Source organism: Rhipicephalus microplus, chromosome X (assembly GCF_043290135.1).
Source record: "Rhipicephalus microplus isolate Deutch F79 chromosome X, USDA_Rmic, whole genome shotgun sequence".
In the NCBI taxonomy this organism is placed as follows: domain Eukaryota; kingdom Metazoa; phylum Arthropoda; class Arachnida; order Ixodida; family Ixodidae; genus Rhipicephalus; species Rhipicephalus microplus.
In genome coordinates, this window is record NC_134710.1 from 102,308,894 (window position 1) to 102,453,072 (window position 144,179).

At 44.5% G+C, this 144,179-nt stretch overlaps 3 protein-coding genes across 3 annotated transcripts in view; 1 reads left to right on the forward strand and 2 right to left on the reverse strand.

The window, feature by feature from the left end:
• Nucleotides 1-28,110: 28,110 nt before the first annotated feature.
• On the reverse strand, nt 28,111-32,808 carry LOC119176290 (cleavage and polyadenylation specificity factor subunit 4). Its single transcript, XM_037427498.2, has one exon. The coding sequence runs from the start codon at nt 32,670-32,672 to the stop codon at nt 31,821-31,823; it is 852 nt and encodes a 283-aa protein (XP_037283395.1). The 5' UTR covers nt 32,673-32,808; the 3' UTR covers nt 28,111-31,820.
• Nucleotides 32,809-33,492: 684 nt separating this feature from the next.
• Nucleotides 33,493-82,544, forward strand: LOC119176289 (transmembrane protein 208). The gene is made up of 6 exons (XM_037427497.2): nt 33,493-33,714; nt 34,915-35,013; nt 35,888-35,947; nt 37,928-38,067; nt 43,700-43,784; nt 82,249-82,544. The coding sequence occupies exons 1-6, from the start codon at nt 33,709-33,711 to the stop codon at nt 82,372-82,374; spliced, it is 516 nt and encodes a 171-aa protein (XP_037283394.2). The 5' UTR covers nt 33,493-33,708; the 3' UTR covers nt 82,375-82,544.
• A 17,138-nt stretch (nt 82,545-99,682) lies between these two features.
• The window catches only part of LOC119175458 (uncharacterized), a 55,987-nt gene continuing 11,490 nt past the window's right edge, over nt 99,683-144,179 (reverse strand). The window contains exon 2 of the mRNA XM_037426404.2: nt 99,683-103,297. Within this exon, the coding sequence (XP_037282301.2) occupies nt 103,134-103,297 (164 nt within the window). The 3' untranslated portion in view covers nt 99,683-103,133. The remainder of the gene's footprint in view (nt 103,298-144,179) is intronic.

A 144,179-nucleotide genomic window follows, 5' to 3' on the forward strand; every position in this document is an offset into this window, starting at 1 on the left:
GAAATTTTGACCACCTGGGGTTCTTTAACGTGCACCCAAATCTGAGCACACGGGCCTACAACATTTCCGCCTCCATCGGAAATGCAGCCGCCGCAGCCGGGATTCGAACACGCGCCCTGCGGGTCAGCAGCCGAGTACCTTAGCCACTAGACCACCGCGGCGGGGCACACGAAACCACCACGGAAAAGTGAGCAATGCCTCGTTCACCTGGTAATGCGCCGAACCGAAGAACACGCCGAACTGAACACAAGCTATACGCCCCCAAATCCGTTGTCCCATGAGCAGACTGCCTGCATGTACCCGCTGTTTCTGAAAACAAACAAGAAAAAAATGGGCACTCAATCCCATACCAAAGACCAAAGCTTCATTAAAGTGATCTACTGATTTTTGTAACAAACAAAATTAAAGCCATTGAAAATAAACATTCGAATAATTTTTGTTTTCGCTGTTTGTCCCCCCCCCCCCCCTTTCACCTAGTCGCCCTTCAATCGTCATGCGGTTGTTGATGTCGGTCGCAATAGGTTTCAGACCACTTTTCGTTCCAACTTTCGCGACCTATTTAGATTGACCTTGGGTATCATGCGGAAACATCAGCTGTTCGTGGATTTCACTGCTCAGATTACAGCAATGTTGACGCAGTCAGTATCGCCCTTCGCAGTGCGCAAGAAGCATTCAATGAGTCAGTGTGCTACAGCGAGGAAAAAAAAAAAGCCACAAGAGTGCCTTACTTTGCCGAAGTGGCGACATATGCCGGAACTGCTCTGCAATCTTGTACAAGCATATATAGTTTGAGTCACACAATGCAGTTCTGTTTACAATATCCTCACTTTTTTCTAAATTCTGGCCAGTACTAGAGTGATGGCATGTTAAAATGCAAGTGGTGTATTAGTTGCGTTAGAAGCACCAAACTGTCATGTAGAGTGGCCGATTTCGATGCTGCGTGCTGATACCTGTGTACACGTGTTTTCGCTACAAGTGCTCAAGTACACACTGCATCCGAATGGGGAAAGAGGAGGATACATACAAAACAAGACAAGCCTGAAGGTTCGTGCTGTGATATTATTTTGTAGTGTTACGTTTTCTTTCTGTGCAGTGGGATAAAAATATCATCACCTGTATTTCAATATACTGATATGTAGCACGTCTGCATAGATCAATCTCAGCACTATTGTGATGACGAGCCCCATTCAGCACAGTGTAGATTGTAAGCAGCAGAACAATGTTGTGCAGGCCGAAATTCCGAACAAGAAAGCTGTAGGGCATGAACAGTTTAGAGGCCGCTGACAATATGCGTATGCGGAAGTATTCGCTCTTATCAAATCTTTCACACAGGCAATGATCGAAATCGAAAAAGCCTTTATTTAGATCATGCGCTGCTACCCGGACACCTTGGACCCCGATTTCGCTTCATGTGGTGGCATTCGGCAGTGGTCGAATGTTATACGGTATTGATTAAATGTTGTCTTGATCATCGTATCAGTGATTGTTGCATCGATGCATCAATAATTCTGGATTTTGATCGACAAATATTACCTGAGACGGAATCGAAATAAAGCGCCCGTGTTACATGGTCACTTTCGTTGGAGCAAAACTATACGATGAACGGTGTCTGCGTTACGGCTCGTGGTCCGCGCGTTCCACAGAGATTCAAAGTGAGCGTCGCGGAAGCGAGGCAGCATAGTGAGCTGATTACTGTGCTGTAGCCATACGGCTGCGGTAAGCGCGTGCTCACCAACTCACCACGCACTGGTATGGAACATACGTAGTCTACAGCCTTGTCTCAGCTTTTCTTGGTGGCGGCGGGCGGAAACACTGAGGAATCACGTCGCTGTTCACGGTCGCACACACGGGATCGTCAATCCCTTCGCCTTTCTTGTAGGTTTGAATTCTTTTCTTTTAACTGCAGTGATCCATTCTTCAGCCATCTTCTGATCTCAAGGAAACTTGTGAAAAGCGATCTCTTCGCAGCCAAAAGTGCTGTGGTAGCCACATGCCACGCCATAATTTGGCATCGCGAGCCCATTTCGACCCCGCACAAAGACTACTTGCCAATGTCGGATGGCAAAAAGATCTTATCAGAAGAAGAGAATGGTGCAACGGCAAGAAACCTCTACGAACTGGCAGAACCGATGGTTTGTTAGGCAGCAGATTATCGCGGAAAGAGACAATCCTCAACAGGCTGAGCGAACCTGGTAGCCCTGCTCCAGGGTTGCCACTAATGGCCACTTTTCACCAAATTGTACACTGTTTTTAGGTGATTTAAGAGCTGTAAGCTTCTTTAAAGATCGTTTTTGAAGTTGAGGTGACAGGTTGCGGGTTCCGACCAAAGCAGCAATTTTTCTGAAACGCTTGTCGACGTCTTCACAGCTGTAGTACCCACTAATTAGGTAAATATGTTATTACCGCTCTTTTAGGGCCTGTCAAGAAATCTGACTACTTAGGCAGCCTTCATAAACATCACAAAATGCACTTAGGTGAATGTGTAGCGTAAGCATGACCGCACAGAAAGCGTAGTGCGGAAAATTTATTCCCGTTGTTTTGTGATTAACGTGTTGGATTATCGGTTGCATAAATCTACTGCAGGGACGTTTTTTAAACCTGCAGGAAGGCTGCGCATGCCGTCCCCTTCTTGTTGTAACGACTGCTTTATTCCGTATTCGCTAGAATTGAAACTTTTGTTATGAGAAGCTATCATTCAGGAACGCTGCTCGAGCATGCATGCCCGGTCTCTGTGCTCTCATTGTGAAGCGGCTAATACGACTGACATTGAAAAACTTCAAAATCATTGAGGGCTTGTGAATGCATGGTACTGTGATTTTTAACTACACTAGCCACGCATATGTAGAGTGGTGACATTGTTGGGGACTTTTGAAGCAAAATGGTGACCTTTGGCGGCATTTCGCTCATCGTCTGGTGAATTTCACCCGAAAGTCAGTGGCAACCCTGCATTGCTCGATCCCACCCCTGACGTCACCGTCCCACTTGTCTCTCTCTCCCTTGCTTCCCTCTGCGCTCCGAGCGCGCCGGGGGGCATTCCCTTGGCCAACGTTTTCTCACTTATACCGCCGTTTTTTGATCGAAAATAGCAAAAACTCCATCGTGTGCATGTTGTAAGAGGTCGCAGATATCGAATTCGCAATTAATTCGCGAATGCAATACTGCTTCAGTGGAAACAGGCTAGTGTCTTAATCTGAAACAGTAGGAAAAGCTTCACACTCGACAAGAAGTGAACGTGATGCAAGACGAGCGTTAAGACCTTGGTCGCATAAAGGAGCGTGTTACTCGCAGTTGCGCAAAGTCAACAAAGAGTGGGGCCAATTAAAAAAAAACGACGTTTAGGTTCAATGTTTCGTAGCAAACGTTCCAGTTTTCATCGTACTCGTTGCTACCTGCAGCGCACCTTCTACACCGCCGTGAAGCGTTGAATCACTCGACATCGCAACGATCTGTGGCGCCAGCTACAGACAAGTTGCTCTTCTAAATCTCTCATACACCACCTTATTCGACCGGCCATTTAATCTGCCCCGGCTCTATTGCAATTTGTACCCTCAAAATCACAAACTATACCGCATAATGTGGATGTGCCTTCACCCGCTATCGAATATCCCGCCACTACAAACGATAAGCTGCAGTGTGCGGCCAACATCCAAAGCCCGGCATCTGAGCTCCCAGAGCGAATCCCGGATTCGGCCAGGATCCGGTATACTTTACTCCTCCAATTCCTTTCAGAAATTTCAGTTTTACGTCTTCCTCATAGGCAAGATCGCTTCTATAGTAGTTTTAAGTTATTCCCATTCTTCTAAGTGTCTTCTCATCAAACTTCTACCCACACAGAATTGTGCTAGGATAAAAACCAAAACCATTGTATGTATGTATGTATGTATGTATGTATGTATGTATGTATGTATGTATGTATGTATGTATGTATGTATGTATGTATGTATGTATGTATGTATGTATGTATGTATGTATGTATGCGACAAGCCCAGGAGTGGATCCAGCCATTCATTTTAGGGGGGGGGGGTGGCGGCGGTCACTTGAAGTAATAATACCAGAGAGGAAGACGGGGTCCTGACTTCTTTTGTTTTTATTACCACAAGAACTCCATTATAGAAGGAATACTGTTCATGTCTGATACTCCTCATTTGTTCCAATTGGTCATAGGAGGTGGACGACAAGCACTGAAGAGAGGGGGGAAAGCGCTAGCGTAAGCATTGGGGGGGGGCGATGATCGCTCCTACCACCCTCCCCCCGCCCCTTTTGGGTCCGCCGCTGGACAAGCCGCAGATGGCGCGACCGTGTAGGGTCCGCTTTTCCTGCACCCGCCAACTTGCGGTTCCGATAGGTCACCGAGTTTTCCGTTGCAAAACCTTGCCCCCTTCCCTCCTGTATAACCGTGGCATATATATAGGTCGTGAAAGTTGGACTTTTCGAATACGCTGTCCGAGATGAAAGAAACAAAAAGGAACCGCAGCGATCGGTATAGACACGCTAACATCACCCTTCGCACCTGGAGCATTTGATGCGTGTTGAGGGGACGTCACACGACCACGCCGTTCCCGTGAGTTGTTTGTAGGCGGGAAAGCCGTGTCCTTTGCTCGTTTCGGTACGTTCGTGATCGCCTGCCACCTGCGGCAACTGGAGTGCGGCGACATTCGTTGGGCGTGCAAGAGTTTCATTTATATTTCGCATGCAGGCGGAACGCGGTGAACAGGTTCCGTTTTCGCTTTGACGGTGTTGTCTTTTTGTTCATTGTTCGTTTGTGGTTTGTTGTATCTTGTCGTAACGACGCATGACACTACAATGGCGCAGCGCAGAAGGTGTCGCCTCCATAATTTTTTTTTTCAATTTAGTAGCCCCAATTTTTGTGCGTTGCAATGCAAAGATGTGTTGCTGTTGAAATTTACGCGAAGACAATGGAACAGAAGGAGAAACGAAATGGCTCGTATACCATGCAGGGCAGACGGCGAACTGCACTTCGATGGCGACAGCAAAATTTGGAGAACCGGTTGAAAATTGAGACATTAAAAGAAATGGAAAAATTATTCAAGGGAACGAATGAGAAATGAAATGAAAACATAAGTATCACGCCTTTGCACGCATGTAAAAATAAGCACATAATGGTGAGGAGCAATCCTACATCATTTTCGACATACATACGCACGCACGCACGCACGCACACACACGCACACGCACGCACGCACGCGCACACACGCACACACGCACACATACATACATACATACATACATACATACATACATACATACATACATACATACATACATACATACATACATACATACATACATACATACATACATACATACATACATACATACATATACCACTTAGATCCGGAGTTTCTTATTTTTTATTTTATTTGCATATTTCTCAACTTTTCGGCCACGCAAAGATGATGATTTTCGCTCACAACCAACGACGCCCAACGCCAGAATTTGTGCGAAACAAGCTCTTTAAAGCCTTCGCGTCAGAACAGAAGCGAAAAGCAATATCCGCGCATTTCCGAGGGCAACAACATGACAACCAATAGTCTTGCAGGGAGCAGGTGAGAAAGCGGTACGAGAGAAAGCCGCGCCGTATAGGTGCGCGCACGCGGCAGAGTTTACAGCATGGTTTATCGTACGGGGCTGATTCAGCACCCGATCATGCGGAAGCACTTGGTGCCACGGGGGCAACTAGCTACCTCTCCCCCCGCCCACTTTTTTTCTAATGGGGAGAGAAGGCACTCCTCTTGCGCTAAGTGTTGTGAGTACTCGTTTGTCGAGAAGGTGGCCTCTCGCTATTCCTTAATTTCTTCTACTATATTTCACTCCCCCTTTTGCCCTCTCCTGATGACGCTGGTGATCCTTGCCCTGAATTGCAGAAGCGTGCGCCTTTCGCATCTCCAGATCACTACTACAGCGTTCAGATTACGAAGGGCTCACAAATCGAGGCATCCTATAAGATTATGAAGTGCGCGGCGTCTCTGCAGTGGGGCGTAGCCAGAAATTCGTTAAGGGGGGGGGGGGGGGTTCAGTATCATAGTTTATGTATGTGCGTACGTTTGTATATGTGCGTATATATATAGCGGGATGACGAAAACCGACACAGGGACTCTGGCACAGACACGCATGCTAGACGAGCGAGGTAGAGGAAGACAAGGTTTAATATAACAGCTGGCCCAAGATATTTTATATGAGCAAGCGCGCCTGCTTTCTCTTCGTGCAAGGTTCCAAATACTAACAGTTCATACCTTTCTAAAAATATATTCATCCCCACAGGGGAGGTCGCAGTATGTTTTCATTATTCAGCTGACATCCTTTTTTAACCAACAGTGGTCTAGATTAAGGCGCCCACATGTTATCGTCGTACAGAAGCTCCTAAAATATTACAAGTAAACCTTCGCGAAGTATTGGTACTAAGAAGACCTATTCAAACAATGAAAATAGAATTTGATAATATATTTCCTAATAATTGCAAAAATTTTGTCAGTAGCTACCTCAATGCAATTCTGAACGACCACCGCAAGATTTGAAATAAAGATTGTAATAGCAAATGATGCTTCAGTTTACGAAGAAAAGGCAGGAGTCGGAATGGCATTCTCAGTGTTGGATTGGTCCTTTTCAATTTGTTTACCTGATTATACACCTATTTATCAAGCTGAATTGCTTGCAATTCTTTTAGAATTACGGAAATTGCCTCAATCCATAACAGACGCTATCATTCTCACAAGCTGCTTGTCTGTGTGTACTTCATTAACTGCGCCTAATTTGTCCAATGCTTTTACGCATTTGCAACAAGAGATTTACGACTAATTCGCTTGGTGTAGATACCAGGGCATAAAGGTTTAACCATCAATGAATATGCAGATGCACTCGCAGTGGCCTCACATGATTGTCCCACAATTTCTATATTGCTGACGCTAGAATTTATTACCATGGCACGCTTTGAAAAATTTGTCATATCAGATAATTTTAAAAAACTACGCTTGGCAACATCTGATTTTTCTCATCTTAAGTACCCCTGGAAAAATTGATGGTGCTCCTCTAGAATGGCGGAAATATCAATTACAAGGCTACGATGCCAAGCCCGCCCCCCCCCCCCCCCCTGAATTTTTATCTACACAGGTCTGGTCTAGCACCGTCTCCCCTATTCCTCCACTACAACGAGAGTGAATCTCTGCATCATTTTTTTTTAACGAGCAGGTTATTTACAAATAAAAGAAAACGACTGTTTGAAGAACCTCTGCGTAGGATTGCTCTAAATTTATCCCTTCCGGTGGTTCTTTCTTTTTGAGAAACTGAAAACGAATTAAGCCACAGGAACGTTTGCGAGTCCGTATGCGATTTTCTAAAGGGAATAAAACTAATAGAATGTTAAGCTGAGGCATAAATTCACCTCATTTGAAGCCGTATTAGCTTGATAAATTTCGTTTTTATGACCTCTATTTATTTTATTTTTAATTAATTGTGTACCAATCAGTTCTTTGTTTAAACATTCCTATCTAAATAAACCGTCTGGTAAAACAATTCGATCTCAAAAATGAGGTACCATCCGTTTCGTGGCCGATCCCCCGTGGTGGGTTGCGCCAAGACTTTGAGGAGCAACCAACCAACCAGGCAACCAGGATCGGGCATTGTCTCTGTTTATGTGCATTACAATGGTACAGTTCGACCACTGAACTTTGCTGCCGAAGCCACCTCGCGGGTCATCGGCAGCGCGGGTCTCTCAATCCAGGAACACCGTCCACGCTTCGTGAGCAAGAAAGACTTCACGACCCGACCGCTGCTGCAGCTACCCAACGAATCATCCGTGGACGGCGTCAATGCCTCTTTGGTGGTTACAGGGTACGGCCTGTCAGGAACCTTCCTACCACCCTCGTCAAAGAAGGCACATGGCCTCCTGTTGTTTGGAAATGTCACGTACGCTTCCTGTGTTGTGAATCTCGAGTCCAAGACTCTTCTCATGTGTGAGCATCTAAGAGACATCGGTCGGGCTTCCTTGGCGTACCCTGACATCGCCAAGACAGCACGTAGTCTCTCGTTGCCCGGGAACGCTGTCCATGCTTCCCGTGGCGACAATCGGTACAACTTCCCGGTGCTGCGTAGCATACTATATGCAGGCTGCCAGTGGACGGCGGCACGTGGCTAAATGCTGTCTAGTAGGTCCCGAGTTTCTCGTGCACTAGGGGTAATACTACATTAAAAATAATTAATATCGGCACTGACAAAGCCGATTACGTTGTACAGATGATCCCCATGTCCGTGCCACTTGTACTTACTGCTAGGGTGCATGTTTACGACTATAAACACGTCCAAACCTCGAAAGCGGTAACACAAAAATTCAAAAATATTTTTCTCGCTTAAAACAAAAATAATTTGATAAAACGTTCTCAGTAAGTAGCCAATGAAGGTTGCTACTAAATATGCTATTGCGCATATTTTAGTAACTAAGGACTGCCTTATTGTTGAATTCATGGTCGAACATGTGCCAAAATCAACGTTTTTGCGACTTTGTCGCCATCTGTACAATTTATTTTGCAGTGTATACGTCTGAACTTATTTTTGGTTTTTAGTAAAACATTTAGAAAACATGTTAATGTCAACTATGCTATTTTTAATAATTTTAAATTAATTGAGGTTCAAACAGCTTTTGCAGACCTTTGCATTATATGTAAATAAATTTTCTTGTTGAAATAAGAAACAATATTCTCTGAATAAAATTTCTGACAACACTCGGATGACTTCCTGTAGAAAACTTCCACAGTGACCAAAAAATTTTTCTCATGGACGTGTTTAGCAGCAAGCTGTTTTCCATGCATCAAGTTGGCCTGATTTTTTTTATTGCATCTGAGATGATCACCAAAAGGCCTGAGACCTTTGGCAAGGAATTCGGAATCTGTTTGCCAAAAGGGCATCCAAGTAAAGCTACTAATTGGCCTGGTTTGATTGATTGTACTCTGAGAACTCTAAGGTCAGTAATTTCACAAGCAAGTGTTTATCAAGAGCAGGAAAAATGAAAATCAAAGTTTCATTTTAGATTTCGTACCGGAACTTCCATGCATGACATGACAGATTTCTTAGTGTATTTTTCGCATTTTGACAACATTGGCTGAATGAAGTTTCATGAAACTTGGCATGGTTACTCTACAGCCTATTCAGAAGACAATGTACTTTATTCTTACCTTTATGATTTATGTATGAACCAGTATACGGCATCGAAATCTATGAAGTCATGGCATTTGGTGCGGCAATTTTTAGGTGGCCTCACTACAAGCGTTTTTATTCATGCATCTTGTTCTTTCGGAGTGTCCTCTCACGGTAAGAGTAATGTTTTCAGCATTTAAAAACTGTTGTTTATGAATACTTGAAAAGTTGGTATTGTCTTGATATTATTTCATTGAATGAATGATGCATGGTGTTGTGACATGGCAAGGCCTTTGTACTATTTAATGAGTGTAACGCCGTAATCAAGTGGGCAAGTTAGGTGTACCTTAGGGAAGTTAGGGAAGCACACTTCAATTAAAGTGCTATCTACCAAACATATATGATGGAAGCTGATTGCCACTTGCAGAGGAGTATTATGCGATCAGAGTGCACTCTGTGAATGCACTTTGCTGCCTCTCAACTTCATGCATCCCTACTGGTGCAGATTTGAAGTGCTTGTATACAAAGCAGCAGCACTTTTGGTTTAGGAAAACATAACTTATACCATTGTTCATAATATTTCGGTATAAAACAACCACATTTCTCTCTGTCTTTTTTGTTGCTTTTTCATCTGCATTTATGAAAGACATGCTCACAGACTGTCACCATTTCTTCTTTGCTATACCAGCATACTATATTATCCTGTTTAGCGCTGTGCACCATAAAGTGTCTCTCGGTGTTCCAAAGATTATTCTTCATGGGTGCAGTTAAGGGGAGATGCATGTCGAATAATGGAAGTGTTTTTCAAGATACGTATTTTGGTTTTTATTTGCTTTCACAAGTTTAGCATCTCTACTTTCACGACGAAAAACTGAAAATTGCAATTAAACTTGAAGTATGTTAAAATTGCTTTTAAAAACCACAAGATGGCAAATAAAAACTAAAAACAGCTCATTTATTAGAGTCCCATGGAAATAGTTGCCTAGATGCTTGCCATTGCATTTGGTATGAGCAGTTTTTTATAGCCATACGCTCAAAATCACCACAATTGTTGATTTCTCATGATGGAAGGAATCATCTTAGAAAACATATATTTTCTGGATAGACAACCTGTCAATTGTACCTTTAAAATGTGTGTGTTTCTCACGATCCACTTATGGGTAACTTTTTGAGTTTGGAAATCATGTTTTTGGTACTTCTGATAGCTTATTGGAATTAAATTTTGCCCACACATTCCTTAACGTGAGTAGGATGCAAGTATTTTCTTTAAAACTCTATATCAACTGTAAAATTGTTACAAACCTATAGTAAACTGTCAGTATGGGCTGAGGATTCAAAAAATTTTCACATTAAAATTTATTTTGTGAATTAAAATGTTTTATGCCCACTTTTTTCATAGCTATTTGGATAATATAGTTTATGTAGAGCAATATGAGTCATTAACAGCTCAGAACCATAAAAGCTTAGTGGCAGAAAGAGTTTGTCTAAAAATAGTTATACTTTACACATTGTCATGGCATGAAACGAAAACTGTGCACTAGCTATAAAACTGATTAAATATTTGAAATCAGCATAAAAGTGTATATAGACAACGAAAATTTCATTACCCTAGGCTAAAAATTAAGGCAACTTTTTTTTTTCTTGAATTGCATCTCCCCTTAACTTGGTCTTTTGTCCGGGATATATGTTATGATTCATATATAGCTCATTTGGCAAAGCACTGAACACATTATTTAATAATTCTAGCTTTGGCCCTTACCAGCAGTGAGTCGGTTTTTGATGAAATTTGATTCCTTTACTTTATGTCATCATTTATGCACTGCAGTAAAAACTTGTATGCTATACCACTAAGAGAATATGCTATTCAAAAAATGTCATTTTTTGCAAAAATGATCACTTTAAAATTCAGCTTGGTAAATTACGTTTGGTAATTAAACTTTTTTTCAATTCAGATTAGAAATTGGTGAAAAATATATTTTTTTCAGCCCATGCCCTCTGGCCTCAACTACAGCAGTTGCTGAGGCCACAGTGTATAGTGAATTTGATGTAAAGAGGAAAAGAGGCCAAACACAAAGGCTTGCACTTCTTAAACTGCCATTACCACCCGCACGGGGGAGAAGTTGAAAAATGATACAATGCAAGAGGCACGAAATTGTTATGAAATAGCAATAACCGGCAATCCAGCCATGCGACTTTAATTCTCGACCTAGAAGGAAGTTGCCAATTTCATCCACGAAGAGTGACTTCTGGTGTAAGCAGAGGCATGCCAAAACTCTTCAGGAGTCCACACCAGACCACACTCATTAATGCTCACTAACAAATACCTTTGTGGCTGCACACCCTACATAGTAAAAGCACATCACATATCATCATAATCATCATTTATTAACCCTAAGCATTGCATACAATAGTCATATCAATAATTAACATATGTATTCATTCGAAATAAGGCAAAATGTGTGTGTTGGCAATGTTTTTTATGATAAATCTGTAGTAAAATTGTGTTCATTGCACAAATCCTGTAATTTCCCTTTATGAACAGCCAAGCTGGTTGGTGTCCTAAACCTATCCGTATAAGAACATTTTAGGGATAATCCTACAAACAATGTTTACGGAACATTATCAAGATGTGGTGAAGCGGATGAAGACGTTTGTATCTTTTGAGGACGAGCATAAGATGTCAACTGTTGTCTGGGTACAAGGTGGTGACCGCGATGTAATATCCGGTCATGATGCATGACCGGATATTACTTTTGGTTCCAAAACCACCAAACCCCATTGCAGCGCATAAATGGCACAATTCAGACAAAAAAGACCCTTTTGGAGCAGTATGCATGGCGCAGTTGTTTTCAATTGACCCAGGTTGGCGCAGGTTTCCCACCACTGCAAATGGGAAAGGAAAGTTGGGTTGAGAAGGAAAAGGAGGAGGAAGCTTGTATAGGACAGTTTGTACACATGCTAGGGCAAAGCTACCATGGAGTTCCACTGTTTCATCAGGCTTTTCACCATTAGTGTGAGTTGCCCCAAATTTTACATCAAGTTGGAGTGGTCATCGCTACGGGCAGCTTTTGCTAAGCTGCAGCTCTTCAGGCATGACAGTGCAATTAACTGTGGACTTCAGCACAATGAACTCCTGAGCAAATTTTTTTTGGTTTTGTATTGTATACTATGTATACATTATTATCATTACACAATATGGAATGCAAGGCATGTCTCATCTGCTGATGGTCTTGGCAGATTCTGAAAATGATGGAGTGTCACATTTAGACTCAGATTATAAGCTGACAATAAGGACAGATAGGTGAAAATTAGCAGAAAATTATTGTGCTGCACCCAAGTTAAAAGTGAATATTAGGTGGACATGAGCAGCTTGTTTGGAGAGGGGAGCTCAACATGTTCTTACAAGATCCCTCGAAATAAGACGTTTCAGGAGTCTATAGTTGTTAAGTGCAATAAAAAAGGCGGAAAAGTGCATGTACTTGGTTAAAGATAAATATGAATGTAAAAGTGAACAGTGGGACTGCGACATTTTCAAGGTGGCAGGAGATTCAAAGAGTGGAAGGAGTAAGAATGAGGTGTTACGTTATAGCAGCACTAAGAGTCAATTTGAGTGGAAGCATTAACAGATGAGCAGCTGAAGTAGGCGTGAAATGTTTATAGTAAAAGGTCAGTTAAGCAACAGAAACACATGGCACTAAGCTTTTAATGAAGAAACAAAGTAACAAAAAGCAATAACCATAATGTTACACTGCAATAGATATAACATAGATCCCTACTATAGAGTTACGAATTCAGCAAATACATCGGCTGGGTGAATTTTTGTCATAAAGTGCATGTAAGGCAGCATGTAGAACAGTGTACGACCGAGAAAATGCAAGACTGTGGGGTGCCTTCTGTCTTTGCATTTTGTCTGCTATGTCTTGCTTCATGTGAAACCTCACAATATGACCATAGTGCATGCAGTAAACCAAATGCACTCAGTTAACCTTCCTGTGTTTCCTTTGCCTTTTTCCTACCACAGATTAGATTTTACTGACTTTATGCTTGTTTGGGAATACACCTCAATCGAATAAGGGCGCCATAAAAAACGATCACAACTACGGTATTGAAATTTTTCAGGTCACACAGAGGTCAACAGAAAACATCATTGAACGAAATACAAATTGGTGGAAGGTGTATTCTTTGGGCACATGGCTACGTTTAATTGTCAGGTCAGGTTGCTTCCTATTGTGAAAATAGGGATCATCATTTGTGACAGCTGGAAGAAATTGACAAGATAAATTCAGTTGGCCACACCTATAAACATGTAGAATATGCAGATGTTAAGTAAGCTAGACGGGCATGTGTGGTAAACTATGGAACAATGTGATACAAGTGGTGTTGAAGAAAATATTGGGTTTTTGTTGATATTGAAATGCAATGTCCTGGAGAAAACGAGCAAAATCATAATATAAAATGTTTTTTAACAGTGTCTGCACTAGGAACTTCTTCACACTGCAGGTTTAAAACTACTTGAACATTAAAATTTGGTTAGGCACAATGAGTACCCTATGAGGCAAATTATAACCCCTGTGCACAAGAAAAAAATAGTTATTCTCTGCTGAAAAAGTTGTTATATAACGTAGGATCCTTCGGCATTGACTGTCAGAATACCATACAGTAGTAAAACTATTCTACTAATTTGGAACAGTGAAATCATCAATGGTACAATGAACCACTAGGTGGCTAGAAATAAAAAAAATATTGGGTACTGCCTAAGATAAGGCTACTACAAAAACTCATTTTTGAATGAACGAAGCCTGAAGATCCATTTCCATCTCTGTCTCGACACACGCTCAAAATTTGAGTGAAAAATTTTGCGGAAAGATGAGTGCAAATACTGTGAGCCCACATGCCTACATCAATGAACGTGAGAAAACTGTAAGTGCAGACACACTCACAACACTACATGTACTTCACTATCAAAGTACTCACTACTTAGAGCTTCATCACGCACAGGAAACAGAAAGTGTCTCTATTACTTGTGACAAGCAATGCACCTCCTATAGAATAGGGTGCCAACCATCGGTGTGCGCAGCGTTCTCCTTCATGGGGGGGACGATGGGGGGCAAAGGTTTGTCGCAATGCCCCCCGTCCCTATTACGTCAATGTATGCGGCTGACTTTGTGCCCCCACAACAAGTCGCGGTGCTCCCCCTGCCTATTATGTCAATGTGTCCCCCTCATTAGGTGACTAGGTGGCGTGGCCCCCACCCCTCTCCTCGTGTGCATTCCTATATATGATGCCAACAGTAACTGCCGCTAATAAACATTAAAAATTGTGCCAAGATTACTGACCAAAATTAGTTTAAAACAAGTGTCATATGATAAAGCTCATTCAAAAGACAGAAAAATTCTCAGTGGTATGTAAAAATTTGTGCCAACATAAAATTCAGATGTTTTGTGTTCTTTACAGGGGGAGCATTAGGAAAGTATGGGCGTGAACTGCAGCCAGGAATTCTATTTTCCTCATTTCTCCTCTTAGAAAAAAAAAAAGAGAACTCTCTTTCCTAAATCTGCATTTTATATATTCACTACATACTGTCATCAGGGTGCATATGTCTGGCCAGAAAAATTTTAATGAATAAAATTTAAGTACAAAATTGTGATGTGCTATAAGACATTGTGATGTGACTAGACCAATTTTATTTTATCTCACTTTCTTGAATGTTATATTTAATTGAAATATGCAGCCATTTTACTTTTCACCCTGATTAATATGTGGCCATCATGGCTGAGAACCCCCAAACATATGCTTAGTAGTATAGTACCAATCATCTTGCCAATCATGGGCATCTAGTAGAAAGTTACATATGTATAAAAAAAGGTAAGCATTTTCATGTAGATACGCCACACACCAACGCTTTTTCTTCCCCACCCAGCAAAGCGAGAGGGCAGATGTGCATGTGACAGCGCAGAACAGTCTTCTGTCAAAGATCTATGCAAAAATTTGGACTTTTGTTGATTGCCTGCACACTACACAAGCTTAAGCTATGTCTTCACATCATAAAATATGTTCAAACGACACATGCACGTCTGATTTTGTAGTGCTGTTTGATTTTTTTTCTGCATTTGCTGCTTGAAGAGTGTTATTGCTGTACTCATCATCATCATCATCAGCCTGACTATGTCCACTGCAGGACAAAGGCCTCTCCCATGTTCCACCAGTTAACCCGGTCCTGTGCTTGCTGCTGCCAACTTATACCCGCAAACTTCTTAATCTCATCTGACCACCTAACCTTCTGTCTCCCCCTAACTCGCTTGCCTTCTCTGGGAATTCAGTTAGTTACCCTTAATGACCAGCGGTTATCCTGTATACGCGCTACCTGCCCGGTTCATGCCCATTTTCTCTTCTTGATTTCAACTATGATATCCTTAACCCCCGTTTGTTCCCTAATCCACTCTGCTCTCTTCTTGTCTCTTAAGGTTACACCTACCATTTTTCTTTCCATTGCTCACTGCGACGTCCTCAATTTAAGCTAAACCCTCTTTGTAAGTCTCCAGGTTTCTGCTCCGTAGCTATGTACCAGCAAGATACCGCTGTTATATACCTTCCTTTTGAGAGATAGTGGTAATCTACCTGTCATAATTTGAGAGTGCTTGCCAAATGTGCTCCACCCTATTCTTATTCTTCTAGTTACTTCAATCTTGCGGTCCGGCTCCGCGGTTATTACCTGCCCTAAGTAGACATACTTTTTTACAACTTGAAGTGCACTATTACCTATCTCGAAGCGCTGCTCTCTTGCGAGATTGTTGTACATTACTTTTCGTTTTCTGCAGATTAATTTTAAGACCCACCTTTCTGCTCTCCTTGTCTAACTCCGTAATCATGAGTTGCAATTCGTCCCCTGAGTTACTCAGCAACGCAATGTCATCGGCGAAGCGCAGGTTACTAAGGTACTCCCCATTAACTCTTATCCCGAACTGTTCCCATTCTAGGCTTCTGAAAACCTCCTGTAAGTACGCGGTAAATAGCATTGGGGAGATTGTATCCCCTGCCTTAAACCCTTCTTGATTGGTATTTTTTTGCTTTCTTATGTATGATATACGATGTAACAAGATATAACATGGAGAGAACTGAACACGCTCTGAAAAACGGAGGAAGCGTCAAAGCAGTGAACAGGAAACTTGGGATAGGCAAAAATCTGATGTATGCACTAAGGGACAAAGAAGGCGAAATAACTACCAATATGGATAGGATAGTTAAAATATCAGAGGAGTTTTACAGAGATCTGTACAGTAGCAAGACAACCACGACCTTAATACTATAAGAACTAGCAGTAACCCAGATGACACCCCACCATTAATGACAGAAGAAGTCAGAAAAGCTTTGGAGAGCATGCAAAGAGGCAAAGCTGCTGGTGAGGATCAGGTAACATCAGATCTGCTGAAAGATGGAGGACAGATTGTGTTAGAAAAACTAGCCACCCTGTTTACGAGGTGTCTCCTGACGGGAAGAGTACCAGAGTCTTGAAGAATGCTAACTTCATCCTAATACATAAGAAAGGAGATGACAAGGACTTGAAGAATTACAGGCCGATCAGCTTGCTCTCTGTAGTATACAAGCTATTTACAAAGGTAATTGCTAACAGAGTAAATAAAACATTAGAATTCAATCAACCAATTAAAGGAACAAGCAGAATTTCGAACAGGCTACTCAACAATCGACCACATTCATACTATCAATCAGGTAATAGAGAAATGCTCAGAATATAACCAACCACTATACATAACCTTCATAGATTACGAGAAGGCGTTTGATTTAGTAGAAATATCAGCCGTCATGCAGACACTGCAGAATCAGGGCGTCGATGAAGTATATATAAACATCCTGAAAGAAATCTACAGGGGATCAACTGCTACCATAGTGCTTCATAAAGAAAGTAACAAAATACCAATTGCTGTACTCAAACTGCTCAAAATACCTTGGTACAGTCACCCCATACTAATGCACATCTGGCAACATTTAGCGTTAAACACTTTGTACCTTGCGGTGGCTTCTTAAAATAAAGTGATCTCCAAAACCGCATGGTTAGGCAGAGAAAGCCCAAGGCCTGCAGAGTATTGGCACCCCGCCATTTGTTTTCACAGTTTCACTAATGCTTGCAAGCTTGAACTTGAGCTGCTCAATCTCTAAAATTCTCGTGCTCAGCCATGATCCACTTTGGAGCAGTGCAGACGAGCGGAATGAACCTAGTAATTTGACTATCATTTGTTTAAATATGCATATACCGGATAGATTGAGAATCAATGTGTGCGTGCTGGTCACAAGCCACTGCACACACATTTGGTTAACACACTTCCCCCAGAATACAATGGTAAAGCACAGATTATTTATTCTAATGCGTTAACATGTACAATAAATAGGAGATAAATGCCAGATAGCAAAAGCAAAATTGTAGCACTGTGCTTCAGGCGCGAAACATATGTATAGCTGTGATAGAAATATACTTCATCAGGAAATATGTCAATCTTTGTTTATAATACACTATTTGCTAGTGACTATACATAAATAATTTGAAAGAAAATTGGTACTTTGTAGGGAGAAATTATACTAGTACGCATTTGTACATTCCCAATACATAATTATTTTTTCTGTCTATTGAAGCTGACAGCCATTAACCCCTTGAGCGCTATGCTTAGGCTCATCAATGCAATATGGGTAAACTTTGCTTCAGATGATCAGAGCTGGTCTATGGCAATATTATCTTTTCCAAAGTGATATGGATGATGCACAAAGCATGTTCACATAGTTTGTTTGTACACACTTGGCTGCAGGTTTAGCAGTTGGAAGCTACATTGCATTGTTCATGTTTTACTACGCAGGCTGCAGCACTTTCACGGCAAAGTTGTTTATCTCCCGGATTCCACAATTTCATCGCCAATGACAGAAAATCCTTCTGTTGACTGAATATGCAACGAAGTGAAAAGTGCCCGTCTCCATTGGTCTTATACTTGCAAAACACCGTCCAGTATTTGTTTTAATAAAGAAAAGCACCAAGCAAGTGTCAAAATCACATCATAGATGATAAGACGCATTTGTATAGTGTGAAGCATGTAGTGTTTGCTGCATGGTAAAGGTTACAGTTGCATAGACTGCAGCTGATGGGAGGCACCAAGTGCGTCATAAGAAGCATGGTGTGCTTCACTACCCTTTCATGTGTATATGAATCCACCTAGCAAAGGATTTCATTTGTGTTGTGGTGGCACAATGAGAAGGCTACAGAGCAAAAAGTCCTGCAGATCGGGGTAAACACAACAAGCGACAATAAGAACAGTAACGTGAATATGCAGGACAAGGTCTTCCTCATGTTCAGATGCTCAATGGTGTATGCAAAGCCGATTTGAACAACTGCAACACTGACAATTACTTCATGCAGTGCATGATTGGTTAAGTATACATTACATTGGTCTGTTAGATCAGGTGATAGAACAGCTTCTGTGGCCAACCACCTTCACAGTGCAGTATGGAGCCCAATGCTAAGTGAATAGCACTTTTGGAGCCCAGCTTATTGTCGATGCAGTGCATCACGTCACACCACGCAGTGGACAGTACAGGCCTAAAACAAAGCTAACAATGCTGAAAACCAATGCAAAATAAAGTGGCAAGGGAATAGAAAAATTAATTGCAATCATTCACCTAAAATTGCATAGAATGCATCTGAAATATCCGGCTGACACCTGCACTGCTCAAAGAGAAAGGGACACTGCCTTGGCACCGACCACAGAAGGGAACGCGAAGGTGAAGGCGTGAAGAACCTTTCAGTGTGGGCGCTACCGGTAGGGGTGAGAACACTGATCGTTGATAACAGTGTCAACAATAAAAGAGATATGGTATGAGTGAAACTTGAGGACACACATCCTCAGGCTTCACCATAATGGTGCTGCATTAAGCACAAGATTTAAAACTGCAAGAGGGCCTGCACAAGGACTACATTAGCACTATATTTTCTTTAATACCAATCTTGGCTTAACAGAATAATGAATTTTGAAGCCCTGACACAAAAAATTTTTCTGATTGTCGATGACTCTTTGCAATAATTATAAATATGTAGTAGTGCACAATGAAACGATAAAATGAGATTTGTACGCATTAAATTCGTTGAAAAGACTTCTGAAGTGTATATTAAAAAAAAGGAAAAATTGAAAATTTATTACAAAACAAAGGAATAGAATCAATGCAAGGAAAATTTTTGTGTCAGAATATAATGCAGTCAAGGGGATTTTAATGGCTTTTTATAAATTTTCTTGCCAGTATGATCATTTCACTGATCACATAAGAAACTTCTACCTGTTCCAACAGATCGTTTAAGACCCAATGAACATATGAGAAAATCATTTTAAGTGAAACAGCAGCTATATACAAGGGCAATGGTGTCACCCATGATGCAGCGAGTGAAATTTCAAAACCATGTTTCTCTAGTGTAGTTGCCCCACTGTGCCTTGCTGAGAGGACCACACAGTTCTGGACAAAGACCACATACAAGAAGCTATTGGCCGCGAAATCAAGTGGAGTCACCGCCTTGCAGCAACTGGCTAAAGTGCGTAAGGGTGGATTACTCCGTGAGCCATCTGCTAGAGACGTCATGTTTCTATGGGTGCGTAAAAGGGTGGTTTGTCCGGTTATGTCAGCGCAAGTGTAACTGATTATGTGTTTGCCTGAAACAATGCCTGAAACATTTGGTCTTGCTCGACTGCTAATGGATTGTAATAAGATCGGCGAGTGCAACTTTCCGGAGTGCTGTTTGTTGTCCTCGTACCCTCCATTCACCAGAATAATTTCAGAGTGGGTGCCGCTTTCTGCTTCAAGCACGTCGTAAATGCTCTTGGCATCCTCCCAAGCATGAGGAATATTAAATAGTGTGTGAATGCAGTGTTTTATTGACTTGGTTGTAAACAAAAACGAGGCCCAAGGACAAGCCCTTGTGCGCTGTTGGTAGGTGAACAACTATGAAACTGTAGTTCATCGATCATGCGAGGAGCATTAGTTGTGTTTACCTGCCCGTGGTATCACTACATAGAAAAATTACTATATCACATAAAATGCGACACTTCGGTAGTTAAACTGTACTTAAAATAGATTTGCCCAGTGCAACCGTGTGGTTAAATTTAGGAATGCTTTAAAGAGCCCAGACATTCAAGATTAATTCAGACGGTGTGCCTTACATTTGATGCTGTATAATTTCCCTGAAAATCTCATCCTTTTTACAGACTTGAGTGTTTGTTTCATATAGAAAAAAAAAAGCAATCTATGCTTGTCTCATAAAATAACAAGACCCTTGTGGTAGCACAGTCATGCACATATTCTATCAATAAAAGCTTTCTGCTGAACTCTTACAAGGTTTTTATACTTCTAATAATGCAAGAACATGTGCGTATAGGTGGTAAATGCAATGTAGCACAAAGCACTGTCAGCTACTAAGCTTTCCTGACTAGACCTATCGATAGTCCCATATTTCATAGTGAACAGAGCGAGAAAAAATATGCATACACGTATAAGTGCGAACCGTGGTACTGAACTCATCATACAGATAAGTGGGCTTTCTATGATCTTATTTTTTCTTTTTGTTGTATGTAGATGAGAAAGAAGTAACTAAGTACTTCAGTCATGCTACAGAAGTGCGTAGCTGGCGGAACACAAGCTCAACACGTACAAACAACACAGCAAGTGTGATTTAGTGTGAAAGCATGCGGTCAGTCACCCAGGGCGAGCATTCCTTTGAAAGTCAGAATGCACTTTACTCACTGCTGATGGTAGCGTTGCATAAGCTTTGTGCACCGTTTCAGTAAAGAGGAGCGTAGATATTACCAGTAAACTGCAGTAAACGCACTTTATTCACCGACAATCGGCTCAGACAACACGCACCGAAGGGCCAGTGCGTGTGTTTGTATATGCACCGCTGACTGCCTACCCACACTTACGTGGGGATTGTGCTGCCACCTATAGCATGATCTCACCGATAATAGTCTACAAAAAAATAAGAGAGGCCCTTTTAATATACACTTGTCAGAGTTTTCTGCGATAAAGCACTGAGGTGTAGAAAAAACGTTATGGTTAGAAATGGCCTTTTTTTAATCCCTTCACGCTTCAAGGAATTTGCACTGGCAATGTATGAGACGTAAGGACACTCCTATTCATACACCTACAAAGTCCAGCTAAAGCCTCCAATTCTTTCCCAACATTCATAAAATCTTAATAGGTAGAATATAAATGCTTTCACTCTAAAAAAATTCACTTTAAGTCACACAGGTGTCACAAAAATGGCTTGGTAACACTATCAGTCACAGAGCATGGCAAAACATTGCAGTCACACATCACACACATACGCAGCATATGCGGACGACGATGACTCACAATGCCATCATGCTCATAGTAATGCCAGTGCCATTTTCAGAAAGGAATTGAGGAAGGGGCTATCACGACTTTCAGAGCCATAAGCTAACTTCTTCGAAATTATGCACAAGTCTATGACACAACAAAAAATTTAAGCCAGAGAAAGCAAATATGTAAAAGTTTATCACCCTTCACAGATATGAATTTTCTATGCTATGAGTACGGAGTGCATTCATCTCACTTAAAGCATTGAGAAGATTTAAGACTTGGCAGTGCCTGAACAGGACGAAAATTGTGGACCGCAAGGAGCCGAAGATATTCGACTTGCTTCTAGTTGCCCATATTTCGGGGGGTTTTGCCACTGTTATTCCAAGCACCAGCACTCATGTTAACAATATAAATATGTAATGCAAAAGAACAGGACGACAAAAGAGAGACAGGTGCAACCATGACATCGTTGCTTATGTCTGCTTGTCTGTCTTTTCTCATTTCTGGCACTTTTTTAGTTTGGGAAACAGCGTATAAACTAGCTTATCGAACTGCCAGTGCTCCAGCCTGCTGTCAATCATCTCTTCATGCCTTTTGGGCATGAACATTTATGTACTAGGCTCAACATAATAGATGTAGTCAACCCCTCCAACCGCGGAATTTTTAGTCTGCATGAATAGGCACATATACACACACACACACACACACAAGGTGATATCCCCTCTCCCCAACTGACACCTTTCACTGAAATAAAATCCTGCTTACACCCATTCCCAATTTGATGGCATATACAGATGTACTTACAAGGTAATCACAACAGAGATGCATTCCCATGCATAACTTTACAATCTAACAAACAGGGACGAATTACAATGCTATGTGAATTATCCATGTGCAATGCTCTGCAAATAGCCAGATAATCTGCAACACTTACAGTGGTACGAGTCCAGATCCTGCTTTGTTTAGCATTGGCATAAAGCTGGGGAGCTATTCTCGCAGTGTCCACTTGGTGAACATAGCCACTTTGGTCTCTACTGATTGGCTGGAGCTCGGCAAGCAGCATGCCACGTTTCCGATCTTTCTTCCACAACGTCATTTTGATGCCGTGCAACTTTCACAACTCTCAACAAATGAGAAAGACGAAATGCATTTCAGTGCAATGAATACTGTCCTAGAGATATGCTTTCGGATGCACATGTTGGAGCCCGTACATGAACACTAATCACACTTGCCCATGAATTATATTTATCGCAGCCGCTCGCAAAATGCACCAAGAACGTCAGTGCGCCTTTCCTGCATCGTTTTTCAAACATCTTAACAAAGGCAAGTTCTGACTTGTGAGGTTTGTTCAAGAGTCTTGTTACTCTACGTTTTCTCCACTTTCTCTCTACACTGAAAATGTGCTGGCAGACTCTGTGTGTCAACGTGGTGCAGAGCGCCACGATGTCCTGACTAGCTGGTTTTTTTTTTTTTCGCGTTGAACACACTCCACTGAAGTACACACCATGTGAATCGTGCCCCTGAAGTGTGCACTTTCCCATGAATAGTTGTATTATGCCAGCAGTGCTTGCAGCACACTATTGGGCTTGCAGGGCTTCGTCATAAAGGGTAGCCTGTCAGGCCACAGGAAGTGACCATTAGTAATAAATATATTGGAGGTATTTACTAATTTCCCACCAGGCAGTGCCGTAACCGTGGTTGGTCAGCAATACGGCTCAGGACAGTCTGACCTTTGGCAGCATCGCACTTCACTACACCGTTTTCTTAGAATATAAACATAACATGTGCTGCCTAAAACTTTGGTTGTAGTCTAACGATGACGTTTGTGTATGCAACCATGAGGATGGCAACTGCCGTGCTAACATCTCCTCTATTTTATCAATGCCAGCCAGATAGGCCCGATCCTGCTGTTTATCACCTGCTCCTCTAGACCTTTCCTGCTCTCTCCCATTGCCTAGCCTTTGCGTGTGCTTTACGGTCATTGGGGAAAGAGCCCCTCATGCAGTGCCTCACGACAGAAATCATACGAAGTAATTTTTTGTTCAGTTGTGTACAGACCCGTGGGGTGGCATTTTGCATTCCTCGTGTTCACAATATTGGCGATCACGCAGGCTCTGTCAAACGATACGGTGTTTTGAGATAGTGTGTCGCCATTCGTGGCACTAAGCAGGTAACCAATGCAGAAGTATCACTGCAACACTTCTGCATGCGCAACTCTGCAACGTGGCGGCGGCATTGCTTTGAGCCACAAAGCAGCACGAAGGAACAAATTTGACAGGCGTATCATATTGTTGTGGGAAACACGTCTATCACATCTACGGGGGAAAGTGCTCGGAAGCACATGTGACGCAAGCAGTGCTACATAGAGTTATTGTATATGCTCCCTGCAGGAGCAGAGTTGCACACAATACCGCCATTATGTCCAAAGGCTGTGCAGTGAAGCCACTCATCGCACGCGCAGGAGAAAAATACGGCGTAATGTTCCGGCGCGGGCGGCGTGCCGCAGACTTATTCGCGCGCGCTGGGCACGATTGCACTGTTGCAGTGAGGCGGTACATCGCTATAAATAGTGAAAATGCTTGAGGCCCATGTGCTTAAACTTGGGTGCATGTTAAAGAATCCCAGGTGGTCAAAATTTTTGGAGCCCTCCACTACGGCGTCTCTCATAATAATATGGTGGTTTTGGGATGTTAAACTCAACAATTCCTTAAATTAGGTGAAAATTATTATAAAAAATAGGCCATGTATCTGCATGTTACACCGCAAATGTCGTTGAAAGACGATAGTCTTGCATCTGGAGAGAGTGAACAAAACGTTTATTTGATGAGCTACGCAAGAAAATCGGTGAATGCTATTCTGGAGGCGTTGCATTAGAGTGCCTCGAGCGTGCAGCGGAGGCGAACAAGCGCATCAACTCACGTCACACGTGAGACATGAGCGCTATCTGGCAATTATCCAAAATGGGGCGCACGCTGTGCGCGCCCATCTCTGAGGTGATAAGATGTAGAACGCAAGGTGATTACAAAAGCGTTAAAAACACTTGCCGTTTCATGCAAGCATTGCATGGCCAGCGCAGAGTTATAAAGGCTACGATCCTTAAAACTACTTATGTATGCCTTAGTAAAAAATACACATATATAATATTGATGTGTTGTTATGTTGCCCCAGATATGCGTAATAATTGCTTTTAAATTGACAATCGCATAAGTATGAACGCTGAACCTTGAGCAATATTGGTGGGCGCTGCGGATAGGGTCTGCCATTTGGAGTATCGTTTGGTCACTTAGGTGCAGTTTAGTGTACCGTTGAGGGTGGACAAACAGACATATGTATAGACAGACCAATATTTTTGTGTCATAAGGTCCCCAAGAAGAACTATCATCTTTAATAGTAACTCAATCATAATAATGCCGCAGCGCAGTTTTTACACCAGGCATACGATGCACAATGTTTCTGCAAAACCCATTTTGTGACTGCCTGGTTCATTTGACCCCGCTAGACGGTGCCACCTATCCTGTCTGTCGGGGAGGGCTGACAAGTTTGTGGCTTCGATGTTCTGGCCATTCTAGCTTTGAATGAGGCTGAAACCAGGTAATCGATATTGACACATGCACTTTGACTTATTTTGACACGATGGTTGGAGTATCTGCAATGCGGATATCGTGACGAGTTTCTTCGAACGAAGATGGATTTGCAAAATAGGGCCGCAAACGTAAAGCCTACTTGGCGGGTAGTTTACATTACGTAAAGGTTTACGTTCTGTAAAGACCCGCGCATGCGCAGATTCTATTCAGTAACATGTTACTGCATATCGTATACGTACAAGCTAGAAGCCCTAATGGCTATCATGATGAGACTAAAGTCAGTGCGTGCAGAGAATGCACGGGCGCCGCGCCATCATGCATGTAAAGTTGGCTTTGCCGCGTAAAATTGAACATATGACAGCACTTTGCACCACGTGACAGTGCTCCACGAATAGCGGCGGAAGGAAAAGGTATATGCAACTCTGCTACCTATAAGTAGCCTATACAGTAACTCTAGCGCTACCCATCATGTAGCGGCACATCACGAGCACTCCCTGAACTAAGGCGGAACGACGGCTACCATTGAGAAGCACGTGTTTGCACTGGCATTGAAAGAACTAAAGGAGACGTTGGCCGTGCCAACGCCCCTTGTGAACGTTGTCCCATGAACTGTCCGTAGACTGACACGCCACACAGCGGATAGAAAGAAAAACAGCTCGAGGAGGATCAATCGATGACGCAGTGCTTTCACGTGGCTAGTGCGGCCCTTGCCAACACCTGCCATGCAGGCAGAGAGCTTTCGTTAGCCTTTTTCATGAACAAGTGGCAATATCCAACATACGGGTGCCGTACCATGGAGCGCAAACCAGATTCGCAGAGGAAATATTAGGGAGTTTTCGAATAGGGGCTCCAAAGCCCTTTGCGTATGCACGCTTTGGTTCAAGCAGGAGCGAAAAGATTTCTAATAGGGTCTGTGGCGCTTTGGATATTCACTAAATTCTCGGTCATGTCACTTCAGTGGGTGGCACCACGTTTGCCTGATGCTAGGCTTTTGAGGCAGACATTGCGGCTCCCGCTAAATTCGAGAAAGTGTCCCCAACCCAAAACCTAAACACAGTTTGAGTTTTGCACATGCCAGTGCCCTAGAGGCTATTTCTTTGAAGCCCTAAACTTTTAGGGCCCCTATTTGAAAACTTTCTATTGTCACATTCTTCTTAGTGAAATATACTAATGTAAAAGTCGTGGTGATCGTATGTGTGCTTATCTGTTGGCAAGCCACAAAATGAACGCCTCAAAAATTTAAGAATCCGTCCAATACTAGCGGAGTTACAAAGATTTGTCACACGCTGCAATCACATTCTCTCTTATCTTGTCCCAACGAAAGCACTGGAAGCTGAGCAGGGAGGGATGGGAGGGGCAAACGAAAAATGTCACTCGTGCCTCGTGACGTTAAGCATTTTTTCTTTTTGTTTCTTCGAATACGCAGCTTTTTCAGTGCGATCGTGCGCGCACACGTGGACAAGTGACGGCCTCTTGCGGCGACCTCTGTAACAACCGAGCGGGCCATGTTCAAATCAGCCAATGGCTGATAGATGGGCTTACTGGGCTTATTTTTGTGATTTGTCGAGAGAAGAGAAAGCTATTTTTAGCTGATTTTGATAATTTATTGTGAATTCCAGGCCGCGTGCTGCACTATAACATTTGGCTCGCGTGTTGTCGGGATCCTCTACTACCGATCGGCAGCGTTTTTTGACCATGCTCAAAGTGTTGCATGGCCCCTTTAATGCTCATGATAAATCAAATAAATCCTAGCTTTGTATTCTCCTGGTCGAAATGATGCAAGTTTCAAACGCTTCCAATTATATAGATAACCGTATTCCTTCACAACATCCCTGCTTGAAGCAATTTGTTTTTGTGAGCGACAAAGTGTCACGTATGACATAGATGATGTATTTCTACCTCTTTCGTCTTTGTAAACTGCCCATGAGGTCTTTCAAGACACCAAGTGCATGAGCTGGGTACATAAAACAATGCAGCTGCTGTTTAAACGGCTGAGTGTGGCATATGGCAGCCGCAAATGGTGTGCATCGCCGCAGCATTTACTCATGGAAAGCCAAAACGACATCTGCGAACACAAGCGGGTCAGTGCAGCAGAAAACGAAGCAGCAATCGATGCACACAATTTGTGCTGAGGTTTCATCTTCGCCACCAAATAAACAGTCGGTTTGCGAATTGCTGCTCTTTTACCCTTCATTTTGCGTGTAATTGTGATCTATTTCAATGTGGAACTCGATGCCGCGTCATGAAAGTGGCCTGGCGTGATTACATTTGTCAAAAAAAGTTCTACAAGATGCTTCTATGCCCTCTTACTCGCTCGCATCATCTTCTGGACCGCCATGTTGGTTAACCTCGTGCGCCACCTATAGGCCGCGGACAGTGCGAATAGGTGTATACCAAAGAAAACATGCAAACCCCAGCATATGAAAAAAAAGGTAAAAAGAAAAAAGAACTACATAGATGTTTCTTGTTTGTATTAGCAAGCTACACAACTGGCAATTTATCTATACTGCAGACATGGACGCGCATGTCATTGTAACTGACACGTGCCTCGAAATTGTGTGGGTTGCACTCCGCCCCTTTGCCGCTGTAACTTGTGCTATCGGAGTCTGCTACTGTGCACCAGATTCAACAGACGACTTCCCAGAGTGCCTAAACGAGTCCCTTAATACAATACAGAACCAATTCCCACTATCACCAATTGTATTGGCTGGTGATTTTAATTATCCCAATATTGACTGGCAGGCATGCGTGGCTCTCGGTGGCACAAGAAAACGTGAGTGTCAGGATTTCCTTGATGTACTTTCTTTGTTTAGCTTAAATCAAATGGTTTGTGTACCCACACGCGGCGAATGGATTTTAGATCTCGTGCTCACTACTGATCCAGGCAACACGTGTGTTAATGTTAGCGATCACAAAATCATGCATTGTGAATTTGAAACATTCCGAGAAAAAACATGTGATAAAAAGAAAACTATCTTCGACTACGCACGAGCAAATATTGATGCGATATCATGCCAACTCTCTTCTTTTTCTATTTATTTTTTAAACACTATTGGTGACCGTGATGCAAACAAAAACTGGACACTTATCCGGGACGAACTTATCTCACTAAGAGGAAAATACATTCCAAAAGTCACCATAGCCGCATCAACACAAAGCACATGGTTCACGACTCACGTAAAACGCTGCATTAACAAAAAGAAACGATTGTACTCACGAGCGAAATTGACAGCATCTGAGGACGACTGGAAGCGTTATCGTGAACACGCGCAGATATGTAAAATGGAAATCGAAACAGCAAAAGACAAATTTTATAACTATGATATTTCAAACATGTTAAAAAGCAACAGTAAAAAATTTTGGAAGGTTGTGAGTCCATGTTACGATTCCAAGGCCATAATATCAATAGCGAAAGACGGAAAACTCCTTTCTATGGCAGACGCCGCGACAGAATTCGGTAACTTCTTTAGCTCTGTGTTTACGGATGAAAGTCCAATGCCACCTAACCTACCAGCTATTCCTTTAACTTCCTGCATGCAAGATGCCCTTATCACTCCGCGAAGCATCGAAGCAGCCATTGATCGCCTTTCTGCAAATTCTGCACCAGGTCCTGACGAGATATGCCCGAAAATGCTTAAGTCGGTAAAGCTAGAATTATGTCCTTTGTTAAGTGCCATTTTCCAACAGTCCCTCGATACAGGCTGTGTACCCGACGACTGGAAGCTAGCCCGCGTAATACCTATATTTAAATCTGGAGACCGTTTTAGCCCAATTAAATACAGGCCAATCTCCCTAACTAGTATTGCAGCAAACTGCTTGAACACATCATTTCATCGGCAGTCATGAATTACTTAGTGGAAAACAATTTCTTTTTTGACAACCAACACGGCTTCCTGCGTGGTCGATCTTGCGAGACACAATTATTTGAGTTAATTACAGACATTTATATCGCTTTGCATGACCGATGCTGTTTTTGTAGATTTTAAAAAAGCATTCGATAAAGTCCCTCACGCCAGACTAATGAAAAAGCTTACCATTCTTAACTTAAACACCCACGTTTTTAATTAGATATCAGAATTCCTAACTAACCGGTACCAATCCGTTGTAGTCAACGACAAACACTCCCCTTTAGCGCACGTCAAATCGGGAGTGCCTCAAGGATCTGTACTGGGCCCGATTCTGTTTCTAATTTACATTAATGATATAGCTACTTCTATGACTTCTAAGGTAAGGTTATTCGCCGATGACTGCGTGATATATAGAAAGGTGGTTAGCATTGAAGATGCTTATAATTTGCAGAACGATCTTAACATATTAGGTAATTGGTGCCAAAACTGGCAGATGGAAGTTAACGTGAGCACAACAAAGATCCTTTCATTTACTACAAAACAGACACCGATAACTAATCACTACACATTGAATGAGAAACAAGTTGAACATGTTCTCAATTTTAAGTATTTGGGAGTTCACTTAACGAGTGACCTATAATGGAACTTGCCTGTTGACACTGTCACTAGCAACGCTTATAAGACACTGGGATTCATCAGACGTAACTTATATTTCGCCAATTCTGATACTAAACTTTTAGCTTACAATACACTAGTCCGCTCTAAGCTTGACTATGCTTCCCAACTATGGAACCCTCACCAGGTTTACCTCATAAATAAAATAGAGTCTCTTCAAAACAAAAGTGCCCGGTTTATAACAAAGATATACTCTCGAACTTCTAGCATAAATGAAATTAAAAAATCTTTAAACTTGCCGTCTCTACAGTCACGCAGACTGTACTCCCTTCCGTCTCTTTTTCACGATCTCTACCATAACCATTCGCAACTGTGTGCACTTATTAACTTATTAAACCTGCTCATAGAATATTTGCTCGTCTGGACCACAAATTCAAATTAGAACCTTTATTTGCCCGAACAAACCTGTTTTTACATTCACCATTACTTCTTGCTGTCAATCACTGGAATCAACTTCCCAATGATATTGTCTGTATAAAAAACCACAAAGAATTCACTCACAAATTAAAGCTTCATCTTGGTGTATGAATGACCTAATACAACTGACCCAGATGTACATGTGCTTATATAACGGTTTTTTAGCACACTGTATAACTCGCTTATTTGACTATGATCAGCATTGTTTAGCATATAAATGTTCAGCCTCGCTTGTTCTTTTGATACCCCTTCCTTTTTAGTGTACTTTTGTCTTCATAATTGATTTTCTGCGATTTTGTACATTATTTAATGTTATTTACTTTTTCATACATTTTATTACTTTATTGTTCGTGTTAGTTTCTATATATGTATACTATTATTCCCCCCTATGTAATGCCCTCGGTCCTTTAGGGTACATGAATAAATAAATAAATGAATAAATTAGTTCTAAAAATTTTATACCCCAACATTGTACTGCACAAACCAATATTGTTACATACTACCACTTCTCTACACGATTCTAAATGTAGCAAAAAGCAGCTCTATATTATTGTTGAATTTTTTTTTACTTTACCAGCTAACTTGATTATTACCATTGAAAATTGAATTAAAGCTGTTAATGGCATCTATGTACGAGTATTCACTGGATATTAAAAACACACTTGACCTGGCAGGGTTTAGCCAATGCATGTGTATTGGGATTCAGGTCAATTTGTAAAGCACTTCTACAAAACACACGAGTGCTACGAAACGGGGACATAGACAAGAGGCATGTGGGACAGGCGGCTATCCTGTACACCTCTTGTCTATGTCCCCGTTTTATAGTGCTAGTCTGTTTTACATACAGTATGAACTAACTTGCTCAAACACACGTCTCACTATTTGTAGCTACTCATACCTATCTGTCAAAGCATACTTCTAACATTATAACGAGAAAGTGAATAAATGCGAACAAGTCATTAAAGCAAGAAAAGCCGTGTATATTTTTGTATTAAACAAAAATAACAACAAACCAACCTTGGCGAAGCTCTGCGGTATCGCATTTCCCCATGTATGAAGCAGTAAAACAAAAAATCCTTTGCTGTATATGAGGTCCGATAACACCCTGGCCTTATCCTCATCTGTGTGGCCCTACAACCAGCACATTTCAAAGTTATAAGAATTAATAACACTTGAAATGAAGCAATGTGCACACAGTTAAGACAACCTTAGCAATCATGATTAGCCCAAGGGTTCAACCATTCACACAATACCGCATCTAACACAGTGATGTGCCACATGATTCCACATTTTCTACAAAAAAACTAATAACCATGTCAAAACATGATCAGAAAAGATGATATCCCAAAACAGTGTTGAAATTGGCCTGCGAGTGCAATGATAAACCAGCAATATAACATGCACACATTTTAGATCAATCAGGTCAATCAACCAGCCAAGCTGGACACGCACACACACAACTAATAAACAAGCTTGTCCGTGCGCCTAACTTGATCCATTATGTAATCCCCTGGTATTATAAAACCTCCACAAATGAACCTTGGACTTCACCACAAACATGTAAAAAAATTAGATCAAGACCAAACTATGATCTTACACTCAGACACGCAATAACTGACACTGTGATGGGAACACGCGCACTGCCCTTCCAGTTTCTGTAGCTGTGTGATCACTGAATTGGGAAAGACTGACAGAGGGGCTTACAGCAACACAAAGAAACATCAGTTGCAGAGACACGCACTGCATCCAATGTGTGTATCTACACTTTAGTGCCATACTCTGAACAAATTTACACACTCGGCGTGTTCTGAAGGGCACTGCTGAGGAATGCTAAATGTCCCTTCGGGCATTTATTGGCATAATGTCCTTTCTCTCCACACTTGTAGCAAGTGACTTGATCCAGCGGTCTGAAGCCCCGTTGTCCTCCCGGGCTAGGGCCTCCACTGTCGTCGTGATCCCGTCGGTGCATTCCTCCGTAGTGGTTGTGGAACTGCATGCGGGAGTGCTGCTGCTCCTCTCGCACTTCAGGCGGCATTTTGTGGCAGGATATTGCTTTGTGCCCTGCCTCACCACAGTAATGGCACACAATGTTGGCCTTTTTCGCTTGCTGCGCCGGGTCCTGAATGGGCAAGTCAAACTTGGGATGCATGAATTTGCACTCCGGCCCGTCAGGACAAAATCCGCAAAGGTAGTTGACGCACATGACGCGCCGGGTGTGCCGGTGGCGACAGACTGGGCCGTGTCGACAAAAGCCGCGGTCGTACCAGGGACAATCTTTGATTTTCGCTTCGGGATCGATGTGTAGAAACGGACACTCCTTGTTACTGCACGCGTTGAAACGTGAATAGAAGTAACACTCCGGCATTTTCGTCATGTCAAACTCGTGGAGAAACTCGCACTGGTCGCCTTTCTTGCAGAGACCTCGCAGCCAGTGCTTACAGACCACTGTTCTGTCACCCTTAACGTGCCTGAAAGGGCACGCAGACGCCTTGCTGCAGTTTCCCTGCACGTAAAAGCAGCACACGGCTGCTCCGGACTTGTCCATACCAGGGAACGGTAGCGGCAGTGCGCCCAGTTGCTGCTCCAGGGCCACTTCCAGCTCGAACACGACATTTCCTACTTTGGCTACTATTTCCTCCATCGTACACGGCGCCCGATCGCTCCTGATCAGTACGAATTACCTCCTCAGAATAACGGTGAAAGAGTCACTCTCGAATACGAGAACAAAGGCGCGTACCGACGACGACGAAGGCATCAAGACAGCACGCGTCCCGCCATTGCACGGAACCGGAAATCAGCAATGCACCAAACCCAAAAATTAATGAGCAATAATAAAGCCTAATACACTATTTATAAAATAATAAATTATATAAGTTTAGATGAATTTTCAGTTGTAATATTTTTTGAAGGCATGCCTTAAAGTAAGAGTCACACGTCCTGAAGGCAATGTTTTGTGCACGACCTACTGTACTCTTGACCTGCCCAGCTGGCGGTGGTCTACGGAGCTGCCTGCGCAGGCAGCTCCCTAGACCGCCGCCAGCTGGGCAGGTCAGGAGTACAGTAGGTTGTGATTGAAACATGACCTTCAAGAATTCTGTGTTATCCTCAGATAGCTGCTGCTCGTGCGTCATACTCAAGCATAAAACAATCTGTGCACACGGCGCAAAATATAATACACTTCAAAACAGTTTGAAGACTTGTAGTGTTCTTGAATATTTACATTTACCCCATGGCGTACAAACAAAACACAAAGTACATACCCAATGCATAACCATAAATGAACAAAAAACTAATTATAAAGTAAAAAAATTTTACAAAAGGTAATTGCTATTTAAAAAATAACATTTTCATTTTTATTTGAAAAAAAACAAAAGCAAGTAATTTTTTTTTTTAAAGTTGACGAGAACATAGTTTTGGCATGGCAACAATGAAAAGTGAAAAGTTGCGTGTCGTTTTTTTATGAACTCATGACAACCGCTGCAGTACAAGCGGTACAAGCACGCTGCGCTCGGTCGGCGCTGCGTCTGTACCACCTAATTGCGCCCAAAATTTTCCAATGCCGACTTTAACTAAACAAAACTATACTGTAGTATAGCTTTGTGAGTTGTAGTCGGCCTCGCGTAGTTCTGTATTTCCTGATATTATAAATTAGTGACTCAAAATTCCAGAAGACTGCAATGGCGGTATGTTGACGCTTGCTAGTTGAGAGCTTTCCAAGGGAAAGGGATTTGATTATTTACTTTGCCGTTTCTGCATGTAATGTTCTGCAGTTGTTCAGCGCACAGTTGCCACCCCACGTCAATATGTGTCTTACGTTAAACGCTGTACTTTAATTAAGCGATACTACCTGTTTGCACTTCAGTAACACATGCCCGTCCAGTACACCACGCATCATGCCATATGCCTTGTTCACGTTCGTTCTTAGAGAATATTTAATAATCTTGCTTTGCTTGTTTGTTTCCGTTAACCGAGACGCTAGTAACACGCGACGATTCGCGCCGAGGTGGCAGCAGGCCTTTCGAAACAAGAGCTACCGGTCCTCAGTACCGAGGGCCAGCGCTTTCGCAGAAGCTCAATGTTTTAGAACAGACGTTCCACGTCATGAAACCATTTAATCAAAACTTTAAATCCCTGCTTCCCCAGCTTTTTCCACTCGTAATATTCAATTGCTCAACAAACAGGCAGGAGTGAACTTACGCGCGGCGTATTCCACCACCAAAACGTTTGTCGGAAGCCTTGTTGTCAAATGGACCTTTTATTAAATATGGCGAGAGCTTGTGGAATAGGAACGCGCTCAAGAACTAGGCAGTAAGTGCACAAGTTTGGATTTTGCATCTCGCCATATGCATTAATCTTAACACGATCTGCTGTTGAGTTCAAGCTAGCATGTACAAAGCACGCCAAGCAGGTTTAGTATTCTTGCGTTTGAAATCGTGACATTTAATGCTGCAGTTCTTTCTACTTGATAACATCTTGTTTCGTGCTGCTGGCTTAGTTATATCGAACACTTTCGTATGCGTGGTAACAGCCAGGGCAACATTAAGTTATTTCGGCCTGAAGTGTGTTGGCTTTGTCATTATCACAAGTGAACTGTTATTTTTGTCATTGAGGCACACCATATATATTCAGAAACTTGCATTTTATGCAGAAGGATTGAAAAAAAAAAATGTAAGTTCTCACTCGGCATGTTCAGGGTGCATTCTGGAAAGAGGGGCTGCACGCTAATTTTATGAATGCCAACTGATTCACGTAGAAGGTTTGTCAACCTCTGATGTGATTGTGCATTGCCACCAAAGGTATATTTTAAAGTTGTACTCTTGCATTTCAAGTAGTGCTCATGGTTTCAGTTCGTGCCTTGTCTAACTGTATTTTATCACTTGCAGCCACAAAAAGGAAAGCAAGGAACTAAAGGACAAAAGCAGATAGTAGAAGAGAATAAGCAAACCATAAAGTTCTACAGCATTATGGCAATTGCAGCATTAGTAGGTATCTTTTATTTGCTTTTTTTTACTTCATTACAGTAGCCTGTATTGTGCTCTTGAATATGTTGGAACTTTCTGGACAGTTAAGCAGTATATTAATGATGTAGAAATATAACAGTTTAAATAAATAAAAAGCTTTGAGATGCAAAGGTATGGGTAGGTATGAGTTTATCTCATACCTACCCAGTGTTCTTTGCAGTGCAGACTCTTGTTCGTTAAATAAAGTTAGGCCATTCTCGCAAAAATAAAACGCAACTTGATGAATACAAGGCCTGTTAGAAAAGTATCCGACCCTATTATTATTGTTCTTGCAAGCACCTGATAGATTTGAAACAAGCACACTTACATCAGCTGACCTTGAATCTTCGTACCCTTGCGTTAATTTTTCCCGCCTACCAATAGCGTCAGTCGCTGGGACGCAGTGTTGGAGTGAGGTAGTGCGCACGTTTACTGCTAACCAAAGCTTCTGCAGAAAATCAAACTAAAAATTTCCTTCATGGCTGAGCAGAAACACTCATTTAAATAATAGTGCAACTGACCCTTTCTGGAAGTTTCACATTACATATCACTGAAAATTTGAAGTTATAATGATGCATCTTCCATTATATATGCCAAAGTTTGACTGCAGCTATAATCAAGCTTATCAGTTTTGTCAAAAAAAGTTGGCAAAATGTTAAAAGATACTGACGGGTGATGTCATTATAAGTATAGTTCATTTAATATTCAAAAAGCTTGTTTATTGTTTGTTTTTTTGATGAACCGGATGCCAGGGCAGTGTGTATGCACTTATATATCTCTTTCCCTGAATATGTAATTCCATTGATGAACAGTGTTTTCAAATTGGTAATAATGTTATGTGATGATTCCTCAACAGATTGTCCATTTCATTGCACACATGATGTTGTGGAGGGATTCTATTACATTGTCTTACACGGTAAGTATTAAATGCTGATTTAATATGTAATAAACAAAAGGCCTATAATTTTTGTGCTTTTATAAAATTGGCCTAGCTGAATGTAGCATTTTATTTAAAGGGGTACTGACACTAAAATTTTCAGTTATCATTTTTTTTTTGCGTCAAATAATAGGCCAAGTCCCCGAGAGTGTAGGAAATGTACCGGTAAACGTGAGTGCACCCTGAAAAATTAATTACAGCATGATTCTAAAAGCTAGTTTTGGTTCTTACTGTACCGTGGCGACACGACATGGTATGAGCAGCGCCACCAGGCGATATTATGTGCTGTTTTCGTGACTTATCTTCGTCTGCGCATTGCTTTTTCGGTTGTCTGTTACGCGCCGCAACTGTCGTGGCCATGGGGCACAACGTTGGGTTGGCATCATTTTTATGGCACAGGTTCTTTGCCGACAATGTAAAGTCGGTCAGCAACTGCATGTTGCGCGTGTACTCATCTGGGGTGAAGTGCAGCGAACAGAATAAACTACGCTTGGTTGTCATCCAGTCTCCGCCTTGGCCGCGACACGCGAAGTCAGCCCGCGCTTGTTTCAGTGCCAGATCGGATGGGAATACGTGGAACTTGCACCTATTGTTCTCCGTTTCACTGGCACAAGACTTGACAGGGCAAAATATTGGGGCCATGATGACATATTCGAAATCAAACGATTCCCTTGCCCTTTGATAAGCATATATTTTGTATTCGCATGCACGTACACTATTCAAGACTTCACGAGCTTGCTTCACAGGTAAGCTGCATGACAGTGAGCGCACAGCTTGAGCAGACGATCGAGAATGCGATGTACAATCTGCCATTTTTTGTGTTTTGGTGCCTGGTGTCATCATAGCTAGCCAGACTGTTGCGTGAAGTCACCAAAATTAGTACTGTAGTCTGACGTCAAGTTAGTGTTGATGTCGGTAGGCGTGCTGGAAGAAATTCGACTTTAATATCAAAGTAAAATATCTTATCAGCATTTGCTGAGCATCACACTAACTCACGGCCGCCTCTGTATATAGTAGATTTGTGTGCTAGGGTAAACTTTCCTCTGGAGAAAGGGGTCAGTACCCCTTTATTGGATTGCAGCTATTCAAAGCTTCAGTTAATGAGTAGTGTGTTGTCTTATTCAATTTTTCTTTGAATGGCAACTGTATATTCATAAATGCAGTTACTTTTAAATAGTGTTAGTGTGTGTTAAAACATCAGCTGTGCCAGATAAAACACGCATTGGAGCGAAACACAATAAGTTTGACTCTGGCCACAATATTGGGCATGAAGCACGAGAACTTATGTGGCAATGTCTGTCAGGGAACCCATCTTTTCTGGCTAAACATGTACCATTTTCACTCTTCGAAGCGAGTTGTGTGTCAAAAAGCTACTTATTTATTCCCAATACTCTGTTTTCAGCCAATTACGCTTCAAGACATGTGTTATATAAGGGAAACTTGCTAATGCCATCGTGTGAACATAATGAGATATGATTCTTAAAAATGGCCGTTCATTATATGAAAAGTATTAAATAATCAATGTGTTTCGGTTCAAGCACTTGTGTTCTATTCGTATTTACTTCACTCTCAAAAATTACTATTTGCGCATTCCTCGTTCAGTTTCATAGGTAGATTTCCGTGGTTTGCAGGCATTGATGCAGAGTTATTTGCTCTGAGTGGAATGGGAGAAATTTTATGTGCATGCGGACTTTCCTGAATATGCCGTCAGTTTCTGACATTTCAATAGCTCATGAAGCAGGTGGCTTCTTTGCTGAATTGAAGTTCCTGCTTTTTATGAAGGCACTGAATGTTGCCTCTGGAGGAGTGTTCTTCATGGGGCGTTTGGAAACATATATAAGCTGATCACATTGCAGGGCAGCCTACCAAGCCAAGTTTGGTTAACCTCCCTGCCTTTCTTCTCTATTTCTCTCACACTCTGATCACATTGTCTGACTGTTTTTTTTTTACCGTTTGTAGCTGCTGTTCCTCTTCTCTGTTCTTGTCTACGGTGGATGCATCCAAACAATGCGGTACATGGCTCGGGCATCTTATTCAGAAACTGGCCAACTCTTGGATGGTGGCTTGGACCTCAACATGGCACAGGCTGGCATGGGCGAGTACGTATATGTATACACACATATACTGCTACATATCTATTGTGGATTCTTCACCTATCTTTAAGTTCTGTTTTCTGTAGGTATCGGACACAATTCAGACCTAGATTCGGAGTAATGGTGTGCAAATATTTGAAACTATCCGCTGTGGTGGTATAGTGGTTAGGGTGCCCAACTGCCGACCCGAAGGTTACGGGATTGTGTCCCAACTGCGAGGCCATAGTTTGATATAGGTGTACTGCTAGAGGCCCATGTACTAACTGAAATTCAGGTGCACGTTAAAGGTACTGACAAAAAAATTTTGTTTTTTTTCTGCAGTATGTTGCTTAAGGCCACTTAGTCATAACACGGCACACATTCCTGCATTGCAACACAGATAATTGCAGTCTGTTACTGCCAGTCTCGGTTTTAGTTTCGGAGAGCTACAAAAAAGACAAGCCGCTGTGTGCAATTAACATCATCTAGCATATGAAAGGGCACACAGAATTGCCACACTTCCATGGGGTCTGCATGGTCTTTTGCATGTTGCATGTGCAGTATGATGTCCTTGCCATGACTGTCATCATCATCATGACCTAGTGGCAAAGACTTCTTTTAGGCTACCACACATTCGCCTCGGACTTGCGAACAGTCGCCAAACAGTAGCTTCCTGGCACAAGTGCAGAGGCAACTATCATGTTATGATTTAGCTGTGCACCTCTTAGTTTGGCTGCAGTGGTGATGTCGCGAAAGCTTGTGGATGCTTTTGGGGTCGCTTTGTATGACATCGATGTTGCGAGGTGCGTCGTATAGCACTGGATCGGGCATGTGAACTTCAAAAATTATATAAATTTAAGGGCTCGTTTTTTGTTAGACACAATATTAGTGAGAACTAACAGACAATTATGCCAGAAAAAGTACAGGGCATTGTTATAAGAAGTAATTGTAATGTGAATGTGAAAAAAGAAAAGTGGACAAAAAGATAAATTTCCACAATCAAGATCGGAACCTGCGACCTCCAAATAATGCGTCCTATGCTCTACCACTGAGCTGCAGTGGCAGTCATCCCCCCGTCCTCTTTATAGGGTATATATGTGCCCTTAACGAGGTGCTGAAGTACTTAATGAAGTAACCATGTAATGGATTCACTAAAAGAGCTTATGGCGCACCGAATTCCACGTTGCAAACATTTTAAGAATCTGACCAGTATGAGTGGAGTTACAAAGATTTGTCGCACGCTGTAATCGCATTCTTTCTTCCTTGTCCCGGTGAAAGAGCCGAAAGCTAAGCAGGAAGGGGTGGCAGGGGCAAAGAAAATAGGTCACGTACATCTCGTGACCTTGAGCACTTTTTCTCTTTTTTGTTTCTTCGAATACACGGCTTTTTCAGTGCGATCGCGCGTGCACACGTGGACAAGTCGCAGCCTCCCTGTAACGACCAAGTGCCCCATGTTCAGATCAGCCAATGACTGATAGATGGCCTCCTACGAGGGATTTTTGAGGTTCTTCTGTCATTTGTTGAGGGAAGAGAAAGCAATTTTTAGCTGACTTTGATGATTTATTGTGAATTCCAGGCCGTGTTCTGCGCTATAATATTTGGCTCGCGTGTTGTCGGGCCTTTACTACCGATTGGCAGTGTTTTCTTACCATGCTCAAAAAGTGTTGCGGGGCCCCTTTAAATTTACTACACTTACCGTCATTTATACTGAGGGTCTCGTTCTGGCAGACTTGATGCCCTTGGGGTGGTATGCGAAGTATAATTGGTCAGATGCCATCAAGTAATAAGATCATGCACTACGTGTTGTCAAACATGCAAGAAAGAGTGTTCCACACTTGCTGGGATGGCAACAGGTGGCACTGACTGACACTCCTATTTTTAGGTACACGCATATACCCCATAGAGTGGATAGGGGATGACCACCACTTAGCTAGATCAACTCTAGAGCATCGGACGCCTTATTCGAAAGTCGCAGGTTCGGATCCTGCGAATGGCAAGCTATCTTTTCGTCCACTTTTCTTTTCTCACATTTATATTGCAATTATTTATAACATCCCCTATACTTTCTCTGCACTATTGTCTGTTGGTTCTCATTGATATTGTCTAACAAAAAAAAGGAGCCCTTAAATTTGCACTTTTCTTCACTGAAAAAGACAAGCAGCTTTGTGGGGTTATCTTAAAAAAGAAGCCTGTTTGATACCATAGAACACCAGTTCTCAAATGTAGGGAGTCTGCGGGCCACAACGAGTGTGCAAAACCTTTTTTGAGGTGTCTATGATACCCGCCCTAGAAAAAATATATACAGTCGAGCCCGCTTATAACGAACCTGAGCCTGACGGGGTATTTGTTCGCTGTATCCCGAAGTTCGTACTAAATGAAACCCTGCTTTTAAAGAAGTGGCAAGTGAAAACACAACTTTTTTTTTTGCCAAAAAATGTTCCTGGTGCACGTGTTTCGAAGAGCATAAGCGATAAAAGCGGTCTCCAGTTGATTTCAAACGGCAGCGTGCTCTTTGCCGAGTCCCGTGGCATAAGCTGCATGCGGAGGCACTGGCTTCAAAGTTTTGTCAATCTGGCAACCCGATTCCTCCAAAAACGCTCTTGCGGCGTACTTCATTCACAATGCCCTAATCCGTGCACGGTTCCGTGGTGTCGGCATCATCATCGGCTGTAATCAAACTATCGCAACAGATGTCCCACCCGCTCTCCCATGTCGGAGTCGACGGCACGCTGCCACAAATTGCCGCCGCAGTGGTCCTGTTTGGAAGCTTCAGGCGCGGCATTGGGCCCGACGCTGACGAAGTCGGGCTCGCGAAAACAGTTTCGCGCGCATGTAGCCGTCACTTCCGCCCACGAAATATTCACGATATTCACAGCTGAATACCGGGACGCCCGAAGTGGCAAGTCGGCTGCCAGGTAATCAACAGCTATGAGCAAGTGCTCCGTGATGCGGCACCTAACGCGCAGTGTGAAAACACAGACCGCGTCTGGCGATGTAGGGTGCTGGGAGTAGCGGGGGGACAAAGGGCGGAGGGGGGCCTAACAAAAAGCAGTCGGGGAGAGCGACAACTAGAGGGGCACGGAGGCAGGGTCGGCGTTTAACAATAAGAATCTATGGGCACCTCGCCGATGCCTGATCGGTGGTCGAAAGTGGTTGCCCGGGAAGTCGGCAGAGCACTGACTCCGTTTGCTGTAACCGATCGGCGGCGCTCGGAGACGTTCCTTTTAAGTGCGATTTTGTGTCATTAAAACAGTGTATATTTTCACAGTCATGTGGATATTGTTAATTTTAAGTGAAAGTTTAGCTTAAGTGGGGCCGTTATAAGTGGGCTCGACTGTATATATGTCGGGAATTTTCGGAGCCGTAGTATGTTATCTAACAGCAGCCCTGTCTGATTTTTTCGTATGGCTCATCACATAACATCTTCAGCTGGCTTATGTGTCTCCTTCTTCATCAGCTAGCTGTAAAGGTTTTGTTACAGTTTTCTGTGACATATGCACGCTAGGATGCTTTTTCTAGGATTGCATGTTGGAAGAGCAACCTTTGCAACAAAAAAATAATAATAATAAAAGAAAGAAGAAACAAGGAAAAAAAGGTGAATGTGGCTGCAGACTGCGCAACTTATTGACTGGCTGTTTAAGCCGAATTAGCGTTAGCACTTTAGATTGACCATTTTTTACCGGGGAGAAATAAAAGGCACCTATTGTGCTGCATGTTGCATTAGTTCATGACCCCCTGCCAAACTTTTCTCTCGCTGTAAGGGGTCCCACATCTCATCCAACGTTCAACAAGGGGTCATGGTTGAGAACCACTGCAGTAGAAAATGTGTTCTTGGCTGTGCATTGAGACCTTAGTACTGATACATATCTGTCAGCAATATAGCATAACTGTGCTATAAATGCTAGTAAAAAATGACTGCCATTGGCAAATTTGCACCTCCTGACATCAGCCCCCACTACAAAGAAACAAATGCAGCGTTATATAACCAGGTCTTTTCTTTTTCCTTATCAACACGCAAAAAATATCTTGGCTATCTTGCATATCTTGTGATAGTGCATGGTGGCAATGCCAAAGAACATGTAAAACTATAAAAGGGAAGTTTGAACTTTCTTTAATTCCATTCATAATCAGCCTACGATTTTTAAGTCTATTGGATCATGACTAAAGTTCTTTGCTTCAGTTCATACACATCTGTGAGACCTAGCATTTGTAATTTTATTACAGAAATTAGCCTTCATCAGATAATCCGAACTTGGATGTACTCATGCATGACCCTAATGCTGCCTAGGGTAGTGGTTCCAGTAGCAGCATTGTCTGACTTCACAAAGCTTAATGTGTAGTGGACGTGTTAAGGTACGGGCTCACTGGCGGGAAGCATACCGCGGCGGTGTCCCGCCCGTCGGCGCCTCAACTCGGCAGCCAGAAGCATGCTGTCCGCATGGCGGTGCCGCGAGAAAAGCGAGACAAGAATAGACGTGCCGAGGCGCTTGCGCCCACCTGCTAGCTGCCGGCTCGCGGCTTGTCTTCTCCGCGACAGATAGAGAAAAAAAAAAGGCATGGGCGAGAAGGCGCCGCCGATGTGAGGAAAAAGGGAGGGTAAGCAGGCGCTCATTGGTGGTTTGTTTGCACGGAAGCCGGCTGCAGTGACAAAAGTGGCCCAACGAGCGATTCGGTCGGCGGCAGAAATTCCACGATGCTCAATGGGAGAAAGATAGAAAAGCGGCGTCTCGCAATCGGTGAGCGGCGCGTGACAGAGTGTTCGTACCCTTAAACACGCAAATGTTCCCATTGAAATAACCTCTTGTGGACGTGCTCAAGGAAAATATTACTGAAAAGATGGTAGCTCACAATCGGTTATTGCGGTGCATACCGAATTCTGTGTTCTGCCCCCCCCCCCCCCCCCCCTTTAATATTTATCTGAAATTCTCCACCTTGTGGAATCCAATACAAAACAAACTAGAACTGCATTCCCCATAATTCCTCGTAACCTCCTGGGAGCCTGCCTGTTGCCGCCATTGGTGTCATAAGGTAGTGATCAAGAATGGAACGTTCGTTCTGCTTGAGGAAAATATGAAATGTTGCTTTCAATGTGTCAGACGGCTGTGACAGGTCATGTTACAGGAGCTTGGCATCATGGAAAAGTGCACGTGTATTATTTACTAGGGGTGTGGCTTTATGGTTGTCAAAATCTGATGGCTGTAGTGTGTCTCTTGCTAAGAATCAATGAAATTAATTTCTACATAATTTAGATGGTTCAGTGTTTTATTTATGTTAATTTTCTTCTTAGGACTGAGAAAATGTGTGTGTGTTCAATTCAGGTGTGCTTAAAATCGTGGCAAGTATTGTGAATTGACTCAGTAACTGCTAGATACTTGTATAGTTTTATTTGTTCCTTAGGGTTCAAATAATTTGTGCTATCTGCATTACCTGCAGGCTGATTTAAAATAGTCAGTATAGCTCTATTGTTGATGAAAACAACTGGTGGAAAGTTATTTCTGTGCGGGAACAGAGGTAGCTCTGTTGTTACCTTTCGTATTGGTGTACTGTGTATCATTGACATGCATTTTGCAGTTGTTGTCTGATAATTTGTTGCTCTGCTATTTATCATCTCGTGCTTTAACATAGTTTTGTTTTGTTTTCTTTTCTCTTCTTGCGTAAGGCATCTGAAAGACTTGATCATCTTGACTGCCTGCATACAAACACTTTCACTTGCGTCAACATACGTCTGGTATTTATGGCTTGTGGTGAGTAAAATGTGGATTGTTGATGGGTTGTAATAGGTGATGCACCTTTTTTAGGCCCCATTACCCGTCTTTCTTTCTGGTTAGACAAGCTGAGCATGACATTATGAGCTTGCTTTTTAAAGAGATACCTAAGAGAAAAAATTTTTTTTTTTCATATTAGTAAATTACTCTTTCATAATACAGTACCAAAAAAGCCATACTTGCTGCAAGTGGATGCTCGTGAAGTGAGAAGGCGCTCAAATAAAAAAAAAATTGAACTGGGTACCTCATCCTGAAGCTCCCACAACAGTCACCTACTTTGATGGCATCTGCTACGGCCTACCTAGTTCCTAATTATGAAAAATAAGCTTTGTTGTCTTCTGAGTACCGTATTTACTCGATTCTACCGCGCCCTCGATTGTAACGCGCACCCGATTTCCACCGCGAAAGAAAAAAAAAAAATGTAAGACATCGATTGCAACGCGCACCCATTTTTTTTTTTTTTTTTTGCTGGCCCGCACGATCACACCACTCGAAAAAACGATTCCTTTCGGGATTGTCTTCCATTTAAATATGAGGTACGGGCGAAGCTTGTGCCCATCTGACGTGTAACAGAGCATTGCCGTCACTGTAGTTTTACCGTGGACCGATGTCAGCACGCGAACTTGCTTCGCCCCCTTCTTCTCGACAGTTGTGGTGCCAGGCATGTCGAAGTAAAGAGGCGTCTGATCGGCATTCCAGATTTGCCCAAGCAGGTAGCCGTTGTTGCGCCGCAAGTTTAGGACGAACCTCTGAAAACTGTAAAGCTTTTCATCGTACTTCTCCGCAAAAGTTTTCGCATATGCATGTTCCCCTTCGGAGGGAAGAGCCTTTCCTCTTCATATAGTTAATTAGCCAGCACCTGCTCGCTTTAAACAGGCTCCGCATTAGACTTTTTTCTAAGACTAATTGCATAGCCCGCACTTGGAGCAGTTCTGTCGTCATGGGCCGCTGTGCCGCTCGCTCCTCAAGCACATACTCGCAGAGCAGCTCTTCAATTTGCGGAAACCGACCCTGCTGTGGTTCACTGAAGCCTTTGCGTGAAGCTTTGCTGTCGACAATCTTCTGCTTTTGTTTCCGCCGGTCCCGCACGCACGTTTCGAGAAGGACCGCGATGCGGCCCGATTTCCGTCCGTTTCTGCACACGCGATGACTTTTCTTTTAAAAGCGGCATCGTGGTGCACTCGAGTTTTTGGAGTCGGCCCTTCCACGTCGTCGATGCTAATGCACTACTAGATGACGAACTCCTCAGCACACGTACGAAGTGCCGCACATGGTAAACACATAGGCAGAAATAGCCGACGTACCATGCCGACGCACGTAGGGGGCGGCCATTTTGGATCTGCGATGGCAATAGATTGACCGTAATTTTTTTGTTCGTACTCGATTCTAACGCGCATGCGATTTATGAACTCGCTTAACCGGAAAAAAGGTGCGCGTTAGATTCGAGTAATTACGGTAAGTCAGAGACATAACATATCAAGTTTCAGCAAATATTGAGTAATGTGACCAAAAGGTGAAAAGTACTGAAATCTGTAATGTCGCCATCGGAGATTTCAAAAGGACAATTTAAAAAGAAAACTTCTGACATTGGCCTTTCATCTGTTAATAAACTGATGGCAGGAAATAAATGACACTTGAGTTTTCAGAAAATAGCACAGACCACTTATAATGTAACTGCTTATTGTGCAGGACCTACTATAGCAAGATTTTTAGCAGCGAAGCTGTTTTTGGTCAAGGCTTTTATGTCCAGGGTCAGCATGAAACTGATCATGTGGCCTCTTATTGTGGCGAGCATTAGCATTAGTTGCAAGGTGAAGGATGGGCTATGCTGAGAGAGGCGAGTGTAGAGAATGCCGAGGGGTGAACCTTGGAGAAACATGCCCAGCTGGGTTGACGGCGAGGTGCAGTGGAGTGTAACATAGAGTGTCAGCGCAGTGTTCAGATGCTCATGCTTTCAAGATGGCGAACATTTCTCACTCTCCCATTGACGGAGCCCCCTGATGTATGTTTCGGCTCTCACTGACACGAGAATGGGCATGTTGTGGCTGAGCCAACTGCGATGCTCGTGCAAAGAAGGCCAAAGCTAAGTGCCAACAAAGGGAAGTGTGGAAAAATATAGAAGTACGACATACCCTGATGAAGGTCGGACATAAGCTTTGCTGTTTTGACAGCGTTTGCAAAATGGAGCTGGCTGGTTTTTCTTCTGACATCTGTTTACCTTCTAATAAAACTCCATGCTTATTGCCACATGCGTTCCTTATTTTCACTCTCGTTTCATTCGTTTATCGGCCACAAAGCCTGTGGGGAATGCTGAGCAGAAGCTGCGCCTCATTGTTTGAAAAAATTTGCGATTGTTGTAGTTTGTTCTGTTAATATTGCGTGCAAGATACGTACACTCGAGACTGTTCTAGCTCTAGCGCGACGATCAGTGATAAGGCTGGAATATTCGACGGCAAATGTATAATGCCCACGAAGTAAGATAAGAGAGGAGCGCCGACTTCGCTCATTTGGAAGAGACGCATCTTGCAACGCCACTTCATGCATTGCGGTTCGTCTGCCAGGTGGCGCTGCGAATGGAGGAAAGCGGTGGAGGAGAGGCGCTGCCCTCGAGCAGAGTCGCAGGCGGGGGCTTCGTCCGTCATTGCCAATGGCACAGACTTGTGCTTGACCGCGTTCATGGGTCTGCTCACCTTTCCGCATTGTCGTCTGCTCCGGGCATCTCTCCGGGCGTCTGCTCCGTCGTCTGCGACCAATCCTTTCCTGTAAAGTTTGCGGATCGACGCTAGTAGAAGAAATAACCCAAACGTATCGCTTTACTTCTTTTATTTGAAACAGGCCAAATGCCTGACATAGACCACACAAAATTATACAATGCCACTACAGCGTACGTAAACATAATATATACATGAACTTAATACACGAGATAACATTGCAAAAATTGAGCTTCGATCTGGGCACAGAGAGTCTCTGTTGTCGCTTATAGCAATAGAGCTGCTTGTACCGCTTTCTGCCGCACATTGTTTGTTGGAAGGTGCACTCACGCTATTGTCTTTGCTTAGATCCTTGCCAAGCGACCAATTCAAGGAGTCCTCTCGTAGGCAAGGCTGAGATTTTTCATTACCTGGGCAAACAAAGGCGCCCACTCTTTATGCGGTTGTAGACAAATTGATGTCCTCTTGCTCTTAGGCACTGGTCTCTGTTGGTTCCTCCAGATATTCAGCGTCATTGAGTTGAGCCACGCTTACCCCAAAGATGGAACAAGTTGCTCTTTTTCGAAGGAGAGGCACTTTCTTTACGTCTAGTAGAACGTTTCCTTTGCGCTCGCTGAAGTTCTATCAAACATGAGGTGCTTCTCGAAGTGTCGAGCCCATTTGTTTTCCTTCAATTTCAGAGGTCGTATACTCACGGGTACTTTTTGATGCCACTGATCCAGTAGCAGCGGATCAGATGGGGCCGCAAAGCACAGAATCTTCTCTCACTCTTTGCCAAAACCAGACTTCCAGCTGGGAACAAAACACTTTTATTTATTTATTTATTTATTTATTATACCTCGAAGGCCCCCATTCAGGGGTTTTACATGAGGGGTAGGCATTTATTGTGAACAATGTCATTGGTGGTCGGTAAAGAGTTTTAGTACATAATGTCTTCAATTGTTTCATGAAAATGGGTGGGGCTGGAGATGACAAAAGTGTCGGTTGGCAGATCATTCCAGTCTTTTGCTGTTTCGATAAAAAAAGAATGCCGATGGGCAGAGGTGAGGTTCTTTCCTGGCTAAACAGCCAGTGGGTGGTTGATGCGGTCAGAGTGACGATGAACTTCTTCAGTGACTGTCGTAGCAATGCGTGAATGATAAAACTTATGAAACAAGCACAGCCGCTTAACTTTACTCCTTGTTATGAGTAGAGGAAGATTAGCTTGGCTTTTTAGTTTAGTGACGCTTGTGTGGTAGGAGTAGGCTGAATAAGTAAACCTTGCCGCATGGTTTTGCACAGATTGAAGTGTATTAGATAAATTGGAGAGGTGGGGATCCCAGATCGCACATGCTTACTCAAGTTTAAGTCGGACCAATGTTCGATATGCGAGCAATTTGACGGGTGAAGAACAAAAATGTAAATTACGGCGCAGATACCCAAGGACGCAATTAGCATCTTTGGTCACGTTCGAAATGTGAGTTGACCAAGTCAGATCCTGGGTTAAGAAACACCCAGATATTTATAGGATTTAACAGATGAAACGTTAGAACTGCCAATTACGTAGCGATGCGAGACGTATTTCGTTCTGCAGTGAAAAGACAGTAATGAGGTTTTGGAGACATTAAGAGACATTAGCCATATATCACACCAATCTTAATAATACTAAGGTCACGCTGGATAATTAATTTCTCGTTACAAGTTTAAATGGGACGATATAAGATGCAATCGTCAGCAAATAGACGTATGTTAGATTGATTATTATTTGGCAAGTAATTAATGTAAACTAGAAATAGTAAGGGCCCTAAAACTGTTCCTTGAGGCACTCCTGAGAGAACGGGAGATAAACTAGAAGAGTGTGAGTTAGCGAATACAAACTGCGTCGCAGCGAGATTCGACCAGTTTATTGCCGGAAGATTAAAGTCCCCGAACAAAAGAATGGACGCTTGGCGATGGGAAGATACTAAGGAAAGAAGCACTTCGTGTAGATGAATGACAAATGATTGGTCAGCGACGTGCGGGCGGTAACAAACGGCAATAATAGTTGGTGAGCAAGAAGCATTGCAGCGTACAAAAAGCAGTTCAAGAGGGGAAGAAGCATTTATGGCTGAGCACTGTAAACTGGCATGGGTAGCTATTAGTACGCCGCCGCCACGTTTAGCTGATCGATCGCACCGAAAAATGTCGAAGTTAGGGAAGGCAGGTTCTAGTTCCGGGCAACTTATGTCTGTATTAAGCCAAGTTTCGGTAAGCGTGACAAGATTACATTTCATGGTATCAATAAGGTTGCAAAGTGATTCACACTTGGGCATAACACTCTGGATATTAGTATAAAAACATAACAAGGAAGTAGCGTTCGAAAGTTTCTTGGTTATGATTGGTGGCTATACCTCGTGAGAAATGACACTCTGTGAGCTGTGGTTGAATACATACGTTGTGTTCGCAATTAGAAGCTTGTCGTGGTGAAGTTTGAAGGACTTCTTTTGGGATTTGGCAAACTGTAGCAGATTTTTACGGGCTGAGCGGGTGTTTGGGGAATAGTCCTTGTAGATACTGAAAACCGTATCTTTGAGGTGATTGGCGTTGGTTAGGGTGGAGTCTTTAAAGTGTGAGAATTTAACAATAATAGGCTTGTTCTTTCCGGCAACAAATTTCCCAAGTCTATGTGCACGCTCAATGTCTTTAAGTGCCACATCAATTTTCAGGTTTTTACTGCAAAGATCAGTTATTGCACGTTCTGACTCCGCCCAAGTCTCATTCATTTGAGTTGTCGGCCACACCAATGAATAAGAGATTTGATCGCCGTGCCCTGTCGTCACAATCATCCATTCTAGCAACTAAACCGGCAATGACCGACGCGTTGCTTTCTGCCAGGGTTCGGACGGTTTGAACCTCGGTTTTTTTGTTGTTTAATAAAGAGCATTCTTCCTCAATCTTAGAGAGTCTGTGTTTAATTTCGGCAAACGTGGTATCGGTTTCTGACAGTTTGTCTTTAATTGATTTAACTTCAGTGAGAAGAGATGCTTGACCAGACTGACGATCCTGAAGGAGTTTCAAGTTTTCAGACGATCCCTCTGCAACTGCAGTTGGAGTGTTAGGGCCAGGATTCAATTCTTTGTCTCCCGACAACAATATCTCAGTCATCACGCTTAAACAGTTATGCACAATAGTAACACAGTAGCATGGGCTCAGCAGCACTAACAAGGCACGGTAGCGAGTACGTCGTGCAAATAAGGCAGAACGATCATTTACCTGCGTGAAAAGTAGCGGGAACATGTCAGAGCGGCACATTCCGTGCGTGCGTGCTGCCAAGCCCACTAAACGGTGCCTTCGCTGAGACTGGCTTTATACAGTGGTGATCCGATGTCGACGATGAATCATTCACACGTAATGATGAAGCGAACGGCGATATGCTAGGTCCGGGCTTGTAAAAAGGGCCAGGAACTGAGAAGAATTGGTCAGGGCTTTCACCCGAGACAGATGATTCGTTGAACTACCACACCAAAGGATCCGGAAAAGTAGTATGTCCGTTCGGTACCGGGAATTGAAGCAAGCTTGCGCTGGCAGCGTGCGTCGCTCCGATATAGGTATGCATGAAGCAGCCAAAAGCTGCGTGAAAAGCAGCGGGAACATGTCAGAGCGGCGCATTGCAAGCCCACTAAAAGCCCACTTCATTGCCCTCCGGTTACCCAGCATCTTCACACACAAATACGAAGATATCTTGTCCCTTCGAACATAAATAAGCACATTCAAGACATTTTACACAAAGGGTGTAACACGAAAATGTCTGGCCAACACTGCCGTTCAGGCGTCCAGGCATGGAAAACAAGTGTATGTCTGCTCTACAGTCTTTTTCAGCAGAATTTTTCGTGTGTTTTGTCTAAATATCTGTAGCAGTGTTTCGCATATGTGTAAAAAAAGCAGTACAAAGTTTTTATGCCATATTTCATTCTGAGTGTACACATATATGTTTCGTTTGGTTTTCATACTGAGGCAGCCGCGCAAACAGTTTTCGAGCAGATGACACGCTGCGCTCTCTGCCGCCGCCGCCGCTGGTTTCTGCCAGTTCGTCCATGCGTTCTTTAGCGCAGCTGTATAGGTGACGCTACGCATTTTGATACGCACCGAGAGAGGAGGAAGCATGTGCAAAAGTAGAAAGAGGAGCATAGGAGGAAAGCAAAGGAACGAGTTAGACCACCGCGTGCGCGTTGCAGGATGTTTCCCACGCGGAAAAGCGTGGGGCGGCGGCGGAGTCGGCGGTTTTCTCTTATTTAACTCCGTGATAATGCCGAAGTGCTTCGCCGCTTGCTAGTTGATCGACAGCCGACACTCTGTTCGCCGTTCTCGGTGACAGCGTGTCTTGCTGTAATTTGACTTTTCGTTGGCCGGCCACAAGTTCAGCCTAAATAAACAGTGTCATCTTCAACCTACAGTCTGCTCCTTTCGTCCACGTCACGATGCCGTGACATCTGGGCCCACACCATCAAGGGGGCATCGGCACCAACGCTGAGCAGCGAGCCAGCTACCGGCAGCAAGGGCTCCTACGAAAGTGCGAGCCTCTACCTCAAATGACCCGGAAGACAAAGACCCTCGCCTCAACCACAGCGAGAATGACTACGCCTGTGCCACCTACACCCATCCTGCTCCGGCAACCGAAGGAGCCACCAACCTTCCGTGGTTGAGCCCTTGGAAGACCCCGAAAGCTGGCTGGAAGCATATGACTGAGTCGTGGAAGCATATGACTGAGTCGCCGTTTTCAATAACGACCAGCAAAGACAAGCTTCGGCATGCGTACTTGGCCTTGCAAGATGCTGCTCGTACCTGGTTCGAGAATCAAGAGCGAACCCTCACAACGTGGGACATATTATGCACCAGGTTCCTGGCTACATTTACGAGCGTCATCCGCAAGGGCAGGGCCGAAGCACTGTTTGAAACTCGTTTGCAGCTCCCAAACAAAAACGTGGTGCTCTTCACAAAAATATGACCGGACTCTTCCGCACGCCGACCCTCAAATACCAGAAGACAGAAAAGTTCGCTTCCTCATGCGAGGAGTAAAGCAGGAGCTATTCGCAGGTCTGATGCGGAACCCACCGAGCACTGTCCAGGAATTCATCTCCAAAGTGACAATGATTGAAAAAACTCTGGAGAGGTGCACCCGACAGTCTAAATGCCGCTCAATGCCAGGGTACGCAGATGTTCAACCACTCTTCTCCGACGACCTGTGCAAAACCATCCGAGAGATCGTACGGGAGGAGCTACAGAAGTTTTTGCCTTCATCTCAGCCCTACGTCGATTCGATTGCCAACATTGTGCATGAGGAAGTTTGGCAATCACTTGGAATTCCCGAAGAACTGCAGCCCTAGCCCAAAGCCATGAGCTACGCCACTGCAGTCAACCGTTCCATTCCCCCTCCGTGACAACATCAAGACGCCGCACTACTGTCGCCACACGACACCGCCGCCCCAACCGCTGCCATACCATTCGCCTGATGGACATCACAGCTCGCCAAGGAAAACCAACGTTTGGTGTGCCCCTGACAACCGCCCGCTCTGCTACCGCTGCGGGGAAGCATGCCACACCTGCGGTTGCTGCCAGTACCGCCAGATTGGCTTATGTGGATTTGCCGTAAATGCACCACCTCCACAGCCTGGTGAATGATTAGATTACATCGCCGACTACCCAGCAGGAGCAAAGGGTATGCCCCGAGGATTTTTTCGACCGCCTTCACTAGGCCGCTACACCTCACTGTGCACCATGCGCGGTACACCGGGCCTGCTCAGGCCCAATCACCGAGCCCTTACTCGGAAAACTAAGGGCAGCAACCGATAGAGGTGCGGTTGCTGTACGACGAACTACGAAAGATTCTTCGTCGCTGCCGACACTGCAACGAAATCGAAAGCACCAGGCCACCACGCCTCACCGCACCACGGGAAGTACACCAGTCCTGCTTGGGGCGAATCTCCGAGCCCTTACTCGGAAAACTAAGAGCAGCAACCGATGGAAGTGTCATTGCTGTTTGACGAACTACCAAACATCCTCTGCCTCTGATGACGCTGAAACGAAATCGAAAGCACCTGCCGCAAGATGAAAGGGGCCTTGACATCGAAACTTGCAGCTTAAAGGAGACCTCACGACGCAACAGCGAAAGAAACTGACGTAGTCGTGGTCCGACACGATGACCAAAGCGCAATGCACGACAATGAATCAGCGTCGCCGACATAATATTCAACGGCCACCACGTCACTGCTCTCATCGACACTGGAGCCGACTATGTCGTCAGTGGGCCTTTCGTGATGAAGTTGAAGGGAAGGCTCCATAGCAAAGCCCCGAAATTCGGACCGCTGGAGATCACTTAACGCCAACTAGAAGGTGCAAAGCGAGAGTCACCATCAATAACCAGACTTATCCTGCAAGCTTTGTAATCTTGCAACATTGCTCCAGGGATGTGATACTTGGGAGGGACTTCCAAAGTCAATACTGCACTCTCATCAACCTGAGGTCTGAGTCAGTAACACTAACCTCAGAAAACACACTGCCAACCACCACAATGCCAAGGAATAACTCATTGAATGTGCTGGAAGACGGTCACCATTCCACCGTGCTCAAGCTTCATCATTTCCGTTGGCACCGAAACACCCATAGACATTAAAGGCATCATCGAGGGCAAGAAGGACTTGTTCCTTAGCTGCCAGATTTGCTTTTCAAGAGGCATCACCGATCTGAGTCATGGGAAAGCGAAGGTAATGGTGACAAACTTCAGCCATGAGTATAGGCACCTCAACAAAGGTACGACAGTCGCCTACATCGACAAAATTATGGAAGCCACCAATGCTTTTGCTCTCGCTGATTTTGCAGAACCTACTCCAAGGAATCAAGCTCTTCACCCATCTTTTAACGTCAATCCGAGCCTTCAAAAGCATAAGAAAGAACATCTCAGTGCCCTGCTCCTGCAATACAAGGACTGTTTATAGTCGTCGAAAATTCGTCAGACCCCAATCGTGAAACATCGCATCATAACACAGGAAAGTGCCAAACTACTACGCCAAAGCCTGTATAGAGTTCCGACGTGAGAACGCGAGGTTGTAAATATAAAAGTTGACGAAATGCTACATGACGATATTATCCAGCTGTCTAAGAGTCCATGGGCTTCAACCGCGGTTTTAGTGAAGAAAAAGAACAGAACCCTACGTTTCAGTGCCGATTGTCGCTGCCTGAACAAAATCACAAAAAAGGATGTTAATCCTCTTCCATGGATAGGCTACACCATAGACGGAATACACAGCACGAAGTATTTTAGGCGATGAACATCAAAACTTTTTATTGGTAAATCCAAGTCGACGAGATAGACTGAGAGGATGGTGTTTATAACACCAGATGGCCTCATCAAGTTCAAGGTCATGCCCTTCGGTCTTTGCTCGGTGCCTGTGGCTTTTCAACATGATATGGATACAGTACTGGCAGGATTGAAGTGACTGGCTTGTGTCATGTAATTGGATAACATCGTCGTGCTTTTCTCAAATTTTGACGAGCCCCTCTGGCGCCTTGAAGATGTACTGTAAACAATCAAGAACTCCAGACTCGCCTGAATCCAGAAAGGGCCGCCTCTCATATGAGGAGCTCTTGGGCCACGTCATCAGCATGTCCGCAGTTCGCGCCGACCCGTGGAAAACAGCTTTCATCGCTGCCTTCCTGCCGCCCACCGACAAGAAGAATATGCGTTGATTTCTTGGCCTGTGCACCTATTACAGGCGGTTTGTCAAAAACTTTGCCCACATTGCCGAGCCACTCACTAACCTTACAAGGACCGACGACGAGTTCAAGTGGAAAACGCCGCAGGAAAAAGCATTTCAAGAAATTCACCGCCGATACTTGCGCATGTCGTCGAATCCGCCAACACGTTAATTCACAGCGACGCAAGCAGCGTAGGGCTTGGAGCTGTCCTAGTGCAGAAGATAGATGGACTTGAAAGGGTCATCAGTTATGCGAGCCGGTCACTATCTTAGGCCAGAACTACTCCACGATGCCAGAAGTACTCCACAACAGAAAAGGAGTGTCTTGCCATCATCTGAGCTTCATCAAAGTTTCGCCCCAACCTCTACAGCAGGCCTTTCAAAGTTGTGAGCGACCACCATGCCTTGTGTTGGCCAGTTAACTTGAAAGACCCTTTGGGGTGTCTCGCACGATGAAGCCTCAGACTTCAAGAATTGGACGTGATCGTCGTTTACAAGTCTGGAAGCAAACACTGTGATGCTGACTGCCTGTCTCGTGCCCCCGTCGACCCACCGCCGCCCAACGACCTGGATGACGACGGCTTCTTGAGAACAATAACTTCCAAAGACTTCGCAGAGTGACAGTGAGTTGACCCAGAACTCGGGAGCCTTGTGGTGTACCTCATGGCTAACAGCACGTCTGTTAGAAAGGTTTTCTAGAGAGGGTTGGAATCATTCTTCTTGGGAAATGGAGTTGTCGTAAAGAGCTTCACGCCCCTTCATGCCAAAACCTTCTCATGGTTCCTTCAGCAATGAGACCAGAAGTCCTTGAGGCCCTGCACGATGAACCGACGGCTGGGCACCTCGGTATTTCCCATACCCTCTTAAGAATACTGGGAAAGTACTACTGGCCACAACTTTCTACCAACATCACTTGTTACGTCAGAACCTGCCGAGACTGTCAGTGACGAAATACGCTACTGATTGACTAGGCCAACCGAACTTTTCCAGCCCATCGAGCCACGTTGCCTGCTGTGCCAGCCAATGGGCATAGTCTTACTGGACCTGTTCCCGACATCAAATTGTAGGAACAAATGGATCGTCGTAGCTACTGACTACCTACGTGCTACACCGAGACAAGGCTCCTGCCCAAAAGCAGTACCGCCGAGGTAGCAAAGTTTCTTCGTAGAGAACATTGTTCTGCGTCATGGGGCTGCAGAGGTCCTTATTATTGATGCAGGTACGACTTTTACGGCTGACCTAACTCAGGCGATCTTGAGGTACAGTCTGACAAGTCGCCGCTGGACCACCGCCTACCATCCACGGACCAATGGCCCCACCGAGCGTCTTATTAGACCATTATCGATATGCTGGCCATGTACGTCGACGTCGAACACAAGACGTGGGATACAATTCTTTGGTATGTGACCTTCGCGTACAACACTGCTGTGCAAGAAACGTTGCAAATAACGCTCTACTAATTGGTGTTCGGAAGGAGCCCGGCCACAGCGCTCGATGCCTTGTTACCCATTGGCAGCGACGAAGCAAACATTGATGTGCCTCTCTACCTCCAGCACGCTGAAGAAGCTCGTCAACTTGGCTACCTCAGCATAAAAAACCAACAAACGACCGACTGACACTGTTACAATTTTCGACGAAGTTTCGTGGAATACCAGCCTGGTGACAGTGTTTGGGTGTGGACGCCAATACGCCGACATGGACTCAGTGAAGAACTTCTGCGGTGGTACTTCGGACCGTACAGGGTAGTTCACCGTCTCGGTACACTCGACTACGAGATTGTCCTCGACGGCATCACGAACTCTCAAGGGCGGCGTGCGCAACCTGAAATCGTTATGTCGTGCACCACAAGCCTTTTCATGTTCGTGAAGGAAACTAAGAACTGTATTCTTTGTTGTTGTTTCTCTATTATTGTGCTTTATTGCTTGTACTTATTTATTATTGTACGTTCTTGCTTTGTTGCTTGCATTTTTTCCTCGTTTTATGTTTTAAGCATTGGGACTATGCTTTTTTATAGGGGGGCAGTGCCACGTGCGTTCGTAATTTTTACTTTTGTTTCATTCGGTTATTGCCCACAAAGCCTGTCAGGAATGCTCAGCGCAAACTGCACCTCATTCTTTGAGCAGGTTCGCAATTATTGTTGATCATTCTGTAAAGATTGCGTGCAAGCCATGAACATTCGAAATTATTCCAGAGCTTGCACGATGACCAGTGATAAGGCTGGTATATTCGACAGCACATGTATAAATGCCGATGTGCTTTGCTGCTTGTGAGTTGATCGACGGCCAACTCTCTGTTCGCAGCTATCGGTGCCAGTGTGTCTCACTGTAATTTGACTTTTTGTTGACCGGCCACAAGTTCGGCCCAAATAAACAGGACACACTCTATTTTGAAGTCCCTTGTCTGAAATGTCCAGTGCCATCAAGCGCATTCGAGATGGAGCACTTTTTGAGCATGTGGCAAACGAGCACCTCAGGAATGCAGGCCCAAGCCTCAACTATCCATGAGCACAGCATCGCTGGAGAGGTCCGTTTCAGCCATCTGGCAAGGCTCACTTCTTGTTCTCCAGACCTCATTCACTCTGTGTACAGGCACTTGACATGGTCCTTGAATGGTTTATTAAGGTACACATCAGGCGGCGGCAGCTGTGATGTCATCAAATGACGACGAACTCTGTGCGGGAGTCGCACAGCAGTCGTTTTACGGAGTCGGTCAGGTGACGACCCCGAAGCCTGTCAAGCACAAGCATCGAAGGGAGTCTCAGCAATGTTCCAGGCAGTCAACACCACAGGGACTTTACTAGCAATTCGTCCATCCACCCCTTGTCCTGACAGCGGACGACGACATCTTCTTTTGGGAACTTCTCTCCCTTCAGCAGCTTCTTTCGTTTGAACAGAAGGCGCTGCTGAAAGTGACGTTCAATGAAAGACCCTGCCCTACGTGGCTGTATGAACACCACGTAGGGGGGTAGCTTACGACAGTCTGTAGGGCAGGACAACATTACAGTTACCCGCGTTTTTTAGTTGCCAGTCGATCGCATGATAACTTGCCTGAAGCCTTTCTGATGCACCGTCAGTGCCGAGGGTATATCCAGTTAGACCGGCATTTGATCCCCAATGCCGATCTAGCCCAGCTGAAATGAGGCAGCCTCTCGCAACACAATTACATACTTTTGAAACTTCACAAGGTGCTCTTCATTACTCTTTGGAAGCTTCTGCGAGATCGACGTACGCGGACGTAGGGAGAACCCAGCGTGGTGCATGGAGACACCCAATGCTTGCTTGCTTTGAAATACTCCGGCTAAATACCTTTGTCTCAGGTGATCTCTTTTGCCCTCGCTTGTAGCAGTTCGATGTTAACAGCGAGATGTGCAGCTTGCTGCCCCCGCACAAAGTCTGAAAGTTCTCGTTTCACGTCATGAAGTGCTCCATTTTTTGGTTTGCGGAAACTTTTTCGCTGGCCACTGCAAGCAAAGAATGGCGTTCTGCTTTGGCCAACCATGAATACTCCGCTCAGTGACTCCGAACTCCTGCTCTACTGCACAGTTGCTAATGGTTTCGGCGGCAGCGATTACTTTTTTTTTTTTTCAAAGCTGCCAAGTACTGCCTGCGTGGTGCTGACATGGCGTAAAATCACAGGAACGAAATCACGGCCGTCATGGGCGCCAAGTCGAAGCAAAGGCCACTGACTACTGTTGCACGCGTGGATCTGTAAGACTGACGCCTGCTACCGCCGCTAACACTACCTAGCACCTAGTGCATAAGCGCACAAACACCTGATGATGATCGTAGCACTGCGCTATGCTGAAACCAGAACTGAATTTCGGCCGAAAATTCTTGGAACCCGCATATGGTACGAGGCTGAAATTTCGCACCCTAAAATCTAGACAAAAACCCGGGGCTATGTGTAGGCTTTTACAGTATTTCAAGTCCTTAAAGTGTCCTAAAAATTTTGTAGTACATGAGATTACATTTGTAGAGCGATTGGTTTGAATGTTCCTGTATATCGAATATAATCTTAGTTATATAGTTATATAGCCGAATGTGCATGTATGTATATGTGTATGCAAGGATTGTACTGCCTTAACTAAGAAAATACTTTATTCTAGTTGTCAACTCCTGACACTGACTCGGTCTTGGGACCACAATTGGCGTTCGCTGGTGCACTAAAGGGACCTAATCTCAATTGTCCAAGCTTTCGTGGTACGTTTTGGGGGGCTGATACATCAGCCCTTGAAATCTGCTCGGCAATTGCCTTCCCAATCACGAGATTAGTGACACGTGTGCTTAGTGTGCCACTTCCTGGCCATGTCATTGGCCAATTGCTGACAGCTTGTTGACTGCACGCACCCCTGTCTGCATCAAGCGCACATTTTAAGGCATATAAATAGTGATGTCATTGTAGCATGCGATGGATGTCACGTGCGTGACAGCCTCTGTAGCGTAGGCAGTGTTCTTTAAATTAAGGTTCTTATGGCTTTATTACCCAAGCTTTTGCTTTACTGTAATTACTTGTACAAGCCTTGAAGGCTTTTCTAAGATAGTTGCTGTGGCTGACCTTCTGTTCTGAACAGTTTTGCGTGCGTTGCCCATGCTTCATAGAACGAGTGTAATCTCTTTAACGCCCAATCTCTGTATTTTGGCAAGTTTCCTGCAAGAGCACACTATTGCGCAGGCTTAGTCCGATGAGTGCCAACTGCTTAATCGGCCGTGGCTGTTAATGTTCAGGTTTTTTACCTGAGCCAACTATGCTCTTTATGGGAATCGCAACACTTGGATTCCTCTTTACAATTTCCATGATTTGGACATTGTGCTTGTTACCGAGAACTTCAGTGTATCGCACATTGCTCGTCATTTTGGCATTCATTTAAAATAGATTTTGTGAAGTGCGGCTCCATGCAGAGAAGTCAGCAGGCCTTTTTTGTGAGATTTTCGTGCTATGTCGCTTTTGTCGGCAATTTGTCTTATATTTTTCTACATTAAGATACTTAAAAGGAGATGAATGCGTCGGTCACATGTGTCAGTTCTCGAACACACGTGGCTGCTTGCTCTGCATGTTTTCCATTCATGCAGCTTTTGAAAAAAGTTGTTTTGATTATAATCTGATACCACTCATAGTGTGGATATATGTGGTACCAGTGACTTATTAGTAGTTCAAGACTGTATAATTAATTAGTCTAAACAAATTTATTATTTCCTATTAATGCTTCTTTGAAAAACACGTACACAAGCATGCAGAAGGAAAGTGCAATGACCTTCTGTCATTGAGCTTCCCAGTATGACACTACACTCGTATACAGCTTGTTGCAACTGTGAGGAAGCATTAGCTGGGTATTCTGATGAATACACTGAACATGTTTGTTTTTATTACAAATACCCTAAAACTGTCCACTTTATTGATTATTTTTGTAAGTGTAATCCGAGGAGTGTTCGCCGGTGCCGCTGATGGTCATTGAGGCAAATGCTAGCATAATGAAGTTCTTGTCTTGGCAGATTTGATGCCTTTAGGTAGCGAGCAAAAATTTATTGGGCAGGTGCAAGCTCGTAAGATTTTGTCATGTGCTGCCAGCTGGCAAAAGAGAATTCTCTACATTTGCCACCATGGTTGCAATTGGTGCTGGCTATCACTGCCAGGCTTACACATACAGAGATACACAATAAAAGGATACTGTTTGCATAGCTCAATTGATTGAGCAACAGATGCTTAATTCATTGGGATGTTGTGGGCTTAATCTCCACTGACAGCAAGTTGTTCTTTTGGTTCACTTTAATAGGTGTTTTACAAAGAGGCTGTCTTTGCCTGTCATGTGCCATGACAGTAGTAGGTGTTTGCTGAGATTTCGTTGGCTGAACTGGCAGGTCACATTTTCTTCCTTTAACCAGTCATGTTTAGGCTCAGAATTCAGTAGCACATTTACAACATCATGTGATCTTGCGAGCCACTCGTATTGAATCATGCATTTTCTAAACCACGCATGGTATTTATCATTAGCCAATTATATAGACTCATGTATATACACTTTGCCTTATTTGAGATGAGTAGACCTCGTAAGTCCATACCACAGCGCATCATGAGGAGCAAGCTGTCGTTGTAAGGAACATTGGCACGAACTCGACTGTGAATGAAAACTATGCTGCTTAGCTGAGGATGCGGCATTCTGAGCTCCTTAAGTGACTTTGCCTTGTTCGAAATGGGTAAATTTTATGTGACCTGCATTGTCACCGAGCAAGCTGCTTACACTTGGTGTAACACTCGATATAACGAAGACAGCGTCGCTGTGCGACTATCGTCAAGGGGTAGATATGCTGATGATGTTTTACCATAATCGTGACACTCCAATTAAAAAATGCAAAATAATACTCACCGTTTAGTGTACACGTATCCCGAAAGATTACAGCCACTAGCGTGAGTTTGGTCTTAGCGAGGCGTAGATCATGCATTAACCGTTGCCGTGGCGAGAACATGGTTCTGCGGTGACACCAAAGTGCAGTACAGAGCCCGTTGCAAAGGCGCAGCAGGAAAGCAAATGGGCTTATCCACGCCACGGCCGAGAAATACTACACAGGGGTGCCGTGAGCACGTCTCTGTGGTAAAAGTGATTCATGGAGACACCGGGTCAAACGCCCGGTCGCTCGAGCGAGGTCAAAGGCGCTCACATTGGCTTCGGAAAGATGATACAGATCAGCTTAGCCTGACCACGCACTAGGACACTGCACCCCTCTCCGTCCTAGCGTTAGGAAGGGGGGGGGGGGGGCGACAAAAGGTAAGCGTTCGCCGCGGGCACAAGTTGCGCCGTTGATGAAGTCCGAACGAGTCCCAAACAAAGGGAGCCGACGGACGGAAAAGAAATGTGTGCTTACCCCATGTCGTCCCTGGAAAGGTTCTCTCACTCCCGAAGAGCGCGCGCGAAACATCCCGGCAGACTTTGCTCGCGCCGCGAGAGTCAACATCCGCTACCGGGTGAGAGGGGTTAAACGACACTCCCTACTCTCCCAGCGTAGCAGACCAGGGAGGAGAGGAGAGTCATGTCGGGACATGAGAACGCAGAAAGAGGCGTCAAAGCCCGCGCAAAAGGCGGTGGGCTAGCCTCAATTCCCACAACTGTGACCTGGCATTCATAACCTGTCGACTTCATTAGGTTTTGTCTTATAAAAAAAATGAGCCTTTGGTCCATACCACTTTTTTTGTTCGATGGGCTGAAGTGACTTTATCATGAGTAATTGAGCTGTATTATAACAGTTATACTACAAAGGATGTACTGCATCAATGGGCCAGTGATAGGCTGTCCCACTGAAGTCACATTTAGTGCCCTATATTTACTTCGATATCTTGTTTAGCAAAGCACTGTTGTTGGCAATATCAACATCTTCAACCTTCTCAAGCATGACTCGCTGTATTAATCACTGTAAACTAAGTTTTTGTTTGCTTTCAAATGGATTTTAATATTGCAACTTCTCTGGCTCGTTCATGCCTTTTCAAAATACCGTATTTTTGCGCGTATAACCCGCCCCTGCATATAATTCGCACCCCCACTTTCAGCTCACCCAGAAAGAAAAAAAAAATCCTCGCGTATTGCCCGCACATTTGATATACAGGAAAGGCTCTACAAAAGCTACTGCTCAAGCAACATAGCACATATTTAGACAGAAAAAGCTTTATTTAGCAAGCAGAATACGCTGTCTGCAAAGCCAGTCACAATTCACTCACTGTCGCTGCTCTCGCTAGAGCTATCACATGAGCCGCAGTCCTCACTATTATACACAAGGTCATCTTCGGTTCCATTCATGTTGTTTGTGATGCAGCATTTCTTGAAACTTTTTCGCACCATCTCACCTGGAATGGCCTTCCATGCCTCGACAATTCACTTGCAGAATAGGGCAGTATCAGGCCTTCGGACTCGTCCTGTCGGCGTCAAGTCGTAGCAGCCTTCGGCCATCCACTCGGCGTAATAGCGCTTGACATGCGCTTTGAAGGGCTTGTTAAGCGACACACCTAGAGGCTGCAACATTGACGTCATTCCACCGGGTATAACAATCAAGTCGGTGCCGTTGCGTGAAAGGCGGTCCTTCACTTCCTCAGTTGTGTGGCCGCGGAACGAGTCAAGAACGAGCATGGACCTCCTTGCAAGCATCGCACCGCGCCTCTTCTCCCATACCGTCTTGATCCAGTCTACGAACAAGTCAGTGTTCATCTACGCGTTCTCGTGTGCGCGCACCACCACACCGGCAGGGAAATGAACCTTTGATAGAGTTTTCCTTTTCAAGATGACGTACGGTCGTAGTTGCATGCCGTCGGCGAGGGCACAAAGCAAGACTGTGATGCGCAGTTTCGTGTTCCCGCCGGTCAGCACGCTCACTGAACTGCTGCTCGTCTTCTCAATCATTGTGTCCAACGGCATTTCAAAATAAACAGGAGTTTCATCCGCATTGCCGATTTGCGAGAAAATGTAATTGTGCTGCTTTCGCAGGCCAATTACATATCTCTGGTACTTGAGCAGCTTCTCCTCATAAGAAGCCGGCAAGCGTTGACATATTGTAGTCCGCCATCTGATTGAGAGCCCTTGCCGCTTTATAAAGCAGTGTGGCCATCCGCGGCTCGCACGGAACTCGTGAGGTAGGCCTAGCTCCCTCGAAAGTCGCCGCTCTTCCACTTGGGCCATCTCTGTCGATACGACGTGACCCCTGCGTCTCACATCTTCGATGAACTTTACTAGCTCCTCCTCCAGCTCAGGGTAGGCACCGGTCTTGGGGCTACGAAATGACCTACGGTCGCGTTGCGCGGCTTGTAGGCTCTCTTTCTTCTTCCTCCTCAGTGCCATGCAGAACTCGTCCACATCGTGCAGTCTTCCCGCTTCGCGATTTTCAAATTTCTCGGCGACAGCGATGATCTTAAGCTTTTGCTGTGCCATGAAGGCCTGCCGCCGTACGCTACCCATGGTTACAGAACAGATCGACTTAGGCTTGGCGAACGGGTCAAGATGTGGAGGACTAGCGGTATCAGCGAGGTAAAGAGCGCTCACACTCGGCGACAACTTGACAGCACTACCCTTTCTAGTACACTGTAACAGCACCCTGGAAACAACAGAACCGAAATGCATGCCTGCTATAGCGTTAAAACGTAGTACATCAATTTACTGATAATATCTCTATAGGCTCTAAAACATCTCATTTGCCTTGCTGAAATAAATACTGCTTTATTTATTATGGAACTTACTTTATTTATTATGTAACTTTCTTGGACAGCACCACCTTTTCGGCAAGCCCTTTCCAAAAGTAAACATGGCGTCCGTGACGTAGGGACATGTGGAGGGTCACTGAGCGGCCGCGAACGTCCAAAAAGTATACTTGTGGTGTGACAGTGAGATTTTACACTGAACAATTGAATTGTCTCTCCCCAAATGTTTTTCTAAACGCTTCAACGATACAAGCAAGCGAAACCAAAATCGGCCGCAAGCTGCCGTGCTACTTGCGGAGCAACACGAATTTGCGGAAACCGCCTCCGTAGCCTTCGCTACACTGTTAACGGGCTTCACAGCACAACACGCATTGCTGTGAAGCAGCACTATAGAAAAAACCCCGCGTATTATTCGCACGTCCACTTTGCCGCAGAAATTTTTGGGTTTTTGGTGCAGGTGGTTATACGCGCAAAAATACAGTAATTAAACCGACTGACAGCTGATTTTTCACAACCCATTTTTTCTGCATGACAGAAAGCTCACCCTTCATAGTGTTTGTAGTGTCATGAACTAGACAGAGAAAAAGAGACAACACCCGATCCTGGGCTTTCTTATTCTGATCTTTCTCTTCCTCTTCTACCTTCTCTTAGCTGCCCACGCGCCTGAGCCCCAGCGTCTTTCTTGATCATGACACTCGGCCATGACTGCGAAGCGCGCAGAGCTGCCGACAGTTTTTTCTGGTGGGCGGGGTTGGCTGCTTTGGAGTGGCCGGACTTGGCCATGCAGGAACTTCACCTGGTAATTTTTCGAAGGTGGGTCTGATGGCCGACACTGGCTGTGTCGCTGTGGTCGTTCCCTGTGTTGCTGTTGAGGCTCGGTTAGTGTTTTTGTCAATTGCAAGTCTTGAGGACGTAGTGAGCAGTGTTGTGTTGGTCGGAGTTCCCTGCAGTGATGCGGCTTGGTGTGACATTTTCTCAGCAATAGTTCTGGTGGGTGGCCCTAACTTTTTTGGCAAGGTCGCCGATTTTTTGCAAAGCGGTGACCTTTCTCCAGCCACTCTTTCGATAGCAGGGCATGAAATGGTGGATCCGCTAACGGTACTTGCAGCACCAGATGTGGTCCTCTGTGTGTCTTGCATAAGGTCATGGGTTGTTTCACTTTTCTAGTGGGTGACTCCGTCAACGGTTCAAGTCCCCTCGCTGTTCGGCGGCGCAGCTCCTGCTTCTTCAGCCTTGCAATTTTGGGGATCCTTGACGTTATTGAAGCAGCTCTGCATGGACACACGAAATCATCCAAATTCGTTCTAGTAGGAGTTTCGTGCTGCCTTTCGTGCTGCCTTTCGTGCTGTCTTTGATCGAATCGATGTCAGACTCCTCAAAAAGCTTGGGGTCGTTTAGATAGTCATCTCTTAGGAAATCGGAAACACTGCGGCGACCAGCCTATTGATCTGTCTCCATCTTGTCAAAGAGGAACTCTGCGGAATCCACCGCCACGTGCACTTGATGACGTGGTAGAACATTTAGTAAGATGGAGGCTGGCGCCTCAGCGTTCACCGGATGCCGTTCATCGAAGCCTGTCACAGGGCATTTCGCAAAGCTAGCCGAGAGGGACCCACTGGACACAGGTGCACCATCGGGCCACTGCTCCTCGACAGTAGAGACGTCTCTGGAAGGCACAGTTACCTTGTTGTGATGGTGCCCTTGACCTTGGTCACGGAGGAATGGCAGGATGGCAGTTGCCCAAGTTGAATCCTTCGGATCGGCATTAATACAGAAAGACAGACTAATTGGTTTCAGATTGGACTTTTCCTGGGCTCTATCCTCAGAGGTCGAGTTGCGTGGGCAGGAAGCACAAGGAATCGGACCGAAAGCAGCTATGAGCTTGGAGCTCCACTCCACCCATGACTGCTTCTAGCCCTCATACCGGTGCCACGCCGCTGCACCTTCCCGAAGACGGTCTACAGGCACGGACCATTTCTGAGGCTTCATCCAAGCCTCACGCACTGCTAGTGTGTTCACGGTTGCCACCCAACTGCTGCGTTGTTCTGTTACCCGTGGAATTCCGGTAGTTCGCAGACAGCCGGTGATTGTGAGGTGGTAGGTGGCAACGCAGAGATAATGGACGCGAAGCAGCCAAGCTAGTGTGAGAGCTCGATGAAAGAAGACCGAAGCTCCCTGCATTGTTCTGGTGGGCTTGCCCAAGGTCGTACGAGGCAGCTACATCCAACACTGCGTTAATGACGCGCAATGCTGGCAACATTGTAGGAGCTCGCTCGGAGATCGGCGCTGTCAGGTCGTTAGTCTCGACACAGAGTAGCACGATGGTACGCCGCAGACCTGCGGCGCTATAGGGTGTGAAGCTCGAAGGGTCGATGATTGCAGCCTTCGAGTAAGTAGCAGTTGCAGCTCTCATGCCAGCGAGATTGATGAGCAGAGAAGTCTGGACGGCGTTCCGTGGCGGCTCGTATGTTGGAAGAGTACTGCAACGGGAATATAGGCCATGGGAAGCGTGAGTGGCATTCCCGAAGAACAGGAGCCGGTACGGATCCCTGCCGTGAAGCGGTGGCAGGGTGTACATCAGGTCATGCTCTAGAACCACAGGGGAGGCCTGGACGCCGTTCACTGGCGGTCTGAAGGGCAGCTGAAGTGGTGAGCGGGACCCCATCGCCAAAAAAGCGTGAACGGCGTTCCTCGATTGAGAAGCCCACGCTGCCAACGAACCACAAACACGTACTGGTGGCTTCCTGCTGAGGGTTCACTTGTCGGACTGCGCCATTGTCATGAACTAAACAGAGAACAAGAGACAACACCCGATCCTAGGCTAGCTGTTCTTTTTCTGATCTTTCTCTTCCTCTTCTACCTTCTCTTAGCTGCCCACGCCCCCAAGCCCCAGCGTCTTTCTTGGTCATGACTGTAGGTGCAGGAATTAATCCCAAAAGCATGTAGTTATTTAACAAGCAGTATTCTCCCTATGTACGCACAAATTAACCCTCGACCCTAAGTCCCCAGTGGCTGCGAAGCAACTGTCCAAGGCGGCGGTGAGACCTGCGATGCAGCAAAGGGTGCTAAAAATCTCTGGGTTCAGATAGGCCGCCATTGAAATCTGAACTTGGCTTTAATCAATGCTTGAATACTATTTAGTGAGGCTAGTCTAGCTGTGCCATTCGAGGAATCAGAGGGTGTTAAATGGGATGTAATAAGGCTGAGCGAAATTAGGAGGACACGTTGGACTTATACAGGGCTCAAGAATGGACATGTCCTATGCTACCGCAGGTTAGTTGACAGAACAGAACTAGGGGTGGGGTTTCTTATACACAAGAATTCTGGCCACAAAGAGAAATACTATAGCATCAGTGAGAAAGTGGCAAGTATCATAATTAAGTTTAACTAAAAGTAAAAGATCAAGGTGGTACAGGTCTACATGCCTACATTGAGCCATTATGATAATTTGGTTGAATGCTTCTATGAAGACGTAGAGTCAGCCATTAATAAAGTGAAGACACAGTATACTATTCTGAAAAGTCGTTTTACTGAGTCGAGACATCTGCAGTAATGCAGGCACTATGGATTCTGTGGATCGACGAGCTCTACATAAGCATATTGGAAGAAATCTACAGTGGGTCCACGAGCACCACAGTTTTCCATAAAGAAAGTGACAGAATCCCAATGAAGAAGAGTGTAAGGCAGGGAAACACAATCTCTCCAATGCTATTCACCCGCATTTTTACAAGAGGTTTTCAGGGCCCTAAATTGGGAAGAGTTCGGTATAAAAGTTAATGGAGAGTATCTTAGTAACCTGCGATTTGCTGACGACATTGCCTTGATGAGTAACTGAGGGGACGAATTACAGCTCATTATTACTGAACTGGACACGGAAAGAAGAGTAGGTCTGAAAATTAATATGCTCAAAACTAAAGTAATGTGCACCAGTCTCGGCAGAAAACAGCACTTTGTGATAGGTGGAGAGATGCTGGAAGTTGTAAAGGTATAAGTCTACTTAGGACAGGTAGTAACCGCGGAGCCAAATCATGAGAGTGAAATAACTGGAAGAATAAGGATGGAGTGGATCCCATTCGGCAAGGATTCTCAAATCATGAAAGGTAATCTCCCTCTAACCCTCAAAAGGAAGGTATATAACAGCTGCATCTTGGGAGCAGAAACCGGGAGGTTTACCAAAAGGGTCCAGCTTAAATTGAGGATGACGCAGCAAATGATGGAAAGGAAAATAATAGGTGCAACCTTAAAGGGGAACTCCGGTGCATTTTCGACCATACTGAGATAACGCTGCTTTCAAATAGTATTGACAGTCTTCTAAAATCTAGAGTGGTTCATTTTGCCCAGGCACTCATCACAAATTTTAATTAGACAATAAACAGCGGGTCAAAACGGAAACCGAAACCAGGAGCTGCTTCGTCGTCCCTTTGTGGGTATTGGATGACGTCACGAGAATCCGTTGCCAATAACGTCGCGAGATCTGCTAAACCCTGCCACAGCTGACCAGAGTGTAAACATAGCGCGAAGAGCAAGTTGGCGATGTCATCCGACACAGAATAGAGCTGTGATAGCTCGCCTGAACTTATCAGTGACAAGTTCAACGATGACCGTAGCTGCTATCTGAGCACAAAAGCATCGCTTTATGCTTTCGACCCACCTGCACGTGAAGCGTACTGACATGTCTCGAACCAATTTCCTTGTTGCTCAATATTATAAGACCCGGCATCATCAACTAACATGCTGAATGCAGCTGAAAAAAACTGAACTATTCTCGCGTTGTCGTCGTCTCGTAGAAGAAAGCGCGTGCTGCATCCGTCTGCTGGCAAAGGTGGGCTTTTGGAAAAAGAGTAGTCCCTTACGTCACATACACAGAGTGGGCCACGTTTACAAGTATGATTCTGAAATCAGCTGCCAGTTTTAAAAATTGTTTTCTAAAAAACTAAATGACTTGCGGTTGTATAATTTGGTACATATCTGTACGGTATCAATGAGAACACGTGTTCAAAGTTTTATTGAAACTGGTGTATATAAAAAAAAAAATGCTAGAGTACTCCTTTAAGAGACAAGCAGAGAGCAGAGTGGGTCAGGGAACAAGAATATCATAGTTGAAATCGAGAAGAAAAAATGGACATGGACTGGGCATGTAGCATGTAGGCAGGATAACCGTTGGTCATTAAAGGGGGCCTGCAACACTTTCTGAGCATAGTCAGAAAATGCTGATGGTCGGTAATAGGTGCTGTCGAGAACACGCAAGCTATATAATATACCGCAGCACGTGGCCTGGAATTCACAATAAATTGTCGAAGTTAGCTAAAAGTAGCGTTCGCTTCTCCTGACTAATGATGGAAGACGCTCAAAAATCACTCGTAAAAGGCTATCTATCAGCCATTGGCTGATTTCAACATGATGCACTTGGTCGTTACAAGAAACGTTGCTGGTGCTGCGACTTCTCCACGCGTGCGCGTGCTATCACACTCGAAAAGTTGCGTATTTGAATAAAAGAAAAAAAAAGAAAACAGTGCTCAAGGTCCCGAGGCATGTGTCACTTTTTTTTTTCCTGTCGTATCCCCCTGCTTCGCTTCCAACGCTTTCGTCGGGAGGAGAGAAGAGAGAATGCGTTTGCAGTGTGCGACAAATCTTTGCAACTCCGCTCGTACTGGACGAACTCTTACAATTTTTGCGGCATTGAATCCGTAAGGCAATAAGCTCTTGTAGTGAATCCGTTTCATGGTTACTTGAAAAAGTGTTTCAGGGCCCTTGAAGGGTTACTGGCAGGATTCCCAGAAAAGGCAAACACACGTCGGGGAGACAGAAAGTTAGGTAGGCCGATAAGATCAAAATGTTCGCAGGTATAACGTGGCAGCAGAAAGCACAAGACTGGGTTTATTGGCGGATCATTGGAGAGGCCTTTGCTCTGCAGCAGGCATAGTCAGGCTGATGATGATTGTTGGTTTTTTATCTGAAAGGCTCCAAACAGAGATGTACCTTTCCTCCAGCAATGCTGAGGATTGATAGCAATGCCGCCAGCTCTTTTCATGATTTTTGAAAGCTGTCGTAGTCCTGCATTCACAGGAGTTCTTGTAACTATGCATAACCACCCTTATTTGTAGCTTTCAACTATTTTTAAAAATAGCAAGCTGTTACAATGAGATGATGGGGCATTATACACCTTCCTTGTATTTGTACAGTGTTGCAATAACCTTTTCATCAATAGAGTTAGTAACTCATTTCATGTTCTGAGCAGTTGTCAGTCCTTTTAAAAACTTAAGAAGCAATGAAATAGTAAAATGATGCCGTGGTACAGAAAATCGTTGCAGGAGAGCATAGCATTTCATTTTGATGCTCGTTTGGTCACCTGCTTTGCTAGTAGTCAATGTATCAATGTCTGGCCTGATGTAGCCCCATAACATACTCTTAAGTGAGCAATCACAAATGCCAGAACATGTACTGCCTTGGCCGAGATAGCACGTTTGGCTACCCTGAAGTTGGAAAGAGTTACTAGTTCACAGAGAAGCTACGACAGTAAATTATTTAGGGTGCTATGAAACTTTTCAGTACTTTTTTTTTTGTAGTTTAAAGTTCCAGGACCTCCATGCAACACAAAAAAAAACAATACGCACTAGTTGAACTTGTTGTGTTAGTGCCCTATTGAATTTTACTGTAGAAGTTGAGGTGAGATAACCATTTTTCAATTTTACCCTGACTTTCAAACCCGGGCACCCAGACTGCTGCAATAAAAAAGCACTGTGCTAGTTTAACATCTTTACATTGTATCTAGTCTGATAAATTGGCATATGCCTTTAAAAACCATGAACAACCCCTCAGGCTTGATGGAAAAACTTATCTTGCCGAAAGCAGACACTGCTATGACTACTTCAGTTAAATCTTGTGTGTGGCAAGGAGAGTTGAGAAGTGGGGCATGAAGTTACCATTTTTCCCTGTAGCTTTCTTCATACAGAGGCTCGTCCTGGCTCTCTTTGGCTGGCGTTGCACCTGTTTGACGCTGAACAGCAGACAACATGCTATTGTTCAATAGCTCACATCAATCAAGAGTGGTGTTTGGGTCGGATATGCTTCTTGCAGCAGGCGGCCACCATGTGCTGGCATACTGTGCTGGCATACTGTGCTGACATTGCAGAGTAGCCATACTTGTAGACACAAATCACAGAGGGAGAGATTGATTGCGTTTTATTACATGCTTGATGTCATGATGTGCACTAACGTAAGTTCTTAGCCCTTTGACAACCCTCCCTGGGTGGCTTCCAGTGCGCTTGGTGGGACGAGAGAAAGCATTTAACCCTTCGAGTCTTCAAATTTTTTGAAAACTTTCCTAGGTGATTAAATGGCTATAGTGTGAATTCGTTAAAGTATGAAATGTGTAAAGTCAGGAAAAAACAGTCTTAAAAAATGAGGAGCAGTTTTTTCATGTCAGCATTACTCAGAACTGCAAAACGTTCAGGAGTATATCAGACCGTGTTATTCCTTGAAACACGGGCCTTCACACAGCGCGTCATCCTCATGAGTCCCAGCTTGCAATATAATGCACACTCATGCATAACGTCACCGCTGCACCGCACGTTTCCATTTGCAAGGCTGTATTGTAAAATGAATCGCAAAGCCATGTGCTGCCATTGGCCGAGAATGAAATTGACCAAGGTACGAGCTTGCCAGGCATTTTCAAAGATGGCTGTTATTCCGTTCAGCACGTTTTACTCGACGCTGCCATTTAAGTTGCCCCTATTTATTTACCACTTGTATAAATCTTCTTGGATTTGTAGTAGAATAATTCAGGAATATGTATGGATCCTTTTGAGCACAGTTGCTCTGCGGGCAATTGCGCAGCTTCTCTATGACTTCGGTAAGTTGTTTCGTGTACAGTGTATTGCACACCGGGACTGAGTGCTACTGGTGCTGCTGTTATGGAGGCGCAAGCGTGTCTGTCACGCTCACTCGCATCTAGGTTCGCTGTTGAAATCGCTGCAAAGCGAGTTAATTTTCTGTTCTCTTTGTCGTGTGTGCCCTGCAGCATGCGTAAATGTTACACCTGATCCAAATTTTTTTTTTGAAAAGATACTTCCAGTATCTTAGTAGCGCTTCTAATTTTCTTTAAATCATTGCTTTATGAAACTATTTCATACCCATGGTATTAAACTGCTTAAAACAGTTCTGTGAAGAGGCGAAACCTTTTGTATGCAACAGTAAAGATTTTCTTGTTCGTTCCTTGTAATTTCCATACATAGTTTTTTTCATTGAGTCCCAGTGTGCAATATATTGCACATTTTTTTGTATGTGTACGAAGTGTCCTACGTCAATTAAACTTTCTCCCCTTGATAAGGGTCTCATTTTACTAAAGAAACGTGTTTTCTGGACAAATAAGAAAAAACTTCGTAATTGTGGCCTATCGAAATCACCGTCAGCACACATAATCTGCGTCTTCATTCTCTTCTTCGAATGATGAGTTGTTTTGGCAAACACATGGCATCTTTTCTGCATGTGGCGGCCTTTGACAGAGTTAACTTGATAATTGACAAGACCTAGAATGCCTCGTGAGTGTCAGCGATAAACAAGCTAGGAGCAGCGCCAAAAAAGATGAAAATCAACTTCCATTGCTCCTGCAAGGGGGTGCCGATAAAGATAAAAAATTAAGCTTTGCGCATCTATGTGCTGTCACCTAATGAAACCGAAACCACAAAAGGGCATTGCCCATCAGTGTTGCTGCAGACCGTGAAATGGGCTGACGCGAGAAATCAGGTCTGTTTATCTCCGCGAGACCATTTGCAATGTTTACCGTAAGTACCCATGAGTTGGCAGCACCTTCCAGTGTGCATGCATCGTCATTAAAGCCTGAAATTTAAAATGGAGGGTCAAAAGCATACCCATACAGCAAAGACACGGTGGTACAGAAAACTGCTGCTGTACACGTATGGCAAAAACACTCATGCCCAAATTGTTTTGAAGCCCAAAGCCCGTTCATTTTGGACAGATTCGAAAAATTTTTTGACAGTCTATTTATAAAACAATAAACTATGATACTGAGGTTTGGGCACACTTTTACAAATGTTCAGCAGAAAAATGTACTGCATGTAGTTTATGCCAACGCCTCAAGAGGATCATTCACGACTTGCTAAATGCATTGTATCTTGGTTAACAATGGACGCTAGTAAAATTTAATGGAGTTACTATGTCATGCCTGCCCACCTTTCACAAACTGTGGTAAAATATTTTGTGTGGGCAACTGGTAAAGTACTTCTAGATTGCAAAAGGCTAATACAGTTTACTTACAAAGCCAGGAAAATTGCCGACTCACTTAGTGGCAGAGCTTGTCTGCAGTACTAGAGTTACTTAGCATTATGATAACACAATCGAAACAGTATATATGTGCATGACAAACATTTTAAAACAAAGAAACTGGCCAGGTGTTCACTAGTGTAGTTATGAGAGTGTTAGCACATTAACTGATCGTCTATTTGAGATGTGACAATGTGAAACCTTTTGTGTGTAAAGAACCTCGTGCTTTGGTCTTTTTGATGGTAGAGGAAGTAAAAAGCACTGCATGTAGGCTTCGAATGTGCAACTTTGGATATTTTAAAATATGTGGAAAGATACTGTGCTACGTGGCTGAGTTTCTATGAACCCAATTTTCCAGTGTGCCTGTGTACACTACCATGGCTTATTCCTGTGTATGAATATGGATTATTCTTGGTCCATGACTGTTCGTATGTCGAGTGTTTATTTTACATGGTTTTAAACTAATTGCTGTACTTCTGAAAGCTTATGAGATGCACTAACGTGTATGATGTCTCGTCTACTTTAGGAAGCAGAATCAGTTACAGATGCAGGTACATTGTCAGGTGCTGCCATTTAATGGGCATATCTGAGCTCTCTCATCCTCCTCAGTCAAATCCTCATCTGTTGTCTATCTGGTTGTTTATGAGTGGGAGTGTTCACTCCTACTCATAAACAAAGAAAATAATTCTGCAGTAATTTGTGCAATCCCTCATTAGGCAGGCCTTTTCGCTGAATAGATGTTTGATTGAAAAGCACTTGACTGCAAAACGCATGCAAATTTGTGCATAAATGCCCACAGAAGAGTGCTACTACTGATGACCAAGAACTCGCCGGCTGCGAATAGCGTTCCACTTTCATTTTGTAACCCCTTGTAGGTTCGCCTATATTTTTCACATGTTATAAAAACTGGCCGTGGTATATGCATATAAACTGCAAAGAAATAGTATAAAACAAATTTCTTCAAGGTCGAGCCAGTAGTACTCTTCTGGAAAAAAGTGGGACATTACCAAGCAATTGTGATGAAGTGGTCGTAAGAAGTCAAGCTGAGAAGTACTTGTGATGTCGTGTGGAGATGATTGTGGGCACCTTATTTTGAGCAGTGAAACAGTACCTGCACCCCTGCCTTATGAGCCTTCAGAGGGCTGTGCTCTATTCCTGTATAACTTTATTTCAGTTTTTCTTGTGTAAACATACATGCACACAAACATATGCATATAAATATACACAGTGTGGTTGAACCCCCCCCCCCCCCCCCTAAAAAATCTATTGGCTACAGCTCTGCCTCCCCCACCAATCATTCTTTGTTGCTTTTGCTGCTGTTGAAACAGTGATGTTGTCCCTGATTATCACCTTCCTTCTCAAGCAGTATATGCTTTAAAAAATTATTCCCATTGCAAGGGGGTTCAATAGCGACGCCAGGTAAAAGGCAGACAGCCGGTACGGAAACAAATGCTCGGGCAGTCCAGCGTCTACAGCTCATGCTCCCGCTCGCGCTTCGCACTCAGCGATGGTCCCACTAGTCATTGCCTTGCGAATTCCCCACTACAATGCCCCGGCGACGAAGACAAGCCATCCTGGCGACTCAAGGTGACGAGAGAACAGGAGGGTCGTAACAGGGCTTGAGGCGACTGACATGGACTGTCTCACGACCAAGGCGGCGCTTGTCCGTGGACGGCTTGAGTGGTTCAATCACATAGGTGACAGAAGAAGGGTGCTGTATGACGCGGTAAGGGCCCGTATACTTCGGTGCAAACTTGGGAGTCAGTCCAGGAGAGTGGAAAGGCAGTCGGAGCCACACGAGAGAACCGACTGGGAAGGTATTCTGAACAAGATCATGGTCGTGGCGATCTTTTTGGAGGGCTTGGTTATCGGCTGTGAAGGACCGTGCAAGTTGACGACACTCTTCGGCATGTTCGGCCATTTCAGAAACTGGGCTGAACTCGGAGGCATCAGGATTGTATGGCAGAATTGTGTCGAGTGTGTTGCATGGGTCACGACCATATAAAAGAAAAAATGGAGAAAAGCCTGTTGTTGATTGAATCGCCGTATTGTAGGCGTACGTCATGAAAGGAAAAACAACGTCCCAGTTGGAGTGGTCGGAATCAATATACATAGCGAGCATATCTCCGAGGTTTCTGTTGAAACGTTCCGTTAGGCCGTTCGTCTGAGGGTGGTAGGCTGTTGATGTGCGGTGTACCGTACGGCATGAATGTAGGAGCTGCTGCAGAACTTCGGACAAAAATATGTGTCCTCTGTCACTCAGGAGCTCCCGTGGTGCACCATGACGAAGAACAAACCGGTGAAAGATGAAGGTTGCAACGTCACGAGCGCCAGCCGAAGGCAGCGCTGCCGTTTCGGCGTACCTTGTCAGATGGTCGGCAGCCACAATCACCCATCGATTACCACCAACAGAGCACGGTAGCGGGCCGTATAGGTCAATCGCAACACGGTCAAATGGGTGTGCAGGACATGGCAAAGGCTGCAGTTGACCGGGTGAATGAGGGAATGTCTTGCGCTGCTGACACTGGGAACATGAGCGAATGTGTTCGCGTACAAACGTGTACATACCCCGCCAGTAGTAACGTTGGCGGATCCGCTCATACGTCTTTAGCGCACCGGCGTGTGTGTGTTGTGGTTCAGCATGAAAATATTTGCAGATATCAGACCGCATATGGCTGGGTATGACTAGCAGTCATTTACGACCCGCCACTTGATAGTTGCGATGGTATAACAGGCCATCCCGTATGGCGAAATGCGTTGCTTGGCGGCGAAGAGCACGCGGGTAACCGAAAGTTGATGCGTCAGAAAGCATATTCAAGAGCGAGGCGATCCAAGGGTCCTTCCGCTGTTCAGATGGCATGTCTGTGACGCTGACGGCAGAGAGGGGAAGGTCCAGGGCTGATATATCCGTATCATCAAATTTCACGGGTGATCGTGAAAGCGCATCTGCGTCAGAGTGCTTTCGCCCCGATCGGTAGACGACGTGTATGTCGAATTCCTGGAGGCGTAGTGCCCAACGTCCGAGGCGGCCGGAAGGATCTTTCAGCGAAGCCAACCAACAGAGTGCGTGATGGTCAGTTACCACATCAAAAGTTTGGCCGTACCAATAGGGGCGAAACTTGTTTAACGCCCACACAATCACGAGGCACTCTTTTTCTGTAACAGAATAGTTGGCTTCTGCCTTAGTGAGGGCGCGACTGGCATAGGCGACCACGTACTCCGTAAAACCTGGCTTGCGTTGCGCGAGTACTGCACCAAGGCCGACGCCACTTGCATCCGTGTGTACTTCGGTTGGCGCTGTAGGGTCGTAATGGCGCAGTACGGGTGGTGAGGTAAGAAGTTGGCGCAGTGTTGCGAAGGATTCGTCACAAGCTGTTGTCCAATTCGAAAGATCTGCAGGGCCAGCAAGGAGTTTGGTGAGTGGAGCGATGATGGAGGCAAAGTTCTGGACAAAGCGACGAAAATAGGAGCACAGGCCCACAAAGCTCCGTAGTTCTTTAACAGTTGTCGGCTTAGGAAATTCGGCAACAGCAGGAAGCTTGTCAGGGTCGGCTTTCGAGACGACATGACCAAGTATGGTGAGTTGTTTAGCCCCAAAGTGACACTTCTTCAGGTTAAGCTGAAGCCTGGCGTTTGTAAGGCACTGTAGAATCTTACGCAGACGAGTGAGATGCGAAGTGAAATCGGGTGAAAAAACCACAACGTCATCAAGATAGCACAAGCAAATGTTCCATTTGAGACCGCGTAAAATGCTGTCCATCATCCGCTCAAATGTGGCAGGCGCATTGCAGAGTCCGAATGGCATCACGGTAAATTCGTAGAGGCCATCCGGTGTGACAAACGCCGTTTTTGGACGATCAGACTCGGCCATTGGCACCTGCCAATAACCCGAGCGAAGGTCAAGCGAGGAAAAGAATTCTGCACCTTGGAGACAATCGAGAGCGTCGTCTATGCGGGGAAGAGGGTAAACATCTTTCCTCGTAATGTTGTTTAGGCACCTGTAGTCTACGCAGAACCGGATTGAACCATCCTTTTTTTTGACGAGTACAACTGGGGAAGACCAAGGACTACAAGAAGGCTTGATGACTCCACGCTGTAGCATGTCGTCTACTTGTTCTGCAATTACCCGACGCTTCGCTGGTGACACACGATAAGGGCGCTGGCGCAAAGGGGTACTCTTTCTTGTGTCAATTGTGTGCACAACGGTGTTCGTTCTTTCTAGCACCGCTTGGGGAAAGTCAAACGAACGCTTGAATTCGTGCAGCAGGGTAACAAGCTGCTCTCGTTGAGCCGGGGCGAGATGGCTGTCAATAGAACGGTGAAATGCATCGGTAGACACGCTGTTCGAGGCAAAGCGAGGAACCAACGCGTTCAGCTCCATATTTGGCTTGGTGTCGAAGAAATCGGCAGGCACGATAGTACCTTTATCGATAAGCTGAATGTGGCCGAGCGTCTCGTTGCGGCGCAAACTGAGGGGGCACGAGTTGGGATTGGAAATAAATATCCCGGTAGTGTCTTGACAAAGTTCAAGAACGGCGAATGGCAGCGATGTGTGGTGGCGGCTACCGAAGATGTCAGATGGCGTGAATAGGACGGTAGCGTCAGAAAGTGAAGCACAGCAGGCAGGGACAAATTGGGCGCTGAAAGGAGGAAGGTCTATGTCCGTCGCGACGACAAGGTTAGCCACACTAGATACGGCCGCATTAACAGAAGGCGCATCATGAAACGGTAACAGCTCCACTTCGGCCCTAGCGCAGTCCACGACGGCGTGATGACGTGATAAAAAATCCCATCCTAGGATGACATCGTGGGAACATGAAGCCAGCACGTGAAATTCAATGATGTACAACACGTCTCGGATAACCACTTTTGCTGTACATGCCGCGACGGGCTCAATTTGTTGGGCGCTCGCAGTACTAAGAGAAACCACGGGAGAAAGCATCGTCACTTTACGAAGAGAGCGGCAGAGTCTTTGGCTAATCACAGATATCGCGGCACCGGTATCAATGAGTGCGAGTGTTCGTACACCTTCGACGATTACATCGATAAGATTGGCGGGAGACAGGCGAGGACTTAAACGATTAGACGATGACGCAGCTCGTGCCTCCGGAGCTGCGGCAGTTAGTTTTCCGTCTCAGTGGGGGTGGGTCGTCGACGCATAGGCGATACAGAACGACGACTTGTTGAAGGTGAAGGCGAGCGGGAAGTAGAACGTCTAGAAGCGAATTTTCGGGCGCCGGAAGCAGTTTGCGCATCGCGTTCGTAAACTTCAGGGGGTACGTGAGGCGCGTGGTATGGAGGCCGGAACGAATAGTCAGGATATCTTGGTGCGTTAACTGTGAAGCGCCGACGACATAGACGTGCAACGTGACCTGGAATTCCGCAAAAGTAACATATGGGCCGGTTGTCAGCAGTGCGCCAAGGATTTCCGGCGTGTTGCTGTGTAGCGGGAAACGGCGTGGTGGACGGTCACACAGGTTGTGGCGTATACATTGGCAGATGAGATGGCGGCATTGCCGCGACGGCCGCATAAGTCAGTGGCGCGGCAACAGGCGTTGGTGGAGAGGCAGGTGTAGGTAATGGCAACGCCTCGGAGACCTGCTCCTGAATAGCCTGTCTGATTGTCGGCGTTAGGCGGTTCGTTGGTGCTTCGGTGGTCGGCAGATACGAGAGACACGAAAGCTGTCGTGCGACCTCTTCGCGTACATATTCTTTTATCTGCTCCAGCAGAGAGCTGTCACCACCGACGGCCAAGGCAGAGAGAGTCGTCTGCAGTCGTCGACCTCCGAACTGCTGCACGTTGTTTCCGAATCTCTTCCAAGCTCTGGCACAAGGTCACAAGTTCGGATACGGTACTTGGGCCCTTTGCCAGCAACATTTGATAGGCATCATCGTCTATGCCTTTCAAGATATGCCTTATCTTCTCATGTTCGGTCATCTCAGGGTTGAAGCGCCGGCATAAATCGATTACATCTTCAATATAGCTAGTGAAGTTTTCGCCCTGTCTTCGTGCACGTCCGCGTAGGCGCTGCTCAGCACGCAGCTTGCGCACTGCGGGGCGATCGAACACAGCTGCGAGGGTGGTCTTGAAACCGGCCCAAGTGATAAATTCAGTACGGTGGTTTTGACCACAGGCTGGCGACGTCTTTGAGATAAAATGGGACATACTCCGATTTCGAGGGGTCGTCCCACTTGTTGGCGGCGCTCACCTTTTCAAACAGCAGCAACCTGTCCTCCACATCTTGGTCCTCGGTGCCGCTGAAGAAGGGTGGATCTCGTTGGCGCAGGGTGGTAGGCACGATGACCAGCTGAGATTGGGCCGTGCTTTGCTGGGTGGTGCCTTGCTCGGTCGTCTGATCAGGCATTGCTGATGCAGTGGGCAGCTTCCGGCTTCGAAGTTCCAGGTTTGCGTACCCAGCACACTTCCACCACTTTGCAAAGGGGTTTAATAGCGACGCCAGGTAAAAGGCAGACAGCCGGTACGGAAACAAATGCTCGGGCAGTCCAGCGTCTACAGCTCGGGCTCCCGCTCGCGCTTCGCACTCAGCGATGGTCCCACTAGTCATTGCCTTGCGAATTCCCCACTACACCATGTACTGTTATCCAGAATTGGGCTTAACAAATAGCGTGGCAATTTCGTTGTGGGCTGTTTTTCGATGCATCTTTTAAACCAAGCTATTGCGCAAATCTACATAAAGACGAGATGACTGGGAGCTGAAATGGCCTTTCTAGAAAACTAGGAAAATACAAGAATATCTATCATTCTAAATGTCAGTTTTTTTAAACCAGACTGGGACGAAAACTCGGAAGCTTCCGTAAAAGATGGAACAAGTTTCAAAGACATTAAGGCTCTACTGCCACCTTTGGAAGCTGCAGCAAAAGAATTTTTCTCTAGCTTGAATAGACTTAGCTGAGATTGTAGCCACTTAGCATTGCACTAATTGCAATAGCTGATGTTGAAGAAAAGCTTTAATGCAGAAGAGAAAGTAGGACATATATACCTCTCTGTTGTAGAAAGGGTCAAGGAAAATCAGCAGAAATTTCAGCTTCTCCTGGATTTACTGACTTGAGTAAATTTTCGAATTCACTTAGGCTCATGTTTAAAGCTTTCCAAGTTTCGAAGTGTTAGAAGTGAACAAAAAAAAAATGTAAACTGCTGGAAAAGGTAGTTTCACTGCATCGCGCGGCCGCTTTGCCATCGAACTACCTTATGAAGAGCAGTCCACACTGCGTTAAAACAACACCTGAATGAAGTGTGCACATTTCCTGCACAGTCTGATTACTTTCTCGTAAGCTTTGAAGTGGGTGATGTGAGCTAAATATGCTAAATTTTGAAATGTATAATTTCTTATTTCGCCACGTATATTTTGTACCTCGAATTACAGCAGATTGGAAAAAAAAATCTGTATATAACTTGCGGAAATAACTGTGTGCAGTTATATTACAGGCACTGTGTCTGACTAGACTGTTGCATATCTGCACTTTGTAGCATAATAAATGGCAGCTGTAAAGATCGCATCATTCAGCTAGGTTGTGCTCCATGCTCTCATTTTCATTAGTGACATGGTTTCTCATTTTTATGTTAGTTGGGCAGCCACTCTGAATAGATTTTCATTAGTACAGCACTGAACTGTAACTTTGATGGCAAGTGTGCAGTGATGCAGCACTATTTGGGTCAACAGGCCAAACCTGGTAGTCAAAGTAGAAGATAGCAGATCATTGCAAAATGTCGGCCACTCATTGGTTATTGGGTCTGACAACATGTGTACAGACTAAACGAATGGCTGCAGGTGTGGTGATAAGGTGAACCAAGCTCGTGTGTGCACATACAGAATGGAAAGGGTGGCAATGTGGTGGAATAGGTGTTACATAAAATTTTTATGGCTTTGCATTTTTGCATAAGCATAACTGAATGCGTGAACTTCAAAGATTTACATTTTTGCTTGAGCATAAATGAATGCCAGATTTTTGAAGATAAAGTGGCTTTAGAAGTGAATCTGGTTTCTTTTTTACAAGTTAAAGAGGAACTTCTTGTTTTAAAAATACTTTTCATAGTCCGCATCTTGTGTCAAGATTCTACGCATAACCCTGGTGTAACAACACACATATCGACCCACCCACACACTTATTCCTCTCCCTCTTCCCGACACACACACATGTGCACCATTTTTTGTCAGCGCAGCCCTTATATACGCTGTGTAATTGTAAATGCACGTTACACCAGAAGTCAATCGTCCACTCGTTCTGAATCGCTCATGTTAGCCTAAGAAATGTGATTTTCGTTCAGTATGCTCTGCCTGTTTTGTAAGCCCTGTTTTTTACACTGCATTGCTGGTGCTGTGTGCAAGTCAGTCACGCGGAAATGCTCATGAACACAGCCTCGCAAGCTTTGTGATACCATTAAATAATGTTGCGTGACAAAACAAAAATTGTTTTACCAGAAGTGCTACTTTTATAACTGGCTTTGTATACACCGATGTATTTGTACCTTTCACATGAAGTAGCGAAGAAAAAAGATTTTTTTAATGAACTTTTATTGATAAAAGGTGGTTCATAACTGCACCTAGGCAAGACTTTTTGCATTAGCTTTCTGTTTGCATCTATCAATTCAGATTTCGTTTGTCTCAAAAAACATGACAACCGGCTTGAAGAGCTTACAAACAAAACCGCAGAAAACGCATTCAGCATAAGTTGGCGTTTGACCTCACACGTGTGATACTGCATACTGGTAGCATGAAATGAACGAGAATGGCTGCAGTGGCTGTTGGGAATTAATTGGTTTTTTGGTTCTGGTCGATTAGAAATCTGTGTCTGTATTCGGCTGCCACAAAAATATGGTCATTACAAGCTGGAATCTGATCCACAACCTCGCCCTTGGAAACGGCATACTTCATGGCCTCTGATACCTCCTAGATGCTCAGCAGTCATCATAAATGAACTGTAATGGTGCCGTCTTTCCTTAGAAAGAAGCTAGGCTTTCATGCTTCAAGGGCATCATGCAGTGATAGATTGTGCTATTATTCAATATTAATTATGTACTGTGAGCATTGACTTCACCTTGAACCATAAGAGTGGTATTTGCTCAAGTACACCTTTCTTGAGTGAAATAAGCTCATTTTTCTTAAGCATTGCTTAACTTTAGAGCCTATCAGCTTTCTATGATAGTTGGCTGAAGATTGTGTATCCTGGTGCCCATGATTCTTTTGATACGACGAAGTACTGTTTACTGCACAGTGCAGATAGTGTGCTTGTTAAATCTGACTGAAATTTAAGGACACTTGTTTTAACACCAGTATTTTTTTAAATACTTTACTTGTTCTTTGAGTTGGCAACTATAATTACTGGTTATCAAAGCTGACAGCTCTCCCAGTGACATATAAGGCTCACTGTACTTCCATACTTACACAGGGCCACGATGAGTTCACTTGACTAGACTCATGTAGCAATATGTGATGTTCATTGGGACTAGTATACCTTGACTTGGAAAGTTTGGATATTACTTGATATTGTCATCTTTTTTCTTGCTCCCATCTAATAAGTATTTAATACCAATAAATTTATTTACTGCAGGCTCCTGCATATGCATTCTACTTACTCTGGGTGAATGTCTTGGCACCGTGGGTCTTTCAGCCAGCCCCTCCAGAGGTGGACGACAAAAAGCAGAAGAAATTGGAGCGCAAGGGCAGACGTCATTGAGGCTCTTGTCACACGCACATCATTATATGTGTTTGTTCAAAATAGATCGATGGTTGCATATAATTTCATTGATTGGCAATTATGAAAGGTAAATTTAAGTCTTTACCACTTATGCACCTCAAAACTTCTTTTTTTCAAATCTCAAGAATAAACGTTTGAAGTGAAATGAAGAGTTGGACTTTGTTTCTTATGACTAGTTCTTTTACATATATAGAATGCACATGGATACATTCTTGCTCAAGGTTTCATTGTTGAGTTGCCATTGACAGCCAGAAATTCGCTACAGTAAAGTCTGATGTCAGAAATATGTATCAATTTTTGTATTGAAAAAGTTCAAAACGTGTCGTATGCTGCTCTTTTGTTTAGTTTAGGGAAGATGCAACTTGAAGACTTTTTTTTTTTTTTCAGTATTCACTCCAGAGCAATGAAAGTTGAGCTGTTTATAGAACGTTTTATGCTGATCTCAAATGTTTAATTGGTGTTTTTGCAAGTTGCATGCTTTTAGCTCTGCAACACGACAAACTGAAAACATTTTGCTTTCCTCTTTTCATCACTAAACTTCCATGATTTTTCACCATTCATTATTGATAATGTTTCAAATAAAGTGTAGAATGCAAATAACTAATTAGAAAGTGCAGACAGTACATATAATAGACGTGAGAAATAATACATGTAAAGAAGTCTATGTTTTTCTTCTCTAGTGAAGATTTGCATAGAATTTTTTATTATATTGAAAATATTGAAATATAAACGAGATGATTGCATCTGTAATACTTTGGAAAAGTTTCAGAAACATTTCATGCAGATCCGAGCACTACAAGCTACAAGTATGCAGATCCGAGCACCAGAAGTACTCGCAAAAGGGGGGGGGGGGGGGCATTGGAAAAAAAATGGCAAAATCCTTGTTTTGAGAAAACGAGTTCTAAAGTTAAAATTTTTAGTTATGAAAGATGTCATTGAATACGATCAAATTTGCACACCAAAAGGAACAATCCTTCTAGTAGTGGCCACTGCCACTCAAAAGTGCCAGGATCATAAGTCTGTGCCTCACGGCTCTTTCGAGCTGACTCCTGACAAGACATTCCCTCTCAGACAGGGCCATGAAACACTTGCCAAACTTCTTCCACTTCATCTGGCAGAGCCTTGTGCCAACGGCAAGCTATGGAGCAGTTCGACAGGACTTGGAAATCTAAACTAAGGCCAGTGTCAAGGGACACAACAATGCCAATGCCACGGTGACTCTGTGGCCGCGTTTTTGCCATGTACCGTCGTACAAAACGGCAATGTCGTCCCTGCGACCTTCCCTCACTGTGAGCTCCCTCAACCTCACATTATTGGCACAGGTAGCATCCATTGCCACATCACAGACTTTCTGGCTGATGGCTGTGAATGACTTTGATGCATTGGCTTTTGCAAGCCAAGAATCGCCGCAAATCGGACAAAGTGCTCACAGCCCATTCCTACAGAGCGCACTGCCACAACAGCTTTCACATTGACAGCGTAGCTATTGTGCAAGCTACGGCATTCTTCACCTATAATGGAGATAAACACTTGAGAAAAGCGTTGTTCAGCTGTGCTGCTCGACGAGACACGGACCCTGCAAGCAGGCTTCACAGCACATACAGGCACACGGCGGCCAATGGTGGCATCCGATCCGTACCACGTTATTGAAAGCCAGTCACGGCACTCAACAAACACGGCAAAAGCATGCTTCTTTTTATTATTTGTTGTGCTGCAGCAGCGCAAGACACTGTCATTATTTAAATAGTGAGGCTCGACTCTTAGCCTTTTGATCGAAATGGCGAGCGACGGCGCGTTATCAGTGGCAAGCTGCTCGAAGACTGCACAGTTTCAACCTTTTAACGGCTACCTTGTGCTTTTTAGACGCAATTTTAAAGTATTTTTAGTTGAGTCTCAACATGGATTTTTCTTTTTTCAGAATAGTAGAGGTACTAATTTTATCAAAAGACATGAAAACAAAAAAAATGGTAATTTTTCTGGAAAACTAGTGTTTTCGACCCACATTGCCCCTTAAAGAAGTGTAAATGCCAAATTCTTGGGTAATGATCTTTCAAGTCTTACTTTCTGTACAGTCTCCTGAACTATGTTACAGGCTGCATTATGCATGGCGATGTCCTCAGTAATACATGTAATATTGCACAATGTCTATCGCCCCATTCTCAATTTTGTGATTCTCACCAGCAGGGGCAGATAAGTCTGTAGTGTGAGTAAAAATTAGGGCTGGCAATGTTGTATCATGATATCACATAGATACGATCGAATATCTGTATTTCTGTATCGAGGTTCATTTAAAAAATGTATTTTTATCGCAAAGAAATACCTTCACTATGTATTGATTATATCGCGATACTGTACTGGATGCAGTTATCTTTTTACTTCATTGTCAGAAATGACCACACGTGTTTGCAAATGGGAAAGGGACACTTATTTTGTGCTAAGCAAAGCAAAGGCATGTCACCATTTGGTGAAAGAACAAGAAAAAGTGGAAGCATGAAATATGGTTCCTTTCATGCACAGAATGTCCCATGTATCGAGTTACTGTATATGCTACCAAAGGTAGCATATACACTAACTCTAATGTAGTAAAGTGCTGACGCCGCTGGTGGCGTATCATGGAAGCAATATTGCGAGCCTTGCCTACTAATTCGCTACCTGTTAAAGGGACCCCGAAACACTTTTTTGAAGTTTTTTCAGAATTCAGGCTAAAGCATTATCAAACTATTCGCACCATACATTTAGCCACTCGCTGTGTACTAAGGCCATTACGGATAATTAAATGGTTACGTAAAAATGTATAACCTCTTCCTCACCTGTTCCTTATCTCCTGAATTCATGAGGCATGCTGGGATCGCTGGCAATTGCAGAGCTTTTATGAGCGCACTCGACGATTTGACCCTCTCCCTGTCTAGACATCCGAGATCACACGCCAACAGGTCCCGCGCAGTCTCGGAGGCCATCACACAGTCTGCCTTGCTGCGCGCATGCTGTGTCGCAACAGAAATCAATATCAGGCAGTGGTTGATATCGGCTCCGACGGGTACCGCCACTCTGCCAGCCAATCTTACTTCCACGTATTCTACAGCCAATCAGATTAGCAGCCTCTCTGACTCGTTACAAGAGCACGTTGTTCTCTAAATGGGTAGTTGGAAACGTATTTGGCTGAGTTGCAGCAACCTGCAGCGATTTGCAGCTTTAAAGCACTAGAATAAATTATATAGTTTATGCAGAGGGCTCAAATCGATCTGTAAATGGCCCTTGTGCAGAATGTCAGCACAAGCCACCCACAGTTTCGTGGATAATTTTATGTCTGTGGCGTAGGGTCCTCTTACCAGGGCTGGGCAGAGATACTCGAAAAAGTATTCCGGATTACAGATATCGAAATACAAATGCTGGAAGACTAATGTACAGATATTGAGATACATTTGTTTGCTGTAATAGGATATTTTAGAAAGAATTTGCAAAAAGTTGAAAAAAGTATCCCAAAGCCACCTAAAGCTTGTGCAGACATTCTGAACTAAAGAAGTAATGTGCTGTAGAATAGTTAGCCATGCTATGTTGTTGTTAAAAGTAACGTTATCATGATTACCATGATTACAAGCACAGAGAATTAAGTCTCATTGTATTTCTAGACCTTATAATTGATATAAATTACGTTTTACCCATCTGCTGTCAATCGTGATACATTGAAAGTATTCTATGCTATATGGAGCGTACACTGCAGTTAATGTAGCCTCCTTAAGATGATGTCAGCACACCTTTTATTTTGCACACTGTCTGATCCATGTTGGTAGCATTTCCTCACAAATTTGTATTTTCAGCAGTGGTAAAGCAAATTTTATGTTTGTGCGCTTGCTGGTTTAAATTCAACATTCTGCACTAGAGCTTAGTAACCAGCTTGTTTTTCTTGTCTACTTTTCTTCTACATTTAGTAACTTTTTCCTTGAATGTAGAAAATAACTATTTTCAGTAATGATTTGGAAAAAGAAAAATAAGGAATGGTGCTTTTGCATTGCGCTTGTGCATTGCTGCCATGTTTCACACATCAGGGTGGTTTCGTGTTTCAGTTGTCTGGTTCTGCTGTAGAGAATAAAAGTGCAGGCTGGAATACTGAGTGACCATTTTTTGTGGGGCTAACTTGAAAAGGTTAGCCCCACAAAATTTTAGTGTGGCTCCAGGTGGTTTCAATTAACCTGTAGCCACTGACTATCATACTTACATGGCCACAGTGTTGCTTTTAGATGCAAGATAACTCGACCGATCATCAATCAATCAGGGAGCTGTGCTGAGCATCTCTAACAATCATTTCTGTGCCATTTGACTGCTAGTGTCCAGTAGTCTACCATTGTCGACAAAGGCATTGTTAGCTGTAATATTTCTCTACTGTATTGTGAAGAATAATGTACTTGAAACTTCTGGTGATGGACTGTAGAGTTTGTATCATAATTCATGTGAAATGTTCTTATTGTTGACTAAGCAGCACTACTGCATATGCAATCTTGACTAACTCTTATGGCCTCTTTGTAGTGAAGTTGGAAAGAACTTGAGGAGGAGAGTAAAGTGATATTTTCAAACAGCCTTTGTGATTTAGCTATTTGCAGAAATCAGCTAGGTGGCTTTCCTGCATGGTTGTTTTTCAACCAACAACTCTCGTGCACAGACTTCTTTTCTTGCTCTCTGTGTTTTTACCACTTCCACTGAAGGCATGCGAGTACGACAAAACTACCTTTTCCCCCAACAATTATTGTGTGCTTGTCCCACATCGAACAAACCCTCAGGTTGCATGGAACCCCCAGGCAGCTGTCATTAATAAAGAAGGGAGTGGGGTGAAGACATAAAACACAATGAGTGAGGAAATTAGTCTGTAAGCGAGACCTGTTGTTTGGAAAATAACTTTGCAGAAAAGCCACCTTGCAGATTTGTGGAAATGGTCATTTCGTCATTAGTGCTTTTGTGTATGTGCATATATGGTGATGTGAACCATTGGGGAAAGTGTGCTCCAGGTTTTGGAGATACGTTGTTATTGTGTGATAGGCTCAAGAGTCTCTAATAAAGCCTGCGTGATCTCTGGAATGATTTCATTTTCTTATTGCATCGTAAATGTTATTGTGCACGGAAACGTTACTAATTCTGCAATATCATAAAGAGGATTGGGTCGTGAAAATTATTTTTGTTACTTTTGTAGATAAACTGATAAAATTTTACATGCTGATGCGTTTTGCTGTGCCTATATCATAACTGAAATTGGTTTTGAGCTAGCTGTTTCAGGTTTTGAGTTACCACATTGAATAGGTTATCATTGTCATTCCGAAATTTGAGAGTTAGACATAAGCTTGTCACATTTTTTTATCAAAAAATATTCACAAGGGCCCATTCTGTGCTGTGAAGCTAATGGTTTATTATTTAAGATTCAAATCACCCACAAATATTTGGATTACTTTGTGGGTTATGGATAACTTTATGGTACGCCAGCGTAGACGTTTTTTTCAAGAGTAGACTTCACAGCAGTACATGATATGGGAAAGCCAACTTAAAAATTCACGCTTTTATCAATTTTTGTTTTAGTCAGCTTCACTCCGGAACACAAATGCACTGCTAAGAATGTACTTTTAAGAAAAGCATAAGTCATTTTGTACATATAAAAAACGGTTTCGAGATTACGGTAGTAGTAGCGGACGTCACACCCCTAAAAAGTTCCGCTCACCCCATTTATCATAAGCCCTGAACACCGCAACCTAAAGCGCATTTTCAAGCTGGTTCAGAGTAAAGGAAGTCTCTCTTTAGTGTTTCACATGAAAAGGAAAGTGCATAAATTTTAAAGAAACCGCTTATAATCCTTGTGCATCTCAAAAGAACATCTGAATATATTTGCCTGATTAAGGGAAGTAAAGCGTTGAAAATCAGCGGGCTACTCACTACGGCTTTTTTTTTTTTTGCCCGATGATGCTATGTGGACGAAATTGGATGCCGCCAAGGGCCTGAAATTATTTCGATATATCGTCTAATTTGATGTTCTCTATTTAATGACATTACCTATTTCCAATGCCAATTTCAATGTGCAAGTTGGTTGCACGGCACTGCTTCAAAATAATGTAAGAAGCACTTTCGCAATGATAAATGTTTTTTTGTTTTGTATTTTTCCGCGGCTTTAGAAAGGTATGCGGGATTAGGAGCGGCGTCGGGATATACGCGTGAAAATACGGCAGCGATGTAAATAGTGCCTCCAAATGTTCATACGAAGCTGTACCTACACGTCACGCGTCGGAAGCGTCTAGTTCGCCTTGTCCCCGATGTCGGTTTTGTTTTTCGAAAGCATATATAGCATGCCCCTGGGATGCCGTACATAGCGGAGACGTGAGGCTTCTTTTCACCACCTTCGAGTGCCTTAATTATGGTCACCTGTGCGGATCTCAGCAGGTTGTTCTGATTTACGGCATCCATTGCGTTAACAAAGTGAGCGGAGAAGCTAACGGCGACACCAAACGGAGGGCTGACGGCGCATTCACGGGGAATCGTGCGGGAAAGCACATCTCGCTCCACGCGGCGCTCTCCCAATCGCAGCGCCCGCGTTCCCCAATAAATGCGGGAAAGAGCGCATGTAGCGAGTGTCGTGTTTTCTTGTACTCTTCGTCCCCGTAAATTTGCGCTACTACACCATATGGTTAAATGACCCCTTCCTTGAGGAGCCAAAATGTTTTCAGAAATAAAAAACAACTTCTTGAGGTGTTTCGCCCTGCCCGATGTTCTGTATATCAAGTGTTACGACTACATTTGTTCGATGTAGCCGTCGCTTTTTTTTTTCTCAGATATTCAAATGATCCAGATTTGGAAATGCTCAGAGGTTCTAACGCTACATTGTAAATACAAGCGTATGAATAAAACTAGCGTGATGTATAAGACAAAGACCCCCGCTGGAAGATTACGTTGCGCAGCCCTTCTTACCTTTCCCCTTCTACGTGGAGGTGTATATGTCTACCCGACCACGCATTCTTTAACTCCACCAACATGTACCTAATCTCGGCGACAACTTTTTTTGGCACTGAAGGGAAAGATATGGAGGCTGAGCTTCTACATATGTAGCACTACGCGAAGTAGTCCGTTTTGGCACGCGTCTCATAACGCTGTGGAAAGGGACGGGGGCCCACCATCAGCGTTTCATGTAGACGCAGACGCCGCTTTGCGTTTGAAGTGCACGTAAAAATGCGGGACTTTTTTCTCACGCGTTCAAAAACGCGAAGTCACAACGAATAAATTAAAGGAATTGCGAATATCTTATTGGTGTGAGCTGCGTCCTGTCTCGAGTTGCTCCGCGTAGAAAATAAAGGAGGAATTTACATGTTTCACGTTGAAAATACGAGTGCTGTTGTGAAACTATATTCCCTGGTGGTAGGATTCACGCAATTTGGCTGTGTAGCCTTCGCGTCAATGCCGAGAAAAACTGTCGCTGTGTATAGTATCGCCAGGCTCCCCGATAGGGCAGTAATCCACGCTGGAGCACATCGAACAGGCGCGCACCTCGGCACAACAAGGAAAGAGGAATAAGAGAAAGAAAACGAAAAGAAAAAGCCCTGCTGCCATCATGTACATCGAACCCGACTATATTGAACTCAGGTAAGCCATATCATCATTTATATCGAACTATTCGTGATTAAGACAGTGGCTCTGAATCTGCATGTTACACTGCAAATGTTGTCGAAAGACGTCTTGCGTCTGGAGAGAGAGAACAAAACGTTTATTTGATGTTCTGCGCCAGAAAATCGGTGAATGGTATTCTGGAGGCGCTGCGTTAGAGTGTCTCGAGAGTGTAGCGGAGGCGAAAGAGCGCATCGAGGCACGTTAGACACGAGCGCCATCTGGCAGTTATCTTCGAAAATGAAAGCGTACGCGCCCGCGGAGAAAGATGTGCGCCTCTCTCGGAGGTGATCAAGTGTAGAACGCAAAGCGACGGGCAGGTGCCACCACCGTGTTGTATTAGCAAAGCGTTCGAAACACTTGCTATTTTGGGCATCGCGTTGCACTGTCAGCGCAACGCGATAAATGCAACAGTCCTTAGAGTCACTTGTGTGTGCTTTCTCTAGTATAAAGGCACGCATACAAAACATCGACGTGTTGTTATAGTGCCTCAGATATGCGCAATAATTGCTTTTTAATTGACAATCGCACAACATTGTATGATCAGCGAATATTGTACTAATTATGAATTGTGTTCTTTAGTTAGTACTGCTGTCTCCCCCCCCCCCCTGTAACCCACTCTCCTCTGTAATGCCGAAAGGTCTTGAACTATGGACGGCGAATCTTGAGCAATATTGGTGGGCGCTGCGGATGGGGTCGGCCGTTTGATGCCGTTGGGCGGACAAACAGACAAATGTACAGACAGACAGACCAAATTTTTTTCGTCGAAGGTCCCCAAGAAAGACTAGCGTCTTCAAAAAAGCTATGGCTGCATCGAATAAACGTAGTCAGAAAACTTGACACATCGACCATCGGGCAGTGCAAAACACCCCTAGAAGTCGTTCTTGGTTTGAAAGATCTTTGGCTTCTCCTCGAGGAAGGGGACTTTGACGCATGTATTGGGGAGCGCGTGCGCTGTGATTGAGAGAGCACCGCGTGAAGCGAGATGTGCTTTCACGCTTGATTCCTCGTCATTGCGCCACCCGCCCTCCGTTTCGTGTCGCTGTTTGCTTCACCGCTGATTTTGTTAACGCAATGGATGCCGTAAATCAGAACAACCTGCTTGTATCCTCAAAGGTGGCCATAATTGATGCACTCGAAGGTGACGGAAAGAATCCTTACGTCTCCGCTGCGTACAACATTCCAGGAACACACTATCTATGCTATTGAAAAACAAAACCGACATTGGGGCAAGGCAATCTAGACGCTTCCGACGCATGGCGTGTAGGTACAGCTGCGTGCGAAGATTTGGAGGCACTATTTACATCGCTACCGTATTTTCTCGCGTATATCCCGACGCCCCGCCGTGGTGGTCTAGTGGCTAAGGTACTCGGCTGCTGACACGCAGGTCGTGGGATTGAATCCCGGCTGCAGCGGCTGCATTTCCGATGGAGGCGGAAATGTTTTAGGCCCGTGTGCTCAGATTTGGGTGCACGTTAAAGAACCCCAGGTGGTCGAAATTTCCGGAGCCCTCCACTACGGCGTCTCTCATAATCATATGGTGGTTTTGGGACGTTAAATCCCACGTATCAATCAATCAATCAGTCGCGTATATCCCGACGCTGCTTACAATCCCGCATCCTTTTCTAAAAGCCGAAAAAAAAACGCGTGTCATTGTGGCAGTGATTCTTACTTTGCTGTGGAGCAGTACCACGCAGCGAACTGGCACATCAAAATTGACGTTGGAAATACGTAATGTCATTATATGGGGAACTTCAAATTAGACAATACACCGAAATAATTTGAGGCCCTTGGTGACATCCGGTTTTACCGCGATAGCGTTAAAGAGCTCGTGTCGCAGAAACCCGCCGCCGGCGTCAGCCCCGCTGGCTGTGAGCGAAAAATCGTCTGTGCGTCTGTGACCAAAAAATCAAGTTACCGAGATAGCCGTGGGAGGCCGCTACTTGTCCACGCGTGTGCGCGCGATCACACTGAAAAAGCCACGCATTCGAAAAAAAAAAGTGCTCAAGGTAACGAGGCATGGTAGTTCATTTGCCCTGCCACCCCTCCCTGATTAGCTTCCAGCGCTTTCGTCGGGACGAGAGAAGAGATAGCGCGATTGCAGCATGCGACGAACTTTTGTCACTCCACTCGCACTCGATGAATTCTTAAAACTTTTGCGGCATTGAATTCGTGAGGCAATAAGCTCTTCTAGTGAATTAATTCCATGGTTACTTGAAAAAGTGTTTCAGGGTCCTTTTAACGCATTTTGTTTGACTGGTGTCACGACGAAAACGAGCCCATTCGGCGATAATAGCACGTGCTGGTACAATCTACTGTGTGCGTGTTTGTGTGCGTGCGTGTGCGTGTAACAAAACATATGAATAAGTATGCACTTGACGGTTTAAGGGTGCACGAGGGGCCGGATTTCGCTATCGCGTTCAACTCTTAAAGGCGAAGTTTAAGGGTCCCCCAATTTTTGTCCGCCGATATGCCCTAATAGCATCGGTGGGCAAGAGGAGCCTAATAGCCCGCTGATTTTCAACGTTTTGCTTCCTTTATTTAGCCAAATACTTTGAAATAAATGTTCTTTTGTGCTACACAAGGATTATAAGCGGTTCCCCTAAACTTCATGCACTTTCATTTTTTTTTCTGAAACACTACAGAGCGACTTTCCTTACTCTGAAACAGCTTGAAACTGCGCTTTCGCGTTTGGTGTTCGGGGTTGATAAATGGGGTGAGCGGAACTTTTTTGGGGTGTGACGTTGGCTGCTACTATGGCAATCTCGAAACCGTCTATATATGTATAAAACTACTTACATTTGTCTTAAAATTATCTTCTTAGCAGTGCATTTCTGTTCAGGAGTGAAGCTGACTTGAGCGAAAAATACTAAAAGCTTGGGTATTAAATTAGCTTTCTTACACCTTTACTGCTTTGGCGTCTACTCCTAAAGCAAAAAAAAAAAAAGGATCGTCTACGCTGGCGCACCATAAAATATTCCAAAATAGTGAACGTGAGCGAAATTCCAAGCACATCCGGCAAGCCACACACGACGACGCATGTCGTGGAGCGGAGGAAGCGGCCTTGCAGTTTGAACGTTGTCACTTTCAACCTGGCCGTTGATACCAAACTGGACTCCGCCATGTCAAATTTGTGTCATTTGCTAAAGCTTTGCTGGTCATCCGCATTCGCTGAGTGAAATGGCTCACTTTTCTTTCTTCCCTCCATAATGGCGCCCCATAAAAACGTGGTGGGCTCTACCTGTAAGCGTGTTGTGTGGCGAAGCGAATGTCTCAACGTTCTGGCAACATTCTGGGCGAGCGTTATTCGCTTGTACGGACCCTCGAATCGCGCTCCTTTCACGCAGCAGTAGATGCAGACATGTGAAATGGTGCAGATATTTGAGAAAGGTGTGTGGCGAGACAGTGGAAAAAGGACTATGGTTCAAAGTGGTTCAAAACAGAGTTGAAACCTTATGGTTCAATAATCCCCCACCTCTTAATTTTTCCTATTATATGGGTAACACAGAGGAATAATAAATATACAAACCAATAGGATTGATAACCTGGCGGGTGTGTGCGATGTAGGTACGCAAAGAGTCGACGCAGTGGTATCCAGCTCCTTAAAGCAGCGTGCCGAAACGAAGTGTTTTTGTTGCACTCTTCATACATACTTTCACTCGAAATTATTATTATTATTATTATTATTATTATTATTATTATTATTATTATTATTATTATTGCAGCCAATTAAGTGGTTATGGAAACGGAAATGTGCAGTATATACTGCCCCGTACGACCACTGCACTGCTATGCTCATTTTTCGATGATTTGATTGATAGATATGTGGGGTTTAACGCCCCAAAATCACCATATGATTATCAGAGATGCCGTAGTGGGGGGCTTTGGAAATTTTGACCCCCTGAGGTTCTTTAACGTGCACCCAAATCTGGACACACGGGCCTACAGCATTTTCACCTCCATCGGAAATGCACCTGCCGCAGCGAGGGTTCGATCTCGCGATCTGTGGGTCAGCAGCCGAGTACCTTAGCAACTAGACTACCGCAGTGGAGCATTGCTATCTTTTTTTCTTTTTTTCTAAAATATTCTTGCAAGTATTACATGGAACTTAGATGGAGATTTTTTTGTAGTATGCAATTGGCCGTTTCACGTCGTAGTTTAAAATTTAGGCCTTGGTTGCGTGACCTATACAATTGCTTGACAAGAAAACTTGTAAGAAGCGCTGCATATGGAGCCTGAGGCGGCAACTACCTGTTAAATAACTTGGTACACGCGCAGACACACACACACACGCACACACACACGCACACACAAACACACACACACACACACGCACGCACGCACACGCACACACACACGCACACACACACACGCCACAAAACCGGGGCTAGACCTTGCTGTGTGCTGTGTGGGCAAAACAAAATTAACCTGCGCAATTTCTGATCAGCTCACTTAATTTCTCCCGGTACAGTTCACCAACGGCTTAACGCAGCATCGGTGAAGATGATTGCTTGATAAACGCATTGTCGACGTAACACCCAGAGCGTTGAGTAATTTTCATCGCCGCAGTCGGAAGGCTTTTGCCGTGAACCTTCTCAACGTCAACGAAAGGAGGCGGTAGCGAGAGTAATCGAGATGCGCTGGTCAAGTCACAGGGCGGCAGCCGCTAAAACGGGAACGCCGCCTGCAAGAAGGGAGCGGGCAGGATCAACAATCGGGGCACGTCGCTCGCGAAACGTCGGCGAGGGGTTCAGGGGGGAGGGTAGCTTGCACCGGCGAAGAAAGCGCGCGGGCATCTCGAGGAGAAGCGTTTCGTTCCAGAGCAGCGCTCGTAAAAAATGCGCTGCCGACCTCATGCAGGCGTCAGGTGACGAAGCGCAGACGCGGCGGCGGCCCGCAGTCTCAGCCATCGCCGGAGCTCCGCGCCTGATAACGGCCGCCCGCGCACAGGAGAGCTCCGCGTCATGCGTATCGCCCGAGGTTGGGCCGCGGACAGGAAAAGCTTCGCAGTCTATGCGTGGGCCTCGGTGGCGCTTGGTGCGTCACACACTGTGCTTTGCACGTCTTGACAGCCGCAACGTTTTTCGTTCGTTATTTGGCGCGCGTTTTGTTGAGCTACGAGCGCTTGTCACGTTGTGTGCCTCGGAGGTCTTACTTGTCGGGAGAGACACATAGCCATCGCATGCCACCGTAGACACCGTAGTACAGGGTTGTTCTTAAACCTCGACGATGCTTTGCGTCAGAGCCGAAGAGAGAGAGAAAAAAAAGCACACAATGCTACTGCACAGAATAATAAAAAATATAGCAGGAAGGGGAAGAGAGAAGCTTGCGATGAAAAAAAATCGGTAAGCAGGTTAAGAAATTCGGTCTATTCAGAAGCGAATGTCGGAGCTGCTTAAGGCAAATAAAAAAACACCGGGAGGGGGGGGGGATGCAGCTGTACATGTTTTTTTATTGCGATGATTGATGATGAGGTTAATGCCAATTACGCAGAAACACGAAGAAAACAGTCTTCTACATCACATTGCAAATTGACTGGTTCTTTTGCTGGATTTAAGACAGGTTAAGGAAAATAGTGCAAAACTCCAAACCACTTCAACCATCTGGTGTTCTTTACCCTGCACTGACATCGCAGAGAACACAGGTGTTCGGCATTTATCTTCCATGAGAACGCGACCGACGCGACATTGCAATGATAAATGATGTTCTAGATCTAAAGGCTACAGAAAAAAAAAATATTGGTAAATTAGTTGTGATAACCGTTCTAAGGCGTAGCCTTTTTGGTGAGGGATAACTTATGAGCGCTACTGCTCTTACCACCTGTCAGGGTCGAGTGTTGATGGTGTTGCCATTTTCGTGATTAAATTGCTCAGGATATACGAAAGCTCACGAGCTAAAAGAAGAAGAGTAAAATAAAAAGAGCAGGGTATGTTATAATTTACACCACTCTTATGAAATATACTGAGAGTGTTGAGTGTTTAGCTGTAGGCAGTGGTGGCCACTGAGGAGTGGCGTGCTATTTGTAGCGGCTCGATTACATCTCTTTTCACCCATGGTCTTATAGGTGCACTATAATAATATTATATTTTACGTCCCGAAACCACGATATAATATTGAGAGACGCCGTAGTGGAGGCCACCGAACATTTTGACCATGTGGTGTTCTTTAACGTGCACTGACATCGCACATAATACGAACCTCTGCCATTTCGCCTCTGTTCGAACCCACGACCTTCAGATCAGCAGCCGCGCACCCTAGCCACTGATCCACCGCAGTGGACTAAACGCTCTACCGAAGGCTCAAAACGTGCGAGATACAGGCAGCGAAATATCTGCTTCCAGAGCGGAGTGCATCTAAAGAATTGCCTAAGTTGTGGGCCGGTGGTGCTTTGTCTAGCGCAGATATCCGGTGCGGCAATCAAATTATAGTTCTTCAACTGTGCTTATCAATACATTGACCGATACGCTAACTTCAGTCGCGCAATGAAAGTGAATTGGTTGCGCAGTGTCTCATGTTAGGGCTTCTGCGTTGATTCAGGGCTACTATCTTCGATCGCGGTATCACTTTCTGTGTCAATATGCTTATCTAAACATGATATATCCTGAAACGTCTACTCGGACGTACCATCGCTAGAAATCTGCGGAACTATGCAGTTAGTAATTAAATGACAAAGTGGGCCAGAGGCTTCTTTGCCACATCGCCTCCACATCGCCTGGTCGGAATTTCCGGAGCCCTCCACTACGGCGTCTCTCATAATCACATGGTGGCTTTGGGACGTTAAACCGCACATATCAATCAAGTAATTGCAGCGGACCTCGGTGTTGTGTCCGAGTGTGGGAGGCTTGGCGCGGCACAGCGTTGTGTACTTGACTCACAGGCCGCCGGCAATTGTCTACTCTTCCATCACGCTGCGCGTAGCAGCTCGTTCGTCCCTCTGCGTATGCCCAAGTCACCTGACATGACGCACCCGGGTGGGGAAGTTACCAGGGTATACTGTCATGCAAGATCAGTCTGCAACCAACAGTGTCCTCTTCTTCCTTCTTCTTATAAGCAGTGAATTCTGGTGAGTACCGACCGTAGTGCAGATCGCACTTTCTCAACCTTCGTCGTTCCGACATTCAAATTGCATTGACTGAGTCTGCTGCATTGACTGAGCAGCGACCATATACGCGCCTTGACGTATGTGGTCGTTGCTTTCCATTGCTGCGTTGTGCCTGAAAAAGAAACTTCGTTGTGAAGAGCTATGGACGGCAACCCAACTCGCTAGTAGGCATACTTTCCATGCACTGTCAGACGTGAACATAAAGACTTACCTTGCCGTTTTAAGTGACGCTCGGTGCTGTGCAGCGCTGCGGTGCTTCAAAGAAATGACCCAGACAAACCTGTTAGTGTTCTTAGACTAAGTTGTGTCCCACCTTCTACAGCATAACTTGGTGAAAAATAAGTGAAGATGGCGTAAACCGAAAGGAAGTGCACGCAGCCGGCGTTGGTGGGCGTTGTTTCATCGCCATGCGAATTTCAGCTCGCGCTATATTTTCAGCTATGTTGAGCGCAAAAACAGCGAAGCTGTTTAAGCTGTCCGTAAAACTGTTCACGTCGATTGAAAAAAAAAAAAAACTCTGCTGGAGTGATGACATCACCACGCGTTGTCCCAGCTACAATGTAAGAAATGATCGAGTAAAAAGGTGTCTTTTTGTCCCGAAACAATAATTGTCACCTGTTTTGCGCTACTTTCCTTGCATTATCGCCGCGCGCCAGGTACTTTTAGATAACGAACGACATGCGCGTTATGATAAAAGTGGCCAATGCCGAGTTTTAAGCTGGATGACGATTATTGTTGTGGGACAAAAAGACACCCTTTTTAGTCGATCATTTTTTGAAGTGTACCGGTTGCGCAGATCTATTCCTGCTTCGTTAGCTGATACACGGCTCGGCCACCAACCCGCCTGCCTGGACACTGTGCGGAACCGCTGGGTCGCGCCAGACGGAACGTCACGGCCAAGTGCGTACGCTATCCCTCATTACGGATAAAGCCAGTGCTTGGTGGTTGCGCGCTATAGTCGCAGACATGTGGAGACCAAATAAGGTTCGCACCGCCGACAAAGAAGATGCTTACACTGGGTATCGCGGCCCGCTATAGCGAGACCGCTGGACTGGACTCGTTTACCCCACGACGTAGTATACGTCATAAATGGCTAGGAGCCATTGTCGCGTATCCGACTAGAACTATGCATAACATGGCATTACTTCGTTTGAATTAGGATAACTCGGCATCACTTCGTATACACTAAACGTGGTAGCGGGTGTGATTTTCTGCACCTATGGTAATCAAGGATTACCAAGTTTAGAGCCCACTTATTATAAACTTGCTAACCCTACAGGTGATGCACAAAATCGCACATATAGGTTACCAAGTTTAAGGTCTAACTTGGCATCACTCAGCATTCACTTCGTTTAAGAAGTGAACGTTGAGTGATGCCAGCAGCCCCTGGCCATATATGGCCAGGACCTGCTGACATCACCGCTAACCGATCAGTCCTGATCAGGACTGCTGACCGATCAGTCCTGGGTAAGCTTGTGTGCGCAAAGACAGACAAAGACACAGAAAAGAAAAGACAGGGACAAGCGTGAACTTTCAACAGAATTTAATTATTCGTCATTATTCAAATATATAGCCACGAAAGAGCATAGTCAAGTAATTAAATTCAGTTGAAAGTTCACGCTGGTCCCGGTCTCTTCTTTTCTGTGTCGTTGTCTGTATTTGCTCACTCCAGTTTACCCAGAATTATGAACCAACTCGCCCAGCTACAAGTTTTACTAAGCGATCAGTGCCGCTGTGCCTCGAGCCTTGTGCCACTAATGCAAGCTACGCCCGTGTTCTTTTTTTTTTCTTTTGCCCGCCTGCTTCGCTTTCTGACCTGGATCTGTTGTACCAGCGTAGTCTGATCTTAATTCGTCGGATCATGTGCATGCATACTATATATTGTTGGCACTGCAAGACAGCGCCGCATGAAAACGTCATTTCCGGGTAGTTAATCAGCCTTAAATGGCCCCTCTCAATCCTCTGAAAATACAAAAAAAGCGTCTTTCTGGCGCACTTGGTGATGCAAGACGAGTGATTCCCGGGACGTCTATAGGGCACATACTTTCGATTGGGGCACATACTTTCGAAACATCAGAGGCGAATTGCCTCCAGCGCTGCTTTACCACGCAAGCCGCCCATCCGTTCTGGCGTGATCACCTGACGGGATTTGTGTTTCCTTCATTTGTGTCTCCGACTTCGCAAACCGAGATAACAGCGTGTAGCCGACAAGCGCGAAATCTTCATAGGCTCAACCCTTCGTGCTGACATATTGTACTCGTGCTTTAAAAAAAAATAAGTGGCAAGGAGGAGATATTGCCTATAGAAGGCGTATCGAGGCGAGGATGAAACCACTCCGTCATCTTTGAACTCGGTGTAGTGGGGGACCCTATAATTAAAAATGAAGGAGGGGGGTTCTAAGGTGCGCTCAACGTGTGTGCTTTTTATTTTGTTTCACAAGAAGTGTCAGCTTTGCTGGCATTCATGGGTTGGTGCTTATGTTCTTATATATAGTACAAATATTCAGTTAGTGAGACGTCTGGGGCTGCCTGCTTGCGCGCAATAAAGAAACGTGGGCCGAGATTTCTGATCACTTTATTGTAGCCCATTCTTTAGGTGGTACTCTAAAAAATAAAGAAAAGCAAAAATGTATGCGAATCTTCCTATTATGCAACATGATTCACCCAGTCTTCGCTTAGACTCAAGGACTTGAGAAATACAAATTGACATGATTTCATGCTGCTCGTAGTCACATTCACATATTTGCTTTTGTAACGTTCATGGGGGAAGAAGTACAAATGAAAACACAGTCTATATATGGAATAATAAATCATATCTGCTTTCATAGCTATCCGATCGCATAAATACTAACGGAAGCACGCTGAAGAAGTTGGTTTGAATACGCGAACAGTACAATACAGCTTTTATTGCTTCTTTCACGCTGCTAGTTCCATAGCACATACTACAGGACGCCACTAGAAATATTTGCGGCACACGTAAACATATGCCACTCTTTTAAAGATACTATAAAAAGTGATAAAAAAAGAATGTCAAAAATAGATAAAACACTAAACATTCACCGGAGCTTACAGATCTAAGAACACACGATTAGTGGTTTCTTAAATAAACAGCCATTGCAGGATACTAACTTCATAGAGTCACTTGACTGCAACTGAGGGTGGTCAAGTGTACGCTATTACTCGAAATATACACAAATGACTTCTGGCTGCCTGAAGCTTTTTTCAAAAACAGCCTAACACATTTCGAACTAAACACATGCGCGCGCGGAGAAGCAGTTAGCTCTTGGCAACAAATATAAACAGTGAGCTCATTTGCTGTTTGTTCACTTTAACCTAAACACGCCAACACCTAGATATTTTGAAGGCTTTTATGCATCCACTTTTGTGCAATCACAGTGTGAAATGACAGAACTGGTAGGACAAAAACAAAAAAAAACAAAAACAAAACAAATATACCATCTCCGCCTTGATTATATGCTGATGCCTAGCTTTTAAGACATGTACTCTTAACAGTGACGAAAAATTAATTTTACCTATTGCTTTTTGTGTGTGAGGAACATTTTTACGAGAAATTAATAATAATTATGCTCTTATAGTTGCTATTGCGTATTTTGTTTTGAATATAACAGTCGGGGTGAGCGCTAGCTGTGTTCAATTTCCCAGTCACTCGCAACTTAAGAAATCAAGTGTGTGTGAGCGGGCGCACGTGCACTTGATTGACTGTGTGTGTGTGCGTGTGCGTGTGTGTGTGTGTGTGTGTGTGTGTGTTTAAAAGTGAGAAAGAGAGAGAGATATAGCGTTGAAGTTGAATTAACAAAAAAGCACTGAATCAAAACTGCCAGTGACATATTTGATAATGATCTTTCGGTTACTCTCAGTCTTGAAGCCTCCGGCCTTATAGGCTGACGTTTCTGGCTCTGCGGTTACAGTCAGACATGGCAACTGTCAATGGAACAAGTATTTAAAAAGGCATTTGGTTAAGCCTACACACCTTCTAGCTTCTCATTTTCTGGGAAGTGTACAGAGAGAGCCTTGAGTATATTAACTCTTTGATGATACCTAGCCACCCGTGTTTTGGTAGTGTTAGTCTTAGCCACCCACTCTAGATGTGTCGTGATGAAGCAGTGATAATTTTCTCATACTGAGAAAACTTCTTGCTTATTAATTTTGCCCGTCTGAATTGCGCGAGTAAACGCAGTGTGTTACATATGACAGGACTATAGCGTGCATCAGAATACTTGTTTCACTCTTAGCATTATGCTTCTAATCTACGGCAGAATGAAAACTTAGTCACTATTCAACTGTATGTAGTTCAAGTTCTTTTAGGATCTTAAGTTTTGGCCGACTTAATTTCATTAGTAAAGTTTCTATGTAGATTTTGTAGTTAAAGTGTTTTAAAGTTTCAATATATCTTGTTTAAAACATATCTTAAACACAAAAAAAAGCTAAGGGGAAATATTTTCTTTTTTTGCGAGTTGGCTTTTTGACAATGCACGCAGGGCGTTAAGCGCCTTTACACCGCCTAGTAATCTTTTCATGTTTATTATCATCACAATCAATTCAGCGCGATCTCAATGCCTGCATTCGACCAACTTCGGGTTTCAATTGCCTTCATGTACTGACTATAGCATAATATTACGATAACCAAATTTAGAGTGTTTAGACTGCGTGTAATAGAACAGTCTGTTTCAGCAGCTTGATCGCCAAATATGCGCAGAAATATGTGTCATTAAAGTTTAATTTCGGACAGAACTAAAGAGAGGTTGGTCTTCCGGACAGCTCTAACAATTTCAATGAACAGTCCGGAAGCTCAACTTTTATATTAAAAAAAAATATGAACCATCCCTCCTAACGGAACTCTGATGGGATGCGAAGCAGTAGCGGTGCGCACGGTGTTGACCCGGTTGAAACGGGTGTTGACGCGGTTGCTGGAAGAATGGTACGGCGCTGCACACGCGAGTCAAAGAGATGCTGTACATCTAATAAATGAATGGAACTGTAACTTGCAGAGATGTGCCACTGGCTCTCGTTTAGGTTGTTGTCTAGGGATTACTATAGTATTGTAAGAGCATTCGAAAAAAAGTCACTTTGTTATTTGTGCCAAGCAAGAAGTATGTCACGAATAGGGGATGAACGATAGAGTATTCGAAGTACAATCGTAGCTGGCCTGTGACCAGGATGACATAGCGTTTATCGTACAGTACACAATGCTGGAACATAACTTCAGTATTTAAAGAGCCAACTTCATGGGGAAGTTGCAGTACTGATGATTTCATGCTTTAGTTTTAGGCGTCCAGTCTAAAGATGGCATGAACAAATTATATGCACTGCACAAAAAGTTTTTTCAAGTATGGACCATCTTAAAGCAGATTAAAATATTTGCTACGGCAGGTCTCATGGGAAGTCAAGTTATGATGTTGCATGGCACTCTCGTATGATAGCTATGGCATGATTGCACAAGTATGTATGCTTAATTTTTGTGCAAGAACTAATAAAATAAGCTTAATTACCTCTTTTCCTATATGTGAAGTGCTTTCTCAAAACTGAAATAAAGATTACCTCATTAACCCCATTTCTCTGCGTTCCAAAAGAAAGGTGTAGTTCACGACTGCTAGGCAGCGAAGCTTGTGTCTGTTAGGCAGTGTATCTCTTATCTCCCTTTTGCTTTTTCCTGTTTTGTTGTTAATGTCGGCTGCTCATATATAGAGTGCACACTTCGAAATAAAGTGGATGTCAAAGCGGTGTTTTCCATGCATTGGTTCGTCCGTGAGGCATGTTCGTGCTGCACACACCTTTGATTCCAGACGAGCTTGCCCATTGAGAATGGTTGCTTAATGACAAAATTGTGATTTCAGAGCTGACGATACGCGCGTTTACGGCGTATATAGCACGAGAAGAAGAAGAAGCGTCCGATACAAGCGTCCGAAGTGCGGATGGGGTCTCGCGCGTACTACACACCACAATTTCAGGCCGTGGGTCTATAGGTGGCGGATGCCGCTGTGGCCGTCTCAGAGGGTGTACTTGGACTCGTAGTAGAGTGGCTGGGACAACGCGGTTGTAGGTGCACCGGGACTCAGGCTGCCCAAGCCCGAGAGAGGCGCAGTCGGGAAAGGAGCCGTGGAGAAGACCTTGCGTTCGCATGGACTGCCACTGCTGTGTGAGAATCGCATTCCTGCGTCAGAGAAACAAACACTGTGAGCACTTACTCAATCGATCAATGTTAATTAAAAAATCACAGAATATACACAGAGTCAATGTTTATGAGGGGGGAGAAGCGCTGGAGGGTTTTATCGCTATATAAACCGTGAACCATCCGCGAATATCGCCCACTACATCATCAAAGACGTGACAAACACTGTATATATCTGTACAAGAAATATTATTATTCGTAAGTGATATATATAAGTTGCTTCCGTTCCCCCTTCATTGTAACGGATTTATTGTCGGGGAAGTGGTGAATCGGTGATGGGGCGTAGTGGCATGTTTGCAAGGACGAAGTAGTGGGCAGTTTGCAAAGGTGGAACAATAGGCGGTCACGTACAAACAAGCGATGGACACAGATGGAGAATCTTTGGTTCTTTAACGCGCACCTGGATACAAGTACACGACGATCTTGCATTTCATATTGGCTACTTCTCAACAGTATTTGCTTTACGGTCGGTGATGGGGTGAATCAGTGATGGGATGTTCGCAAGGACGAAGTAGTGGGCAGTTGGCAAAGATGGAACTAAGGCTGTCACGCAATACATACATACGTATGTATGTATGTATGTATGTATGTATGTATGTATGTATGTATGTATGTATGTATGTATGTATGTATGTATGTATGTATGTATGTATGTATGTATGTATGTATGTATTGATTTGTGGGGTTTAACGCCCCAAAACCACCATATGATTATGAGAGACGCCGTAGTGGAGGGCTCCGGAAATTTTGACCACCTGGGAAGCATGTATGTGTGTGTGTGTATGTATGTGTGTGTGTGTGTGTGTATGTATGTATGTATGTATGTATGTATGTATGTATGTATGTATGTATGTATGTATGTATGTATGTATGTATGTATGTATGTATGTATGTATGTATGTATGTATGTATGTATGTATGTATGTATGTATGTATGTATGTATGTATGTATGTATGTATGTATGTATGTATGTATGTACGTACATACGTACATACGTACATACATACATACATACATACATACATACATACATACATACATACATACATACATACATACATACAAGCACGCGCACGCGCACGCACACGCACACGCACACGCACGCACATACACACGCACACACATACATGCTTCCCAGGTGGTCAAAATTTCCGGAGCCCTCCACTACGGCGTCTCTCATAATCATATGGTGGTTTTGGGGCGTTAAACCCCACAAATCAATCAATACATACATACATACATACATACATACATACATACATACATACATACATACATACATACATACATACATACATACATACATACATACATACATACATACATACATACATGGACAGACACATGCCTTTTAAAGCTTCGCTTTAAAAAATGCTCGAGAACTGCAGAAGAAATTGGCCAATTATTTATTGGCATAACGATGTCTCGGCACTACTCCTTCAGCGCTGTAAAAACGTACAAACGGTCTAAGCGCGCATGCTTGCACGAGGGACTCTTTTCCGCATGATGAGACATGCGCCTGAGGCACAGTGGTTACAGCATTTTTCTATTTGTGGTTATCCATGTTCTTATGGTGTGTATGTGCCATGCGCTGACGTCGGATCGCACGCGCGTGTGTTTGACATCACACCGGAAAGCTGTTCGTTCGCCCTCCCAGAATCCATCACGCTAACCAAGAAAATGCTATTCACCTTCTAAAGATAGGTTGCAATATCGTTCTTGCCAGAAGTGATGATATGTCGGTTATGTTACAGTTGCTTTACACGAAGTAGCTGACATGATTCAGCGTAAAAAAGATTCGGCACGAATAAAGAAAAAAAAATTAACGGGCACAAACAACTAAAGGGCTTTAAGAGACGTGTGCCGGACAGTGGTCGGCTCCGAACTAATTACTCGTACGAATTACGGGATTTGAGGCAACGCCTTAAAATTGTACTTCACCTGCCACGGTGGTCCAGTGGTTATTGGTGCTCAACTTCTGGTCGCGGGATCGTATCCCGACCGCGGTGGTCGCATTTTCGATGGAGGCGAAAATGTTCGAAGCCCGCGTAGTGTGTGACGTCAGAGCACGTTAAGAACAGCAGATGGTTAACATTTCAAAAGCCTTTTCTACGGTGTTCCTCATAACCATGCCATGTTTTTAGAACGTAAAACTCCAGATATTATTGAGGTAACATGCATGTGGGCTTACAGGTATATTTAAAGCGTACAGACCTCTTAATGGTAATATTTTTTTATTGCGGTATAAGCTATTGAGTAGTTGACTATACTTAAAAAAAAACGTTTCAGGATCCCTTTAATATAGCGTGCAATTCTTGTTTTCGTTCTACAAATGCCTTGTTATTGACAAATAGAGCTGACTGGCTGTTGATAAGAGCTACGTTGGTAGATCCAACTCAAGCCTGTTGATGATCGGAAAACTTGCTGGTGCTAAAGTTGGGCTTGGTAGAACAACTTGTCTTTGCATGTGGAGCTCTCAAGGACAACTGTGTTTACCGTTGCGCGAGTGAATATTTACTCCTACAAAGGCCGGGCAGATCAGTCCAACTAAAGCGACATATGTTTTTATGCGTATCCTCATTAAGTTTGGGCCACCTCTATGGAAGCAATTAGCACAAAAGTTGCCGCCGTGTTGGGCCCCTGCGCCTCAACATCGCCCCATGCGCGCTAGTATATATCTGTGTATATTTACATATGGCCTTTGCGTGACCTTTTCGTGTGAGTTTACGCGACAAGTCACGTGTATCAACAAACCAACAGAAGAGTGATATAACGGCGCTCTTGTGCCGTTCTTGAGTCAAACAATATATCCGCGCAGCACCGCCCTTCGCAGTGGTCGCTTCCCAAACAAAACGGAGGTAAACTTTATTTTTCTGCTGAGTTACTTTTCATAATATTTGCGGTGGTCGCAGCTTTCGTGCAACCGCGAGGAAGATTTCTCGAAAGACGGAGCTGCACGCATCCAGCGCTTTGCGAACGGACGCCTGTATTGGACATCAGTGCATGCGAATATATAGTGCACGCAAGAAACGGGAGTGACTCGAACCTTCCGAGCTGCGTCGCCTATTTGATGCCCGACAAGCGGCTCTTTGTGAAGCGACCGGAGTTTTGTGTAAACATTTATTTCTTTCCCAATGCTTACGCCATATGAAACGAGCACTTGACATAATTTTCAAACACCGAGTATTTTAAGTAATGCTAGCGTCTTACCACACGGTTATATATGTATATGGTAAACTAGAATAACGTCTTAATGAATGGAAACAACGCAAGAAGCATGGAACATTTTTAAAGGGAATTCGTCTCGATCGTCTTTGGAAGTATAGAATGGAGATAGTCGCTTTAACTCTGTAAAATATACTTGGGCTTGAATATCTATGCAGGCAGCTCGTCGCACAATGCATAAATATTCGTAAACAAGTGGGTGTTTTCCGTACTTTTTGGCCTGATTTGAAAGAAATGCAGAAAAGATATAAGGAAGGTTGTTTGCTCTTAGTCAATTTTCTCCTTTAAGGCTACACTGTGACGTCTGAGTCTTTATTCCAGGATCCATACTCAATCACATTTTGAACGAAATACGTAGACAAATACACCTTGAATGAAAGAGGTGTTTTGGTGACAACAATCGATTGCTGTATAGAACTCCATTGAATGCGGTACTGCCTCTGCTAGAAGGACCGCTTCAATGTACAGGGTATTTTTAAGTCTATACAGATTTTTTCTTTTAAAAAAAACAATAGTAGGTAGGCACTTGTAGTCTTCGCCGCCAATTTTTAGGTCAAGGGGAAAAGATTTCACCACTAATTAGATCATTCCGGAATGATTAGCTGACAAAAATATTTGAATGAACTTTTTATCATCAATTTTAGGGTGGTTGCTTATATGCGAAGTTGTTGTACGTGACAAATTTTGGCGAGCCTAGTTTTAAAAAAAATCAAAATATCACGCATGCTTCCAGAGATCCACCGTCAAATTTCCAGATCTCTAGTTGCTGCGGTGCTCCAGATTTCCAGATTAAATTTCCAGTCAACCGCGGCGCCGGAGAAACCAAAACTAACGCGTCGATAGAACCAAAACTAACCGAGTGCGTCAAAACTAACACACTCGGTGCTTAGAAAGGCTGCTTTAAAATGTTCATTTAACACAAAAGTCTTTTATGCCAGGGTTTACCAAGACTTCAGTGACATATTTTCATCACAGAAATAATGTAAAAAAAGTGCACGATCAAAAATCAAAGAAAATACGTTCCGTCAACAAACTGACGAACTTTCGGCCAGCGATAATAGATGCCGGGCACGATTCTCACATACACTGGGAGCCTTACAAACGCGGGTGTTATATGTAACACTGGTTTTCTAGTGCTCATGGTAAGGTGATGTAGTCCATCATGACCGCCATATCCACTATAAGTCCTTCAACGCGTCGTTTCTATGCGTCCGTCCTATTTAGCGCGTTTTCAATAGAAGGGCAATTTTGTCGATTCTGTGAACATAACGCCAGGTGGCGACATTATCCCTATAGCGTCGCCCTCACTCACAGCATTCATCAATACAAAAAATAGCTCTGTGTCACATTACTGTAACTACGCTTTCTCCACTTACGCTCGCAGCGCGAAAAAACACGGCTGGCTGCAGCGTAGATACGATGTGCGCTGCGTTTCTCTCTAGTCGGGCAGTGGCGGTCAACATAACATGCCGCGAGTAGGCGACCTAGCCAAAGTTCGGCGTTCTCCTCCTTACTGTCACATTCGCTTTCACCAATTCCGCTCTCAGCGGTAATTACTACAGATAGCACAAGCATCTATGACCACAAGGGTTTGTTAAATCATTCATCATGGACATTAGTCGTCTGTATGGAGATTGATTTGTGGGGTTTAACGTCCCGAAACCACCACATGATTATGAGAGACGCCGTAGTGAAGGGCACCGGAAATTTCGACCACCTGGGGTTCTTTAACGCGCACCCAAATCTGAGCACACGGGCCTACAACAATTCCGCCTCCATCGGAAATGCAGCTGCCGCAGCCGGGATTTGATCCCGCAACCTTCAGGTTAGCAGTCGAGTACCTTAGCCACTAGACCACCATGGCGGGGCTGTCAAACACCAAGAGACATTGTGAAAGCTCTCTTAAATCAGTGTACAGTAAACATTCAACTGCATACTTCTGTAAAAACAAGTTTCACTTTCGCGTTATACCGATTCCTATGACAGAGGGATTAACTACTTTTTTTAGTTGTTTCACGACACGTAGAATCAAATAGATAAATAAAAATGTGGTGTTTTTGTATATTGCTTGGCCAAAAAACTTGGTATACAGAAAGGGTTACAAAATGTTTGTGTCAGCATTCGCTTTGTCGCACTCAACGATAATCAAAAGACATGCTTAGGTTTGTTCACGTAATGAACTTCTTGAGATATCATTTTGTTCCGTGCTTCGCTGTTGTGACATGCAGTGTGAAACTGTACACACAATGAAGGCTTTCCAAATAAACTGCTTGAGGTTCGACGCTCTGTGTATACTCTGTTACGACCCCTGTTGTCGTTTTTGCTGATTACATTCTTATTCATGTTGTACCAATACGCCTAATCCCATAGTATTTCACTAAATCTGTGTATACGTGCTCTCCTCTCTCTCCCTTTCTCCATCTTTCGAACTGTCTCATCCCTGTTCCCAGTGCAGGGTAGCATACTGGTCGTTCTAGATGGTTAACATCCCCGCCTTTCCTTTCCCTTCTGTTCTTCTCTCTCGCTCTTGTGCTTCTCTTGCCGTCTCTAAATATTACCTTTGATATCACTACCTGCAATAAGTACTCTAACCTTGGCTGTTTTACCTTATAGACTTTTTCCCCTCACTTGCAAGTGACGTGATCATTTCTGCGTTGCCACAATATCTATGACCTTGGTGCTCGATTCTCATTCAAAAAATTTTTGGCATATATACTATTCAATCGTATATATGGGTGATATATATCTATAGGTGTTATACTGATAGAGAGAGGGGGTGGGGGGATCGGAGAGAGAGAGAGAGAGAGAGGTATGGCGTGCGGAGTTATTAAGCTTTGAGATAATTGAACGCACTACGCTGTGTGTCCTCACCGCAGGTGTTTTCAGTAGTGAGGGCTTGCAAAATTACGACGCGGGTAATACAACACTGACTCTGGGGTTTGCTTCGTGAGCTCCTATTGCGCACCATTTTGTCAATTCTGGAAAGGTGCCTTGCATATTCTTGGAAAAAGTAACGCAAAACGGAGAGGCGAGCGAGTTGGTACTGATCTGCAACAGCGTAAATGTAGCGCGAAAAAGACACGGCAAGAAAGGGTACACCACAAGCGCTTGCTCACAACTGAAAGCTTTAATGCTTGAACCAAAAATATATAACACTTACACTTGGTGCTCAATAAAATTCCGCGCATGAGCATCGTGGGCGAAACAAAAGGCAATAAATAAAACAAAAGGCAAACCAAGAACACACCTCCTGTACCCTTCCCCACCGGCCTACCCCCTTTCCATGAGTAGTGGGACTTCCTTGTCCGATAAGGCCAAAAAAGGATTGCTAACGCACATGGGAGCCCTCGCGTTAATGTGGTAGGCCTCGACAAGTTCTCGCGTCATGCGATCGTGGTGTCTAAACAAGATCTCTGTGGCGGAGAACTGCGCTTCACACTGGCACTCAGCGCAGTGCCTGGTGCGTTAGGGGTCTCCGCTGCAAAGAAGACTGATGCTCTCTGATACGTATGTTTAAACGTCGACCTGCCTGGCCCACGTAGAAAAGACCACACGACAGATGGATGCAATAGGCGACGTCGGCCCTACACGACACGAATCTAACATTGTGGTTAATGGGGCAACCGCGTGTCCCGACGTTATCAAGCTTGTTGCCGACCATTGCACATAGTTTGCCTAGCTTGTTATTAGCAGAAAAAACGACCGTCAAGCCAAGCCGCTGGGCGGTTTTCTTAAGCCGATGTGAGAGTGCGTGCATGTATGGAGTAACAGCTCTTTTATCATTATGAACCATGTCCTGACTGCGTGCATGGATACCTTTTATCTGTTTGACATGGCGCAGGCAGGTGGTACGTATTACCGAGACAGGGAAGACTACGTTTTTTAGACGATCCACCTGCTCTTGAAAGCTGCGCAGAGCGAACATACGTGCAAGATCTATTTACAGCGGACTTAAGACACAACAAAACAATGCCGTTCTATACCAGCTTAGAGTGGAAAGAACGGTAGCTCAAGAGCGGTTTAGTCGACCTGGGTGCGTACATCCAGCAGACGCGCTGTGACGAAGAATGTAGGGATAAATGGAGAAATTTTAAGGTGTTGTACACTGGCATTTCACATGTGAAGTTCAGACCACCACCTCAGTGAGAAAATCTTGTAACACCTCATCCACAAATGACTCGATTTCAACATTTCTCATAAAAACGTTTCACAGTGACTAGATCATGCCAATAAGATTAAGGGAAATAAGCTGTCGCACTGACGCATTTAAAATGTCATTTTTTCCCAGGACGATAGCGCGGTGAAATAGGTTGCCTTCTGAAGTAGCAGAGGTTACTTCACATGAAGTATTTTCAAGATTACTTCAGGGTCTAGAGTATTGTACTCGCGAGGATGTGTAGGGACGAGACGGTGCTGTGAAGCTGCTTTGTATTGTCTACTCCCACGTGTCGTTATGTATAGTTGACAATGAATTGAGTTATTATTGTGTTGTAGATGTGTGAGTATCTGTATTCAGTGTTGAAATTCTGTATTCTCCCCCCCCCCCACATACACTGTAATGCCCTTGGGCGCTGTGGGTACTATGATAAATAAACAAAAAAAATCTTCGACATACCGAAATACTCTAATGATTATGTCCTGCAAATCTACTCCAAGTCCTTGTCAACCTTGTTCAAAAATATGTTACTAAGCACTGGGGCAACGCTTGACCCTATGCATACCCCGGACTTTTGCGCAAAAACATTATCCTTAAAGGCCACTATGGTGTTACATATGTAGAAGCTTAACAATTCCAAAAAGGCCTCCACCTTGGCACTACAGGCATTCCTGAATTCTACTTCATCGTTATCTTCACCAATGCGTATACTTCACGCGTTGCATCAATAAGTCACGTGGAAGGGAGTAGAAAAGGTCTTCTACATCCCCACTTATAGCCGTACACGCGGAGAGCTCTACGGTATAGACAAAAATGAAACAACTTCCCCGGAGTTGCATATGGAAAACGGACCATGAATGGTCAAAGCATGCTGATGTTTCTGAAAAAAATCTGACACTGCCAGTTGCCATGTGGCCCGCTCAGAAATGATAAAGTGAAAGGAACCCTCAACTTGTGCATTTTTGCTGAGAAAAATAACGTCAACGTCAGCTGCGTTCACCGTTTTAGAGCTGCTGCCAAACTTTCCAAATTGTGCTTTCTGCACAGGTCAAGCACTCGTTTTTTGGCATTTTTCGGTGTCATCTCAGCTTGTTTTAAGTTCTTCGCCACCACTGCCCACGCTTTCTCTGTGAACACTGACTCTTCCAGGACCACGTAGTGGCCTTCTTTGTCTGGCACATTCAACCGTGCTCCCTTCGCAGCCAAGGGCTTGTGGTGTACCCTGTCTTGTCCGGGTCTTTTTAGCCCTACATTTACGCTGTTATGAAAAAAAGTCTTTCTCTTTAATTTAAGGTCAGTCAGTGGTATTGACGCTCGTAAAGTCATGCTATTTAGAGTGCCATACGTTTATGAAATTGAGCCTTTATCACAATAACTAGGAGTGCTTGTGGTGTCCGTGTAGCGCAGAGAACGAAACTGCCATAAGGAGATGCGCTCGCCTAAGTTTACAAAAGGAAAACCCGCTTTGACGAAACAGTGTGATCCGAAGCAGCGGTTATTGCATGCTCTGAGCCACATCTTAACCACCTTCACTTATTTGTGAATTAAGAAGATCAAGCCCATCACCGGGGTCATAGTTGATGTTTCGCAAAACTGTCCTCTTGCATTCATACCGAAGGAACTTTTCACGGGACTTGCTCATGTGTGTTCCCATGCCTACACGAGCGCTGAGAGGTAGGAAATCGTAAAAGCAGAAAGAAGAGCTTTCTATGTAAGGGGCTTCATGGGCCTGGTCGGGTAGCATTCATCCCTCTACCGAAGTGGGCGAAGACGGACTAACGGTCTATCGCCACCCAGACGGAAACTGCATGCGCTTCCAGGTGATTAGGGAGAAATTTACGGCGCCATGACTCCGTGTTGCGACCTCGGCGGGCGGCGGAAGTTGCGACAGTCACGTCTTCGACCCTGCAAGTGCGCATGGGGCCCTGACCCAACCAGGCTGTCTGGGAACTTCTCGGTGCGCCACTCGACTTTGTGCGTGTTTGCGCCCGCGTGCGTTCTGTCCTTGATCCGGTGAAAGAAAAACACGTCGCCTCGTAGCGGGTCGAGCCCACACACAGGCAGCCGTATTGTCTTAGCTGGAGACACCCGGCCGCCTCTTCCTGTTCCTCGGCGAGGCCTGTCAGGCGGCCACAGCAGCTTCTCCCTTGGCCGCCATTACTGTCATGGGCTGCCTCGGCAAGGGCCGGTCGCGTAAGGGCATCGGCCAGCTATTCTCAGTGTTCGAGCGGACAAAACGCGCCAACAACGGGCTTCCGCTGTGCCCTGCAGTCACAGACGATCGAATGCGGAAAGATAGGCGCCATCTATTGCGTTTTGTCTGCGCCGCGCCTGCGCCATAGATGTCGGCCGCATGAAAGGATTTTCAGCTTCCTGCCACAGGGTTGTGCGCGGAAAGGCGAAAACTGAATAACGTGACCACTCTTGGTTTTCTTTCTTTTTTGTTTTTTTTTGATAAATGCATATTCTAGATATGTGGAGCCCTTAAAGGTATAGTTTTGGTTTGTCTGACTGCCAGCCAAAATCATATGTTGATTTGAATAGAGCGCGTTTAATTAGGACGCTCAAATTATTTCGTTAAATCGGGAAATTCTTAGAATCAAGAAAGAAATTTTCGGTCTATTCGAAATCTAAAAATTGTGACGTAATAACAACCAAAAGCTTGTTCTTGCCACTTCTTCGCACGTGGAAGGTCCGCGAGGGCGGCCCTTATACCTGGAGCCTCCAATGTCGAGCGGACACATCGATAGGGGCACCATGTCCAGATGATGTCCAGAAAAAGTGTTACGTGAAGCAATGGCGGGTGAACGATATGCGGAGACGCGGAAAATGAATGAAGTGAATGTTCCAGCAGGCCGAGCCAGAAAGTTGAAAAGAGGGCATAGGGATCATGAAATCACAAAACCAACCTGCGCCGCCCGAAGAGCGTCCCCGACTGCCGAGTCCATTGCTCCACGCATGGGCGCGGCGTGCTGCCTCGTTAAACTAAGGCTATAGGGCTCTGAGTAGGGAGTGCAGACGTTTAATGCGTTATTGTTTCAGCGCAAGCTCAAAGAAAAACTCGTGCCTGCAGAGTTTGGAGGAAACCACGGCTTTTTTTCTCAGGTATTTTAGGGAAAAGCTTCGTGAAATCAGGCTTGGCGGTCACTCGTTCGTTAACCTGTACCCTGTCAGTGTTTGCTAGGGAATCAAAATTTATTGGTTAGATCGACAACTTTGTAAAACTCGATTTTGTTAGATAGAGTTTTAAATGTATGTTTTAAACGCTAGTTTCATAACTCTGCGCTTGTGATGTTTTTTCTGTAAATGGGGCCACTAAATGAATCCGCGGATTATCTTCGTGGATCCGTAAATGGCGGCTTCCGGAAAGGGCTACATCAGAATTGATAACCGTAGTACCCTTGCTTATTACGGCCATCGCAGAAAAGCGGCATGATACACTATACGGTTACAGTATTCATTGACTTCAAGAAAGCGTTCGACAATGTTACTCACACGGCATCTTATATATATAGGCTCTGAGGTCATTGAGTTTGTATCTATATGTATACTACTGGATTTCACACTATTTTGTCTATAATTTGGTGCACAATACCACAAAAGACTGTGTCAAAACTTTACACACAGTGCTTTATGAAGTTCACGAGAGTGGTATAGTAATCATGACTCTGTTTAAAGTTTGTATCCTTGGCCTGAAAAATTAATTCCCATAACCATTAAATTGTTCTGATATGCTTGCTCTACTTATGGGCAGATAGTTTCTTACACCGAAGCGTCCGATACGCGTAGGATTGCAGAAAGCGTGCAGCTACAGGGCACATTGCCATTCATTGCAGTAACAATTATATGGGCACACTCGCTTGGATTTTGCTGCCGGCGTCGGCGTCGATATCATGCACGGTATATGTATACGTATCTATATATATGTAAACGCAAGAAAGCAAAAAATCCAGAAAAGAGACTCCGGCGCGCGGAATCGAACGTGGGACGTCCACGTCGTGAATGCGAGACGTTAACCACTGAGCCACAGAGGGGTACCTCCTCCTACGTTCAAACGGCAAGCTGGTTATATTTACCACTTACCACTGTTGGCGGGCATCTCGGGGGGGGGGGGAACTATCGTGTTTGCAGCATTATTAGCAAGATGGCTTAATGAGCGCGCGGCGGCTCTCATCTCTGACGCGTACTTTGGCCCGCGGAGAGGGGAGTGGATCATCTCTCACGCGCCCTCATCTCCCGGTGGTGAGGATCATATGTCTTGGCTGGCGTGGGGTTTGCGCTGGAACGATTCTGTTGTAGTTACGTGGAACACAAAGGTCACTGCAATCGTTGCATAGCCTTCGTTTGCGAAAAGGGCGCGCTTTTCAGACACAGCGAAGTACCAACTGAGACGCTTATTCGCGTTCATCTGTACCTGTGAGTACGTTTCGTGCTCATTTGTGTGTGAGAAACGCGGGGCACGTTTCGATCTGCTTGCCATTTTGCGCGTGGCCTCCCAATTTGTTGATATCGCGTTCATTGCTTCGCCTTTTGCAACAAAGCTGTGACTTTTTTTTACATTGGGCGCTGTATTAGCCCGTATCATCCACCATCGTTGTATATATTCCTCTTGTGGGAACTATATTTATACCACTCTGACACTCCAAGTGACCGCACTTCAGCTATACAGCCACTGAAAGATAGCTGCATTGTAGACAGTTTTTTACATACTGGAGACGTTACAGACCAAGGACGTTACAGACTGGAGAGCTGAGTCTCGGTTCATCATCTCCGAATCCCGAATGACTCTAGTCCTTGAAATTGCTGCACTCACACACAAAAACACGTCATGGATATTGGACGCTTGGGTACGTTTTTAGGATTTACTTTTCATAGGCCCGGTTGGTGCCTTCGGCGAGCCTTTACAAATGCAAAGCTCTGCGCTTTGTAGAGGACAAAGACATCAGCGTTGCTTCAGTGTTGCCACAATGTTTTGCGCAAAGTGTTTGTAAGTGTCGACACCGACCTTCCCTCCACAGCACTCAGCGAAGGAGCTTTATGTGCCACTGTTAATGTATTAAAAAACAAACGAGAGAAGATGACTCAGAAATTTTCAAAAAGAAAAACACAAGTTAGTTAGGATAAAAAAAGGTGTAAAAGACTGCTGTGGATGCAGTGAAAAAGCCAAGCAGGCTAATTTGGTTTACTCCATTTGCTCAACGCTAATTAAGGTTGGGAGGATCGAAAGAAGCAACCGATTACCTTTCAACAAATTCAACAATTTCAACATTTTTGGCGACTGAGTGATTCCTAAAATGGGGAGATTTCAACTGCTGAAATAAGTTGTTTACTATTATCACTTACGTTTTCTAAGGAAGCAAATTCTATTATAGATCAGCCGTTACCTTTCTTCAATTTCTACAAGGCTGAAAGGGGCCACCAGCGCTTGCGCACTGTTAAATAGCTGTTGCTATGTTGTAGGCCCATGTGCTCAGGTTCAGGTGCACATTAAGGAACCTCAGGTGGTCGGAATTTCCGGAACCCTCCACTACAACGCCTCTCATAATTATATATGGTGGTTTTGGGACGTTAAACCCCACGTATCAAATCAAGGTTCATGGCGAGGTCCTATGGCCTTAACGTTAGCGTGCACGCGCGTGTGTGAACGTATGTCAGCTTGTTTCTGTGTATACCATTTTACAGTTGAAACTAAATCTAACCAAACCCGATGTTGCAAAGTTCCCGATAGAATGAAGAAATTTCTTTTTCCCGGCACATGCCCACAGAGTTCAATGTTGTCATCAAGTCGTATTTAACGAAACTTGGCTCCAAACACGATTTAACGAGGTTTCGCCTTTTGTAACATCCCTTGCCATGACACATGGCTCTATTTCCACGAGGCAGCACGCCACGCCCAAGCTCGAAACAATGGACTGAACTGTCAGTAGTCAGGTATTGCTGGCTACTGACAGCTGACCATATACCGACCAGATACTGCTGGTGGCAACGCTGATTTATTCTCCCTGTGATCGCTCAGAAAAAAAAAAATCACAGCATATCCACGGAGTCAATGATTATGAGTGGGGCGAAGCGCCCGTCCGGTTGTTTTTGCTTCCACCCGTTTGTGCGTCCGTCCGTGCGTCCATGCGCCATGCATGTGTCGTCCATCCGTCCGTCTGTGCGTGCGTCCGTCTACGCGTCCATGCTTCCCTCTCTTGGTCCATCCATCCGTCCATCCATCCATCCGTCCATCCATCCATCCATCCATCCATCCATCCATCCATCCATCCATCCATCCATCCATCCATCCATCCATCCATCCATCCATCCATTCATCCATCCGTCCGTCCGCCCGTACGTCTGTCCGTCCGTACGTCCTTCCGTCCGTTCATCTGAGAACTCTACCGCCATATCGCATCTTTTCATTATATATTCATCATGTACAAGTACCGCTATCCAGCGAATATTCCAAGGACTAAACAAGAGATGGCTACCTACTACTACTACTACTACTACTACTACTACTACTACTACTACTACTACTACTACTACTACTACTACTACTACATCGGGGACGCACGATCCCCGGCTTAAGGAGCTTCACCCCTAAAATACAGTCATCACTTTCTTTATTCCATGGTTTATACGAAACCTGGCACTGATCTTTGCTTCGTGACTTGCTTGTTGGGCTTCCCGCACAATCTCTGAGCTCGTTCTCTCTGACTGTGCTAAACGGCAACCTTCTATAGCTTGACGTGATCTTCTACGTGATCTGAAACTCTGTATCTCCCGGACATGGAAGCTCCCATGTACGGACCGCCCATCGCGGACATTTCACATACGCATGCAGGCGTGGGTTAGGGGCAAGTACAATGCTGCGGTAGAGTTTGGGTGTCGCTACGTTAGAATGTTCACCCTTTTAGGAACCGAAAAATCGCCTTTCCCAGTTTTGCGAACTTTGTGATTTGACGGAATGAATTCAGCATCGTCATGACTTTGTTAAATCGAGTTTCAAAAGTTTTACTCTGCTCCAGGAATATAAAGTGTTGAGCTGAAATCTGGAGCTATATCATTCAATTCTCTATCTTTCGTTCTCTGGGATTATCTTCAAAGACAGCACGTAGACACGTGCCGTCTTTGAAGCTAGCACGTGTCTTACATGGAACAGCGGCTGACAGCAATATCTCCGTCGTTCAAGTTTGAGTAGAAAAACCTGGGGCATGTCAGTAGACGCAATGCTAGGACTGTAGAGGTCGATGTCTCTCGTTTTTTTATATATATTCTGCGGTACTGAATAATACTTGCAAGACAAATATTCACACTCTGCAGGCTGCACAAGTTCGTGTTCTCGGAGTTTGCTTTAGTTTGCCAAAATGCGCGCGGACTGAAGAAACTATTTACATTACACGGGACCAACCTATGCAAACGAAAATTGTGTGGAAGCCCTGAGAGTTCATATCAGACCTTTTTCGCAGGCTAATTGCCACCACCTTACAACACTCTCTTCAGAAAGACCACCGGAGTTGTATTGTGCAACGATCTCAAACTACGCTGCCCGCTTTCCATTAGGCGTCAGCCCCCCGTCTAAACCAGTGAACCAGTGACATGATGCTTCATTCGAAATGAAGTGCACCTCGCCGAACCGGGAGTCCGCTTCGGTGGAACACTGTGGTTAGGGTGCTCGGCTGCTGACCCGAAGGTCACGGGTTCGATCCCGGCCGCGGCGGTCGCACTTCGATTGAGAAGAAACGGTAGAGGGTCGTGTGCTGTGCGATGTCAGTGCTCGTTAAAGATCGTCCGAATTTTCGGAGTCCTCCATTACGGCGTCTCTAATAATTATATAGTGGTTTTGGGACGTAAAACCCCACATATTATTATTATTATTATTATTATTATTATTATTATTATTATTATTATTATTATTATTATTATTATTATTCACCATACCGGGAATCAGAAAAAAATTTCAGCTATTATCACCATGCTGCAACTGCTATCTCTGATTATTTTGCACGAGAATACGCCGATCACGTACATGTTTATACTGACGAATCAAACCCCGCCGCGGTGGTCTAGTGGCTAAGGTATTTGGCTGCTGACCCGCAGGTCACGGGATCAAATCCCGGCTGCAGCGGCTGCATTTCCGATGGAGGCGGAAATGTTGTAGGCCCGTGTGCTCAGATTTGGGTGCACGTTAAAGAACCCCAGGTGGTCGAAATTTCCGGAGCTCTCCACTACGGCGTCTCTCATAATCATATGGTGGTTTTGGGACGTTAAACCCCACATATCAATCAATCATCAATCAACTGACAAATCAACTGCTCTCCAGTGTTCATCCAGAGCAGTGATCTGCTCAGTGAAAGCTATAACTGCCAGTTTCAAGACAGAACAACCAACGGCAACGGCGGCTGCAGAACTAGCCGCCGTTGCGCTGCATTTCGGGTAGGCGACCGCGAAAACCCTCAACGATGGTCAATCATCAGTTATTCAAAGGCAGCTCTGTCACTTTTACTATCAGCCTTATGGCACGGACCATACGAGCAGTTCGTCTCCGAGGTTAGATATCTCCATCATATTTTGTTGGATAAAGGACACGACGTGACACATGAGTGGCAGCGAAGTCTGTGGCGTGATAGGCAATGAACACAATGGTATTGCTGCTCGATCAGTTCTTCAAAGCGACAGGCTGCAGAGAATACAAAAAATCACCTTCTCCACTTCGAATTCAGCCAGTAGACTGCGAAACCAACAGCACCACTGCCCGAACACTTTGCGTCTTCTGACATCCACTGGACTACGCAAAAATCGTGCAACTATGTTTTGCCGTTTATGGCTAAGAGTGGTTTTCATGAAGTCATTCACCTTTCGAATCAACGGCCGACAAGCCTTTTTATGGCATTTTTGTGACAACTGTGGTAGCTAAGAAACATTACAGCACATCTCCTGCGACTGCTGCCTCGCTAGAATGCGCTGAGATATCCACTCGCAGTCACTTTAACTCACACAGATAACAGACAGATGACGGCAGAAACCATGCCGGAATGTCGTCCTGGGAGGTCTTCGCGTGTGAAGGCGTCGAAGGCAGTGCTCAAATTCTTGAAGACATCAGACTTGCACCAATGGTTAGACTAATGGTGTTATCGAGACTATATGATGCGTTCGACCTTGTGTGTGGGTGGTTCCTCCTCCCTCTTCTTTTTCCACATCTTTGAAACCCCCTCATACATTTCCCCAGCGTAGGGTAGCATACCTATCCTTCTAGACTGGTCCTCTTCCCCGTCTCTCCTTTCTCTTCTGCTCCTTTTTTCCTTCGTGTTAGTATTGTGGGATTCACTTTCCCCATAGAATACATACGTGTTTTTGAATTATTTCTTAATAGTTTCGTCCAAAGAAATCCGGCAGGAACCTGCGCGGTCTGTTTTAACTTCCTATTTCAACACTACACAAGTGTTGGAACCAAAGGACACGCTTCAGTTAGCACAAACAAAGGTAGTACACATTAAAACACAGGAACAGCTTATTAACCTAAAATAACTGAAGCACTGATTCAGGATCGTGAATGTTACCTGTATCACAGGAAGACAAGGCTTATACTTCCATATGTCTTGGTTCTTTAGGCCTTTCTAGAACCATTTTAAGAGCAAAATTTTCTTCCATCTCATGCATGTGCCATTCAGAAGTAATTGTTGATAGAGATTCCTTATGACATTTAAATACGTGATGATATGTCAGTGGTGCCTTTATTTTTACTTTGAATGTTGGGAGACTTGCAAACTTACGGAAATGATCGCCAGTCATCCATGGAGACTAGCATGCATCTGCTCCCAGAGATGAAAATGTACCGGTAGTTAGCGGTTATTTTAGTGGATAAAACGTTCCGCCTATTTAGTGTTACAAAATCGAAACCTCTCAACAGTCGGCTTTGTCATGCACATACATCTATGATCATGGGTGATGACGGGTACGACCAGAGATGCTGTGGATGGCTAATTTTCGACCCATTTGGGGGCGAAATTTTCCAGTTGGCACCATGGCTATTTTTCCGGCTAGTTTTAAACATCTCGTTTTACAAATTCACAATGGTTTGACTTCTTCATCAGTAGTAAATACTCTGTTCATATACCACTTTGGATACTGCTGGCTTGAATTCTGGCACCCTTCGAAGTCCAACCAACGGCAACCTTCAGTACGACAGTCGAAACCCTGCGTGCACCTGGTGCAAGTGCGAGAAGAAAGGTATGCCCACGTTCCGTTCCAGGCCGTTCGTTGCACGGCAGCAGTGTCGGAACAGTGGGGACACCACCGTGTGTGGAGGTAACGCGCAGGCAGTGGAGAGCAGCAAGCAGGCCTCGTCGCTCTTAGCGGCTACAGATCGGTGAGGCTTTGTGCGGCCCATTCGGTTACCACCGCGGCGCCGGCGAGGCGATCCTGGAGCGACGAAAGGCGCGGCACGCAGTGGCGACGGCGCGCCGGGCCCCGCGTGGAGGCGCGCTTGTTTATGAGGCCCCCGCTGTCAGCCATGCGGCCGCGGGTATTGAGTTACCCCGAAGCAACGAAGCCTAAAGGTTACTGCTATAGTTATTGTTTGCGTTGTCGTAGAAACTGGCTGGCACGCGCGAAATCGGAGGCATGCTCTCCCGTTCGAGGGCGGCTCTCGATCGTCGAACGGGAGGAGTATGCATGCCAGGCAGGACTTTGCCCGCCAGGCGGGCGCAGAGGAGGCAATGCGGTGCTAGTGTTCTCTCGTTCAGTTGACGATCTGATGATTGACGGGCATTGCTTTGCAAAACTAGCCCGGATCCCACATTTCGTAGTTCTCGTGATTATAAGACTCACGCTGAAAAAAAAAAAAGACGATTTAGGCATTTACGGCCAGAGTTGGCTATTTGAAGATCTACACCCTGTCTATGTTTATTAGAATAGTTTTGTTTCAGCAAACGGCAACAACAACGCTATCAGGGAGGGGCACGAGAAGTCGTCTGCCTCCCCCCCATACTTTCGCATGCCTCCCTCCACAGTCAGAACAGAACGCATAATTAAGTTTCCACATGTCTGCCCCCTCACGAGAATAATCCACTTGCCGTGGCTTCTCTAAACGCACACACTCCTCTAGTTAATAATTCTGGCCCCGCACCTGTTCGGATAAATTCTAGGCCACCATGTTGCACATTGTGCAGGGTGCCGGGATTTATTGCATGGTCGTCAGGGCAGTACGCTGCCTTTGGTTATTGATACACAGTGCAAAAAAATGCTGTTCGCAAAGTCGGACAGTCTCGACAATAATGGCTCTTTGGCTTATTGGCGATACTTTGTAATTACCTTAAGCCCTCGCAGCCTTAAATCTAATCATAGCACATTCTTCTCCCCTCCTGTTTTCGCCTGCATGGTTGAAGTGCACTCCTGCATGGTTTAGATGATTCAGCCGTACGTCGCCTTACACATTAAAGGAAAAAAAAAGTAGTGATCATACTACCACAACGTGCATCATTAAAAGGGCAAATAAAACTTCGAGTTTGCAGCTTAACTAAATGTCTAAGAGGACGCCATGTTAGACGTTGATGAAGTTCGCATTATTAGTTATTGGCTCGACGCTACGGTAAATATACTTTGGTCACTATATTATTTGTTGCGTATACATTAGATTAAATAATCCAAAGTCTGTCATTTTCATGCATAAAATCACGCTCTTGTAAGACTCTTAAAAAGCTGCACATATGGTCTCCCACTTTATAACATTTGCGTTATACGAAAATTCATAATCTCATGTGGTTCTTCATATAATCCGCATACCCCGTTCAATAATTTTATCGAGCGTTCTACCATCGAACATTTGCTTTGCCTATGTTCCCCCTACGGAGCGCACAAGCTCAAGCTGTCACTTGCTTCCGTGTTGGCACGCCTTGATGACTGGCCCCACCGAAAAAGAAAATATTAGAACGCAAACTATCGTCTCACCGGAAGTCTGTCAAGGCTTTCTTAAATGCATTTTTATGGGTTAGTGGCCGATTAGACAGACTATAATGAACCCATTTCTCACATTCCCTTTTTTTTTATTTTGGGGAGGAGGGAGGGGGAGAGGAGAAGGAGCCACTCCGGCTTTTTCACTACACCCTTTTTTCCATTTTTATTTCCCACTCTCCCTTGATCAAAGTAGCAAATCAAATGTTTCAAACCAAACTGTTTCAAACCAAATGTTTCAACCATGTTTTTTCCTCTTGTAATTCTTTGGCTCTGTCGCGTCATGTAAAAGCAGCGGTAATGACATCGTTGTATGCGGTGTCTTTCTGCTTAGTAAACGCAGACGTTTCCCCGTTTTTATACGCAACTGATTCAAACAGTGTTATGAAGCAAAATGGTAAACTGATGTCTACTCTACACCGAGAATAAACTACGTGTCTTTAAAAAAAAAGAGAAGAAAAAGATCGTTGCGTCTGCATTTGATGGTGATACGTGGGGTTTAACGTCCCAAAACCACCATATGATTATGAGAGACGCCGTAGTGGAGGGCTCCGGAAATTTCGACCACCTGGGTTTCTTTAACGTACACCCGATTCTGAGCACCCGGGCCTAAAACATTTCCGCCTCCATTGGAAATGCAGCCGCCGCCGCCGGGATTCGATCCCGCGACCTGCGGGTCAGCAGCCGAGTATCTCCGCCACTAGACCACCACGGCGGGGCATTCGTCTGCATTCCAACGTAGAGTTAATCATACCATATGGTATGATTATATGGCATATGGCATGTGTCTCATGTATGGGTCCTCAATAAAACTGCCGGGTGAGTTGGTTCATGACTAAGACAGATTTACCAGCGCAAAAAGACGAAACACTTGGGAAGTGTTTCTTCTTTTTACGCTGGTAAATCTACCTTATGCGTCCCTTGTTTGTGTCATTAACAAAGCCGACAACCGACAATGGCGTGAGGACCACACTGAAGATTATGATGACCCTAACTTTCTGATAGTACTAGAGCAACTAGTTTGGCGAGGTCTTGGTTGACTTCGGTGCACTCTTTTTCGCCGGAGTCAATAAGCAGCATGCGACGTTGTAGCCTTTCGTGCAAATACGAATCGTGCCGAAGCCACGTGGTCTGACAGAGAATACATCTACTCACGCACATTTAAGAGCGCGGAGACGTTCTCTGGCTTGAGCGGTTTGTGGCATGAAGTGTCTGCTGGTCCATGCAGCTGCACAATGCTGCGTCCGCTGCACCCAATGCCCACAGCTGCTCGCTGGTATAGAAGCATTCCGACTGTCTAGGGGACCCCTGAACAAGCAGAGCTGTACAAAAGGCGCGAGTGGTCGCGTAAACAAGGGCGACACTCAAATGGAAACGAGGTGGCCGCAACATCCGAAGGAGTGCAGTTATGAATCACCACCACGGCGCGGCGGAAGAACGTCGGAGCTGCCGCGTCGGCAGTTCGCGCGGGCCGCACGTGCGTCGCTGCGGCCACCAGAGGCGGACAGGATACACGTGTGACAACAGCAGCGGCCGCAACCCGACACCAGACGGTTCCGCTTTCTCACCACCGGATCGCCGGGCTTTTTTTTTTTTTCACGCCTGCTTGGGCCAGACGCCTCCTCGCTTACTACGCGCAAATGGTGTCAGCACGAGCGCGCTCTGAAAGCGTCACTCGCTAACCGAAGCTCCTGAGCCGTGCTCAAAGTGGGTTCAAACAGCAAGGGGAGATCGAGTGACATATAATGAAGAAACGGGAGTGGTGGTCGGCTGGTCCTTTTGGTCACCTATTCGTGGAAACTTCGCGAAGTCGTTCGATGAATTGAGGTCGAGAATTGAGCTATACCTAATTGTATTCATGGGGGGGGGGGGGCGGGGACAAAAGAAGCAACAGTATACAGTAACGAAATGACGCGAAAGCGAAGGCGTGACTGAAGATACTACCTTGCGACATTTGATACGCCGCCGGCTTCGCACAATTACCTTCCCATTTCATTTCGCCTAACGTAGGTTCTTGTCTTCTCCATAAATTTGGTCATTTTTCTTTGTTCGGGAAGTCTGAAAAGAGTGCAATGCTCAGCGTTGTTCTAGAAACGCAGCATTCATGCATCTTTGTAAAAATTGTTAAATACTAAGAAACTTACTTCAGTCGGCTTGCACAGGCAATAAACGCGTGCAGTGTGAAAGCTAGCCGACACCAGTGCAATGCCAGTCTACTGTATTCCGGGATTTTCACAGATATATGGAATTCGCTCAAAAGGCATCATCCCACATTTTGCGACTTAGTATGTGTGAACCCACGAAGACGGGCGTCGGTGACTTTTTTTTTTGAAAGTGCACACTCAAGTGGCCAAAAGTCATGTCTCAACTCCACGGGTAAGAAATGTATTTACAGTAAGAGTAATGACAATTTTTAGAGTCTTACGTCCCATATTTACAATAAGAAAATTATAAGATCCGGCCTTTACTCTCCTGCTTTCTGCTATCCGAAGATCACTTGAATAGCGATATTCGGCTGGTGGTATGGGTACATGAATGGGATTGACTGATATATGGAGTTTAACGTCCCAAAACCACCATACGATTATGAGAGATGCTGTAGTGGAGAGCTCCGTAAATTTCGACCACCTGGGGTTCTTTAACGTGCACCCAAATCAGAGCACACAGGCCTACAGCATTTCCGCCTCCACCGGAAACGCAGCCACCGCAGCCGGGATTCGATCCCGCGACCTGCGGGTCAGCAGCCGAGTACCTTAAGCACTAGACCACCGCGGCGGGGCTACATGAATGGGAGTAACAAAATGTTAATGACAAACGTTCACGGGGCACAGTTTTAACGAGTTCACCAGGGACGGAGCCAGCAATTTTTTCCGTGGATGAGGGGGATGTTAAGTTGGTCCGACTGTTCTTCGTGTTCCTTCGTGTGTTTGTGGTTTCGTATTTTATGTACTTACGAGCATGAGCATGGGTGTTCTCGCGCTTGAATCTGCCCGTTTATGCAAGATTGTGTGTCGAACAATAAAAGGAGTGATGAATTAGTTTTATTGGTGTCTATTTAGCTTTTCCTGAAATGTGAGAACGCATAGAGCTGTACTCCAATCCTCTTGATTTTATTATTTTTTCAATTTTTTGCTTCGGTAATAAGTAAAAAAGGCATGTAGTTATCTCATACACACAGAACCACGCATGATTCGAAAAAAAAAAAGAAAACGTTGGTGTTCGTTATGGCGTGTGTTGTTTTCAGTGCATAATGAAATGGGTAGTATGTGTGCTTTGGTAGATGAAGCATTGTGTCCGAAGCCAGGGAAAGGGAACAAATGTGTCTCTAATCATGTTCACAGATATGTTCCTTGTGCTAATGGCATGGCTTACGCCATTCCACGGCCTTGCGGCTGCGAATACGTAGGCCAAACGAGACTTTGCCTAAACTTGCGCTTACGAGAGCATGAGCTGACGCCTTCAGCTGCTGCAGCCACGTCTCATTAGGCAGCTCATTGCAGATCACGCTGATGTGTGCCACACTTGCAGAAAACCCCTTTCAAGTATAGGCATGTTGATCAGCGCACGCGTGAAATAGCCGAAGCCTTTTAAATGCGAAGCAATTTTCAGCGAACTTCGGCGACATTGAATCTATCTATCTATCTATCTATCTATCTATCTATCTATCTATCTATCTATCTATCTATCTATCTATCTATCTATCTATCTATCTATCTATCTATCTATCTATCTATCTATCTATCTATCTATCTATCTATCTATCTATCTATCTATCTATCTATCTATCTATCTATCTATCTATCTATCTATCTATCTATCTATCTATCTATCTGTCTGTCTGTCTGTCTGTCTGTCTGTCTGTCTGTCTGTCTGTCTGTCTGTCTGTCTGTCTGTCTGTCTGTCTGTCTGTCTGTCTGTCTGTCTGTCTGTCTGTCTGTCTGTCTGTCTGTCTGTCTGTCTGTCTGTCTGTCTGTCTGTCTGTCCACGACCTTTAGCTCTCCTGGCCATTTCGATGGTGGGATGTATACCAAAATTTTTATGGCATAACATGACTGTATGAAAAAAAATGAATGACTAGTCATAACATGAAAATCCTGAAATGTATGTCATGAAAGCCATGATTTACTATCATGGTCTTGCTACTCTTGCGGTGGTTTCGTTCACATGACACATTGCAAAACTGGTGTGGTATCACATCACTGCATGGCGAACATAAGTGGAAGGACCTAACATACAAATCATGACATACGTGTCATGTAAGAACATGACTACATGCCATGCTCATGATGCACTCGCGGCCGTCTCGCTAGCTTAACATATACCAAATTCGGTATTACGTGACGCGAAGGGACGACAAAGGTAAATGACATGTCTAAACATGATAATCATGACATGCGTGTCATGTAAAACATGAGTACATGCTACGTTCACGATGCGTGAAGCCGTTTCGCTAGCTTCAAATATACCAAATATGATATTACGTGACGTGAATAGATAGCGAAGGTAAATGAATGGTGCAAACATGATAATTATGGCATGCGTGCCATGCAAAACACGGCCACATAATACGCTCAGCACGCTCGCGGCCGTTTCTCTAGCTCTACATATACCAAATTTGATATTACGGCACGTGAATGGACGACGAACACGAATTTTCCACGCACTAGCATGATATTGAGACGGAAGTCATGTACGGCATAATTTACATGCCTACCACTGTTGCGGCTGGTATTGCAAACGTTACTGGTGCCACCGTTACGCGACTATAAACAACATATACTTCCATTCTCTCCAGATACCTGAGTGCACATAACATTTCTACTTGTGTTTATACTACATCCATGCACCTCGTAACGTTGTGGTGATTTTAAAGTGACATATCAACCTTCCTCGTTCGTGCTTCGCATATAGTATATATTCCAACTGTATGTGGGATGTGCCAATTTGTTTTTATTAGATCTGATAGCAGCTGCATAAGTCATTCATATATAACTCTTCTAGATGACGAGTATACCTGTTAGACAGGACATGAATCATGTTGTGTTGTAAGTCATGTGTACATGTGCACAGTTTTGATGGATAATTGTTTCCTATGTATGTTTTCTCTTTCCAAATAACTGTATTGGCGAGTTCAGCGCTGTGTCCTTTTCTTCTGTCTATACCTAACCCGTTGCGTGGTCAACTATTATACGATGACCATATTTTAGCTATGATCCTCATTTCAGCCGAACGCATGAACAGTCGCATGTCGGTATAGGCGTCCAATAATTAACACTGGAAGTCTTTATTTCATCATATTGGAATTTGCACTCGAAATGCACGCGTGCAGGCAGAAAAAAAAAAAGTTGGCGCTTGTAATCTCGAGCCTGCTTTCTATTGTTTGTTCGTTTAGGTGCTGCTTACGGAGTCGGCGTCTTGTGATCTTCGCAGCTGCTTGTTGGAAGTTTGTGCTTCATCAGTTAGGCTTATTATTGAGAGCGCGTTTCACAATGCTGCCTAGTAAAAACACTTACCAGCGACGGGCGCCCAGGCTATTTATCGTGTTGAAGAACCCGACCGTGTTTGTTATTGTGGGCGCGAGCAGTTCGGGCGAGCCATACATCGTACGTGCGTTTTTCTCTCCGTGGAGCCTCTACGCTCATCGGCGATAAACACAACACTTGAGGTTCTGGCAGAGTGTGCATATCCTTAAGTTTAGGCACAATTGTTATAAGACAACACTTCAGATCTCAGAATATATCTTTTTCTTCGCGCTAACATGCCACCGGCTTTTGTGTTCAATCACGTATGAATAATAAACACGAATACGCGGCCGGTTGCTTTATTCTTTAGTGTTTGGTGGTGCGAGAAAGCTAAATAGATGTTAAGAACGGGAGCCGTTAATCACGCGCATTCAGATAGGAGTTAGTATGTAGAGCTAACAATTAATGAGGTTTATTGCGTGAACTAAAGCGACAGTGTATAACCCGCCATGGGGGTACCGTGATTGGTGGTGGTAGTGGTTAGAAGAGGAGGAAGGCACCTAATTTCTGCAGCGCGGTCGGGAGTACAGCGCAGTGCCTGTACAGTGGTTGTGCTCATAGGCGTGTATATGGGCAGGCAGGGGGCGGGGCGCCCCTTTCCTCACATAAGAAGGGGGGTGGGGTGAAATGTGTCCTGTACTTCAACTGGCAAAGGGGGAGCTGTGATTAGCCTTTGCCCCCCCCCCCCCCCTGATGGTGAATCCTGTGCACGCCTATCGTGGAGCTCAACTGTTGATCAGAATGTCGCGAAATCGAATGCGGCACGCATTTTCGAAGCGGGCGAGAATGCTAGAGGTTCGCGTACTTAAATTTAAGTGGATGTTAAAGAGCCCCAGGTGACCGAAATTTTCGGAGCCCTCCACTACGGCGTCCCTCATAATCATATCGTGATTTTCGGGGCGTAAAATCCCAACACTTATATTATACAGGGACGTTGCAGATTTCCCGCCTTGGTATTTTATCCTGCGACGGAAGCATAACCTAGCCAGTGAAAGGAGCGAAACTGGTCATACTTGATAAGCATTAACAGTTAAATGAAATTTTCATTCACCAGGCAAATTGTCTTTAATTCGAAATTATCCCAACGATCATGCACTGTATGCCATTAACGATGAAAGGCTTTTTTGTGTGCATTATTTTTATGCAATATTACCTCACCCCCCTTCGCTATTGTGAACGATGTCGGTGTAGCTGGATTCATAACCGAATTAGTTGGTGGGCTGGTTGATGCTAATCCACAGTAACGTTTAGCCCGACAGGACGACATAACAAAGACGACAGGACACGATGCTGTGTCCTGTCGTCTTTCCTGTGTCGTTTTGTCGCGGTGAGAGTGACTGGATTGATAAGTCTGGGTCTACCCGAGTTCGTTTGCGAGGCACGCGATTTCGTCGAAGCCCTTGAACAACATATGTCATATTGAATATGGAGCCTCTGAAACTGTTTAATTGCTTGTCGAGCGAGTGTTGTTGTAAACTGCTGGTGCTCTTGTCGCATTTCGATGGAAGTGAAATGGTGGAGGCCCGGGAACTGTACGATGTCAGTGCACGTTAAAGAGCATTAGATGGTCGAAATTGCCGGAGCCCTCCGCTACGGCGTTTCTCATAATCATATCTTGCTCGTCCTACCGAAAGTGACCTAACGAAAGTGACCAAGCGAAACTTGTCCGAGCGAAAGTGACATGGGTACTGAGTGTGGTACCACTGTTCTTATCAATTATTTCGGTACTGTTCTCCTTTCTTCGTATTTCACTCTTGTCTGGGCCATGCTGGCCTGCAGTGTTGTGAAATAAATAATGATTAAAATAAAAAAAAAGAATGCCAGCCAGGTAGCTCATTTTGGGCAGCGCACGGTGCATGCATAGAGGCACATGATACAATGCCGTACTTTTAACCAGCCTATAGCGAAAATTGCCCTAAATAGTCGGATTTAGCTACAGTAACTGCTGGTATAATAAACAACTATCTTCTTACTATTTTTCTTAAGCTTCCATTAGTGCTCTTATCGACACGCCGCCCTCGTTTTCAACTTGTTCGGGAGGATGTGGGCAGAAGACAAGGAAGGAACATAATTTACTGAAAAGAATCCTGGCATTATATCTTCTTAAGTGTTAATATGTTCATCTATTACAGCCTGATACCGTAAATATGCCAGGAATATCTATTTAATAATGCGGTATTGCTTAGAATCCACTAATGTTCAGTCTTCCTTGAGTAAAAGCGCAAAAAAAAAAGACGCACGTTTTCTTTTGTCTGTATCACTGCAATTCGCTTCTTTTACGAGACTGCGAACGTTATTACGCAGGTCGGTTCTCGGAAACGCCTCGCACTGCTGACAATAGCCACCTGCACCCTTATACCACGCCTTGGACGCTGCCCTGTTTACCTATAAATGGCCTGCAGTGCGCGCGAAGTCCGGTTTTCGTTTAGCGCAGCGTTCAGGAAATCTGCGGCGACGTGACAGCCGCAGGAGTCGCGGCATGTGCTCTGCGTGCGCACTGCGCTTCCCAATGCGTGCGTCATTCCCACAAAAACAACGCCAGTGTTGATGAGCCGCGCGCCAACGCTTCGCAGTATTGCCGCTGGCTTCTACAGCTTACTGACGCGGCGAGCAACGGGCCGGATTTCACGTAATGGCATCAGCAAGTGCTCCGCGGTATACAGCCGGGAGCGCCGTCTCGTCTGCGAGAGTCGGTCACACGGCGTGTGATTTAAGACTTGACTGACGGTATACGATGCCGAAAACCACGGTATGTTTATGCACGCACGAACTGAGGTGTATACGTTGCCCGTGGAATAGCAGACGGTATGCGTTTCGAGTGGTGGTGCTACGTGCCGAGAGAATAAAGAGGACATTTGAGAGAGGCTTCGTTCTCGGAGATGGTCTTCAGGGCAACGGCCGGACTGCCACTTATGTCCAAGAGGTTTGTACAGCGGGGTTTAAAGTGCGCGCGCAAACGCGCACGAGAAGTACGGCGCGTGTGCGCGAGCTGTGTAACCACCGTGAAGTTGAGGTAGGACGTCAGAATAATTTCGTGCTTCGGTGTATACGAACGGTAATAGTCCTTCAGCAAGCCCATATTTTTATTACGGCAAATTTGACACTGTGCAAGCATACCCAAAAAGAAACGAGCTCAGACATTAGCAGTAAAAGCGAAGCTATCAGATGATATTCCTGACTGATTAGAAGCGTTTATTGGCTAACTGGACATGGGCCGATTAATTAGTGGTTCTCTTAAATCCACAAAAGGAAGAAAAAAGCCATTCACTCGTTTGTAGGACGCGGCTACGTCATTCATTGGCCCCGGTGGACAGCTTGTCGGCGAACTTCGGGTAAGCGCCGATGTCTTGAGCCACTTTCACGAGCAGTATCAGTAAAGAAGTATATTGGCTTTTTACTGCATCCGGGCGTGAGGCTGTTGTTTCTGCTAATAGCCTGCGACATTTTTCTCAGAAAGAGAAGGCCTTAAAAAGTGCACGCATATACATTGTGAAAAAATGGTACTTGTTTTTTTTTTTTCAACAACGGGGACGTTCATTCATAGCATACCATTTCAAAAACTTTATAGTAGGAACTCACTGGCCTATAGATGTAAAACGAAAGGAATTTTACACAAAAGCCCATAACTTGAGGCTTTTCTGAAGCTGTTTTGTTACAAATAACAAAACTTCTTCAAGACGAAAAGCTAACAAAAAAAGAAGGCTTGATATAGGAATTGTGACAAAAAGACATATATAGCTATATGAGCGCGCAGAACTTCAATATCGTAATTTTCTGCTCTATCTCCAAGGGTTTCAATCTATAACACGCGAAGAATGGCCGTGTGTGCGTTTCTTCTGCTATCTAGCAGCGTCTTGTAGTGATGAGGGGGTATAATAAATAATCCCTGTCCCGGCCAACCCGCCGCGAGAACTGGAAAGAGAAAAAAGGAGGGTGAGATAGAAAGAATAATGGTGGCCATATTTTCTCTCGGCGTTTCCTCGCCCGCGCAGAAAGGCTCGGGTTTCGTCTTCGTTCACGGGCCGCCAGTTTCGGTACAGACGCGTTGAAAAGTGAGATACCAAGGACTTGAGCGGTGTAAACGATCCGAGCCAAGAACAAGCACCTATGCTGAGCCCGACGGAGACGATTGCCCCGAGGCCTTGGCCCGTGAGTGGGCCTCGCACGCCGTGGCGCCCATGTCTTCCCATCGTTCTTTCGATGCCTTCATTCTGCACAGACGCCCCACGTTTTGCTCGCTGAGAAAGTGCACCATTTTCCGCATGTGCGCGTACTGGAACAGTGAGTTCGGACGACGCGTACAATGGATCGCTCTCCGCCTACCAGAGATTGAAACGTGCTGTGTGGTTGTATACCTCTGCTGCAGTGTGATGCTGCGCCCGCTGCTGCGACCACGTGCTGTTCTGCTTCGCACAACATCACTCGCAGAATTAACTGTGTATAGCGGTGAATAGTGAAGATACCATGTGGATGACACTAGTTAGGCACAGTGCTTTTTCTAGTGCGGAGACGGACTGTTTGGCAATGCCGAGTAAGCTGTGTATATGGAAATTTTGAGTCGTAAAATTACCGTTTCGGGTACTATTGGACAGCCTGGAAGGAAAAAAAAATCGTAGGAATGAACAGAGATCTATCCTTATTTCTTTGCTTCAGTTGTATACCAACAGTAGTTACAAAATTGCACAGAAAAAGTTCGCAGGCCCTGGATGGATGGATGGATGGATATGGTTGTACCCTTTAGATCGGGCGGTAACTAGCGCCACCAAGCCGTAATACTTTAAGAACCAAAAACTAGACTTATTTTTTTCCTTTAAAAAAAGTGAGGTGGAGGATTCGTACTTTGAAGTGAAGCGTTTAATTTTCACTCGTGCCTTGACTTTAGCCACCAATCAGATAACCTCCTTCAAGGTAATTCTACCCACTAAACGTCTATTTTGCCCTCCATGTCCCTAAACCCCAGTGCTTTGGAAAACTCCGCGCCATCATCCTGAACAATAGGGTGAAGCCCTTTACAGAACATTATCAAGTGTTCCTGAGGAGGACGACACCGAGCGTGAATACCCGTCATCATGGGCCTTCGTTAATCCTCGCCGTGATCGTTACAACAATGCTGTTATAGTATAAAAGTGCGGTGTAGCTTCATACACTGTGGCGAATCACTGCAAATAGGTATTTTGCGTGAACCACCTTCCTGGCTACGCAAGTTGATTTTGTATGCACTTCTCTGGCAATCGGAAAGTGTATATAAACCACAGAAACACGAAGGATGACGTCACGCAAAAATGTGACGACGCACACTGCAACCGATCAGATATTTCGGTGGTCATAGTTTCAAAACGCTGCGGCCAGCTGAGATTGTTGCAAGATGTCCAAATGTCACGCGCGCGAGCTAGAACGAATCGCAAAAACAAAGTTAGTTTAAAGCTGCACAATATGATTAGCTTCAGACGGTCAGTTTGAACAACGTGTGCCAGAATGACCGCTATGTCAACGTCAAAACAATGTCCAGTGTGTTTTATTCCCCGCGTGTTACATGTTGATTTGAAGAAGTATCGGCTAACGAATTGTCTGTAAGGTGACTAGCGGCTGCAACCGTGGACGTTAGAAGTAAATCGCGCGTATATAGATCGTTAGATTGTTTTTGGGCGACATAAGTGCACGAACCGAAGCGTACGCTTTCTGCCTAGATAACCTATGGAACCGGTTCGCAGTCGATAATCTAAACAAGCTATACATGTACCGTTTTTTTTTCCTTTGCCAGATTTATACATATATTTCTATGTTATCCTCTCAACATCATTCCTTCATGACAGGCACATTAAAGTCGTGAAGTTTAAGCACAGACTAAACTTGTTTTTCAGGCGGGAACCATTGAAGTAACTACTTGGCGCGTGCCATGGGCGCGCACATTTGCGACGATGGGACGAGAAGGAGTTCACGCAGACAGTGCTATACACTTCGCTCCGGAATAAAAGGTCAAGCCCTTTCGGAGCTCCGTCTCGGGCAAGGCGAGCGCATCTCGGCGGTTCGTAGTCTTGATCGCACGGGCGACGGCCGTGGCCGGCTGCGCAGCACACCACCAGGGGGAGCGGTACTGCATCCGACTGCGCTTCGCGCTAAGCAAACAGCCGGTCGTCCGATGGGCAGCCTTCCAAGCGCTCCGCATCACTCCACCGTGCGCGGCCGCTGTGGCTATTGGCAGCGGGACCGCCTCGCTTTCTTCGGATCGCTTCTCAGCTATGTTGGTGCACCCCTGCTGAACGCACGCAAACTCCTCTCGCAGCGGCCGCCACGTGCTGCCGTCGAAACCGCTGCGCAGGTTTCCCTCTCCTCCAGCCACCTCTCCTTATTCTTGCATCTATTTGTTTCTCACGAGGCCCTGCAAAGCCAGGGGCTGACGACGGGGAGGAAGCCGTGCGCTGGTCGCTTGTTTATGTTCTTTGGAGCGAGCAGCTTGGCCCCGCGCGTGCGCCGGGTAGGAGCTCTTTTACGACGCTCGTCAGAAAAAATTAGGGCCGCGCTAAAATTGAAAGTGTAGCCGACGGACAGCCGGGACACGCTGTTGGTGGTGTTCGACACTACAGACAAGGCGCACTCGTGAAAAACGTCATCTGGCCATGGCCCTGGCTGCCGACGGGGGTAATGACGCACATAGCGTCGGGAACTTATGCGAGAGAAAGATCGGAACTTTGTTTGCTTTTTTTTTTGCCTTGGAGTTCGTCGCAACCGCAACAAATTCGAAGCGGCTAAGCGTTTGTCACTCTTGACAAGTAATAGTCTCTTGTTAGTAGTCGCTTCCACACGCTTGGTAATGACGGCTAATGACAACGCAGATGCGAACTATATATATATATATATATATATATATATATATATATATATATATATATATATACACGTTGATTATAAAATATCTGGCTGCAGTTGCCGTAGAATTAAGGGAAAATAAGTATACGAACTGTTTATTGGTGACGTTTCGATCGGAGAGCGATCTTCATCAGGGTCTGATGAAGAACGGTTTCCGATCGAAACGTCACCAATAAGATGAATATGCTTTCTTTGATCTGAAATTGTTAAATGATCCGATTCTGTTAGTTTCATTCTGTACTTTATCGCGATGTATGTCTTTATTGTGTACTTATTCGAATTTTTATGTTCACGCCCTTCCTGCTAAAATCCCTGATGGGATTGGCAGTATGTCGAAATAAATAAATAAATAAATAAACTGTTTCTTAAAGTCGTATACTTACTTTCCTTATATATATATATATATATATATATATATATATATATATTTACGTGGACCCGGTCGCCCAGCGCAGCATGACGCCCACCGCGCCACCGTAATATTGGAATGGAATAAAAAAAAAAAGAAACGCATGCGTACTGAGATTTTGATAAACGCCGGAGAGTCCCAGGTGATAATAATTAACTGAGTCCCTCAAGGAAATTGCCAATTTCCCACGTAAAACCTGACATATTACGTTTATGTGGTTTGTTGGGTAGTGATTGCGTAGACGATCGATTACTTCATGTCTCTAGGTGATCTGAAGAGAAATTAAGGAATAAGCGATAATGTTGGTTAATGAACATTATAATTAAACTGATACATACGCATAAAATCGCAGCGACGAGTTAACTGATGTCTGTCCATTTTAAAAGTACGGGCATGCAAACACAAAGTTAGAAGTCAAGGCACCTCTGGTGTCCGCGTTTCTCTCTTGCGTCCGTGTTTGCACACCCAATATTTCAGAATGAACACTTAGCATCTAGCTCATCTCTATTTTTCTAAGCGCGTGTCCATGTAACTATGCGAATTATGTATATAAAGACGTATATAAAGCGGTAGTGTTACGCAGCTGCAAGATTTTTTAAAGTATTAAAGGGCTGAAGGTCCAAACACAGATGGCTATGTGTCATAATCAATTAGCTATTTCTGTATGGTCCAGAATCACTTCAAGAGTTTGTTTGCATTTTCCTGCAGGTAGCTTGCTGAATGCGGTCAAGGTAATTTTTCACTTGAAAGAGTCGTTTTACAAACTTCACAGCTTTGACCGTTCCTTCTCCATGTGTAAAAAAATGATTAACACAGTTTAATCTTTGAGGTACATGATTGTTCAAACAAGAAACTATGACGGGCAAAAAAAAAATCCATGCATCTCTACGAAGTGAAGAGTGGTCGATGCTAAGCCCTAAGCTCCATTATGTTTGCGTTGAAGTCGGCGGATAGTGTAAAGGGTTCGTGCTTGTAGGTGTTTTATATGGTTTTGTCACAATTATGATTGATATTAGTATGTTGTTAAACCTTTTTTATATACATATAGACGCATATGTTTCGACTATAGCAATTGTTTTCTAACCACCATGGCAGCGGACACTGAGCGTCGATGACAAAGCTAGGACACGTGGTCTGTAAGTGTACGTTGAAGTCGCCAACAGGGATTTGTGCTTCTATGTGTTTCATAGTGCTCCGTCACAGTTATGGTTTATATCAAACTATTGTTAAGCCTTTTTTGTGTGTTTCATATCCACGATTATCCCTGTGATGGACACCGTGGACGGAGAAGGCTTCGCCCTAAAATGCTTCGGCCCTTAAAAGAAAGAGAGAGAGAGAAAGAGAGAGAAAAGAATAGGAAGCAAAAGGTTCGGCTACGAGCTTCAACTGTCAGTTCTAACAGCGAAGCCAAGGGATTATAAGTATGCTTGCTTGCGCCATTGTCGTCGAAAAACAATCACAGCGACACATTACGTAGCTGCCTTTCATGTTCTGAAAGTTAAACCAAAGGGTCGCTAATGCAACCCGTGCCTCTCTTTTTAATGGGGTAAACCTCGTCTAATAGCTCTCGCGCTAACCCGTCACTACTCCTGCCGATTATCTTCGCAATTACACCATTTATTCGGGATATCCACTCTGTGATCTTTCCTTCTCATTTTAAAAGGGCCGTGGTGTAAGAGGCAATTACTCCACTGTTGTGAGCCGTCGCGGGAAGGCGACCGAAATAATAAGGCTGGAATTTTTTTCAGAAACGAGTTGTCTATAAAAATAATCATGAAATCACATACCTAAGCGACTCTGTATGTGTACAGTGTTATATAGCTCCTCAAGTTTTCAATCTGGGCTCGTTGCTAGTTCATTGTTAAGAAAGGTAAAAACGCCAAATATATACGTTGACGCGTGTGCGCTCTTTGTCCATGTTTCTAGTACACATAGTGTTATTAAATATAAAGTGCAATATATGGCCATGCATGATTTTGACGATAACGGTGGCTGAGGACTACCGATGTTGCATTCCCAAAGCCGTTGACTTCTCCGCCATGTCCACCCCCTGAAAGCCGGGGACCGAAGGCAGGCCGTTGAGAGTGAATAGCACGTCATCGCTTCATGTTCATGCTTGCATCCACGGCGAAGCTTGTGTTCTTTCGAACAAAAAAACAGTGGGTGGAGAGGGGGATATGCGGTATGCAATGAGACTACTCCCCCCTCACCCCCCTGCTTTGCTTCCTATTGGGTGACCTTAACCTCTAAGACTGCTAGAGTCTATCTGTACGTGACCTACATCGACTTTATAATAGACATATGTGTTTCTCATGTAGCGAAATCAATGGTGAACAGCGTTCTCCATGTTGTTGAGTCTGTGAAGAAATTATTTCTTCTCATCTTTAAACGAGAGCGAAACACTCTGCGCGGTGACTTATCAGGCAGTTGTTGCAGCAGTCGGCATCGTCGCGTCATGAACTGCTTACTGAATTGGTAGCATCAGAAACCCCGCCTTTATGATATATATGACGGAGCCGGGGTTCTTACTGAATGCAAAAGGGGAAAATATCACTTACAGTCAGTTTGTCAAATTATATTCATGGGTTATTAAGATTATAATGAAGGAATGATGACAACAAAAGGGAACAACAAGCATCATCGCAGAGTAAGGCACCACGAGATCGGTGCTCGAGCTCATCCATTTTCCTTGTCTTGTCACTATCTCGAATCTTCCACCTGCCCATTTGGTTCGCCCAATAAACCTCTTTACAAGATCAATGCATTTCGTTGGTGGGGGGGGGGGGGCCCAGAATTAATTCAGTGTTCAGAGTGCTTTAGCGTCGGTATTACACTTTACGATGGACCTTTAGTGCACAAAATACTCTGCACACTTTTCTTCGTCATAACTTTTGGTGCCTCAAATATCTTATCCATGGTATCTATGTAAAGGGGGAGGTCAAATATTTTATACAGTGCTTTCTACGCATTATTATTATTATTATTATTATTATTATTATTATTCATAATAGAACGATTGGTAGTAGTAGTAGTAGTAGTAGTAGTAGTAGTAGTAGTAGTAGTAGTAGTAGTAGTGTAGAAATACACCAAACTTTTGGTTTTTTCGTGCACTTTCAGTGTTCATTATACCATATGTGTATACATACGGAGCATAAATTCTCGAAAAAATGACCATTAAGCACAGAGAAAGAAAGTATGTAGAATGCATAGGTTTCTAATTTGGGAATTCAGTACGTAATATGTTTGTCAATTAGGGAGGTGCGTACGTGTATATCGAGATTCCGTGGGGCGATGCATACTCATGAAGAAACACAGTTGAACAGATATACTTAAAAACTAGGATGCACTCTTGAGTGAAGACGTGAAGAGAAAACTAAATAATAAAAGGAAGATAAATGAAACGACTCTGACTGGCATTTCATTGCAGCTCAGTCAAGGTGTTGTCGTGTATGAACTATAGTAATCATGTATCTTGTCCTGACAGGTATAGTTTCAATCTGCGCAAGATATTCAGTTTCCACTTTCAATTACACCATGACATTATCCAACCAGAAACTACTTTGGCCGTTAAGTTATCTCGTATTGAGTGGTGCTGGGATCTCGAGTGTCAGCGTGCTCGAAAAATGTCATCTGTATTTCATATTTGACGGCGTCCAAGGTATGACAGTTGTTGAGGCTTTTCTATTGGCTGTCTCAGGGCTGCAGCGCGGCTTGTATGTGACTAGAAATATTGCACAGCGCTCTCCATCAATACGTTGTGCCCGTATCCAGATGATGTTCAGAGGCCGGCGGTCCTCTGTAAGCAAACACGGTTATGATTTACGGCGCAAACTCATCGCTGCAGTCCGCGAGCATAGTGTTTTCGCTTTGTTTGCGTAGAAGTACTACTGAGCGTTGCGCGAGGTGGTATTGCAGTGTGAAGGGCATTTTGTGCAAGAAACATCAACAAAAAGGAAAGAAAGCAGCGCAGACAGGCGCATACTATCAACTGGAACTTTATTGTCGGAAAAACGCATAAACAAGCAAGAACACGTGTTTGTGATTACAGGTTGGCTGTTAGATAATCAATCTCGAGTTTATGCAGGTTCACCGATCGCCTCGCCACGCACACGTCAACGGGCTTCTGTATAAAAAGGACTCTTCAATTTCTGGCGCGGTCTTATCCTTGAGCCTCGACAACACTTCTGCTTCATTCAGTAAAAGATGGCAATTACATTCCTTGCATTGCAGGCAGAGATTAGGCGAAGGCTGCCCTTTCAACGAATATCTGGTCCATAAATTGGTTATTCACTAAACGCCCGGTTTGACCAATATATAAGAGTCTCACATGATAGAGGAATACGATGTGGTATACGAAGTTTTCCTCTGGTCAAATTCCCGGTGTTGTTTTTTATTTGTTATTTTTCGACAATAAACTCCCAGTTGATGGTCTGCGTCTCCATGTGCTTTCTTTCCTTGTTGTTCTTGTTTATTGCACAAAATGCCATTCACTTTGTCCACGTACGGAGAAGATGGTGCATAAGCATACACATAATCATCGCCGAGGTGACGCGAATGGGGGTTAATTTTACGCGCACATAATGTGGTACAGAAATTGCATGCAGTGCGGCCGAAAAAGCTATGAATGTTTGCGCAGTGGAATTGCTGCTCAAGATGCGCAAATGATGTTTTATTACATAGGTTTAATTCGATACATCAAACGAGCAAATTAGTCCCTTATGCGCTTTTGCACTTTTTTAGGACCGCACTGCAGGCGTGCGCAAGTGGGTGTAAGCTGTGTCGGTGTTTTATGGGATAAACAAGCACTACAGCGCTGTGACAGTCGGTGACTGATTGTGATGGTATGCCTATTTTATCTTTCTCTATATCGCTACCACACTTTTCAACTTCCCCGACTTTCACTTCTCCTTTACTTCTTTCTTTTATGCGAGCTTATTAACACTCTTTTACCTTCTTTATTTTTGTATGCACTCTCTGTATGTAATAGCATGTGTACCAAACTCAAAAGGTTGGGCTCATGTTCGCAGAGCCCTTTAGTGGGTTTCCTCTGTGCTTGGTGTTCGGGCCTGCGCGAACTTTCGGTACTAACAAACTACGTGGTGACGAGACATTATCTGAGGTGATGATCAATTAAGGACGCCGTTTAACGCTCGTTAAAATTGCTCATGTGTGTTCTCGTCGTTCCTGGGTAGATACTAAATGTCAATGACCTGTGGCACATACCTGCATACCATGCAGTGGCACCTATCCGCCCGCGTGTACGTGTCACTGTCTGGCGGGAAGTGTTTGACGACGTATAAGCGACGGGATTGTGACATTATTAATGTCTCGACCAGCGTGTCATATATGTCAAACCATCTTATGCTTCAAGACTAATTTTGGTTCAGGTAAGTTAAGGGAACCTGACGCGGTGGTCTAGTGGCTGAGGTACTTGGCTGCTGACCCATGGTCACGAGATCACATCCCGGCTGCGCCGTCGGCATTTTCGATGAAGGTAAAAATTCTGTAGGCCCGTGTGCACAGATTTGAGGGAACGTTAAAGAACCCCAGGTGGTCGAAATATTCAGAGCACTCCACTACGCTATCTTTCATAGTAATATGGTGGTCTTGGGATCTTAAATCCCACAAATAAATAAATCAACCCAAGTTAACGGGGTGATCGCAAGAACACCCAGACGTAAGCGGCTGGATAGATAGATAGATAGATAGATAGATAGATAGATTGATAGATAGATGCCAAAAGCGCTTACAGTATACGCAAATAAATGCTTCACATTTAAAACGGTTCACTTTACGTACTGCAGCGTTTTGAAACTGAATTGTCCCTAAGCTGAGGGGGGGGGGGGGTCAATACTTTTGAACACACTCGCGATCAAAGCGACCTGAAGAAATGTAATAATAAAGGTCTTTGACATCCATTGAAAATGCCAAAAGATTTGTGGTTTCCTTGTCTGTAAAAATAATCTAGCACTTGTTCTGGCTTTTTCACCGAAAATGGTTTGTTAAGAGATATCAACTTCAAGTACTTTTGTAGGAACAATGGAATGTACTAGTGAAAGGGCAGTCAACTTTATGTGTTTTTTCTACGTTTTCTCCATGAAAAATATATGTACATCCATTTTTCTTCTTTTCCGTCAACATTTGCCAGGCTTTACGAGTTATTATAGACATTGCATAGCATTTTTGTGGCACATTACACTTTTCAAGCGCAATTTACAGAATCAATGGCCTATACAACGAGTTACGCATAATCACGAAATAATTATCTTTGTTGGCCAATAGTATATAGCGCGAGCGAATTGTCCTATAAATACTTGATATAGTAGCCGATATGGCATGCCTGTCGCCCGGAGGAGAGACACGCATGAGTACGTCAACTTCAGTACACATCTGCGTACGCATCCTCCAGGGACTTGTTTTGAGACATGCCAAACCATCCTTAAATTTTCCGGGCTGGACTTAGCGTGACTCGACGGAGAACGTATGTCCACACTTGAGCCCCTATTGCACCATGTAGTGTAAGTTCATGTCCCCGAAAACGTGATGAGAATTCGATGGTGGGGAGGGCATCTGCTGTACTTGCGTCCTCGGCCCCGGCAGAACTTGATGCCGGAGGAATTCTGTTGCCCGGTGAGCTATAGTCGTGAGTGATTCTGCCTTTTGAAGGTTGTAAGTCGTTCTAGAAGCAGCCTTTGTTTATATCTGTACACTCGGATCTCATAACACTGCGAATGCGAACATGAACTCCCTAACATGACGAACCGGAGGACTATTTCGCAAGAAATTTAGACCTTGGACTGTATATATTTTTTCACCAGCAGGATTGTGCTGTCGTTAATATGAACCACGAAAAAATAAATTGATTCATCTGTTTACGTCCGCTTACTCAAAACTTGTAAAACGTGCTGTGATAAATTTCAGTTTCAAAATACACTGATGAAGTCGTCTCACAACAAGCTTAAAACAAGCGTGTGGGCCCAGGCTAAAGGTTTAATTGATTCTGATCATCCTGCGCACCTGTTAACCACCGTCACTGAAAATGGGAGCAGGAAGGGAAGGGCAAGCGCCAGGGTGCAGGCAGCCGCCACTAAGCAGGCAAAGTTGTGGTAGTTACTTGCACGCCATTTCTTATAATTATCGAAGGATATCGAGAAAGGCAGGTGCGGACGTGGGGTGTTTTACTTCCGAACAATTACAAAAAATGTGCAAAACGTAGCTGCAGACAGTAGAAGGAAGCGGGATTAAATGATCAAGCATCAAAAAAAAAAAACTTGTCAATTGCAGTCGAGGCGTTGTGTATTGTATTTGTTTAACATGTGCACGCGTGTACACTGGTCAAACGGGAAAGTGTGTGAACTAAACAACTTAGGGTACACCAGTAGAATTGAGAAACGGCTGCAAGTAGTCATTTGGGAATTTACTGTCAGAGGTGTGATTAATGTCTAATTGATTCACTGATTAATTTGTGAATTGAACCACCATATAATTGTAAGAGACGCCGTAGTAAAGGGCTCCGAAAGTTTCGACCCCCTGGGCTTCTTTAATGTGCACCCAAATCTGAGAACATGGACATACTGCATTTTCGCCTCCATCGAAAATGCCGCCGCCGGGATTCGATCCCGCGACCTGCAGGTCAGCAGCTGAGTAAGCTTATAGACAGCGCCGCCTGTAAATTAGGCGCACGGGCGGGTGTAAGCGAGAAAGTACTATTCCGACATTTAATTGCGTTTAATGTGCAAGTTATTCGAAGACTGGCGCGCGCGCACGCGCTTCATCCAATACTGAAGTCAAGAGTCTCGATCACTTGAAGAGTTCCTTCGTCAATATGACCGTACAAACTGCGCATTCATGCAATTTTGGCGCTCATTTGCAATCTCGACAATGCAGCGAGAGATAGTGATCCTCCGGTAAAGCACATTTTATGGTCTGTTAATCTATGAAGCTCACAAAAAAACTGGTCAGATGATCAGAGATTTCGCACATATAGTTGTGGAAAGGCATGCGTGAGCCAACCTTTGATTTACCTGTATAAACAAAAAAGGTGAAATGCCTAAACAGTTAGATCTCTTGCATAGACACACTTATGTCGCTGATTGACAGGTAGCACTAATACCGATGAGAGTGCGCAGATAAGCCTTCTCTACACTTTCGCCACAGTGTGCTCTTTCAGCTGGTCGACAGTTGGCGCTATAGTACTGTCAGATTCCCTTGAGTACGTATTTTCCCAGCCTCCCTCTTTTCATAATGAATATCTATTGACTGATTAAGCATTCTGTCGTTCTAAGGTTTGCTCTCCGGAGCACTGCGTAAAGTAAAATTCAGAAGGAACAAAAATAATCAGATCTTGCACTAAGCCGGTCAAGCCTCGAAGAAATGAAACTAAACGATTCTAAAGACTGATTGGGTTGCTTCTGGGATGTTTGTAGGCCTTACTAGGTGATGCAGGTCGTTTTTTGGTTGCTTCTAGGTCGTTCCTATAAGGTCTAGATAGGTAAGGCTAAGTTGTTTCTACGTTGGTTTTCAGCGCACAGTAGTTCGAGTTAAACCACAGACAATCACCGACAGGTCATGGACATGTCGTCGTTGGGCCTTCCACCGCTTCGGGGCCTTCTTGCATGTCACCGTCGCCTTTCTCGTTTGCTATAGTATTCACTCGTTCTTACTCGGGGCATTCGGCTTGCCACCGTCGCTACGCACACATTTGTTGGGCTAACTGTTGTCATATTCGTTTTAAAGGGAAGTTTCAT

Coding starts and splice junctions, on each gene's coding strand:
- LOC119176290 (XM_037427498.2), bottom strand. CDS start 32,672: ATGGAGGAAATAGTAGCCAAAGTAGGAAATGTCGTGTTCGAGCTGGAA.
- LOC119176289 (XM_037427497.2), top strand. Junction 38,068..43,699: donor GCACAGGCTGGCATGGGCGA/GTACGTATATGT, acceptor TTCTTGCGTAAG/GCATCTGAAAGACTTGATCA. Junction 43,785..82,248: donor TCTGGTATTTATGGCTTGTG/GTGAGTAAAATG, acceptor TATTTACTGCAG/GCTCCTGCATATGCATTCTA.